The 141,842-nt window shown below is 49.2% G+C and overlaps 9 protein-coding genes across 10 annotated transcripts in view; 7 read left to right on the plus strand and 2 right to left on the minus strand.

Annotated features, from left to right (window-relative positions):
* The window catches only part of baiap2l1b (BAR/IMD domain containing adaptor protein 2 like 1b), a 51,548-nt gene extending 46,048 nt beyond the window's left edge, over positions 1-5,500 (plus strand). The window contains exons 13-14 of the mRNA XM_056287971.1: positions 4,193-4,239; positions 4,424-5,500. Coding sequence (XP_056143946.1) covers positions 4,193-4,239; positions 4,424-4,496 — 120 coding nt within the window. The 3' untranslated portion in view covers positions 4,497-5,500. The remainder of the gene's footprint in view (positions 1-4,192; positions 4,240-4,423) is intronic.
* Positions 5,501-5,651: 151 nt separating this feature from the next.
* bri3 (brain protein I3) lies at positions 5,652-14,428 on the minus strand. The gene is made up of 3 exons (XM_056288249.1): positions 13,738-14,428; positions 11,527-11,635; positions 5,652-7,093 (listed from the first exon to the last, which is right to left on the minus strand). Exons 1-3 carry the CDS (start codon positions 13,955-13,957, stop codon positions 6,961-6,963), a joined length of 462 nt encoding a protein of 153 aa, XP_056144224.1. The 5' UTR covers positions 13,958-14,428; the 3' UTR covers positions 5,652-6,960.
* Positions 14,429-21,692: 7,264 nt separating this feature from the next.
* tecpr1b (tectonin beta-propeller repeat containing 1b) lies at positions 21,693-44,601 on the plus strand. Its single transcript, XM_056288018.1, has 24 exons — positions 21,693-21,917; positions 22,107-22,289; positions 22,494-22,616; positions 23,324-23,446; positions 24,904-25,078; positions 25,473-25,573; positions 26,271-26,372; positions 28,166-28,293; positions 28,643-29,250; positions 30,435-30,547; positions 31,850-32,005; positions 33,377-33,526; positions 34,187-34,344; positions 34,761-34,888; positions 36,914-37,007; positions 37,108-37,204; positions 37,664-37,743; positions 37,840-37,896; positions 38,000-38,174; positions 39,544-39,679; positions 40,429-40,521; positions 40,747-40,853; positions 42,730-42,849; positions 43,705-44,601. The coding sequence occupies exons 1-24, from the start codon at positions 21,693-21,695 to the stop codon at positions 43,843-43,845; spliced, it is 3,573 nt and encodes a 1,190-aa protein (XP_056143993.1). The 3' UTR covers positions 43,846-44,601.
* A 1,936-nt stretch (positions 44,602-46,537) lies between these two features.
* Positions 46,538-89,243, minus strand: lmtk2 (lemur tyrosine kinase 2). Its single transcript, XM_056287682.1, has 14 exons — positions 88,964-89,243; positions 77,683-77,810; positions 77,150-77,303; positions 75,569-75,645; positions 72,895-73,013; positions 72,040-72,127; positions 60,501-60,631; positions 57,700-57,784; positions 56,166-56,287; positions 54,069-54,218; positions 50,142-53,223; positions 49,885-50,017; positions 49,541-49,795; positions 46,538-49,157 (listed from the first exon to the last, which is right to left on the minus strand). Exons 1-14 carry the CDS (start codon positions 89,064-89,066, stop codon positions 49,129-49,131), a joined length of 4,656 nt encoding a protein of 1,551 aa, XP_056143657.1. The 5' UTR covers positions 89,067-89,243; the 3' UTR covers positions 46,538-49,128.
* Positions 89,244-93,997: 4,754 nt separating this feature from the next.
* On the plus strand, positions 93,998-98,615 carry pvalb5 (parvalbumin 5). The gene is made up of 4 exons (XM_056288813.1): positions 93,998-94,058; positions 95,842-95,974; positions 96,273-96,382; positions 98,593-98,615. Exons 1-4 carry the CDS (start codon positions 93,998-94,000, stop codon positions 98,613-98,615), a joined length of 327 nt encoding a protein of 108 aa, XP_056144788.1.
* A 2,766-nt stretch (positions 98,616-101,381) lies between these two features.
* On the plus strand, positions 101,382-102,969 carry LOC130120145 (parvalbumin beta-2-like). Its single transcript, XM_056288812.1, has 4 exons — positions 101,382-101,442; positions 101,797-101,929; positions 102,425-102,534; positions 102,834-102,969. The coding sequence occupies exons 1-4, from the start codon at positions 101,382-101,384 to the stop codon at positions 102,857-102,859; spliced, it is 330 nt and encodes a 109-aa protein (XP_056144787.1). The 3' UTR covers positions 102,860-102,969.
* Positions 102,970-105,005: 2,036 nt separating this feature from the next.
* LOC130120123 (parvalbumin beta-like) lies at positions 105,006-110,332 on the plus strand. The gene is made up of 5 exons (XM_056288761.1): positions 105,006-105,094; positions 106,200-106,266; positions 106,387-106,519; positions 109,767-109,876; positions 110,033-110,332. The coding sequence occupies exons 2-5, from the start codon at positions 106,206-106,208 to the stop codon at positions 110,056-110,058; spliced, it is 330 nt and encodes a 109-aa protein (XP_056144736.1). The 5' UTR covers positions 105,006-105,094; positions 106,200-106,205; the 3' UTR covers positions 110,059-110,332.
* A 5,953-nt stretch (positions 110,333-116,285) lies between these two features.
* Positions 116,286-118,716, plus strand: pvalb8 (parvalbumin 8). Its single transcript, XM_056288762.1, has 4 exons — positions 116,286-116,349; positions 116,575-116,707; positions 117,904-118,013; positions 118,691-118,716. Exons 1-4 carry the CDS (start codon positions 116,289-116,291, stop codon positions 118,714-118,716), a joined length of 330 nt encoding a protein of 109 aa, XP_056144737.1. The 5' UTR covers positions 116,286-116,288.
* A 10,820-nt stretch (positions 118,717-129,536) lies between these two features.
* aimp2 (aminoacyl tRNA synthetase complex interacting multifunctional protein 2) lies at positions 129,537-133,770 on the plus strand. 2 transcript variants are annotated; one of them, XM_056287959.1, is made up of 4 exons: positions 129,537-129,811; positions 130,831-131,049; positions 131,447-131,681; positions 132,847-133,770. In XM_056287959.1, exons 1-4 carry the CDS (start codon positions 129,689-129,691, stop codon positions 133,233-133,235), a joined length of 966 nt encoding a protein of 321 aa, XP_056143934.1. In that variant the 5' UTR covers positions 129,537-129,688; the 3' UTR covers positions 133,236-133,770. The 2 variants fall into 2 exon arrangements, with proteins under 2 accessions (XP_056143934.1, XP_056143935.1); XM_056287960.1 differs by having other exon boundaries at positions 129,537-129,703.
* Positions 133,771-141,842: the final 8,072 nt, after the last annotated feature.

The following is a 141,842-nucleotide window of genomic DNA, read 5'->3' on the forward strand; positions in this document are numbered from 1 at the left end:
CGGTTTAAGCGGCTGATAATGAAAGGGGATCCCTCTCCTTTCTTCCCCCGGTGCTGAAATATTAATTGTTTACCTCTGGCACGCGGCGGCGCCTGCCACCGCCACCCGGGCCCGTCTCCACCCGCCGGCCCGTCAGTCCACATCCGGAGCACGTCTCCCTGCCTCTGACTTGGCCTTCCGGTGGAATTCCACTCTGCGAACCCGATACCTACGTTCCCTCCCTATCTCTCTCTCCTTATCTCTCTCTCTCCCCCTATCTCTCTCTCTCTCTCTCTCTCTCTCTCTCTCTCTCTCTCTCTCTCTCTCCCTATCTCCCTCTCTATCTCTCACTGCCTTTCCCTTTCTTTTCTTTTTTTAACAGCTCTGTCATTATCTGCCATTATCTCCGTATCTGCCCTCTCCTCCTCTGTTCCTTTACCCTCACTTGGCTGTCTCCCAGTCTCTCTCTCTCTCTCTAGCTCTCTGTTTTTCCTCCCCCTTCCTCCATTTCCAGTGGGGGGGGGCGGAGGAGGGGGGAGAGAGAACAAAAAAAAAAACACAAAAGGGCCACGTTCTAGCGAACCTTATCCTCCTTTCATCCTGGTGAGCCACATAGTTTTGCGCCACCTAGCAGTCATAACACAAACCGCCCAGACAGAATCTGTGGCCGGAAGGAGACGGACACTTGGGAGATTTTGATCTACAATATCTGACTTCTTCTTCAATATTGTGTGTGTGTGTGTGTGTGTGTGTGTGTGTTTTGAGGGAGAGGGGGGGTCAGTTTTATTGCAGGCGTGTGAATGGCATGTTAGTTGAACAACAACCAGTGGCGGCTGGTGCGAAAAAAAATTTGGGGGGGGGCAATTTACCCTGGTGCAGCACACCTGACAGCTGCTTTAGTGTCCACACAGTCACAGAGCTATTAAGAAGGACAATGTAGCTTATAGAGTTTATCAGGGTTGGTAGACGGTGGATGATTGACAGTCGAGACGATGTGTGGTGGTGGGTTTGAACATGATTGACAGCCATGAGAATCGTCCAATCACGTTAGATCAAAAAACATTAAAACAACACCGATTCACTGCCAGTAAAAGTGGGCGTGTCTGGGGCTGCACAGAACTGCGCCCCCTGGAAAAGCTGAAGACACCAATCAGACAGCAGCCTCAGGTCACCTGCTCGCCACAAGTTTGAGAGCTGACATAAGGTGTCGTTTGGCCGGCGCCCCTCACCCAGGAAGTGTATGTATTCAGACGGGATGTATATGTATTCAGACAGGAATCAACCAAACACCATTTGAACCAATATCTAATGGCTGCTGACAGACTGAAAACACTTTCAGCATGTTTAAGTAGATTTTCATCTCTTGATGTTTGAAGGGGCGGCGCCCTGTACTGGCCCGGCGCCCTGTACTGGCCCGGCGCCACTGACAACAGCACGTTGTTGCCTGATAATAAATGTAAGAATGAGACGTGTAGGCAACGTGCTGAGGCACTGTGAGCCAGTTTAAGTTTTCCCCTCACAGTTATGAATAAGAATGATGGAGTGGGAGATGTGTCTTTGTGTCTTTGTGTGTTTGTTTGTGTGTGTGTGTGTGCGCACGTGCTGCTATGTATTTTTTCAGTTCCCACTGGAAGGTGTGTAGGTTATGACAGCCACTCACTGTCTCTGCGTGTTTTACAGGATGTTTATGTCCATGTAGGAGAGGGAATCATATTATCTGCTCTTCATGTGTGTGTGTGTGTGTGTGTGTGTGTGTGTGTGTGTGTGTGTGTCTACATGTAGAGGGAAATGCAGTTAGGTTCAGCTCGAGTCCGAGCCCGTTGTGTTGCTGGGAGCTGTTCTTATTTTTACTTCTTGCTGTCTTACTGGTGTTGTATCTGTTACTTTCACCGTCCATGCTCGTCTCTACCCCACCTCCCCAACCCCCACCCCACCCCAAGACATGGAAACAAGCCAAAATACCTCCATCAAACTGGTGTAGGGTGGGTGGGGTGGGGGATCGTCACCATAAGAAAAATGCACCCTCACTGGTTTGGCGATTAGTGTGAAAAAGATTAAGACTTATAGGAAAGGCGGTGTGGGGGAGGGAGGGGGAGGGGGGATGGCGCTGACCACGGTGTGTAGTTCGGTATCGATGGAAAAAGAAATGTTGTGCGTGGCAAAGACATTCCTGACTGTTCCCACAGAAACAAGTGCAACAACAAGCGACGGCGCTCCTCGGCCGCCTGGCGGAGTCGCCGGTTGCTGGCGACCGTGACCCGGTCCGTCCTCTCCAGAGCACTTCTGCGGCAGCATCATAATCTCCTTTCGCCACACTGCAGATAAAGTCAGGCAGTCGGGGTCACGCTGACTGGACGTGCCCGTTGGAGGATACGTCAGTTGTGCGTGCGAGCGAGGGGGCGGCCAGCTGGTTCCCACGGCCCTGATCCCCACTCAGCGATTAAAAACCCAAACATCTGCTGCAGCCGACGACGGATGACTGTCCTGAAATTGGCCCGGTCCCGTGGGACACAACAGCAGGGACCGGGGCCTGCTCTGGAGCCTGTCTGGCCACGGGGTTTTAGCCTCACCTGGCTGTAGCTCGAGCCACTGCTGACCTCTAGTGGAGCGTCACGGTACTGCAGTGGCAGGACTCAAACCAACGAATTACCGGACAATCAGAATCATGTTTATTGGCCATGTAGGTCATGGAATAACAACACTACAACACAACAATCTTCACATATACACACAAGGCCTGACTTATACAGGAGAAATAAGAGGTGATCAAGTGCAGTGGTGCAGAGAATATATCAGAGAAGCTGAAACAGATGTTAACAGCGTACTTAAACATATGCCTGAGGTAGATGGACATGACAGAGTGGACCAGTATACCTACAATGTACAGTACAGTATACACAACATGTACAGTACAGTATACACATGTACAGTACAGTATATACAACGTGCAGTACAGTATACACAACATGTGCAGTACAGTATACACATGTACAGTACAGTATACATAACATGTACAGTACAGTATATACAACATGTGCAGTACAGTATACACAACATGTACAGTACAGTATACACATGTACAGTACAGTATATACAACGTGCAGTACAGTATACACAACATGTGCAGTACAGTATACACAACATGTGCAGTACAGTATACACATGTACAGTACAGTATACACAACATGTACAGTACAGTATATACAGTACAGTATACATAACATGTACAGTATATACATGTGCAGTACAGTATACACAACATGTGCAGTAAGTATACACAACATGGCTGGATTTATTTACAGTGTTCATCTGAATGACAGTCTGTGCATAGAAACCGTTTTATATATCTGGTTGTTTTGGGGCTACAGTGCTCTGTAGCGCCTGCCAGAGGGCAGGAGCTGGAACAGGTTGTGACCAGGGTGTGATGCTGCCTGCCCGTTTCCTGACAGAAATCCAGTTCACATCCTCCCCACACCCGCCGAGTTCAGCGTGAATCCTAACGTGCACTCCGAAACCCGATAGATTACGGCTGGCCGTGTGGAGTGTAATGTGTGGTGTGTGTAATGTGTGGTGTGTGTAATGTGTAATGTGTGGTGTGTGTAATGTGTGGTGTCTTGTTGACAGTAAAATTGATTTTATGTGTTGTTACACATACAGTAAAAAAGAATTATCTTTGTTGAGGGCTATAATCATCATACCTAGAATCTGTTCAATGTCCGGAATGTGTGTGTGTGTGTGCAGGACAGAGATCGTATCTGTGTGTGTGTGTGTGTGTGTGTACACACACAACAGGTACAGCGGCTTGATGATATTCCCTTAACACCCTGACTGGCTCGGCCTCCTTCTCTCTCCCCGCTTACGAGCACGTGCAGCGTGGCGAATGTGGTTTCAGCGAGTCACGCGAGTGGTTCGTCGTCATCCCAGAGCAAACCGGCCTTTCTGGAAAGTTCAGATTGTGCACACCGTCTCGTGACACGGCGCCCTGTGCGGTCTTTCCCACACACACCCCCCCCCCCACTTCCCTTCCCTTCCCTTACTTCAGCCCCTGTTAAAGGTTTCAATGAGCTGCACCAACACAAAAATACCACGCGGCAGAAACCCACAACGGGTTACTGCCGATCCTCCCAGCCGCGTCTTGGTGTTGCACGAGGGGTTTGTGTGTTCAAGTGAGACGCTGACTGATGGTGTGTATTTGTCTTTTTCTTTCCCACAGGCCACCCAGCCAAACGGCATTTCCAGGCCTCCACCTCCCTTCCTCACGTAAGTCACATGACGGGGACGGATGAAATTCTCTTCTTCTCGGTAACCCGGACACACACACCACACACACACACACACACACACACACACACACACACACACATGTGATCGGCTCACCCGGGACGCATGTTGACTCTAGGTGTTGAGCGCTCGCTGACTTGCTTTTCTCCCTTTTCTTCCCCAGCGGAGGCAACCCGTTCGCCACAGTCAGGCTACGTCCGACTGTCACCAATGACCGCTCCGCGCCGGTCATCTGACTGTCCTTATCTCTGCCGGCTCCTCACCCCCCCCACCCCCACCCCACCTCCCCATCACCCCACCTCCCTCACTCTCAGCCCACGCACGGTTCAGCACCGCCCTCTGCTGCCTCTTGATACACCCTTGACAATCGATGGCCCACGCCATTTGAACCCGGCGCCCTTTCCCACCCCTGTCAGAACTCTCAGAAGGGGAAGATATCATGGTTAACGTTATTTATGGAACCAGGCGCTCACATTTTAACTGCTTTTTGTCCTTTGAAATCACCACGTTCGCAACCCGGAGAAGAAGCTGTCAGGAAAACTAGAAATACTGCCTCGTATCTATGCCGTTGCCGGCTTTTCTGTTTGTTGCCATAGGACAGAAAATGAATGTACGACACGCGACCCCCACCTCCACCTCCGGCTCCTTCCTGATACGTGTTCTCACTGGCAGGCGATGACGAGGAGTCAGCTTTGTCCCCACATGGTTGTCGTTTAACTTTGTTGTAGAGCTAGAATATCGTGGAGAGAAGACGTTCGCCTTAAAATACTTTGTGTAATCACTGAAAACAAGCTGTCCTTGTAATGGAATTGTGAAAAGCGACACTGCTTTAATCTTACAGATGTCATTTTTAAACCCTAGCTGTCAGTGGTCGGCCCTATATCACGCTCTTAATGATGCTTTTAAATATGTATAATAAAGATTTATTTCTTCAAACTGCTTTCTTTTCTTTTTTACACGCTACAGCGAGCTTGACCTCATGATCATTTTTTTTGCCCCCATCCATGCATGATTTTTATCTTTTCCTCCCCAATCGTATCCGGCCAATTACCCCACTCTTCCGCTCCACCCTCCTCTGCCGATCCGGGGCGGGGGGCTGCAGACTACCAAATGCCTCCTCCTCCAATACATGTGGGGTCGCCAGGCCAATTGTGTCTGTAGGGACGCCCGACCAAGCCGAAGGCAACACAGGGATTCGAATCACCGATCCCCGTGTTGGTAGGCCACGGAATAGACCGCCACGCTACCCGGATGCCCCCCTCCCGTGCATTATTTTGACAGATTACACCCAGTGCATAATTTGTGTGAGAATTTGTTGGGGTCGGACCCTTTAGTCGACTGGTTAGTGCAGTCCCCCGGGGTCCCCCGTGTCTGACACTGTACTCATGGGATTAATAAAGCAGCCAAAAATCGCGTTATAATTAGCATTCTTTATTTACAATAATTCTTTTATAAAAAGTAAGAACCTTAATCGTAACAGCTTGTGTAATGTATCTCTAAAGCAAAAAAAAAAGAATTTTTTTTTTAAATCATTTCTGGCACCGAGAGAAACGTCACACATCTGCTTCGATGGAAGACATGAAGACGCCGCAGACGGGCATGGACATTCTTGAGTGATTGTCTGTGTCCAGGAGGAATGGGACAGGTTCAGTCGTCACGGACCAGAGAAACAAACATACATTTTACACATCGCATGGTGGAAGTCCCCACTTCCACGCACGCGGCGGCGCCGGGAGCCCGCACCTTCGGTCAGGAGTCCAGACTGGAGAAGTGATTGAGGCTGTAGGGGGCGTGTCAGACTTGAACATACCTGAGGTCTGCAGCGGCCCCAGGGGAACTGAGCGGGATCATGTCAATCAAAATACGTGGTCAGTGCAAATATGGCCCCAAGATATACTCTCATAACAGGCGACAACGGCACAGAAGTCGTGTGACAGAAAGTTCGCCGTCTCTGCCAGGAACACCCTGCGTCCAAAAAAATCTCCCATGATCCTCTTTCGCCTGGCTGTTGAGGTTATTCCATGTGACAAACTGAACCAATAAAGAACAAAATATTTTGTTTTTCTTAACGTAAAGAAGAAAAAGAAAAAAAAACAGCGGTGTTGGGAGTCGATAATGAGGACGCCGTGATGCAACGTCACCAAACACAAAGATGATCAAAAATGTGTTTTACACGAAACACCACAGACAATCCTGTGCGGTAGCAAAAATATAGCTGTGGCGATAAAGAGAAAAAGAACAGAAGAAGAAAAAAAACCGTTTGGCACAACATCTACCGGTGCCTCGGTGTTCTCTGACACGACAGGAGAGAGAAGTCCTGCCCGGTACGTCACCACCGAGCTAAAGACGTCGTGACGGGAGGACCCCTCATCATCTCCCGGCTCGCAGGCCGTGAACGGCACCGACAGGAGCCGGACGGTCACTCAGCGAGTTGTGTGTATCTGACATACGACAATGAACAAAAATAAACACTTATTCCACATGCATCTAAAAGAACACAAATCAAGGCTGGCTGTACTCGTCTCCTTGATGGTCTGCAGAACATCAGCGTCATGGCAACAATAATATCAGTGTGCAATTAAGACAGAAGAAGAAGTTAAAAGAAAATAACCAAAACAAAATGTTGCAGATGTGTGTGTGTGTGTGTGTGGAGAAGTCGTGTGTGAAGAATGTGAACGGCCCGGCTCTGGTCTGGTCCCTCTAGCCGAACGTGGCGCCACAGTTGGGACACCGCCTCTGGCGCAGTGCGAAACAGAAGAGGATGCCCAGAGGAAAGAAGAAGATGGCACACAGGATCCCCAGGCAGGTGAAGTCATCCTCCAGGACACCCACCCTGCAACACACACCCCGCAGCGTGAGCTTCCACCAACGCAAACAAACATGTAAAGATTAAATATGCAAATAATACATAAATGTGACTAAATGTAAATATTATATCCATCCATTATCCGAACCGCTGTGGGGGGAAACCAGAGCACCTGGAGGAAATATATTAATATAAATGATAAATATCAAATATGCAGCGGTTCATCTCATTACACTCTTGATAAGCAGGACTTTGGGTGGCGTTGAAAGAAAATACAGTACGTGTGTGTTTGTTCAGAGCTGTCAGAACCAAGGTCAAACATAGCCGAGTGAACACCTAGTGTCTGTTCTGCTGTGACCACCTAGTGTCTGTTCTGCTGTGACCACCTAGTGTCTGTTCTGCTGTTCTGCTGTGACCACCTAGTGTCTGTTCTGCTGTTCTGCTGTGACCACCTAGTGTCTGTTCTGCTGTGACCACCTAGTGTCTGTTCTGCTGTGACCACCTAGTGTCTGTTCTGCTGTGACCACCTAGTGTCTGTTCTGCTGTTCTGCTGTGACCACCTAGTGTCTGTTCTGCTGTGACCACCTAGTGTCTGTTCTGCTGTGACCACCTAGTGTCTGTTCTGCTGTGACCACCTAGTGTCTGTTCTGCTGTTCTGCTGTGACCACCTAGTGTCTGTTCTGCTGTTCTGCTGTGACCACCTAGTGTCTGTTCTGCTGTGACCACCTAGTGTCTGTTCTGCTGTGACCACCTAGTGTCTGTTCTGCTGTGACCACCTAGTGTCTGTTCTGCTGTTCTGCTATGACCACCTAGTGTCTGTTCTGCTGTTCTGCTGTGAACACCTAGTGTCTGTTCTGCTGTTCTGCTGTGACCACCTAGTGTCTGTTCTGCTGTGACCACCTAGTGTCTGTTCTGCTGTGACCACCTAGTGTCTGTTCTGCTGTGACCACCTAGTGTCTGTTCTGCTGTGACCACCTAGTGTCTGTTCTGCTGTTCTGCTGTGACCACCTAGTGTCTGTTCTGCTGTTCTGCTGTGACCACCTAGTGTCTGTTCTGCTGTGACCACCTAGTGTCTGTTCTGCTGTGACCACCTAGTGTCTGTTCTGCTGTGACCACCTAGTGTCTGTTCTGCTGTTCTGCTGTGACCACCTAGTGTCTGTTCTGCTGTTCTGCTGTGAACACCTAGTGTCTGTTCTGCTGTTCTGCTGTGACCACCTAGTGTCTGTTCTGCTGTTCTGCTGTGACCACCTAGTGTCTGTTCTGCTGTGACCACCTAGTGTCTGTTCTGCTGTGACCACCTAGTGTCTGTTCTGCTGTGACCACCTAGTGTCTGTGTCTGTTCTGCAGGACATCCCCCGAGCGCACACGTTGTGTGGGCCGCAGCACAGGTGATCGTGCCGTTTATTGAACCGCATCATTTCCAGAGTCACGGATCTGACCTACAACTGTTCTGGTAAACAAGAATACGTGACTTAACTGTTAGCCGAAAGGCGGCGTGCAGCTTGACCTGATTTTAAGGGGACAAGGGGTCAACGTGTCATGCCCGTGTTACGCCTCCGTCTCATCCCCGCGGAACTTTACGGAGGCCGAAAGCCGAAGCCGTATGAAAACCGCAGTACTGCTCCCACCATTTCAAAGGAAGACAGGAAACACGAATCGATAAAAGACGTGCAGACGAGAAGTATGAAAGGCAGAACCGACCACAGCAGGTCTCTGCTCAACAGGAAGCGCTGACACTGAACATGGGAGTCCAACTGGGCGTGGCTGTATCAACGATACTGTGATACGGGGCAATACAGATAAAATGAATGACTTTATGTGAGACCAGATATCATCTGGGATCTTAGTCATCATGAGCATCGTGACATAACTTAAACATGTTTATGTTTTCTCCCCAACTGCACCTGGCCAATTACCCCACTCTTCTGAGCCGTCCCGGTCTCTGCTCCACCCTCTCTGCTGATCCGGGGAGGGCTGCAGACTACCACATGCCTCCTCCCATACATGTGGAGTCGCCAGCCGCTTCTTTTCACCTGACAGTGAGGAGTTTCACCAGGGGGACGTAGCGCGTGGGAGGATCACGCTGTTCCCCCCCAAACAGGCACCCCAACTGACCAGAGGAGGCGCTAATGCAGCAACCAGGAAACCAGCAAAATGAGCTATGTATGCATCTACCCTCTTGGTCACCACATCCACATGACTGGTGATCGTTTCTCCAAACGTTCTCGTGTGTAAATATCTTATGAACCCACCGACGGTGGCGAAACATCGCCATGATGTCGATACAGAGGTATTCAGTTATGAAAATTTAAAAAGTGTGAACCACCTGGAGGGGCAGAACATAAAGGTGCAGTCCTGGGGTCGCGCGGTGTCCGGGACACAGGAGCTGCCGTTGCAAAATGTAAAATAAATCATGATGTTTGGTACCGTCACCATCTCCTCCCTGTAAGATGGACCACCTGAACGCCTGCAGATGTGCTCGACAAAGGGGACAAGGGGTGACAACGCGATCCGATACCGCCCCTGGGTTTCGACGAGGAACGCCAACAAGATAAACGATCCAAGTTTTGAAAGGTGGTGGGGGGGGGGGGGGGAGAGCCAACTGGAAGTGTTTCAGAGAAAGAGGGCAGCATGTCTCCGGGCGGCGCTAATCTTAAACCATGGTAAACCGAACGCTTACCGTGGTCTCATGACTCCACTGTGTCGACTAATGGGGTCAGTCCATTTGCTGGAGGCCCTGAGGAGGCGTCAGCATGCAAAAACAACATAACTACCAGGGGTACGAGTTATAACACGGGGAGGATTTGTCGTCAAAAGGGCAGGGCAGGAGATTTCCCCTGAGCTCGGCAGCAGCTGCAGAAACCCGGCCTTTTCGGAGGCCGCGCGCAAGTCGTGAGGCGTTCATCCCCAACCGACGTGTCGCACAACAGGAAGAACAAGATAGCGGCTCCCATACCGACACCTTCTTCCACATGACGGTGCAGCAGCGTTTCACAAGGCGCTCGCTCACCGGGTGGCGAGGACACACCGGTTACGGAAAGTCACCCGACCTCTCCTGCGGCATGCATTTCTCCACCGCCCTTCTGCAGCCGGCCAGAAACAACAAGCGGACAACAAACCCAAGTTTCCTCAAGCTCGCCGAGTAACAAATCCAGATTAAACCTCCAAGGCTGTGATCACACAGACGAATAAACACCGTTAAGCAAAACGCGTGTTAATACGCGAGACCAGAACTGGTGTGTGCTTCCAGCGCAACACACCAACCCAGGAGAATACAAAAACAGGTTGAAGAATAATGATCATATTTCACTTGAATGGAAAACTGTGATGTTTAACACCTCGTTTATAATCTAGTCAGACCACAGTACACTTTAGGGGTCGTCTCTCTTAAGAATCACACTAATCACAGTTGCTCCAACACCATTTCAATATTGCTGAAATACTCTTTCGAGATACGACTCCGGTCTCCCGGCTCTCTCAGTGTACTTAACAGAGAATAACAACACGACAACACAACACATGTACACAAGGACTGCAGAGTCCACGATTGTTCTTCAGTCGGTGTCGCATTAGAATATGAGAAACACCAACACTGATTTGCAAGACACGGTGGCTGTGGACCGGACCTCTGTGGCATTATGAGTCAGTAACTTTAGGCCTCTGAAGAAACCCTGCTTATGTTAACCGGAAACCAACCGGGGGGAGGAAGGAAGGCCACGTTCAAGTTCCAGAGTTTGTCTACTTTTGAAAAACCATGTTTGGCCCGGCCGAAACCGGTCAGATGCTTGAGGTGAGATCATCGGAGGAACTGACAGGATGATGACTAAGGCGTCGGGAACGCAACGGGAAATCTCCCTCCCAAGAAATAGGCCTTAACCACGAGTCAGCGACATTTTGCAACACCGCACGCTGTAGACGGATGCACTGTCTTGCCCTACAAGAGATTTGTTCTCGCCCTTTGTGCAGAAACTCATACACAAACCACACAATACACCAGGAGAGCAGGGACACGACTATACATTGACAAGAGCTTCAGGCCTGGCGACGTACTGTACTGTACACATGCACTAAGAATCACACACACACACACACACACACACACACACACACACACACACACACACACACACACACACAAACACACACACACATTGTTTACCTCATAGAGGAACTGAGCGCTTTACTCTGCTTAGTCACAGAAAGGGGAAGGTAGCACACACACCAATCACATGCTTATCAAGAGACTTCGCTGGAACCATCTCTTCTTCCCCTGTGAACATGCTTATCTGGTGCTGTGCAAAGCCCTTAGCGGGCATTAATGGTTTAATCCAGTTAGGCTCCCTTCACTCGTGTCAATAATCCTAAATCTTGTTTGCCAGACTTTCTGCTTCTAATCAGCGTTGGGATATTGTGCACCAGACATATTTGTGTATGTATACACGTATGCGACAGCCACTTACCTGCAGGCAGGGCAGCCCCCCACCACCACTACAGAGGGCTGGATGATGGTGTAGGTCCCACCGTAGGGCTGCTGGGAAACAGCCGGAGCCATCGGGGCCGGGGGGCACGCTGTAATGAAAAGGGGGTACGGAGCACATTGATATTTCACACCCTGAGAGTTTGCTTGGAGCCACTCTTTTAAAACATAAGGTGACAAATTAATCCTGGGCAAAATTACACGGTATCCCCTGATTTGAACTACGCCATACTTAATCATATAGTCACACCTGAAACCCACAGCCACCCCCTGACACCGAGTGGGTCGGTAACACAATTAGTCCGAACGCCACCGGCACGTCCGCCTGACACGCCCAAGAAGTAAATCTGACTGCACAGCATTACCACCCGATCATCTGAAAATATGTATTTCTCAACGCGTCGTCAAGCAGGAAAGTTTCCCATCTTTTTTAACACCATTTGAGTGAAAATACTGAAGATTATGCGCAGCTGTGCGGCGAAGCTATGTCGACGGATTGCTGTTTTGAAAGTTGGTGCATTTTGTTTAGTTGGCCTGTATCAGATGTTAAATAAATGTTTGACTGTCATAGCTTGTATTTTGTACAGAGCAAGGCTGAGAAAGTACTGGGTGCAGTCGTAGGCTGGGTTCAGCATGAACCCTGGGGGTAAAGTGCATTGGAATGACTGTCATTTAAGATAAACAAGCAAACACTGTCCCCGTCAATAAAATCATGTAAACACAGCTGTGGCCTTCCAGACCGTACAAAGGCTGATAATGGAGCGACAGACTGATTGGATAAAGTCACAAGGGCGCAGTTTACAAGAATAGCGTTCCCAGTTGGACGGGGTACTTTTCACCTGGTCATTTCTGCAAAAGCCTTTGAGCGGCATCCACTTTTATGCACCTCCGTGCTTCTGCAGCTATTTCCTCCCATGCTTTCACAGCACCAGATCTCTCACGCTTAACCTTCTCGTTGTTTTCAGACTAGGGGAACTGAAATGCGGCGTCTAGAAGATAACTGTGCAGTATTCACTGTTGTAAAAACAATGACGGCGTAAAGGATGAACAAGATGTGGTGAAAGGAGAGGGAGAGGGTCGACCTATGGCGTACTGGCATGAGAATAAAGTTGCTCTCATGCCAGTACACCAGAATAAAGTTGCTCTCATGCCAGTACACCAGAATAAAGTTGCTCTCATGCCAGTACACCAGAATAAAGTTGCTCTCATGCCAGTACTGGCATGAGAGCAACTTTATTCTCATGCCAGCCCACCAGAATAAAGTTGCTCTCATGCCAGTACACCAGAATAAAGTTGCTCTCATGCCAGTACACCAGAATAAAGTTGCTCTCATGCCAGTACACCAGAGTAAAGTTGCTCGTTTAACATCTATGGCGTACTGAGAGCAACTTTATTCTCATGCCAGCCCACCAGAATAAAGTTGATACTCGTTTTAACATCTCTCTCCCCAACTTCAGTCCAAATCTGACCCCTCGGGCCAATCCGGAGGCGGATATGACGCGGGCTTAAAGAACGTCGGCCGCGTTTCAAACCCAGAAATAAAACTTCCGCTCCAGCGTTCGGGGCCACATCAGACGACGTCATAGCAACGGGGGGGGGGGGATGTGCCAAATTGTGCACCCCCTGCAGAATACGTATCCCGTTTGCGTGTATTTGCCATCCCGTCGGTTTCTTAGCACGAAAGGCGGCTCTGCGTGGGGAGCAGCCGGTGTCGGTTCGGCACAACGACGAGCAGCCAAGTTCGCTCGGGGTCCATCACAAGCAGGAAGGCTCGGCCGGACGTCTTAACCCGCTCGGTGGCTCTAGCTCGACGGGCCTTCGTGCCGGAGAGCGGACGATGTGCGGACTGACAAAGCTTTTGGCTGTGCTCGATACTAGAGGACGCAGAGGAGACGAGCGTCCCCCCCTTCCTCTCCCCTCCTTCCCCCCTCCCCGTGTCGATAATCCCGCAAAACCAAAAACAAATCGGCGGTTTGAAAGCAACCGACCCGCCGCCGCGCTTCGTTCTCCTAACGCGGAACGGGAACAAGCGCGACCCGCTTTTAAACCGACACGAAAGGATCAAGATTCTGCGAGGGGGTGCCAAATCTGGCAGCACGCACACACACACACACACACACGGGGTGGGGGTGGGGGGAGCTTTGCACCACTGGTTAGGTAATGGTCTGGGTCGACGTGGAGTGGAGCTACTTGCCCTGGCTGCCGGGGTACTGGTACGGAGGGGGTGGCTGCTGGAAGGCGGGGGTGGCCGTGGCCGGCGCCGGTATCGCTCCATAGCCGTGGGGCTGCTGCTGCGGCGGGTGCGGGTGCTGTTGCGGCGGGTGGTGCTGCTGCGGCGGGCCGTACTCGTACGTGCCCGGGACGGCGTTGTAGGCGGGGGGTCTGTCCCGGAGAAGCGGCTTGCTGTCCACCATCTCCCCGACGTGTTGCGTCCTCAAGTTGTCCGCTTTCTTTTTGCGTCCCCCCCCTCTCCCCCCTCCTCGCAACTTCAATCGCCACCGACGGCGAGCAATGGGGGGAAAAAAAGAAAGAAAGAAAACTGGGTGGGGGTGGGTGGAGGAGGTGGAGGGGGAGAAAAAACACCCGTCCCGGGGTTACTTTCCTTTTGTCGACGCGGCCGGAGAAAACGCGTTGCGCAGAAGTGAAAGTTCGTCGCTCTCCATGCGCCAACTTCAGTCTCCGCCGAGCCGGGCCGAGCCGAGCCGAGCCGTGCCGAGCCTCGGTGGTTGCGGTGGCTGAGCGAGAGAGCGGCTGGGAGCGGCTGCTAAACGGAGTCCATTGCGCTGCCACAGAGTTGGTGCTTCGTCGCCCAAACAAACCCTTCCGTCATTGCCTCGCCCTCGAGAAGTCAAATAGAAACTCGACCCCCCCCGCCCCCCAAAAAAAAAGAAAAAAAAAGAAACGCGTTTCCTTCCTGTGCGTCTGCCTGGTCACAAGAGACGAATCATGTGATGAGCCGTGACGCCGCTGCGCACGCAAGCCTCCTTAAAGAGGCAGCGCTCCGCGGGGGGGGGGGGGGTCGGCGGCGGTTCGAATCCTCGTGTGTCCCTAGAGACGCACCTTGGCCGTGTGCGCGGGTGGGAACCCGGATGTGGGTAAGAGTGGGGTAACTGGCCAGGCGTGCGGATATGTATTTGTAAACAACGCATGGTTACTTTTGTATCGTTTTACCCATCCGTCCATAGGCGTTTCTAGCCCATTTTTGGGGGGTGCTGCAGCACCCCTAAATGGAACCCCGGCACCCCTAAAATGGAAGAGATTTTTTATTTTTTGCTGTATGTCCATGTTTAATAAGTTGAAGACATGTCAAAACCACATCCTGTATATGGTTTAAACGTCATATTTTAACAACAAAAATACAGCATCCCCCCATGCTTCGAAAATGGTTTGATCCACACACACACCCCCAAATTGATCTTGCCTGGCCGGCCAGCACTCTGGGTGCTCAGCACCCATAAAGCTCTGATCCTAGAATCGCCCCTGCTGATCCATCCATCCATCCATTATCCAAACCGTGTATCCTGCTCTCGGGGTCGCGGAGATGCGGGAGCCTATCCCAGCAGCCACTGGGCGGGGCAGGCGAAGTATATAATAAAGTATATAAAGTTTGTGAGGGAGGCCAGAGAGGAGGTTTATGGATGTGGCGAGGGAGGACATGCAGGTGGCTGGTGTGAGAGGAAGATATGGAAACGGGCGGTCCGCTGTGGCGCCCCCTAGCGGCAGCAGCCGAAAGTAGCAGCGTTATAATTGTATTGTAACGTGCATGGATAAGAAGACACGCTGGCCGCTGGCTGGCGGGTCTGACCCTTTAGTCGAGCGGTTAGCGATGTCTCCTGCGGTGCGGGCTCGCTTCCCGGCCGCGGCAGTTCCTGTGGTTCTCCCCCGAATTCGCTACAATATAAAGGCGACTAGAAGAACCCCGCTGCAATGTAGCGGTTTGGCCGTCCGCCCGTCTAAATCTCCCTCCTCTCCATCCTGCCGGCTTAACGCGATTATATGTTTATACAACTTAATTTTGTGATTACTTTCTTAATTTTGTGTTAACCAGGCCTGCATGAGCAACCCACCAGAATACATATCCGCGATTTTCTTCAGAACTGAAACGACTGTTGATGATTTCGGTCCCGAACGCTGCCCTCTAGTCGTGCGTAATTCCCCAGCTGGGCACGCTCCCCACCGGGCGGGTGTCGCGTTCCCGTCAAGGCGGACGAGAACCAGCCACTTGATACGGCGCTTTCCGCCGCGTGTATTAAACAGCGCCGTACGTCCCCCCCTCCCTCCCGTCCCCCTCCCCTCCAAAGAAACGGCGCCGTTTCAGGTTTACGGCGCGCTGCTGAACAGGTAAGACAACCCCCGCCCCCGCGCGCTTTAATAATTCATCCGGCGCGGAATCAATTATTAAAAATTATTGCCTCAAGCCGGACGCGGCCGTCGGAACGTCCCGCCCCGCTCCACCAATCAGGGCGGGCGTTCCGGCACGCGTTGCCGGGTTTCCGCCAATCAAGGCCGACGGCTCCTCCGTTTCCTGTTGTGGATTCGGAGTCGGGGCGTCCGTCCCGCTGAGCTGGGAACCGCTTATAGCCGCCCGCCCGCCGCCGTGCAGGGGACCCGCGTACGCCTAAACCGACCCGGCGGCGACCCGCGAAGCCGAGGCCACCCCTCCTTCCTGCGGTTTGCTGACGACCCGCGACCCTCTCTCTCTCTCTCTCTCTCTCTCTCCCACCCCCCCGGCAGGTGCTCCACCACCGGCGGCCTTGCTGCACCTGATGCCATGACGGGTCTGCGGAGATCGCCCTGACCGCGGTGGACGCCAGACCAGCATTCGGGTACAGCCGCCTTGTGTTTTGCTCAAGGGACCGCGGTGGTGTCGCTTTTTCACGAGGAAGCCGTCATGCAATTCAGAGCGTTTGCAGAGTGCGGCGAAAGGGCTGGTTTGAATGCGCCACGCTGTTTAAAGCATCCGCTGCCTCGTTGTTTGTAATCTACACACTCCTGCAGACGTTGATGGAAACAGTGTGCACGGCTGGGACGTGCTAGTCAACACGTAGTATGTTCTGACGTCGTTAGGCGAACCAGTGCCCGTGGCCGAGGGTTGACGACGGCCAGGATAGAGGATTATAATCGGCCTACACGAGCTCCCCCCCCTCCCTCTCTCTCCCCCCCCCTCCCTCTCTCTCTCCCCCCCTCTCTCTCTCTCCCATTCATTCAGTCCCCTTTACTCGTTATTGGCTTGACCTGGCCTACTGAACGTTAGCGAAATGGCGATAAAACGAGATTAAATGAAAATAATAAATCGACACATTCCTCTCATAAATTGTTCTATATAGTAACTGACCACCGTTCTGATCTGTTATTCCCACCTATATGCTTATTTAGGTGTTGTAGAACCTGATAATGTAATAACCCTGATAATGTAATAACCCCGATAATGTAATAGCCCCCCGATAATGTGATAACTGATAATGTAATAAATCCCCCCGATAATGTAATAACCCCCCGATAATGTAATAACCCCGATAATGTAATAAATCCACAAATAATGTAATAACCCTGATAATGTAATAAATCCTCGATAATGTAATAAATCCCCCGATAATGTAATAACCCTGATAATGTAATAAATCCCCCGATAATGTAATAATCCTGTTAATGTAATAAATCCTCGGTAATGTAATAACCCTGATAATGTAATAAATCCCCGATAATGTAATAACCCTGATAATGTAATAAAAAATGCACCTGAGGCCGTTGAAAATGCAATAACACCTGATAATGTAATAAAATGATCCAGCTGAGAAAAAACATGAGTGGAAGTAGCTTGGAGGAAGAGTAGAGCATTCGTGCACGTCCGACATTGACCTGTCGGTGGCGCTAGACCTCTCGAGCTTGCGTTGCTTAAACAGTATCACCACTTGAATCCATTTATGGGTGGTCCGCTGTTAAATTATTACAATATTGGGGAATTATTACATTATGTAACATTATTGGTAAAAAGTTTATTGCATTATTGGGAAATGCACTTTATTACATTATCAGGAAGTTATTACATTCTCAGGTTTTATTGCATTTTCAATGGACTCAAGAGCAGATTTTTATTACATTATCGGGGTTATTACATTATTGGGAATTTATTACATTATCAAGTTCTACAGGTGTCATTAATTATAAATGATTAGGCACACCGTTATTACACCATGCCTAACGTGGCTCGCTTTATTCCGCCGTATCGCAAGACCGCCCGAATAATATGCCTCGCGTTTCTCCCCACGTCAACAGGTGGCGTCACACACATACGGGTGCCCTTACATGCCAAACCGGTACATGACGTCCCTCCTTTCCTGGGAAATAAACTTCAGGTTGTTTTCAAGTCAAAAACAGGAACCCATATAATGACAGTATCAAAACATTCCTAAACAAAACACATACCACTTATTCTGTATGCTCTCACCTTAGTTAGAACCATGGATTAATTCTCCATTAACACATACTCACTTATGAACAGTCTGTAAACATATAAGACCTTTTAACATGTTAATTTCACATTTGCATCATCACACAACAATCGTCACTGAACTTGACCCGACAGTTGTTTTTTTACATTTCTCCAGCCTATGTCATGTCATAATCTGCCAGCCTTGATGGCAAGCGTCTCTCTCTCTTGGAGGCCTGTCTGCCCCCGGCCGGGGGGTCATTGCTGGTCCTCGGCATCCCGTGATGCCTCTGCTTCAGCAGGTGTCTCCTGAGTACTGGTGTATCGCTTCACGAGTGTTGTGTTCCGTGTGTATCTGGCTCCGGTTGGAGATTCGACGACAACTCGGTTTCCTGACTTGCTCACCACCTTGTGTGGCGTTGTGTTGAATAGCGTTGTCAGTTTATCAGTCTTTTCTTGTCTCACCAGGACCGTGTCACCGACGTTGACATCCGAGTACCTGGCGTGACGCCGTTCGTCTGCACAGATCTTTGATTGTCCTTTCTGTTCTGCATCTCTGTCTCTTACCTCCAGATCAGCGTGTGCTGCTGTGATGCTTGGCAGCTTCCCCCTCATCTTTCTTTTGAAGAGCAGCTCCGCGGGACTCTTCCCTGTGGTCGCGTGATCGACGCTCCGGTATACTGTCACACACTTTCTGAGTTCTCGCTTCCAGTCGAGTCCATCTGAAACAGCGATGCGAATCCTCTTCATCAGCGAGGCGTCTGGACGTTCTACCTCGCCGTTCGCCTGCGCCCATCGTGGCGTTGCTTTCACACGCTTGATTCCGTTGGTGTCACAGTACTCACTGAACTCCTCTGATTTGAACTGAGGACGCTGGTCCGACCTCAGTGTGACGGGAAGTCCGTGTCGACTGAAGATTGTCTCTAGACTGTCTATCACTGTTGACGTGGTTGTGGACTTCAACACGTCATACTCATAGTAGCGGCTGTGGTAATCAACTACAACTAGAATCGAGTCACCTGTCGGCAGGGGTCCGAGTAAGTCGATGGCAATATCTTGCCAGGGGCCCCCTCTGGTAACTCTGTTGGTCTTAACGGTTCCGCTGCATCTGGCCGAGCGACAACTTGGCATCCGTGGCATGACCTACAATGTCTCTCGGCTGCTCTGTCCATTGTTGGCCACCAGACTTTGCTCCTGAGGTGCTGGTTAGTTCCCACAATTCCCAAGTGTCCTTCGTGTGCTAGTGGGAGAGCGTGTGCCTGCGGTACTTGTGGCAGCACAATACGCCTTCCACGTAGAACCAACTGTCCTATTACACATAACTCACTAGCCACCGCGGCATATGCTGCGCACTTCTCAAAGTGTCCACTCTCAATAGCTTTACGCACCTCGATCAGCTCCTCGTCGTGGGCTGAGGCCTCCTCCACCTCGCGGGTTGTCGGTGCTCTGGGTGTGGCACTGCTATGTTCTTTTTGCCCGAGATATGTACACTACTTTAAAATCAGAAGGCTGTAACCTTAGGACCCATCGCTCTATACGAGCGCGTGGTTTCGAGCGTGGGCTGTAGATGGATTCGAGAGGTTTGTGGTCTGTAACCAAGTCAAATCGTCTACCGTAGATGTATGGGTGTAACCTTTCACACGCCCATACCAGACCTAAGGCCTCTTTCTCTGTCTGAGAATACCTGCGTTCACAGTCGGTTAGACCACGACTGACATAGCAAATGGGAACATTTCCTCCATTCTGGGTCTGTACTAACACTGCTCCTAATCCCACTAGACTAGCTTCTGCAATGATTTTGGTCGGTGCATCTTTGCTAAAGTAGGCTAGTGTCCCTGCTTTGGCTAAGCCCTCTTTCAGCGCCTCAAACGCTTGTTTCTGTTCTGGACCGAATCCAAACGGAGTGTCCTTTCTTGTCAGGCGTCGCAGCGGCTCTGACACTGTTGCAAACTGTGGAATGAATCTGCCGCTGTAACTTACGAGCCCGAGGAAGTTTCTCACGGCTCTCACTCGCTCCTCTGTAGGACCGATTCCTTTTTCAGACAGCAGGATTCCCAAGAAAATCAGTCGATCCATGTTGAACTGACACTTGGCAGGGTTTAGCGTCGGTCCGCACTCCTCCAGTCTCCTCATGACTGTGTGTAGTCGCTCGTCGTGTGTCTCCTCATCCTTAGCGTGGACTATGACGTCATCTGAGATGTTCTCCACACCTTCTATACCAGCCAGTGCAGCATGCTGGTACTGTTCGCTGGCGGAAGACACGCCGAAGATGAGTCTCTTGTATCTGTAGACTCCCGTTGTGGATGGCGAATGTGGTGATTCCGCGTGATTCTGGGGTCATTGCAAGGTGGTGGTAGCCCCACTTTAAGTCCAGTTTACTAAACACCACCCATCCATTCATCCCTTGTAGTAGCTCATCCGCAGTGGGTATTGGATACCTCTCTCTGATGATGGCAAGGTTTGCCTGTCGCATGTCTAAACACAGTCTTATTTCTGAGTTTGCCTTGGGCACGATGACCACTGGATTTACCCATGGTGTTGGTCCATCGACCGGTTCTATTATGTCTAGATCTAGGAGCTCTTTTATCTTGGCCTCCACAGGCGCCCGTAGGTTGAAGGGTATACGCCTGAGTGGCTGTGCTACTGGTGTCACCTCCGGGTCTACGTGTAGCTTTATCTGTTTTGTTTTCAGCTTCCCTACCCCCTGAAATACAGTCGGGTACTGCTGCTGAAGTGATCGGTTCACGTCTCTGACGGCTGATATGTTGGCACCCATTTTCAGTACACCTAGTTTCATGGCCAACTCTTTTCCTAGTAGTGGTTCTCCATCACCTCTGATTACTATGAATCCTGCTTGTTCACAGCGTTCTCCTATTTTTACTTTGCAGGTTGGTTAGATGAATAGGAAAATAGTTTCCTTTCCGGCTTTGGGACATATGAGTGGCACCTAATTGTCTCTGCCTTTAAACCCTCCCAGGTCTTTTCGTCTATCACGTTGCAAGTAGCCCCGGAGTCGACAAGCATCTCCAAGCTAACTCCTCCCACATTTACGTTGAGCCTATCCGACTTGTTTGTATCACTCAATACAAAGGCATAATCATGTTCTTCTATCTCTATTTTATGCACCTTTTCCTTTCCCGTTGCACCTTTTGTTTTGCATTGCTTTGCGAAATGCGCGAGCAAGCACCAAACCACGCGCCTCCTCCAGGAGTCTACGGCGAACATAACGTGATCGTCTGTGTCTCCACCAAAACCGCGGTCTTTTGCCGCACGTCTCAGGCGTGTAGCGAATCGTTGTACCGTCTCCCCCCCTGATCCCGAGAGGTTTTCTGAAATGTCTGGCGGGCGAATGTAGCGTTTACTCGAGGCACGACATATCTGTTCGGAGCTGCAAGAGCGGCATCATAATCAGTCACCTCTCCGGTGCCGTCCTCCAAAGTTGAAAAGATGTCCTGCGTGTCTGGACCCGCGTGGTGCAGAAGAAGTGGTCTCCGGCGCTGCGGCGCTGCGCCCTCGGCGTTATCGTCGATGATCAGACCTTTCCCATCAGCAAACAGTTCAAATGACATTAGCCATACGGGTGCCCTTACATGCCAAACCGGTACACGACCACCACGGAAACAAGAAGAATGCATGTGTTTATCTGTGTGTGTGTCTGTCCTTCCTCCCCTCCCTCCCTCCCTCCCTCTCTCCTACTCCCCCTTTCTCCAGGGCCCATCATGCCCATTACGTTGCTATGGGCGGTGGACGTGTACGGGAGAGTCTACAGTCTGTCCACGGCCAGCGGGTACTGGGTGCGGGCCGACGACACGCTCCTAGAACTCAAACGTGTAACCGGGGGCAAAGGTCGCAGCTGGGGCATCGGTTGTGACCATCATGTGTACCTCTTTATAATACCCAGTGAGACCACCATCCGCTACCGAGAAGAGACCTATGAGAACCAGGTGAGCTTGTTCACACTGCCCAAGTTATCGTCTTGTGTTTTTCACATTATATAAAAAAATTCTGCTTTTGTTGCTGATGGTGTCGCCGGCCTCCGTCGTGTGATTTCCGTTTCGCCGTGATTTGACCGTTGTCGCGGTTTGACTTCCAACGTCATTGTGCGCTTCCTCTTTCTGTGTGCGTGTGGTCAGCGGTGGAATCCCGTGGACGGTTTTACAGATGTGCTGCTCCCCACCGACCGCTGGCCATGGAGCGATGTGACGGGGATGAATTCCCAGCCCCTTCACAGCTTCCAGCTGCCCTCCCTCAGCTGGGAGTGGGAGGGAGACTGGTATGTGGATCAGAGCTGTGGAGGAGAACCCAGTCAGACAGGGGTGAGAACCAACACACACATGTGCGCATACACACATGCACACATATACACCCAGAAGCACTCATCATCATCATCATCATCATCATCATCATCATCATCATCATCATCATTATCATCATACACAGTGCAGTGTACAGTCTGTCCAGTTTGTGAGAAGTATCTTTGTTTCCTGTCTCTGTCTCCCCCACTCCCACTCCCCACCCAGGGCTGGGAGTATGCAGTGGACTTCCCTGCCAACTTCTCCCCAGACAAGAAGTGGAACTCGTGTGTTCGCCGCAGGCGATGGATCCGCTACAGGAGATACGTAGCGCAGGGCACCTGGGCCAAGGTTTGGACAGCCTTCACTTGTACCCGGCAGCGATTAGTAAAATACACACATCAACACCCTGCTTGACAGGTAAATGGGGTGTAGGCTCAGCGTAAGCAGGTGCGGTGTAGTGAGATGGGTGTGCGGGGGGAACGGCTGCTGTTCTCCCATTCCAAGATCTACTTCTGAGTCTGCTTGGAAACGTTGAAGGCCTAATTCATCTGAACTCATTCGAGAAGAGATTCCCCTTCGATAACCGGAATGATGCACCCACCTTCACTATCTGTGCACTCGTCCCGGTCCATTCGGGCGAGGGACACTTACATCATGTCCTTTGTAGTGGTGAAGGTAGGGACAGGGACTTGGTTCAAAGACAAGACGAGACTGCTCACAGTGTGTTAATGCTGTTAATTAATTAGATTGTGATGGATTGTCTTCTCTTTGAACTGAGTTGTATGTCTGTTAATTTGAGCTAAATGTGTTCAAACTAATGTTTTTCTTATGGTGGTAACTATCAGGTCAGTTCTGTTGCGCACCGTCTTATCTTCATAGCCTGTTCAAGTTCTGCGTGCCTCTCGCTGGTTTACCATAAAGGAGACGCTCATTAAACAAGAAGGTCTGGGTAACTGATTAGTCATCATGAGCATTTTCTGTTTCACTAGCCACTTTGGCTAGTTGCAGGGATTAAACGTGGCCAGTGCATCAGCTCTCTACCTGTGCCTCCTCAGATCCCTTTGGACCACCCCGGGAGACCCCCCCTGCCTCTCTGTGATATCAGCTGTGGTGGCTGGGAGATGAGCGACCAGTCTGGGCGGTACCCCTACCTCTGGGGGGTGTCCCAACAAGGACAGGTCAGTCCACCTGACCCACAGTCATGTAGTATTACATCCACCCCTCTCTCTCGCTCTCTCTCTCTCGCTGTCTTGTGTCTTAGATTGCCTCCGGCCGGAAAAGGGACAATTCTTGTTCTTGGTAAAAAGATGATCCATTTTTTTAAATTAATATTTTGCCTTATCATAAGGCTCTCATCAATATATATTAACTTTTGTCTGTTAGATTGACCATAGGATCCATTTTACAGCAAGCAAGCAGGTTTATGTATATACTACATACACAGGGCAATTCAGTGTGCTTTACACAAATAAAAACAGAAAAGGAACAACCATATAAAATATAATTAAAAGAGAGTAAATAAAAACAAGAACAATGACATATAGATTAGAGAGGCAAATTTTTTTCAGTTACTGAAATTGGAAGCAATATTTGTAGCATTCTCAGTTTTCAAATTAAAAAAAAAAAATTCCTGAACACCGTCCGACCTCAACCCTGATAATAAAGTATAGCGGGCTTATTTCGGCTTGTTTCAACTCATTGCAATCCAGTTCATATTTTTAATGAACAATTGCTCGCTGTGTGTATTTCAGGGTGTTGCTTTTCTTCCAGCGAAGGCAATAAAGCCGTGTAAATATTGTAGTTGTGGCACTGAACAGATGAGTAGTCTGGGAGGGGTCGGGCCTGGGAATGCACTCCTTACCCTTTTCGAGGCGTCTTGGGATTGCCCGACCAAAAAAACGTGATAATGTCAGTGACAATAAATGATGCTGCCTTTGAATTGGACCAGTAGATTGACCACAGCATTGCCCAGTATCTTCTGATGTATACATGCGTGGGTTATTACTTACGCTTTTTGTTTTTCTGTGTGTGTTAATTGCGTTTGATTAAGAATTTTTGCCCTACCACAAAAATAAAAATCACACCATATTACGTGTATTGGTAAACACATATGAATCTAGTTACTGTTTGTGAGACTGCAGTGTTGAGTTTAACCGCCTTTGGGCTACAGTATATCCATAAATACAAACGCATCCAAAAATCTAATCATTAGTACCCTCTCCTCTCCTGGCCACTAGGGTGCAGCACAGCTCTATACCATTAACCGGGTCAAATTTGGAGCGCTCTCAAGTCTGTGAAATGTTGTGAGTGCCCCTCATCTTTCATACCAGTGCACACCCAAGCTGGGATGGGATCCCTCCCCTGAATACCATAACCTGCAAGGAAGGAAAATAGGTCACTTTAGGACAGGAGTCGCGGACGTTTGGCCGTTCAGGCCTTGAATATGGAGGCTGTCAAGATGAATTTTTCTGAGTATTATTCATTATTGACAACATGCCAATATTTGCATATCTGTATGTACATATATATTCATACATTTATATTTTCTTTTGGTTGCAATCAAAATCTTAATGTGGAATTTTGCCCCCCCCCCAAGTTCCAGACTAATTTCAGAAAACATATCTTCGCCCCGCAGGTGTGGTTCAGGGAAGGCATCCACCCACGGGTGCCTGAGGGCTCCGGCTGGGAGGAGGTGGAAGTGCCCAAAGAGGTGGCCCAGATCTCCGCTGGTCCTGGGGACCTCCTCTGGGTCCTGCTCTGGGATGGAAACCTTCTGGTTCGCACGGGCCTCAGCTTGGACAGCCCGACGGGTAAAACGAGCCACGCTGAGCCCTGATCCCCACGCTGATATGTACTATGTCTGTCTTTATACTAAAGCTGCTACGGGGAGTTCTGAATTTTTTGTTGACCTTCCACGCCCCCGTGAACAAGAGCGGTATTGTTTCACGGAAGAATGACCTCAGTTCGTAAAGATATTTCATGCTTTCGTAAACATCCACATTCGCCCTCTGGTAGCTCACCTGTTTTGAGGAGAAGAGTGGAGGATGTGGCGGTGTTTTGGGAAAAAAAACGGTGTTTGCAAGATATGTGGTTCCAAAAGCGAAGTTAAAATATCGAGTTTAGTGGCGACAGCTTGCTTGTATTAGACCTTTATTTTGTACTGGCTTGTGATGTAAACTCATAGCAACTCTCTTCTCCTGTAAGGTACCTCCTGGGTAGAGGTGGAGTCTCCAGCGAAGGAGGTGGAGGCCCTTCATGTTGCCGTGGGAGTCAATGTGGTGTGGGTGGTCACCAAAGACTACAAGGTTACACGTTACTCTCTTAATGTCTTTATGCATGCTCAGTAATCCAGGTGAGGGAATCACAGGAAGTTCATCTGGACACAGCGTTTATCGAGAGAGAGTCGTTTCATCGTCATCTAAGTGACCTCTTCATCTCAGCTGACTGCGGGTGTCCCCACCCTTATAAACAATACAGTGGCATAACGACCCAAACCAATTATCGGTTTCATATGCAGATTAATGTGGCCATTGAATGCTGTGATTGCAGCCATTCCTGAATCCAGATGTGCAGATGTGACCAGTGTATTCTCATCGATCCATGGGGTGGATGATGTCCACCCCAAGGACAGATGTACTCTTAACCCCACCCCACCATCTTACAATGCTGTGATTACAACTATTCCCCAGTCCTCTGTGAACAGTACACATGACCATCGTAACTCTAGTTAATGGTCACGGCGGTTTGCATATTCCACTTCCGGTGTGGGAAGATGGCGGCACGAATTCACATTTGCGGCGGCCTCACCCAGTACCGTCCATGCAGTGTCTTTGTCCACGTACTACTTTCGGCTGCCCCCGTTAGGGGTCGCCGCAGCGGATCATCCGTTTCCATTTCTTCCTGTTTATAAGGGTGAGGACACCCACAGTCAGTTGAGACTGAAGAACCAAATATATATATTTATTTATTTATTTGTGTGTGTGTGTGTGTGTGTGTGTCCAGGTGTGGTTCCGGCGTGGCGTGAACTCCCATAACCCGTGTGGCTCAGGCTGGATCAGCGTCGGAGGAGAGATGATCATGGTGGACATTGGCCTTAATGACCAGGTAATGTCACCCTTTCTTGTCGGCAGCTTGGGCCCAGTCACCTTTTAATGTATAATTTTAAAAAAGTAACGTACCTAGTGTGTGTTCAAGGGGCGCTAGGGCGTCGAGGTAGTGTAGCGGTCCCGTTGCTTACCAACACGGGGATCCCGGTTCGAATCCCCGTGTTACCTCCGGCTTGGTCGGGCGTCCCTACAGACACAATTGGCCGTGTGTGTGGGTGGGAAGCCGGATGTGGGTATGTATCCTGGTCGCTGCACTAGCGCCTCAGAACTGGGGGGTATAGCATGATCCTCCCACACACTACCTCCCCCTGGTGAAACTCCTCACTGTCAGGTGAAAAGGAGCGGCGGGCAAGTCCACATGTATGGGAGGAGGCATGTGGTAGTCGGCAGAGGGGGTGGAGCAGCGACCAGGATGGTTCAGAAGAGTGTGGTAAATTTGCCAAGTACAATTGGGGGGGGAAAAGTGGGGAACCCCCCCCCCTAAAAAAAGGCAGAACAGGTGCTTATTGAAGAGTTTACTGATGGCGTTTGGATTTTAGAGGCGTAGGGAAAGAGAAACTCTTATGATCGGGGAGAGACTGCTATTTGTCTCAGCCTGGAGTTCCAGCGACGCCACCACATCCACTCTGTATTGTAGCCAAGGGGGAATGAGGCCAGAATGAAACTCGGCCCTTAATGACCTTTAGTGAGACATGAGATCATTAAATATTGGCACACTTGGCACCGCCAAACACAAGTCTGCATATTGGAAACAAATCATCCGTTTAGCCATGCAAGATATTTTTTTGGCAGTGGTACCTCATTTTTAAGCATACGCTGATTTGTTGTTGTTGTTTTATTTCGTGTGAGATTCAAAGGGAAGAATTCCTCACTCTTGCCAATCCTCAGCCCTATCCGCCAGTCTGTCTCCCGGCGCTCCCACCTTGCTCCCACCCAGACCAGTTCTCATTACCGCGGCCTTGGAAGTGGTTGTAGGCAAAGCGAGGTCAGGGCTGGGTGTCAGACCTTGGCTCTGTCTCGCACCGCTGAGTCTGACAGGGTGGACTTTGCTAGCGCTGCAAACCCTCATCCTCCTCCCTCCTTCTCTCTCTCTCCCTCCCTCGTTCCCCTTTTCTCTGCCCCTCAACCTTTTGCCCAGCCCCCTTTGGCTGCCTGGTAACATGAGCACAGCCGGCCGTTCTTGTCATTGCTCTGTCACCGTCACCCTGGGCCCCAGCCTTATATATCCCCGGGCTATATTACTACTGGCCTGACATATGGACGGCGCTCCAATTAAAGCTGCCTGAGGCATCATCATCGTATCCCATAATTCATATTTCAGGCCAGGCGTCAGACACGGTCGTGTTAGGCTGTGGCTGACAGCGTTGCAGTGTATGGCCTTATAAAGTAGCAATGGATAAGCCGCAATTCCACGACTGCTTCTCCGGGACAAAGTGTAATTTCATTTTCTTATGGCGGTTATGAACGCTGCCGTATTACACCGCCATACACTTGTTCATGCTGTTATGGCGTTGCTGAATTTCACTTTTGTGGCTCCTGATTGAATGAATTACTTTAATCACTCAGTAAATTCAGTATATGACATGAGGTTACAGGGTGTGTGTGTGTGTGTGTGTGTGTGTGTGTGTGCATCTTTATGTACACACACACACACATTTTCTGTCCACCTGCTTGCTTGTCTTAATTCCCATTCACCCCTGGTATTCAGCTCAGCTCCATTGCTTCTGTGTGTGTGTGTGTGTGTGTGTGTGTGTGTGTGTGTGTGGGTGTGTGTGTGCGTGTGTGTGTCAGGTGTGGGCGGTTGGCGAGGACCGGGGTCTCTATTTCAGAATGGGCGTCACCTCGGCTCAGCCCAGTGGGAACGGCTGGATCCCCGTCACTGCCCAGTGGGGCAGTCGTAAAGAGATCGCTGCACCCAGGTCTGTAGCTCCACCCAGGTCTGTAGCTCCACCCATGTCTGTAGTGGCGATTCAGTCGGAATCCATTTATCATGAATTGTGTCTTCTCCGATTGTGCAACGTTGCATCACCAGATTTTTTTTCCATGAAAATATTCTGACAAGGTCAACACGTCCTCATCTTATTATTTGCACCCTGGAAACCCGCTTCATTCATGAGGAGATGTACTATATATAAGTGGAAAGGCTTGGACGAAGAAATATTTCGAGTTTGCTCAGCTCAACACGAAGAAAATGTTGCTAACGTTGTGCGTGCCGGGTGTGCGTGTCCATAATTACTCAGAGTGGGTTTTTGTGCGTCTGTTTCACAGAGAGCGTTGTGAATTTGGCGGCCATCTGACAGAGGCATCCCAAGGAGCAGTTTTGAGTTGCACTGATTCAGACTCAGAATTAGGCCCGGTTGACCCGTCCGCCAACACTGAAACTCCGGCGCTGGAGGCATCGGACCCCTCTTCCGTCCCTCCGGGGGCAGCCGGTGCACCCACCACCCCCCCTTTGGCAGGGGACGTGACTGAGACTACCAAAGAGGAAACCCCAAAACCCTTCATCCCCACTAGTGACAGCTTTATCACCAGCCTGGTCTCGGACCGGGAGAAAACCTCCACGCCCCAACCATCTGCCACCGAGTTACCCCGGCTAGAGAGCGTGGATGCCTCCTCAGCCCCCGTACTCCCCACACCAGATGCAGTGGGTCACGAGGTCCCCTGGAGTAATGTGGATCTGGAGGGGGCATCGGCGGCCAGGAGTGCGCAGGTGGCGGGGTCTTCAGCGGGTGACAGCAGGACGGCGGCCACCTACCCGCTGGGTCTGGAGCCCTCTCAGGCGGTCGGGGAGGAAGACAGCCCAGTCTGGGCCTGGATCTCCGGTGGAGGCTGTGACGTTGATGCAAACTCCCAGATCAGCTGGCTTAGCCCCACAGGTAGCATGGGTGTGTCCAATGATGGGTGGGTCAACGAAAGGCCCCAAAAGTGTAACTGTAGTGTATTCAGTAACACCGAGCAGGAGCTCAGTTAAGCAGTTTGGTAACAAAATAAGCTTGTAGTCACTACCGTATGATATTGTTAAGCCTGAAGTATCAGTCATTCAGCCGGCCCTCCTCTAAATCACCAATTCTAGTATGTAGGGTATTCATAGCCATAGTGGGTCAAAGGCTGGCTTGCATAAGGTGTCCTGTGCTTAGAATACAAAGGTCCACTTTTTGGGGCGTCCGGGTGGTGTGGCGGTCTATTCCGTTGCCTACTAACTCAGGGATCACCGTTTCGAATCCCCATGTTACCTCCGCCTTGGTTGGGTGTCCCTACAGACACAACATGGGGATCACCAGTTCGAATCCCCATGTTACCTCCGGCTTGGTCGGGCGTCCCTACAGACACAATTGGCCGTGTCTGTGGGTGGGAAGCCGGATGTGGGCGTGTGTCCTGGTCGCTGCACTAGCGCCGCCTCTGGTCGTTCGGGGGGGGGGGGGTAGTGTGGTCCTCCCACGCGCTACGTCCCCCCGGTGAAACTCCTCACTGTCAGGTGAAAAGAAGCGGCTGGTGACTCCACATGTATGGGAGGAGGCGTGTGGTAGTCTGCAGCCCTCCCCGGATCAGCAGAGGGGGGTGGAGCAGAGACCAGGACGGCTCGGGAAGAGTGGGGTAATTGGCCAAGTACAACTGGGGAGAAAAAGGAGGGAAAATCCCCCCCCCCCCAAAAAAAGTCAATTTTGGGGGAAAAAAGACCCATCCCTTTTAGGCCGACGACAACGCTGGGGAGCATTCGGACCCAGTCAGCATCCGATGTTGGGTTTTACAGAATCAGAACGACAGGACGGGAACAACACAGCGGTCATACAAGTTAAAGCAGAGATGGAAAGTTTTGCAGGTGAAACGACGGCTTGTGAAAGTCTTGAAAGTTGCACGACTACACATTTAGGAGAGGAGCTGCCCCTTACCGCACAAACCACACAAAGCAAATCTGTTACGGGTCGAGCGTGTCTAAAGTTTACAACTGTGAACTGTGTGTGTATATGTGGTGTGCTTGTGTTGTACGTGTAGCGATATACCTGTTGTCCGTCTGTCCGTTTGCCTGAATGACTGACTTGTATGTCGGTCCGTCCGTCAGGTCCTCTGACCAGCTCCCTGTCGCTGACTCCTGTCCAGTCAGCAGCCTGGAGCGAGCAGCAGCAGGAGGAGCGCCGAGAGGAGATCAGCAAGAGGCCACTGGAGAGGAGCAACGTAAGGCTGACTCCGCTCGAACCCCCGATCCCATCGACTCCTTGATTGAGTCTTAGTCAGTGTCTGCTTGTCATGCCTGCTTTCCCTGTATTTGGCTTCGTCCGGGCTCCGAAGTGTGAGGGTGAAGACTGTGCCACCATTTATCGGAGGGGGCTCGGGTCGTGCTGTGGCCCTTATGGGGATGAACTGGGTCACTTCTGAAGCCTGGGACCAGACCCCTTGGTATCTGAAAAGTTATCAGCAAAATATTAAAATCAAATATGTAACTAAGCGGCACGGTGGCCCAGTGGTTAGCGCTTTCGCCTCACAGCAAGAAGGTCCTGGGTTCGAACCCCGGAGTAGTCCAACTTTGGGGGTCATCCCAGGTCGTCCCCTGTGTGGAGTTTGCATGTTCTCCCCATGTCTGCGGTGGGTTTTCTCCGGGTTTCCCCCGCCGTCAAAAAGAAACATGCGTGTTAGGGTTAGCACTCCTGTCTGTGCCCCTGAGCGAGGCATGGCGAGATGAGCTGGAGTTGGTCACCCGGCGCCGCATGGTGGCGGGGGACCAACAGCTAGGATGGGTGACCACAGCTAGCATGGGTGACCACAGCTAGGATGGGTGACCAACAGCTAGGATGGGTGACCAACAGCTAGGATGGGTGACCACAGCTAGCATGGGTGACCACAGCTAGGATGGGTGACCACAGCTAGCATGGGTGACCAACAGCTAGGATGGGTGACCAACAGCTAGGATGGGTGACCACAGCTAGGATGGGTGACCAACAGCTAGGATGGGTGACCAACAGCTAGGATGGGTGACCACAGCTAGCATGGGTGACCACAGCTAGGATGGGTGACCACAGCTAGCATGGGTGACCACAGCTAGCATGGGTGACCACAGCTAGCATGGGTGACCACAGCTAGGATGGGTGACCAACAGTTAGGATGGGTGACCACAGCTAGGATGGGTGACCACAGCTAGGATGGGTGACCACAGCTAGGATGGGTGACCACAGCTAGGATGGGTGACCACAGCTAGGATGGGTGACCAACAGCTAGCATGGATTAAATGCAGAGAAGAATTTCCCACAGCAGGATTGTGGTTGATATGATCCTCTATTTTCAATTTGGTTGAAAGCCTCGCGCTTTCATTTTGCTCAGCTAGAAGAGAAGACCTCCGACTCCAGGTGGATTAGGGGGGAACCACTTCGCCAACCCCTTTTTCATGGTCCTGTTGACTCCTCCTTTCTGTCTTTCGTTGCATTCACCCTGACTCTCTCTGTATACGCATGTCCCCCGTCCTCCCTGCATCTGGATCCGCAGTCGGTGTGGTTGCGTCAGGACTCGCTGCGCTGGTGGAGAGACTGGAAGCCTCAGCGCTGGGTGGACGTGGGCGTCGCTCTGGAACAGTCCACCAACTCTGTGGGCAAGAAGGACTGCATCTTCTTCATCTATTACACGCAGTACGACGAGAAGAAGGTCTGTGGTGCCGCGGGGGGCTCGGCTTGCCCTCTTTGCATGTTATAACTCCTTAATGGTTGAAGATGAGGAGTGTGGCGGAGAATGTTAGGTATCACCAGTGGCGGTTCTAGACCATTTCAAATGGGGGGGGCCACATGTGATTTTAGGGGTACCGAATATATTAAGCCCAGCTGTTACATACCACCCCCTTGGTAATTGGCCAAGTACGATTGGGGAGAAAAAGGGATAAAATCCAATAAGAGAAAAAAATCGCTATCAGATGGAAACATGGCCGCTGGCTGTAAGCTACACTACACTACACTACACTACACTACACTACACTAAAATACAAGACACTACAATACACTACACTACCCTACCCTACACTACACTACACTACACTACAAAGAACTTTATTACCCCCGCTAGGGGCAATGTAAATACCAACACTCCATAGAGCTAAGTGTGGACTAGAATCTATAAGGTGTATAAACAATATGGATGGGCTAGATAAAGGTGATAAACACAATAAAACGACCAGGGAAATGAACGAGGGAGCATTTAGTCGTGGAGCTGCAGAGGGAGTGAAGGGTTTGAAGCAGGGTTAGTTTTACGAGCCGATAAAACATGGCGGTGCCCGGGCGGCCACAGAGAGCCTTCCCTCGCTGCTTTCTGCAGGAGTTATGGCCGCAGAGAGAAGTCGGTTCTCTGTGTGTCACTGCGCTGATCCAGGAGCAGACTTTAACGACGCTGCTCGGGCTGTTTCTCTCTTTTACCGTGCGGCTGTGACACCAGCGGGTGAAAGGAAAACTAGGGGCCTCCATCACAGACGGGTAAAAGCCACGGAGGACGACGGGGCTGACGGAAAAGCGACCTAGTTCGTGGAGGAGGTGAATTCTCTGTTGCCCCCGCTTCACAAATAGCCTCCGCGTTCACATCAAATGCCGGGTGATTAGGGGGTCTGGGTGGCGTGGCGGTCTATTCCGTTGCCTACCAACACAGGGATCGCTGGTTCGAATCCCCGTGTTACATCCGGCTTGGTTGTGCATCCCTACAGACACAATTGGCCGTGTCTGCGGGTGGGAAGCCGGATGTGGGTATGTGTCCTGGTTGCTGCACTAGCGCCTCCTCTGGTCGCTTGGGGGGGAAGGGGAACTGGGGGGGGGGGAATAGGGTGATCCTCCCCACACGCCTGCCTCCTCCTGGTGAAACTCCTCACTGTCAGGTGAAAAGAAGCGGCTGGTGACTCGGGGGAAATGCGAAAAGAAAAGAAAGTAAGGTGATCATCAGTAATGGTGCCTGAATAGTTGCATGCTGTCTTGCTAAATGTGAGCTTAAACAAGTACAAGTCTCTGTCTCGTTTCTCTCCCCTCCTCTCGTCCTCTTCAGTACCTCCACGTCTTCATAAACGAGGTGACGGCGCTGGTTCCAGTCCTCGGAGACTGCCACTATGCCTTCGCCGTGTACACGATCCAACGGACCAGACAGAGGTGGCCTCTGATCCTGGCAGCAAGAACCGAGAAGGACATGAACGACTGGGTAACACCGCACAACGTGACCAATATATACAACGAGAGAGAACACAAAGAACCCATGACGGTCTATGTGAAGTTGGCGCCGTTTTGGCCTCGCAAAGAAAATTCAATGTTGGGGCGTCCGGGTGGCGTGGCGGTCTATTCCGTTGCTTACCAACACGGGGATCGCCGGTTCAAATCCCTGTGTTGCCTCCGGCTTGGTCGGCCGTCCCTACAGACACAATTGGCCGTGTCTGCGGGTATGTGTCCTGGTCGCTGCACTAGCGCCTCCTCTGGTCGGTCGGGTCGCCTGTTCAGGGGGGGAATAGCCTGATCCCCCCGGTGAAACGCCTCACTGTCAGGTGAAAAGAAGCGGCTGGCGACTTCACATGTATGGGAGGAGGCATGTGGTAGTCTGCAGCCCTCGCCGGATCGGCAAAGGGGGTGGAGCAGCGACCGGGGGCGGCTCGGGAGGGTGGGGTAATTGACGGGTACAATTTGGGGAGAAAAAGAGGGGGGAAAACAAAACAAATAAAAGAACATTCATGTCAGGTAGAATTGGGCTGCTGGCTGGTTGAACCCACTTCAGTCTAGACCGGATTGTGCAGGACATTATGGAGGACATTATGGAGGACATTATGGAGGACACATGTGTTTTAAAGGCTTGTTCTTCCCGTGTGTTAAGTTGTCCCTGCTGTGTGAGAGTTGCTGTGAGTGCCGGGGAATTAAAGGACCCCCGTCCAGACAGGCGCTGTGGTCCACTACCTGTAAAGGAGACATCATGGTCCACGAGCCCTCCTTCTCGCTGGAGGCCACGGCGAACACGCTGTCCTCTGACCTCATGTAAGACCGACACCGGGCCGCCTGCTTCATACCTGCTCACTGCTGGTGGTTTGGGATAAGTCTGGATTTCTGACTGCTGCCTTGTGTTCATAATAATAACAATCATCATAATAATGTAGTAGTTCTGTCACAGTCCAGAAGAGAAAAGATCACACTCACATGAAGATAATGATGATGGTTACCTCTTTCCTCCAGAGTCTTGTTCACACTGATTTAACTCGTTCCTCCTCTTGTGGACTGTCAGACTAATGCCATGTAAATTGCTCCGCTGTTACTCGGCTGTTGTGACGGCGCTTCTAATGTGGGTGCCTTGTGTGTTGCTAACGTGCTTGTTCTTTCATGTTGTGTGTGTGGTGGCACTTTGTGCTAACAATGCCGCGACTAACGCTGGGTACTTCCGCTGTGTGGTGCTTCAGGTTCTGGCGGCAGGTCCCAGGCCACCTGCGCTGTGTAGAGTCTAGCAGTCTGGGAGTGGTGTGGGGCGTCGGGTGGGACGGCACTGCCTGGGTCTACAGCGGGCGCTATGGGCAGCAGCCCACCCCGGGTAAACAAGCCCCTGTAGACCTTCCCCGATATGCAACCACTGCCTCATAGGGGAACGATCCCGGTTTTCCACGTTGGCTCCACATGCACATTTTGGACAGCTAACACTCCATTAGCAGCCATGATACTATCCGCACTTCCGTGCGTCTCAGCCAAGGACGCCCCCGCTGGACAGTCCGTGAATGTGAAAACTTACAACGCTGACAGGCTGCGTTGGATAAGAAAATGTGACTAATGACGCTACGTGGCGTCGCGGTGGCCCGGTGGTTAGTGCTGTCGCCTCACAACAAGAAGGTCCTGAGTTTGTACCCCGGGGGTGTCCAGCCTTGGGGGGGGGGCGGGATCATCCCAGGTCCTTTCTGTGTGGAGTTTGCATGTTCTCCCCGTGTCTGCGGTGGGTTTTCTCCGGTTTCCCCCGCCATCAAAAGGGTTAACACTCCTGCCTGTGCCCCTGAGCAAGGCAACGGGTAAAAGAACTGGAGTTGGTCCCCGGGTGCAGCATGAAGGCGGCAGCCCACTGCTCCTAGCCACACAGATCACAGCTAGCACGGGCTAATTTGCAGTAACTGGATTTCCCCAAGGGGATTAATAAAGGAGACTTAATTGATTAATTACTTAATTACATCACACAGTTGTATGTCGCGTTATTATTTGCATTTTCTTACACAGCTGTTTGTGGCGGTGTACAATGCAGCCTATCGGTAAATCAGGAAGTAAGTTTTCACCTTCACGTACTGTCCACCAGTGATGTCATCGGAGGACACTGTTCTGCACAGTTTCGACGGCGTCTCAGAGACGCACAGAAGAAGACTGCTAATGGCTGCTAATACAGTCTTACCTTTAAGTCTTACACGGAGATAACGTTGAAAATCGAGATTTTTCTCCTTTAAGCTTTTTTTTGCCCCTTTACCTCTCCACCTATCCCTGGCCTGTCCCACAGTCTGTCCTGTACTGTCCCCGGGTAAATTGTTGATCCTGTTTAGAACAAATCCTCAATGGATCCTTTAATGAATTTCCTCCACCCAATCCTAGACCCTGATGTGTTTTCTTCTGCATGATGTTTTCACATGGAGAGAACTGATTCGCTAACATGCAAGAGAGAGTAATGAGTCCACCCCCGTCTCAACACCACCCGGTGCTCTCATGGGGCACCGCTCGTCCATGCTTTGCCATCTTATGTAATTACACACACACATATTATCTGGGCTGGGGATTTGAATTGGCAAGTAGCTCTAGATGGGTGCCACGGTGGCGCAGTGGTTAGCGCGGTCGCCTCACAGCAAGAAGGTCCTGGGTTCGAGCCCCGGGGTTGTCCAACCTTGGGGGTCGTCCCGGGTCGTCTTCTGTGTGGAGTTTGCATGTTCTCCCCATGTCTGCGTGGGTTTCCTCCCACAGTCCAAAGACATGTAGGTCAGGTGACTCGGCCGTACTAAATTGTCCCTAGGTGTGAATGTGTGTGATGGCCTGGCGGCCTGTCCAGGGTGTCTCCCCACCTGCCGCCCAGTGACTGCTGGGATAGGCTCCAGCATCCCCGCCACCCTGAGAGCAGGATAAGCGGTTCGGATAATGGATGGATGGATGGCTGTACCTCCCGATTCAGTATCACAGCGATATTTCAGCATCAATTTGATAAATATCCCAAGTTTTTCTATCATTATGTCATAAATACTGCGATTCGATAGTGTTGGTAGTATGAATTTTTCAAGGCCCCCCTCTTACCTACTACCTACAGTAACATGTGAAACCTGTGATAATCCAAACAACAGCAAAATGAACTGCTCTCGGCCTCGTGTCACGACGGCCTAAAACACGTCCAAACGGCTCAGAAATGTAGGGATCATTACAGCCCGCCTCCTCCCGGCGCCCCTCCATGTTGCGACTCGGGGGGGAAATGCTGCCACATCACCGTCATCCCAGCTCAGTATCGTGACCTTGCACAAAGTTTTTTTTATTCTCCCAGCCCTGCTTATGACGTGGTTATACGTGGCGTTTACAGTATTTGCGTGGCTCGGGTGTCTCTTGGCAGGCGGCGTGACCCGGGTGCACACGCAGACAGACGTGCGGAGTGTGCACCTGTATGAGAACCAGAGGTGGAACCCGGTGACTGGATATACAGACAAGTAGGACCCCCTTGATGGTTACACACTGTTTATCCGCCGAGTGTGTCTTATTGAATCGACCAACAAGTGTTATCGGTATGTGTTCGTCTCACCTCTGCAGGGGTCTCCCTACAGACCGCCCGATGTGGAGCGATGAGAACGGGCTGAAGGAGTGCACGAAAGGCAACACACACCCGCCCTCCCCGCAGTGGTCCTGGGTAGGTGGCGACGCCGAATGTCTTTGCAGAATCTCACCTTTGTTTCCTGTTAAACAACCGGTTGAGGGGGGCGTCCGTGGGGTGTAGCGGTCTATTCCGTTGCCTACCGACACGGGGATCGCCGGTTCGAATCCCCGTGTTGCCTCCAGCCTGGACGGGCGTCCCTGCAGACACAATCGGCCGTGTCTGGGTGGGGAGCCGGATGTGGGTGTGTGTCCTGGTTGCTGCACTAGCGCCTCCTCTGGTCAGTCGGGGGGAATAGCGTGATCCTCCCATAAGCTATGTCCCCCTGGTGAAACTGCAGAGGGGGCGGAGCAGCGAGCGACCAGGCCGGCTCGGACCAGTGGTGTAATTGGCCAAGTACAACAGGGGAGTAAAAAAGGGGGGAAAATAACCCCCCCCCCCCCCCCAAAAATAACCAGTTGAATCCTCAGTTCTCAACGTCCTTTTCTTCTGCAGGTGACAGAATGGACTGTGGACTACAGTGTCCCTGGGGGGACAGACAAGGACGGCTGGCAGTATGCTGCAGACTTCCCCGTGTATGTAACAGGAAGTGTGTTTCACAGTGTCGCCCGAATAATTCAACGGTCGTAGAAGTGGTTAAGATGGTTGGTTGACTTGCGTCTTGTATTTAGGACGTTTCACGGCCATAAAACGATGAAAGACTTTGTGAGGCGCAGAAGATGGACCAGGTACATGCACAGCAACACAAACACACACACACAAACACAGACACACACAAGTACACATGACCTGCGACTCATGTCCCTTTCAAACACGCCTTTGGACACGCAGGAAATGTAAGGTCACGCTGACAGGTCCATGGGAGCAGGTCCCGCCTATCCCTCTGAGTGACATCTCGGTGATGCCGTGTCTGGCCCTGAGCAGGATGGAGCAGGTCCCCGTCTGGGCCCTCAGCGACAAGGGAGACGTCCTGTGCCGGCTGGGGGTCAGCTCCCTAAATCCTGCGGTGAGAAACGCCTGCCAGACAATGTCTATATTGGCCCAAGCAAGGACTGTATAGTTCTGCATTATTATTATTATTATTATTATTGTCCTCTTCCTCCTCCTCAGCAAGGACTGTATAGTTCTGCATTATTATTATTATTATTATTATTGTCCTCTTCCTCCTCCTCAGCAAGGACTGTATAGTTCTGCATTATTATTATTATTATTGTCCTCTTCCTCCTCCTCAGCAAGGACTGTATAGTTCTGCATTATTATTATTATTATTATCCTCTTCCTCCTCCTCAGCAAGGACTGTATAGTTCTGCATTATTGTTATCCTCTTCCTCCTCCTCAGCGAGGACTATATAGTTCTGCATTATTATTATTGTTATCCTCTTCCTCCTCCTCAGCAAGGACTGTATAGTTCTGCATTATTATTATTATCCTCTTCCTCCTCCTCAGCAAGGACTGTATAGTTCTGCATTATTATTATTATTATTGTCCTCTTCCTCCTCCTCAGCAAGGACTGTATAGTTCTGCATTATTATTATTGTTATCCTCTTCCTCCTCCTCAGCAAGGACTGTATAGTTCTGCATTATTATTATTATTATTGTCCTCTTCCTCCTCCTCAGCAAGGACTGTATAGTTCTGCATTATTATTATTATCCTCTTCCTCCTCCTCAGCAAGGACTGTATAGTTCTGCATTATTATTATTATTATTGTCCTCTTCCTCCTCCTCAGCAAGGACTGTATAGTTCTGCATTATTATTATTATTATTGTCCTCTTCCTCCTCCTCAGCAAGGACTGTATAGTTCTGCATTATGATTATTATTATTGTCCTCTTCCTCCTCCTCAGCAAGGACTGTATAGTTCTGCATTATTATTATTATTATTATTATTGTCCTCTTCCTCCTCCTCAGCAAGGACTGTATAGTTCTGCATTATATTATTATTATCCTCTTCCTCCTCCCCCTCCCCCTCCTCAGCAAGGACTGTATAGTTCTGCATTATATTATTATTATCCTCTTCCTCCTCCTCAGCAAGGACTGTATAGTTCTGCATTATCCTCCTCCTTCTTCTTCTTCTTCTTCTTCTTCTCCATATAGCCACAGTAATAAGTGCTAGGTCCATAACCACTGACAACTTTAATATGAATTTTTAGAGGAGTTAAAGTAACCTAAGCTGTGACTTTTCAGTCTGTCATGAAAAATCGTTGAAACCCTGGACCAGAATGTTTTTTTTTAATTATTTTTGCGTTTAGTTAGCACTCAAGTCTGCCTCTCTCTCATTTGAATCTGATCCTCAAGGCTGCCATAGGTTTTTCCTCATCGCTGTGATCAAACCAAAGCCGAACCCACCTACTGACTCCAGTGTCTGTTATCACACAGGGCAGCTCGTGGCTCCATGTAGGAACAGACCAGCCCTTCAAGTCCATCTCCATCGGTGGGGCCAACCAAGTTTGGGCCATCGCCAAGGACGGAGCCGTGTACTACAGGGGGTCTGTATCCCCCCAGAACCCTGCAGGTCAGTCAGAAACCCTTGTCTCGAGGCTGCGTCGTGACCCTTCATGGTACAAGTTGTAAGAGGGCTGCCAGGCGTCCAGTTTTTGACCGCACGGATAACATGATCCTAACCCTGTAACTCTGGCTGGTACCCTTCTGTCGCAAATCACTCCTGACACTCTTCCCCACCCTGCCTGCACCCTCTTCCTCACCTCTCTTCTGCACTCCCCGTTACTTTGGACAGTTGACCCCAAGTATTGAAACTCACACGCCTTCGTCACCTCCACTCCTTGCATCCTCATCGTCCCACGGTCTTCCCTCTCAGTCACGTATAGGTATTCCGTCTTGCCCCTACTGACTCGTACCACATAACTTACCATTCCCTTACCACATCAGTGACTATTGTACAGTTTTAGATCTGCTCTTATTTTTGCCGCTTTACAAAGAAACCTGCCGCTGCCATGAGCAAGTTGTGGATGCACTTCTTGTGATTGGTTCCTTTGGTCCCATAAAAGCGTCTTACATATGACTGGCATAACCCTTCGCACGCTTGACCCGGCAATCTCGGAATTTTTTGTCGGGACCGTCGTTGTTCCATGACTTTTGGAGGATATTTACAGTGAGCCGGCAAATCTCTGGAATATCAACTCCGGCTTGCGTTTACATGCAACCCCCCGACGCAGAAATTTGCTGGAAGATTTACGGGTTTGGTTGCAGGTGTGAAAGGGTTTAAAGTGAAACTCAATGCGGTGCTCTTCTCTGTCCCTACAGGAGAGTGCTGGTACCACATCCCCTCTCCCCTGAGACAGACTCTCAGACAACTCTCTGTGGGGAGGACCTCTGTCTTTGCGGTGGATGAGAACAGTAATAAATTACTTTCTGTTTGTCTTAATTAGTTCAGCTGTTCAAGCACTGCACACATCATGTCCCTGTAGAATTGCACAACTCTCCGTTTGTCCGTCGTCGTTCATAACTTTGCAGTCGTCCGTGTCTATTTCCATCCGTCTCTTCTTCTCTGTTTGTCCCTTCCTCCCTCTCTTGCTCTCTGCCTCTCTCTTTGGCCCCCTCTCTCTCTCTCCTTGTATGTAGGTAACCTGTGGTATCGACAGGGCCTGACTCCAAGCTACCCCCAGGGCTCCGCCTGGGAGCTCATCTCCAATAACGTCACCAAGGTCTCCGTGGGACCCCTGGACCAGGTCAGTACAGCGACTAGCCACAACCGTTAAGCTGAAGAAGGGAACCTCGGATGGTACAACGAAACACATGAAGAAAGATTATTTATTAGGTCTTTCGGTCTCTGCCCGAACAGACCACTTCAGCGAACCTTTTCCTGTATGTGCAGGGTCACTTCAACCAGGTGGCCGAAAAAAACCATGTTCTTGTTTTCTAATTCTGCACATTTTAAGCCAAAATGTTACTATGACTTAGGGTGTCCGTGTAGCGTGGTGGTCTAAATTCATTGCCTGCCAACACAGGGATCACCGGTTCGAATCCCCGTGTTGCCTCCGGCTTAGTCGGGCGTCCCTACAGACACAATTGGCCGTGTCTGCGGGTGGGAAGCCGGATGTGCTTCGGCGTCCTGGTCGCTGCACTTGCGCCTCCTCTGGTTGGTTGGAAAAATTACTATGACTTTGGGTTTGCTCCAAACTAGTGGGACATGACGCGCCCCACCGGCTGTGGCCTGTGGCTCCTGGCAGATGCAGACGGCACGTGTGCAGCAGTCACACTGTGAAGGACGCCGTGCAAGGCCAATCAGGCCGCTCAGTCGAGTCAAGCTAATACTCATCACTTGATAGCAACCGAAATGTCGCCAGGTCTGCTTTTTTTTTGTGGCTGCTTTTCACAGAGCAATATTCTAGCACATCCCACAACTAATATACTTTTAGTCTGATTTAGTGGCTGCTTGGAAAACTGCCCAGTTTCCTCCCTCTGAAATCCCCCTCGTCACTGCCAGGGCGATAAATTCTCTGCAGATGGAGCTTCGAAAGTTAAAAGCTTCGTATATCTGATGAAAAAAATGTGACGCCTTTTTGTTCTTTAATATTACAATATATATTGCAGAAAACAACAAATATCGTTTTTGGTTTTTTTTTTTTGGCAGTATCTTTCAGCCCTAATTCGTTAGAGTCAGTGGACTTGTGTTGTATGTTTGTCCTGCCTATGCCCATTTCCCTCTCTTTGCTGTCAGTCAAACGTAGCACAGATAAAGAGGAACATGTTCATTCACTCAGCCATTATCCGGGATGCTGGAGCCTATCCCAGCAGGCACTGGGCAGGAAGAGGAACATATCCGATGTGGAGTTAAGTTGGTGATATAGTCAAGTCAGTTTTATTTGTATAGCCCAATATCACCAATTAGGCACAGTGGTTAGTGCAGTTACCTCACAGCAAGGAGGTCCTGGGTTCGAGCCCCGGGGTAGTCCAACCTTGGGGGTCGTCCTCTGTGTGGAGTTTGCATGTTCTCCCCATGTCTGTGTGGGTTTCCTCCCACAGTCCATAGACATGTAGGTCAGGTGAATCGGCCCTTCCAAATTGTCCCTAGGTGGGAATGTGTGTGTGTGTGTGTGTGTGTGTGTGTGTGTGTGTGTGTGTGTGTGTGTGTGTGTGTGTGTGTGTCCACCCTGTGTGATGGACTGGTGGCCTGTCCAGGGTGTCGCCCCACCTGTCGCTCAATGACTGCTGGGATAGGCTCCAGCATCCCCATGACCCCGATTGGGGTAAGTGGCTTGGATGATGGATGGATGGATGATGAGGATACCAAGCAGTGTCCAAATGCCACCAGAACAGCCTAGCACCTGAGCCATGCGACCACCATCACCACGGAGACCTGACAGGAGGACAGACTACACATACACACAAGAGAGACTCACATCACACCATTCACATAACGCTGGAGAAGAGACAAGGGAAAAAAAACTCACAGAAAGTTGAGTCCGTTCACAGACTCAGAGGTCAGAGGTCACTTAGATGAGTGAATGGACTTAACTTTCTGTGATTTGCTTAACTGGATTATTGAGCATGCATGAAGACTTTGTGATGCCGTGTTTGGCTCCGTGCCGTTGTTTGTCCCAGGTGTGGATCGTAGCGGATGGAGTTCCCGGCTTCCCCGGCGAGACCCCTGGAGTCATCTGTCACAGGGTGGGAGTCGGGCCCATGCAACCCAAGGGCCAGTCCTGGGACTACGGCATAGGAGTGAGTCTGCTCTTTCTCTCCCCCTTTAATCGCAGCACATGAACACCACCTGTATCTTGTTGACTTTGAATAGAACAACTTTTTTTACGTATTTCATTTCCAGGGTTTTGAATTTTGTCAGACACAATAGAGAGTAGACCCCACACACACAAAGACATGGCAGCCGGACAAATAGTGTTACATATAGCAGTACACTTACTCATCTTGAGATGGGAAATGAATGGACCCCAAAATTTAAGAAATCTGTTCGGCGATTCAGACTTGTTGAATCTGTTCTTTCCATTTGTGTTACTGTAATAATTTCATCGAGCCGCTTTTGAAAGGGGGGGCAACTACCACACCAAGTGTTGGTGCAAGTTATCGATCAGATTTCTATGTAAGACGGTCTCTGAGCATCTAAAGAGAACTAGTTCAGGATCTGAAGGGATATCTTACCCGTATGGGCGGCACGGTGGCATAGTGGTTAGGAGGTCCCAGGTTCGAACCCCGGGGGTCGTCCAACCTTGGGGGTCGTCCCAGGTCGTCCTCTGTGTGGAGTTTGCATGTTCTCCCCGTGTCTGCATGGGTTTCCTCCGGGTGCTCCGGTTTCCTCCCACAGTCCAAAGACATGTAGGTCAGGTGAATGGGCCATACTAAATTGTCCCTAGGTGTGAATGTGTGTGTGGGCCCTGTGTGATGGACTGGCGGCCTGTCCAGGGTGTCTCCCCGCCTGCCGCCCAGTGACTGCTGGGATAGGCTCCAGCATCCCCGCCACCCTGAGAGCAGGATAAGCGGTTGGGATAACGGATGGACGGATGGTGTAAACGGTGGTTCTGAGCGATGTGGTCGACGGTCATTTGTTTCCCTTGTTTCCAGGGAGGATGGGAGCACATCAGCGTGAGAGGGAACTCAACCGAGGCTCCCCGCCCGTCCCATCCCGCTCCTGCCGCCAATCTCCGCAGCCCCCTTCCGCCCAGACCCCCAACACAAGCAAATGGGAACGCCGTGGGTGTGTAAAGGACCCTCACTTCCTGCCCGCCCCCCCCCCCATTTTCCTGATCTCTCTTTCTTACTCCCTCCGCCCTGATTGTGCCTGGCTCTGTATCCCTCTCCACCCCCTCTCCTCGATGCCCTTATCCCTTCCCGTCGAGGGAATGCACAATCACGCCACTGAGTTGATATAGTTTGGTCGGCTATGCCCGCAGCACATGACCGATGAGTGAATGTTTGCCCTCCGGTTTGCTTCCCTGGGTTGAAGCCGCGTCAATGAGCGGCGAGAGGCACGGCTAGAGCGTTTCAGTACAAGCGACGATGGACGGCGGAGTAGAAGTTTAAAAAGTAGTGCAAGCGCATGTGTTTGCTCCTTTTAGCCTTCGGCTGGCGGGCGACTTCGGGATCTAGCAATAGGTTTTGTTCCAAGACGCAGACTTCTGTCATAAACCTTCGAGGTGCGGGACCCGGGTAAAGGGCTTAAGCCTGGGCAATGAATGACGGCCTCAGCGTACCCGCTTTGACTGCATCCTCTCAGAAACCTCTCCCCACGAACAATAACATGGCGTACATGGACTGGATTCGTAGGGTCGCCTTTGTTTTTGGTTGTTTTGGCGTGTTCGGTTTGTCTCGTCTATCTCACGGCACATCAGTTGTGAACTTATTTATCGCGCGTCTTCTTGTTTCCTGTCGGTTCTTTACATTTTGAGCTGTCGTGTGTTTTTTGGCAACCGAGTGTTTTTCCTCTGCAGTCTTGCTTTGTGTCTACGTCTCGAGGACAAGTGAACCTGACCTTCCGGGCTTCCACAGACTTGTGAGCAGAACTGATTTATTCATCCGGTTTTTAGACGCATTTCCCCCCCCCCCTTTTTTTGTTACACGTGACTGCAGTGAAAACGTTTCCAAATGCAACTGAGTCTTTCCTTCCAGACAGATACCTCTTTGGTTCATTCTGCAATAATAAAGGTTTTGTTTGCCCCCCCCCCCCCCCCCCCCGCCGTCGGTGTTATGTCCGTTACGATGCTGTTATGACCTGGACTGTTGATACCTTGTACAGCAGTGTTGACTGTCATCATGTCCGCCTCACGAGGGCGTTCTACTGTGAAATAAACTGTATAGCTACCACTCGCTCTGACTCCCTGGCTTGTTTTACAGCACCTCGAAAGCCGATTTCACCGAAATGCTCACGGGTCGTTTTTTTAGGACGGCAGCAGAACAGCGCTGCGAAACCGTAAAACGCTCCTTAAAATCGATATCCCGAAACAAGCTCGGCCGTTGGAGAAAATCTGGCACCAAATGTAATCAAACGATGGCTTGCATGAAAGACATTTCTGTGTCCCCCGTTTTTCCCACGTCTGCTTCCATTAGAGCAACGTTTCTCAGAAGTGAATTATTCGTGTTTCTCAACCAGTGCACCCCCCCCCCCTTTTCTCCCCAATTGTACTTGGCCAATTACCCCACTTTTCTGAGCCGTCCCGGTTGCTGCTCCACCCCCTCTGCCGATCCGGGGAGGGCTGCAGACTACCACATGTCTCCTCCGATACACGTGGAGTCACCAGCCGCCTGACAGTGAGGAGTTTCACCAGGGGGAAGTAGCACGTGGGAGGATCACGCTGCCCCCCCCCCAAACACGTGCTCCGACAGACCAGAGGAGGCGCTAGTGCAGCGACCAGGACACATACCCACATCTGGCTTCCCACCCACAGACACAGCCAATTGTGTCTGTAGGGACACCCAACCAAGCCGGAGGGAGCACGCGGATTCAAAGTGGCGATCCCCGTGTTGGTAGGCAACGGAATAGACCGCTACACTACCCGGACACCCCATCAACCAGTGCATTTTAGACATTCATTCATTCATCATCAGCCGCTTCTCCGGGGTCGGGTCGCGGTGGCAGCAAGCTAAGTAGGGCACTCCAGGCGTTCCTCTCCCCAGCAACGCCCTTCAGCTCCTCCTGGGGATCCCAAGGCGTTCCCAGGCCAGACTGGACATGTAGTTCCTCCAGCGAGTTCTGGGTCTACCCCGGGGTCTCCTCCCGGTTGGCTGTGCCCGGTAAACCTCCAAAGGAAGGTGCCCGGGAGGCCTCCTGATCAGATGCCCGAACCATCTCAACTGGCCCCTTTTGATACGAAGGAGCAGCGGCTCTACTCTGAGCTCCCTCTGGATGTCCCAGCTCCTCCCCCTATCTCTAAGGCTGAGCCCAGACTCCCTACGGAGGAAACTCATTTCAGCCGCTTGTATCCGTGATCTCACCCTTTCGGTCATGATCCAAAGCTCATGACCACAGGTGAGGGTTGGAACAAAGACTGACTGGTAGATTGAGAGCTTTGCCTTCCGGCTCAGCTCCCTCTTCACCACAACGGTCCGGTACAACAACCGCATTACTGCTGATGCTGCACCAATCCGCCTGTCAATCTCCTGCTCCATCCTACCCTCACTCAGGAACAAGACCCTGAGATACTTGAACTCCTTCACTTGAGGCAACAACTCATCCCCAACCCGGAGGGAGCAGTCCACCGTTCTCTATGGCGTCAGACTTGGAGGTGCTGACTCTCATCCCGGCCATTTCACACTCGGCTGCAAACCGCCCCAGTGCGCGCTGAAGGTCACGTTCTTACTTTTGCCATCTGAACGATGTAATTTTTATATATTCAGAAGGGCTGATGGATCCAGGCTCAGGAGCCCCCTCACTGCAACAAATGAGATGCACGAGTTTAAATAGAAGTACATTTGCATTTATTTCCATATTAAACAGTGTAATTATAAACATTTCATTCAATTACACTAAGCATGATCATCAGTATGAAGTAAAAATATTACATTTTCTTTTTTAAAATCTACAAGTTTAAAGGACAATGAATTTTCACATCTGCGTTTGTGTCTTAATTTAACTGCTCTTAGCTAATGACTGTGATATGTTGCTCTTTTTAATCAACTCAGCTTTAAATTACAAAATGAACCCTCATACCAGCGACTCGGTTACATCAGATCCCAATGTACAGACCAAAAACAAAAACATAAAAACCCCAAAAACATTTATATACATCAGTACAGTTCAACATTAAGTTACACTTCTCAAATGTGCAAGATTAAGCAAATGTATACTGTAGTCGAATAGAACATAAGGATTTATGTTGGATTTCCTTAAAATGTTTCAAGTTTAACTGACACACGGGATGCTGCTGGCTTTTAACCGTGGTCAGCCTTGTCTAGGATACAGTGCCTACTGTACGTGAAGAAAAGGGGGACATCTAACTGCTACGGGTGAGGAATAGCTGTTCAACAGATCACAAATGACGAGAATTTCAAGGCCTACTTTTGAGTTACTACAGCGGAGAGTTTTACAATTACAACCGAGTCTGGAGGAACAGTTGTGGTTACTGTACATGAACATAGAGACATGGAAAAGAGCCCATCTCGCATCCTCGCCATACCGTTTTGTTTCTACACATCATGATTCACACACTACCCTCCCCTGCTAGACAGAATCACATAAAACAGTATGGCCCATTAATGAGATGGCTATCAAATGTTCAGAATCGCATTTGTGTGGTGGTTGTGCAAGTGTGCATGAGTTGTGCTCACAACACGTGTTGTGTGCTCACAACACATGAGCACGCTGTGTGTGTGCGTGCATGAATGTGTGTGTGCGTGCATCTGTATGTGTGTGTGGAGGGAGGGGGTTACAGGAAAACCTCTTTCAATTCCAGGGCGGTTCAGCTGGTAAGACAAAGCAAACCAAGGACAAAAGGCAAGAGGAGGCCATGTTGATAGTAAAGTGGTAGTAGTAGCAGGGTGATGGTGAATTGGTGGTGGTAGTAGTAGCAGAGGGATAGTAAAGTGGTAGTAGTAGCAGGGTGATGGTGAATTGGTGGTAGTAGTAGTAGCAGAGGGATAGTGAAGTGGTAGTAGTAGCAGAGTGATTTCCATTGTAGTCGTGATTTCTTTCAAATAAAAAGTCCCGGCACGTTCCGCGAGAAACGCTGTCCTATTCGGTAGCTTATCCAATGAACTAACACAAATTCCAACTCAGTAATGAAAATTCATAGCACATCAGTTTTACAAACAGCTTAATTCGTTTCTACATTCTGACATTGAAAAAAAAAATCTCCCACTTTATTACACATTCTAACCATTCCTAAATGTGTAATTTGCAATTCTGTAGCGATAATGAACGACGGGGAGCAATTAAATTTACAGTATAACAGGCACTGTGATAAGACCCATTGATAAATAATTTGGACAAATCAGATCCCGATAAAGCTCCGTCTTATCCATTCAAAGCAAATTTGAGGTATTAATAAATACGTTGAATTTTTCCTCTGAAATTGATTTCAAATGGATCCCACCTATAAGGCTACGCTCCACTTTCCTTGTCCAGTCCATTCTGAGACGTCTCCAAAAGAAGAAACTCCGACATCTATTCCGAGTGAAACAGAAAAGACGCCACACATCATCTCGACAAACAGACTGCGCCGTCAGTAAGTCGGTTATCCTATGACGAAAAGCTCAAATGTGGCGCTTCCTAAAATCCTACCCGTCTCATTCAAAACCTGCTAGAGAAGCTCACCGTATATAGTTGCTGTTCTCTCCCGTTAGGAGATTGTGGGTACACCTGATAAGAGATTTAACAAAATAATCATTACAAAAAGGCAACTACAGTAATAACTGCACGATGATGTAAAGAAGAAATGTTAGCGAGCAATGTCGGATCTCGAGTTTTAGCTCTGCCAAAAGCAAAAGGGCTTTTTTTTTTCTTTCTTTTTTTTTTGTGGCTGCAAACATGTTTGCCAGGCCCCATTTTTTATTATTATTATTTCAGTTCTATTCAGTGATTCAGGGCTTTAAAAAAAGTCTCTTTTTGGTGACACCGTAACTCTTGGGAAAGGAGTGCTTTAACCAACACAACAAACCAAAGAAGCAACTGGACAACTGGAATGCGCTTACTGAGTCTTTAAAGCAAACACTAAGCAGCTAGGTCATGTATGGTTGCTTTTTTCCTGCAAAATTGCACCGATCAGAAAGACAACACAACAATGTTGATGATACTCAGAGACAGGGACAGGGTCTCGTCTGTCTTATTTGCTAAAAGGAGTTTATGGATTACGGAGGGAGTCGGTCATATGTTTATCAAAGTCCTATTCATGGCCAACTCCGTCAAAGAAAAGAGCAGTTCTGCCTGAGAGAAGCATCCATGATTTGCACCAAACCACGTCACCTGTCTTTGTCCAGCTCTCCCACATTCCTGAAATGTGCGAGCATTGGTTTGTTCCTCGAGTGTGCAAGGAAATGGTCCCGTCATTTATCTGGCTAGTCCTTCTCTCCATCTTCACTGCTTCCTGTTGAGACAAAAGATTAAGAAGTGCAGAGTTAGTGCATAAAAATCAGCGTCATCTATCTAATGTCCTACGGCAATTTGTATAAAAAAAAATTCTTGTCACCTATACTGTAAATTGGCCTTTGACGTGAACCTAAACTGTAATATTTATAACAAACGGTAGTAAAGCAGAGTCCTGCAATGCTACCACATTGGTGGCACATGCACAAGGAATGCCATGCTACCTAAAAACCTGAAAGAGGAGCACATACAGCTTGCGATTCAAAGTAGAGCAGGATATGACATCATTTTCAAAATATGTTGCTTTTCAAATCACATGCTCTCCTCTCTAATAATGCTACTGCAGAGCTCTGCATGAATTCTGTGTCTGCAGTTCCCACTCGCCTCCTTGTTCAATGTCAGAGTCGGTAAGATGTGTGAGGGAGAAGCTGGCAATGCTGGCGGGGGAGATGGAGAAGCGGGAGTAGTTGGAGGAGCTGGTCCAGCTGGGCTCTGCTGCACGGCTTATTGCAGGAGGAGGGGAGAAAAAGCGTGACGCTGCAGATGAGGACATAGCCTTGGACACTGACAGGTCCTCAGCTGCCTTAGACAGGAAGGTTTCAGACGAGGAGAAATCATCATCCCACTCAAAGCCGCCACCTGTCAAAATTTATTAAAATGAGTTAGCAAAAATACATGGTGGAGACAAGTTTAAGGAGCTGTAGACATTTTGTGAGTTTTGCTGTCACCTTCTTCATCTGTGGAACTCTCAGAGTTGGTGAACCTGTTTAGGTAGCCGGTAGCAGGCACTGGACTACTGAACTCCGACACCTGGTTGTTGGTGCCTGAGGGGTGGTCTCCCAATTCCTTTGTCGGGGTTTCCTGAAATCATAATGCATTTGGTTTTAGTTTGCTGATCAAGAAAGATAAAGCTGAAACAATTTCTGCCTTGCTTTAAATACAAAATGATTGTCATAGACCTCTTAAAATAGACATTATACTGTACCTGATCAAACAGGTATACAGTGACATCATCAAAGAAGGACACAGCTCTTCTGGAGTTGTCTGCATCGCTACCAGCAGGTGAAAGGGGGGATTTTGCTGTAATGTTTAGTGTGGTAGGTTTCAACAGGCTTTTTAGGTTCTTTGCACTACTGTCATCAGAGATGATAAGTGGCACCGGATGCACAAAGTCATCATCGCTTTCTGAGCTGGAGTCATGTAGCCGGTATGCACGCATGTCGTCATCAGAGTCATCGCTGTTCTCGTCCTCCTCATCGGCATCGATCCCGTCCTCCTGTCCATCTATCCCCAATCCTTCTCGTCTGCCCAGGTAACGACCCTCCATGTCTGGTTCTTTTATTTTTGAACCATCACTGGCATAGGTCCTGGTAAGTTTTGCATGAACTGTGGTCTCTGACAACAGTTTGGCTGAGGTAAGAGATTGAGTTGGGGATGATGAGATTTGTAGATTGTCTGATGTTTCATCATACACTGGCTGATCAGAGGACCTGAAGTCTTGAAAGAATTCCAGCTTATCTGTATCTTCACTATGGCTGCCAACAGACCTTGTCACCTCTTTCTCATGGTTCTCCTCAGTTGATGAAACGACATCTGGCAACATGCTCCTAACTTGAGGAACCGGTATTTCTCCCGCTTCAGCCAATGTTCCTGAATCTATAGGAGATACCTGCTCAGAATCGGAGAAACCTAAACCCACAGCCTCAGCAGATGGTCCTCCTGAGGCCTGGCTCACCATGTCAGGAGAGCTCTTCATCCATGAGACCTTCACAGAACTTCCCATGTTTGTTTCTTCAGACTTCTTCTCAGGTTCAGATTCGTTGTCAGAGAAGTAGGCGGAGTCTCTGTAGTTGCCACCCATGAATGGTTCCTCAACAGGATCTATGGGCTCTGGGTGCTGGCCTTCATCGTTCTCCTCATTCTGAGCATCAGCCACACTCTCTACTTCAGATATAATGATTTCAGGTGGAACTAGCGTTGTGGTGGCTGTAGGCTCTTCTGTTTCTAAACCTTCAGCAACACTTGTGCCATTCTCTGCCAAAGAATGGTCTCCCTCAGTGGGTTGGGAGTTCCACTCTGGAGACTCTAGGTTCTCTGTCTCATATCCACTGTCTGCTAATTTATATGGAGGATGGAGTTTGTGAGGTGCTACTGGAGTGTTAAGCTCTTCTACTGGCCCTCCTAGCCTCTGGATGTCAAGGGAGTCTAAAGAGTCCGGTGTTTCAGCTGAATTATCCACTGTGGGCAGAGTAGTGGAGACACTGTCTTCCAATAAGCTGTCCTGGCTGATCTGGTCCAGGGAAGGGCCAGAGACCAGCAGAGAGGACCTGACAGGAGGACAGCCATCATCATCCAGGAAGTGTTCTTCGTGGTCAGACAGGGCAGTTTCAAGTTCTACTTCTTCATCGTCAACTAGTTCACTTAATAAATCATCACTCATTAGGCCTTCACTATGGCCATTGTCTGAAGGTGATACATGGACTTTTAAGTCAATTCCTACAGGCTGAACGCTATCCTTTGAGGTTCCAAGGTCGTCTTCAAGGCTGGGGATTTTGGCATCCGTGCACAAAGAGTCTGTCGTGGCACTTTCAATGACAGGATTAGGGCAACTATCAGTTAGACTAACTGGAACCTCAAATCTCTCGGAGGTATAATCAAAAGCAGAGTCTATGACTGTGTTTGAGGAATCAAGCAGGCCAATGTCTTCTGTGGAAGAACTATTTCTAACTGGCAGCTGGTGACTTGGGATATCATCTGTGTCAACTACAATGGAAGGCACCAATGTTTCATTTTCCAAAGACTGACAGAAATTTCCCAAGCTGGGACTTGAAGATTCTAGGAGTTGCTGTGGGGATTTGCTACGTGCTACTGATTTTAAGAAGGTTTCAGCTATGTTTAAACTGTCCAATGCCTCAAGGTTGTCCCAAGAGCTCATTTTGAAGCTTTCTTCGGGTATGTGGGCAATTCCGGGTGAAAGAAAATTCTGTTGAGGACTTTCACTTTTCCCTGATAAAGTAGAGCCCTCTTTAATAAGGCTCTGTTCTTTGAGAAACCGGAAGTTGGCAGCTAATTTTTCAGTGGTCAGAAACCTTGTCATATCTACATTCTCTCCCATGTCTTCCCGAGAGCCCTCCAGGTGAGTGGTTTCTGTACAATCCCCTAAAAAAGAGTCACCTAAACTTTCATTTCCATCTACTTTGGGGGCTTCTGAAGATGAACCTTCATGAAAGGGGTTCCCATTGGATTCTGGGGGCTCCATGAAATCCCTTCTCCAGGAAAAGGAATCCTCCTGTTTGGACTCATCCTCGGTGAAGATGTTGGTGTGGTAAGGACTGTCATTCTCAAGAGATGACCAGATGTGACTATCTGGTAAAAAGGAGTCCTTGGAGTCAATACTTTGGTGGAAGAAATCTGCATCAGTGCTAGACTCATCTAGACGGACATCTTGGAGAACAACAACATCTTCCCTGCCTAAGCTTGTGTCCACATGCAGCCCTTTGTTCACATCAGATCCCATGCTTATCTCCCCTTGTTCTTCGAGCTGGATGTAATACTCAGTCCTATTAGAGGGCTTATGTACATCAAATACCGGCAAAATCCCAGGGATTCCTGAAAGGTTACTACCCGTTTCTGTTGTCCCTGATCTGGCCACAAGATCTGGAAAATGTGCCTGAATATCCTCGCTGGGAACAGGGAAAAACATACTCTGGTAGTTTAATGTTGTGTCCATGCCTGAATGTCCATGGTTGCCGTCATAGTGGTCATGCTTAGCTGCCTCCCAAACGTACTCAAAGCTAAGGCCTTTGCTTGTTTCTGTGACAGTGAGCACCTCGTCTATCTCTTGTCGCAGGGCATCCTCTGCAAACTGCTCCAGGATTGGGAAAGAGGAGTGACTAACAGTGGTCTGCCTTGTAGAAGGGTTAGGCTTTAGAGCATCCCAGCGTTGCTCAAAGTCTTCCTCTATGTCCCGTTGGCCCTGCATGCGCAAGTAGGTGAGTAAACGATGCACCTCTTCTGCTGTGGCCCGCTTGTCTGGGGACAACCAGCAAAACTGTAGCACCTCATACCTGCACGGGGAAAGGAAATGTGATACCACTTTGTCAAACAAGATACTTTTACAGCAGCCAAACAATTTAAGTCACTTCGGATCAAATGAAAGTGCAACCATTTGTTTCATTTAAAGCGATTTCACAAAACAGTTCTTAGAAATATATATTAAAGTGAATTAAGTTTATTATGTCTTTATGCATGCTCAATAATCCAGGTAAGAAAATCACAGTAAGTTGGATCAGTTCATCTGGACACGTTTATTGAGAGACATGTTTCATCACTTGCAACTTGATTGATTGATTGGTTGACTCATCTAAGTGACCTCTACAGTCTGAACTGACTGCAGGTATCCCCACCCTGATAAACAATACAGTGGCATAAGGACTAAAAACAACGATTGGTTTCCTGTGCAAATTGCCATGACCATTAACAAGAATTATAATGGCAATGTGTACTATTCACAAAGGATTGGGGGATGGTTGCAATCACAGCATTGTAAAATGGCGACAGATGTACTCTATGTGAAGTGGGAACGTTGAACATTGAACCCGGGGGGGGGGGGGGCTAAGAGTACATCTGTCGCCATCTTACAATGCCGTGATTGCAATCATTCCCCAATCTGTGAATAGTACACATGACCATTGTAACTCTAGTTAATGGTCACAGCAGTTTGCATATGAAACCAATGGTTGTTTTCAGTCATTATGCCACTGTATTGTTAATAAGGGTGGGGATACCTGCAGTCAGTTGAGACTGAAGAGGTCACTTAGATGAGTGATGTAATGTTTCTCTCAATAAACGTGTCCAGATGAACTGATTCAACTTTCTGTGATAAGTTCATTATGATTACAATAAATCTCACCATCTGTCAGAGTAGGGCAGCTCCAACTGTGGCTTCATGGGCTTGATCTGCTGGTCCCTGATGACATGACTAAGGACCTCACGATCAGATAGATGTGGGTATGGCTGAGCTGCATTCTCAAAGAGCTCCCACAATGTGACCCCCAAGGCCCTGCATAGATATGAGAACAACAGTGTTGTTGGGACTAATAAAAGTACAGGGACTATTTTGTTTGTTCATGAATGCTTCAAATCAACATTTTAATTTGTAAAATACTGGAACTATACAGCAACTTTGTTTTTAATCAATGAATGCTTCAAATCAACATTTTAATTTGTAAAATTCTGATAATGTAACTTGACAAGGAACTCAAAATACTTCATCATGGTTGGTGATGGACAGCTACAACCAAGTGTATGAATCATAAAGCAGCTATTATAACAGGTGCCAAATATAAATACTCGTCTAATGAAAAGTGAGTCACTGATTATGTAAGGCATTCTATCCAACAACTTAACATATCCTTATTCAAGGACAAATCTCCTTGTAACTCGAGCTGTCTTATGTAAGCTTATGATTTACGACGAGAAGACATTTCGGCACTGAGCTGTGAGATAATCAGGGAGGGGCCCAAGGGAGTGTTCAGTCTGCAAGAGATGCTTGGATGATACAGTGTTAGCAGCCCCACCCCCAAACCACTGATTGGATACCAGTACTGAGGGCTCATCAGTAGTTTGTTTAAAGCCTCACAGCAAGCCTTGTGCTACAGTGTTTTTACGCCTTATTCCATGGAGTTAAAAAATGGATGTAGACATCAAGTCTGAGGAAAATGTACTCGGATCTGATGATACTGACTAAAGAATCACTTTCAACTAGAGGAGTGCACTCAGTAGAGCGCAGCGCTCCACCAAGCGTACGTATATCCCCTTCTCCGGTGCTCGGACTTGGTGACAAGCCACCCCTTTTTTCTCCGACCGGGAAAAAGGGAAATACATGCACACGCAGACAGAAAAAAACAGTGTTTTTCTTGCCATTATAAGACTTTTGTGCAGCGCCTAAGTTGATTGGCCAGGAAATATGTGGGAAAAACGTTTTTAATATGCAACGCTCAAGCTAAAAAAAATCTACCTAATAAAAACGTTTGGTCTGTCAGTCTCTGGATGCACAGCTTCCTAGGCGGACCCTCGCATGAAGGCAACCAAGTCTGATATGAAGTGGCAGCGATCAGGCGATCATAATTTCAAAGCCCTTATTAAAAAAAAACTTCAAATGTGTTTAACCGTCGCAGTTTCCATGATATAAATGAATGTAGGTGAAGGCTCTACTGATTGACTTTCATTCATAAAACAACGGTAAGAAAACATAGCTCAGCCATGGGAAGTGTTTAATTGGAGCTACTGAGATGGTTTCCCGCTATGACTGTGATTATCGCCACTCTTGAAATTGTATTTTTATAGCGGGGTTTTAACACTGGAGACTATGGCACTTCTACGTGGCAGTAAGTGGATAAGGTGAATTATTTTTGGTTCATCTGGTGTTCCTCCAGTTCTCCTGCGCTGAGATCAGCGGAGAAGGATTTGCTGGCTTGCGAAATACGAGCGACTTCTCGTTTACTTTCGAGACTCACACCTGAATACATGTTTTGGTTTTGACACTATGGCGGCCCGATCTGACTCAGTCGTGGATGTGAGTGGCGCATGCACACGGTTGACTTAGAGCGGGCAGCGACGGAAAGCAGTGCTGGTTGAGCGAGCTAGAGAGTGAATGAGAAGGGGGCGCGGCGAAAGCGAGAACAAACGTTTTTTGAAGGTTTTCAATCACCGTGACCATGAGCGATCCTTCATCATATTATACAGACATAAGTGTACACAAAACGTTTTTCGGCTGATATGTCTAGTAGTTTACGAGATTAGCCACGGACAGACACACGCACACACATGCGCGACCAAACACGTAATCCCCTCCAGGCTACCACCTGGCTGAGATAAATACACTCAGAAAAGATTCAGGGTTGGTCACAAACTGTAAACCTTTGGTGAGTTATGAGGCTTATGGCAATTTCCTTAAGTTAACCACTGAAGCGTGCAGGTTGCAGAGGTGATGCAGGCTGGTACCCACCACACATTGCTGGGCTTGGTCTGTTCCATAGTAATTACCCCGCCATGGCGCTCGGCCACTATCTCAGGAGCCAACCAGCGAAGGGGTGCAAACACATCATCCTCTGTGATTATATAATCCTCCTGCAAGTATATGAGAAGGGATTCAGTCAGACATGCTATTTGCTGCTTTTGCAAACTCTGCAACTTCACATTCTGCAATGCAACTGCTCAAGCAGCGAACTCAGTCTCAGTATGTGATGCTCTGAAACCAAAAATACCAACTGGATATCAGCCAAGAAGTTGACAGTTGTGCCCTCATACATTCATTTCTCTCACTCACCTACACACACACACACACACACCATCTTTATTGTAGGCTACAAATAGAACATTTGGTAACCTTATCTCATGAAAATTAAATTGAGAAAGCCAAATTGAGAGATTAACAATATTTAAAGAATGTAGCAGAGAGAACTGCCCTGGTACATGGTGCATATACAGTGTTGAGCTACAGCACAGTAAGGACTTAATTTTTAAAAAATGTGAGAAGTTAAGGTCATCACCTATCTTTCCGACAACTAATTCTGTGCACACACACACACACACACACATATATATATATATATATATATATATATATATACACACCGGATTTTGGTGCACAGATTTTGGTAACCTTATCCATGCAGATGGGGGATATATATATATATAGATAGCATTTTTTTCCGGAACCGTCAATGGTGTTGTAAGTGCTCAACTAATGAGGAGCGGAATATCAACACAGATACAGGGAAAAAAAGTTTTAATGCATAGCAGTATAGGCCTGTTTCGATGAGTGCGCGACGCACGACACAGGCCTGTACTGCTATGCATTAAAACTTTTTTCCCTTTATCTGTGTTGATATACGTATATATATAAATATATATATATATATATAGATGTAGGAAAAAAAACTTTTAATACATAGCAATACAAGCTTGTTTCGTGCGTCACGCACTCATCAGCTGCTAATGTAGTTTTTTTCGTACATCTATATTGATATGCCACTCCTAATTAGTTGAGTACTTTTATCAACACCATTGATGGTTTCCGAAAAAAAACCTGGTGTATATATATAAATAAAACTTTGTTAAAAGAAACACTCAGTGGTAGGAAAAGTGCTCAGCAAATAAGGAGCAAAATAATCCATAATACTTGAATTATAATACAAGTAAATTCTTTATGAGACAGTACAAGCCTGTTTGATGCCATAAGCACCGATTTTTTTTCTATCTAAAAAACACAAAATCAAAAAAATACGTGCTTATGGCATCAAACACGCTTATACTGTCTCAAAGAATTTACTTGACTCAATGGATTATATATATATATATATGTGTGTGTGTGTGTGTGTGTGTATACACATACATACATATGCACACATACATATATACATATATACACACACACACACACACACATATATATAAATCCCTCCCCCACACCTGTATGGATAAGGTTACCAAAATCTGTAGGTAGGCAGCATTTGAAATGAAGCAAAGTGTCCGTTTACTTTGTAGCGGTAGGGTCCAATTCCATAGTCTCCCACTTTAACAGTCAGATCTGCAGTCAGGTAGCAGTTCCTTAGGGCCAAGTCACTATGGTGGAAAAGACAGTGGCATTAGACACGGGGACATTTATAGCCCAGATATTTAAAAATTCAATTGCCATACAGAAGCTTTAGTGTACACCTGTGTTGCTTTGTTATGTCTATAAACTGCACAAACAAAGCAGTCACTCGTTTCTGCTCTTAACAGTTGCAGCTGTGGCTGAAGAGCAAGACATGTCAATACTAGGGGAGGTGACTACAAAACCCAAGCAAGTACTAATGTGCACTGTCACAGAAAGGCAGACATATGGCCTTTGACCCATGAGTCCGTTATCGTTCCATATGTGGAAACAACCAGAAGACAGGGCTGCCACAAACGCTCCCAACTGAGGGCGCTGTCCTCGTGTGGTAAGTCACTGGAAATGCACAGAGGAAAACCAAAGCTCGGCGAATCTACAGCTCTCAACAAACTATCTGATTATTTCTGCTGTTGTCAAGATCGGCAAGAGGTCTTTATGCCCTTGTTGTTCATCTCAACAGCCATCAATTCCAGACGAACGTCACAAACGAGAGCCAGAGCACAGGGAACCCCAACACAGTAATGCATGGAAAATGGCACAGAACTACTGTGGTGCACCACAGCTCCTTTGGTTGCTTCTGCTGTCCCCCTGGCAACAAAATCACTGATGCTGGAGCTATTCCCAACTCACTCACACAGCAGCAGGATATTGCTCCCAGGGAGAAACACTGGCTCTGCAGACTGATGTTGGAACAGCCAGGAAAGCGTGCAAGGAGGGCTCTCTGGAGCGTTTAGGGGACATATGGTAGCTCATTCAGACACAGACACTTGTGGAGGGGTAGGCTCTGGTTTCCCCTTGGACCAGCGGCATTCCCCATGCACAAATTCCAAGAGTGTGTCTCCCTTACCCCCTAGCCACAAACATCGCTGACTCTAGTGGTCTTGGTTGCACATGGCCCAGCTACTGTCAGACCCACTGAAACCTCTGCAAGATAAATGGAGAGATATTTTAAACTCTCCTGTCCCCCCCCATCCTTTGCTATTGGAAAAGGGGCCATACAGTAACACGGGTGGCTCACTTAGAATCAGGTCCAACACGTTAACCCTACAAGGTAAAACCTGTGGCAAAGTGGTGTTCACTCCTACACAACCAGTGTATATTTGGTGCATTTTGAGCCCAGGGATTCTTGATTTAGAGATCTTTTCTGTAAATCAATACCGAACCGAAATTAGCCACCCATACAGAAGCTTTTTTCTTTTGGGGGGAGGGGGGGGGGCAGAACCTAAAACTACTTGTAGAGAAAATTCAAGCAATCACTAAACCAGATCTCAAAGACACTTTAAAGCTGGTTCTGAACGGGTTTTATCACAGTGAAGTGTATCAACAGGACCACATACGGTCGACCTCTTTTCACTATTTCCATCCATGCTACATGAGTATGTTTTTCTGCCATGTTGGACCACTTCTAGCATATAAAAATGTCAAGGCTAAGGCCAGGCTTTGGAAGTTGGCCCGCGCTGGCCTTGGCCAGAGGGCTTTGCAATTGTGTCACTGCGCCACAGAGCAAACACACATTCAGCTCTTCAAGTCGTTTTTTGTTGGCGGAGTGACGGGCCTGCCTAAAAGCCAATCAATTTCTGCCTCCCTTGAGAAAAGTGCCACAGAAATATTTTTACGATGGTCATTTACAGTAGTCTTTACAGGGAAACACTCGTAGACCTCCTTCTAAGTTGTAACGCAGATAAAAAAAAAAATCCAATACGATGCTATCCTTTTACATGCAAAGAGCAGAATCATCATCTCTCTCTGGCAGGTGACAGCTGACACCCTAGCAATGCATGGGAGCTGTGTAATTGGAACCATCTGAGCTTATTCGGAGCATGCAAAACTCACAGCCGATGAGCTGAGCGTCATATACTACCCCACGGCCCCTCGATCCCATCTACCCTGCCGCCTCGCTGGATGCTAACGGCGAGATACCCAGTCCTCACCGGGGTAAAAATGAAAATGAAACAGAGCCCTTCTGCCGTGCACACCTTTTTTGGAGAACACTGGTACTCCCTACACTGGTTGGACAGTAGGGACAAAAGCATCACAGCACCATGAATTCTTACTGGCAACAGCCACATCTGCAAAGGTTTAAGAGTATTTGCAATGTGTCAAGGGAATCAAATCAGAATCAGGAGGGAACTCACCAGGACAGTGACAAAACATTTAGGACAACATTTCTCCTTGTCCTGGCTTAAAGTAATGCACTAATCTTCATAAGCAGGAATTTGTTTCATTTAAAACTCATTCAATTTTAGTTTCATTTCAAAACACAAACAACCAAAATGCTATCATCCTTAAGAAAAGACACAAAACAAGTAATTCAGATTGTGCAGGTACACCCTGGTGACACAAGGGGAACAACAATCAACTAATCGCTTTTAAATGAGGCCCTTTTGTTGGCACATTATCTTGTTTGCTAAATCAAACTGTTTCAAGAAAAAACACAATGTCGACGCTTTGAGAGCTGCGAGGGGGAAAATGTGAGATTAGTGTGCCCGGGAGCCTTTGTGGTTTCCAGATACAAACTACAGCCCGAGTATTGCCTAGTCATCAGTTGTATCGCTTGACAAATAATGCGGAGGGTGGGACTTAAAAAAAAGAAAAATCACCATGTACTACTTAGTGGCTTTAACACCAGTCAGCTTAGCTCAGCCGTTGCAACCTGGCACGAGAGTTGCAATTCTGAAACGCTACCTGTGCAGGAAATTGTTTTTGTGAAGGTGAGTGACACCGGCGGCAATTTCACAGGCCATCCTCTGCAGCTGCAGCAGCTCAGCATTTCTAAACATCCAGTCCTGCTGAGACAGGTAGCCCCGCAGATCACCCTGCAAAAAACCACACACACACACACACACACACACACACACACACACAAAGAAATAGGCTACATTAGTTGATCAAACCTGACCATTGAAGGCATGCAGTAATTGCGATATCTTGCTTGTGTTGCATCATTCAAGTGGATTCTTTATTTCTGTAAATCAGAAAAGCCAGCAGCAAGTTCATGTGGACATGCACTACACAGAGCTTGCCACACAGGGGCAGTAGATTCTCCTACTGTTGACTCTTCAGCGTTTTTCTGGGGGGGAGAGAACCAAATAAGGGTAAGGCTGTTTAGTAGTCCTCTATGCTGTGTCACAGTGATTTATAAATAAAAGGTCAGTAGAACTGTGCCTCCATGCCGGATCAGGTTTCTGGGCTCATGAAGGCAGGGGAGAAAAGAACAGGCTGTCCCGTGAGGGAAGAAAGCCAGGGTAATTCAAATCTTAATTGAAAGCCATGCCAATATACACGCTCACACATACACACTGACAAGTGTGTTTATGAAAACACACTCACACACACCATGCTAGAATTTGACAGTCTTCTGCTAGATGATAATAATAACGTACAACGAGAAGAAAGAAAATGGGAGTAACCATCCATCCATCCATTATCCAAACCGCTTACCCTGCTCTCAGGGTCGCGGGGGATGCTGGAGCCTATCCCAGCAGTCATTGGGCGGCAGGCGGGGAGACACCCTGGACAGGCCGCCAGGCCACCACAGGGCAAAACGGGAGTAACTAAGGATGAAATTTACATCAATCTATCAAGATCACAGACAGACACGGTGTTTGTGGCTGGACTGACTCCCAAGGTAATGAATGAGAGATCTTGCTGCAACAACCATCTTAACTGTGTGTACGTTCACACCGAGGAGTAGGCAAGGCATTTACGTGGACAGCACTGGTTACTATCCACCAATCAAGACTCCGACTACCTGACCACAGATGAAACACTGAAAACGGTGTAATTTCAGTCTCACCAACACCACTGCACAACAGCACAGCTGTTCTTTCCCAAGCCTTCTATCATAATGTGTAAAACCAGAGTCAAAATATATATTAATGTGTGCAATGTATTACAACCGGAGGCTTGGGCTGGAGGAAGTGGACATATCTAATAGGGCGGCACGGTGGCCCAGGGGTTAGCACTGTTGCCCCACAGCAAGAAGGACCTGGGTTCGAACCCCAGGCCTTCCCAGGTCCTTCCTGTGTGGCGTTTGCATGTTCTCCCGTGTCTGCATGGATTTCCTCCGGATGCTCTAGTTTCCTCCCATCATCAAAAAGACATGTATGTTAGGGTTAATACTCCTGTCTGTGCCCCTGACCGAGGCATGGCAAGAAGAACTGGAGTTGGTCCCCGGGCGGCTGCCCACTGCTTCTTCACAGCTAGGATGGGTTAAATGCAGAGAATGAATTTCCTTGTATGGATGTACAAATGACAAATAAAGTGTATTCTATTCTATTCTAATATTCAAGCCTGATCTAACATGACTAGAGTCTCAAAGTGGACAAGAACGGGGCATCCGGGTAGCGTAGCGGTCGCTCATGAGGGGATTCTCATCACTGGTCTTCCTTCCTAGTGGGTACCTTCGACGTACTGTTCACCATGGAGGCCTAACTTAGGGGACTCCCATATTAATTGGCCAACAGGGTTCCCTAGAGGGATGCCCTAGTAAAAAAAATACACACAACGCCCGCTCACGAAATGAATGAAGTGCTTTTGGTGTAAAGTGTAAAAGCCAAGAAGACTCAAAACTGTACAGTGTTTGTGTTCATGCGTGTGTGCGAGTGCTCGGAGTGCAAATTCACATAGGAATGCCTCTCCCTAGCCTATGTTGCAACAAGCATCCCAGCTATCACGTCTAACCACATTCAGTCACCGCCTCACAGCTACAAATAAGACAGACACACAGCTCAGAGAAATGCACTTCACAGAAGAGCTAAATTAAACATATGGTAACTGATACACTCGGGCTGTCTTAATTCATGAAGGCTCCGCAGCAGCTGACCTGGTCTGGGTCCCGGCGAAATGTGTGAAGTCCAACGAAGCAAACCAGACAAACACAACTGGTCAAAGGCCAAAACAATTAAACCTTCCTGCACTGGTGAACAAAAAATGAATATTAAAATATTTCTCCTATCCAGGCCCAACTTATGGATTCTTAAGTTGTGTAAATTATTTTTGTTTTTAAAATATACTGTTAAGAGTCTTGCTCCATGCCCTATCATAGATGATGGTTAGTGTTAATGTCTGGTGGGAAAACTGACACACCTTTACCAGAACTCTGAATTAATTTACAAGATCCCCTTTGTAAAAGCAACCAAACCAGTGTGATACAGTAGGCTAAAAAAGACAACCTGAGAGTGAAGAGTACAGGAACTACACACCTTTTCTAACTTAAATGAGTGGAAGACAGATACAAAAGTTTTCGCTAATATTAGTTTAAAAATGCAGTTTTCCAATAATGATGCTAAATAATCAACCGTCCTTGTTAAGTCATCTCTGATTTATTGAGCAAGCTCCTAACAGTAGAGCTATAGTATTTAATTTACTATTATCTAATTTCCTCCTTTGCCTATAGCTACCAATAGGGGACAGCAAACAGAAAAAGACAACTGATCACAAGGTAAATTATCATGGTCAGTAATGCATAATTTAATAAATACACTCAACAGCATGAAGAATGGGCGTCCGGGTAGCGTAGCAGTCTATTCCGTTGCCTACCAACACGGATCGGCAGTTCGAATCCCCGTGTTGCCTACGGCGTGGTTGGGCGTCCCTACAGACACAATTGGCTGTGTCTGCGGGTGGGAAGACGGATGTGCTTCGGTGTCCTGGTCGCTGCACTAACACCTCCTCTGGTTGGTCGGCGTGCCTGTTCGGGTGGGGAGGGGGAACTGGGGGGAATAGCGTGATCCTGCCACATGCTACATCCCCCTGGTGAAACTCCTCACTGTCAGGTGAAAAGAAGCGGCTGGCGACTCTACATGTATCGGAGGAGATGTGGTAGTCTGCAGCCCTTCCTGGATCAGCAGAGGGGGTGGAGCAGCGACCGGGACGGCTCGGAAGAGTGGGGTAATTGGCCGGATACAATTGGGGAGAAAGGGGGGGGCGGAATATACTATCAAAGAGATGAACTTTCACCTCATCAGACCAAAATATCTTGGGGGGGGGGGGGAATAGCATGAAGAACACTACAGTCACACTCAGTTGGCTGAGTTAAATGAGTGTGATAAATGTCAGGACTTGAGAAGTCTTCAAAAGCCAACAGTCAGTTGAGCTCAGGTATTTATCCACCAACCATAGAAGAGCCCGTAAAAGCTGGGCACCAGACCACAGGACCATACAGAAGAGGCTGTCACTCACGCCAAGCTGTTGTGACATTCTGTGTGGCCCTTGCTCGGGTTACTTGCTGTATTTTGGTGTCTAAAATGCTCGGAGTCAGGGTTACAAGGCACGAGTGATACAGGACAGAAAATCCACCGTCAATCACAGGACTGTCACAGCAAATATTGTGATGCATTGGCTTTGGGGTCCAAGTTGCCTGCTTGGCAGGGGCGGTGTCACATTTCATGTAAGGAGGTGTTTGGTACCTATAGGATGACTGAAATGTCCCCAAACAAACAACATCATCATCAACAACAACAACAATCTATGTCTACGGTTTTGCAAACCTGTTAACGTGTACGCTACATGCAACTAGGCCGATAATTTCAAACATTATAATTGGACTAGTATTCTGAAGTTTCACGCCTAAGTATTAAAGCATTAGCATGCTGGATGACAAAAATCCCTCTGGAATGAAGTCCTTCATGGTTCTCACAGAGCAAGCGACAACTGAAGTATACATCCTTCAGTCCACACCACATTACCACCTTCAACACACAGGGCTTGGTCCACCTCAGGACTCCTACCACACAACTCGAATAGTAGTGCTAAGTAATTTATGTTTGATTTGTCTTAATGTCCTGAAAGAGTCGCCTACTAGCGCTTTCCAACAAAAAACATCATGCCGTGACACCCGTCAGGCCTAAACAGCTGACATTAGCTCAGCCTGACTGGGTTATGCAATGGCTGGCGAGATGATGAGCACAACAGGTTCAACCAATCAGCACAAGCAGGGAGGCAAGGTACAAGGTACACTGGCACTGCCGAGGCATCACCTGGGTTTGTGTCACCTGAATATCTGACAGCCGTTTTATTCCTCCTCTCGCTAATGAAATAAGGCTTAGCAGCCCAGCAGGGTGGGCTGGTGCCTGCTACTCTGGCATAGAGCCATTTGTGCCTGCTAATATGTCTGCCAGAGGAGGTTCTGCAGCCACAGCAGGAAGGTATTCTGATAGGGAATGACTATATTATCCTGCCTTGTTCTAGCAGTGTAACCGGTGCAGAGATATCCCTCCATGAGGTGCAGTTAGCTGGGAAGTGAAACCTGCCTGTGCTACTGGGCTTCAGTCACAAGTGGACCCCGCACATTTGCACATTGGCAAGTGACACTATCAACTAACTCTAGCATGCGGCTTCAAAACCATTAGGTTACACTTGACGTGCTGGCGTCAAAAACGTGAGCGTGTGCATTCAGTGACTGGTTTAGGGGCTACAGGGCCTTCGGAAAGTATCCATCCCCCTGAAATTTCACACTTTCTGATCCTCTTACACTTCTAAATTTTAATGTATTGAAATACTTTTCACTTCCTTTACTAACAATACATTCAATACGTTTCTCATTATGGAGAAAAAAAACTTACATTTCTCATGTGCAAAATTATTCACAATACCATAGGTTTCCATCAAAGATACTACCAGAGGGGCGTCCGGGTGACGTGGCGGTCTATTCTGTTGCCTACCAACACATGGATCGCGGGTTTGAATCCTCGTGTTACCTATGGCTTGGTCGGGCGTCCCTATAGACACAATTGGCCATGACTGCGGGTGGGAAGCCGGGTGTGGGTATGTGTCCTGGTCGCTGCACTAGCGCCTCCTCTAGTCGGTTGGGAGCGCCTGTTCAGGGGGAGGGGGAACTGGGAGGAATAGCGTGATCCTCCCACACGCTACGTCCCCCTGGTGAAACTCCTCATTGTCTGGTGAAAAGAAGCGGCTGGCGACTCCACATGTATGGGAGGAGGCATGTGGTAGTCTGCAGCCCTCCCCGGATCGGCAGAGGGGGTGGAGCAGCGACCGGCACGGCTCGGAAGAGTGGGGTAATTGGCCGGATACAATTGGGGAGAAAAAAAGGGGAAAATATACTATCAAAGAGATGAACTTTCGCCTCATCAGACCAAAATATCTTCTTCCAGAAGGTCTCAGATTTTGTCTAGATGGCTGTGAGGGCCTGGCGGCCTGTCCAGGGTGTCTCCCCACCTGCCGCCCAGTGACTGCTGGGATAGGCTCCAGCATCCCCGCAACCCTGAGTAAGGATAAGCAGTTTGGATAATGGATGGGCTGTGACTTAATGTTGACCTTTCTCACACGTATCTTACTCAAAGCCACTCTCAGAAAGGCTCAATCTATGAAGAGTTGAGGACAGGGATCGAGACCAACGGCATCCTGGAGATGAGAGAAAATGTGTCTGGGACGAACAGAGATGTTCCCCAGGAAGCCTCTGGGACAAAAGGGATTTTTAAAAATATAATCTTTATTCATTTATCTATTTTAAACTACCGCTTAGCAAACGACAAACTGAATCGAGCACTGACAACGACGTAGCGTGTCTCCGCATGCTGTTACTATAGTTACCATCACTGGCTGGCTACTCAGCGCGAGACCTGAAATGTACCTGCAGTACTGGTCCATCCATCCCCTGTCACGAACGGCTTCCTGGCAGGACCTCACAAATATGCTCTGGTTAGACAAAGCACAGCGCGAGCGTCAAGCAGGCACTGATCCGCCTTCATCGAACCCGAGCAGGCCTACAAACCCCGAGTCCAAGACGAGGACAAATTTAAATGGATGTGTTTTTATTAGTCGGTGGATTGAAACAGTCTGGCCAGCTGCTCGCTACTAGGCAGCTAACTTTAGCCAGGCACTCTGATTAATAGCGGATGGGTTGCGGGTGATGAAATAATACATCATTAATGAGGAAAATATTAATTACACTCTCTAAAATGTGAGCATAGCAGAGCCGCGGTCCGCTGCTGCTCCACAGCTAGTCGTCCACACACACAGACGCAGTTCATTTCACTCTCAGACGTTACGAGAAGCTCTGTGCTCGGAGAGTCGAGACTCCTCTCCTGCCGTCTCGAGCCGGCGGTATCCTGGACACACAGTGAATGACAGACATGGACACACAGGCTTGTAGTTCAGTTTGTTTTAGTGTGACTAATTTTTCTATAGGGGGAGCAATAATAATATGCCATAATGAGTCTCGTGAAATCGCTCCACCTCGGAGCCTTCTGACCGAATCAAATCAGTTTATTTTCAGTTTATGAAGCGAAACGCAAAAGGCAGTGTCTTCCTGAGTGGGTTCTTATCATGATGTGCTCAAATGTTCTTGTAAAATTCAGCTTTTGGCGAGAAACTCGACTGAACACAGCTGTCTGTCGATGTTTTCACAGGAAAATAAAATAGATATTAGGGGGAATTATAAACGGTTTAGCTTCCAGACGCTAATTCTAAGCGGCTTACAATATACATAATTACAACTGCTAATGTCGAGATTTTTTTTTGGATCAAAGCAATTATGTAAATAAAAAATACCATCATGTATTTCCTAATGAACTGAACAGTGTGTTTTATGTAAATAACCACAGCAGATGAAAATAACACCGTAAAAAGACAACATTTAGAAGCTGGGATGGGTCAAATTATTTTTTGGGATGGTTACAGGACTACCCATTTGTTTGTATCATACTTGTTTGCCCTCCTCCCCTTTTTTTCCTCCCCAATTATACTTGGCCAATTACCCCACTCTCCCGGTCACCGCTCCACCCACTCTGACGATCCGGGGAGGGCTGCAGACTACCACATGCCTCCGCCAATACATGTGGAGTCGCCAGCCACTTCTTTTCACCTGACAGTGAGGAGTTTCGCCAGGGGGACGTAGCGCGTGGGAAGATCATACCGTTCCCCCTCCCCCCTGAACAGGCGCCCCGACCAACCAGAAGAGGCGCTAGTGCAGCGACCAGGACACACACCCACATTCAGCTTCCCACCCGCAGACACGGCCAGTTGTGTCTGCGGGTCCCCGTGTTGGTAGGCAATGGAATAGACTCCTAGCACAACACAAACACAAAACACATCCAAAAACCACAAGAACACATATACCCAAACTAACGCATAAAATAAATAAATAAATAAATTAAGGGGAAAAAAATCACTGTCCAAGGGAACAAACGCCAGCCAGGGTGACTGTCAGAACCGCCGGTCTTGCGTGAGCTAGCAGTTAGCTTAGCCTGCCCCACTTCTCTGTCCTGTCAGACCACCCTCAGCGTTTCCTCCTTGGGTGCAGCTCCAAGCAGGGGCCGCGGTCCCCGGGCCCACCGGACGAAGCAGACCAAGCCAGACACCCTTGGCACACCTCCCCGTACTCCTCACGACGACATCAAAAACGCCACAGCCAACGCCAGGTGAGGCCGCCACCAGACCGCCCTTGGTGTTATCGGAACTGCCGGTCCGCATGGGCTAGCAGTTAGCTTAGCCTGTCCCACTATCCCAGCCATCAAGCGAAGACAAAACTTAGATGCAGACGTGGACAAAGACACTGCATGGACGGCACTGGGTGAGGCTGCCGCAAATGCAAATTCACGCAGCCATCTTCCCACACCGGTAGCGGAAAACTGGTATTGATATTCCACAGCCACTACTTCCCCATGTGATTGGCTGTTTCAGTTGTGAGTCAACATAAGTGGGCCTCATCAATTTACAATATTAACTTTGATCTCTCAAGAAAATTGAACAGCGCCCCATCGAAGTCGTCCATTAAAAGCTGGTGAATATCAATTAAGCAATTTTCGGGGTTTTGTTAGTTTATAAAATTCTGAAAACACCTAAATACTTTGTTTCACTGACTTTATAGAGAATTGCTACTATAAAAGTAGAAAAAGTCCATCCATCCATTATCCAAACCACCTATCCTGCTCTCAGGGTTGCTGGAGCCTATCCCAGCAGTCATTGGGCAGCAGGCGGTGAGACACCCTGGACAGACCGCCAGGTCATCACACAGGGCCAACAAACACACACACACACACACACACACACCTAGGGACAATTCAGCACGGCCAATTCACCTGACCTACATGTCTTTGGACTGTGGGAGGAAACCCACCCAGACACGAGGAGAACATGCAAACTCCACACAGAGGACAACCCGGGACGAGCCCCAAGGTCGGACTACCCCAGGGCTTGAACCCAGGACCTTCTTGCTGCAAGGCGACCGCACTAACCACTGCACCACCGTGCCGCCTAGTAGAAAAAGTCCTGTACTCTAATTTCACTTTGCAATACAGAAAAAAAAAAAAAAAAACCAAAGACATCATATCGCCACTCAGCCACTGGTGTTATAAAATAGGAGCATCCTGTAACTTACATCAAGTAGTAAATCAGGCAAGTGGAGCTGTGCCCAGGCTCCCTTTTCCTGCCTCTGCCTGCCCTTCCTCCAGTGCACACACACACACACACACACACACACACACACACACACACACACACACACACACGTTATGCTTGAGCTGATTTATAACTCCCGTTTATGTACGGGGTTTAATTCGCGCAAATGAATGCTGGAAAAAATATGAACAATTGGGAATTTTTATCAGAAGGTCAGAACAAGCCCATCAGAAACCAGCGGGTGTTTCATATCCAAAGTCTTATGAATCATGGGGGGGAAAAAAAATCACAGCCAACAACTACACACATGCAAACACATGTACACTGAGACCAAGTACTTGCAGTGCATCATTTAGACAGCAAAACAGCCTGCATTACTTTGATGGTGGGTTAGTGTTTACTCTACTCTTGCTCTTGACCAGTGCACATGCTCAGTGTCCATATATCAATGTAGTGACCATTACCGTAGCATCGTTTACCATTCACCACTGGCCCGCTAAATCAGTGGCGCCATTTATTTATTTCTTCTTCACCCTCTTTTTTTTTCTCACCCTAATTGTACTTGGCCAATCACCCCTCTCTCTGAGCCGTCCCGTTCGCTGCTCCACCCCCTCTGCTGATCAGGGGAGGGCTGCAGACTACCACATGCCTCCTCCCATAAATGTGGAGTCACCAGCCGCTTCTTTTCACCTGCCAGTGAGGAGTTTCACCAGGGGGACATAGCACACGGGAGGATCACGCTATTCCTCTCAGTCCCCCCCCCCCCCCCGAACAGGCACCCTGACCGACCAGAGGAGGCGCTAGTGCAGCGACCAGGACACACACCCACATCCGGCTTCCCAGCCGCAGACATGGCCAATTGTGTCTGTAGGGACGCCCGACCAAGCCAGAGGTAACACGGGGACTCGAACTGGCGATCCCCATGTTGTTAAGCAACAGAATAGACCGCCACGCTACAGCGTCGCCTTTTAAACCACGTTTTAAAACCGGGTGATACAGACTTGCATTTAGGGATTGAACTTCTAGTGACTGCTCATGACCCGTTTTCATCTGTCACTTCGATGGTGTTTGTCAAAAAGTACGCACTCGTTTTTTAGCCAGCCTCCGCCTACGCACACTTTACAAAAGGTGAACGGAAGGGGTGTCGATGAAGAGTACAGTGATGGTGGTGTGGCAGTGCTGTAGCAGAATACCTCGCCCCACCTTCTCACAAGTCTACCCAGAGAGTTCAGCTAGTCACCTGCGTCACGTGGGTCTCAGTAGATCTGATGCCCCCACATGAAGTAGGCAGTTACAAGGGGCTTAATCATTTAACCTTCTTGGTTTCATTTACCCTTCGTCGAGCATTTTGTAAAAAGGTGCTCTGGTAAGTGACGAGATGTGAAGAATTTTAACCACTTAAATCTTGTTTTCATGCAGAGGATTGGGGCCACGTGTGAAAAAAAATGTTTGAGCTCCGATATTAAACTAAGAATTCAGAGATTAAAATCGGAGTTCTGAGTTAAATCTCCAAATTACAGCTTTACTCTCAGAATTCTGTGATTATTCACAAAAAAATAAATAAAAAAATTTCCACGAGGCCCCAACCAAATACTATACACACCGTTTGTATTTCGGTACATTTTGGTGCAGGATAAGCTGTTTGGAATCAAAAAATACTGAGTGAAAAGTCCATTTCTACACACCTTGTTCTGACCAACAGGAAAGTACACATGCACCTGTAATGCTGAGGTGAAGAAAGACTTGTGAATCAAGTATTTAATGTTGAGGTTCGAAGTCACTGACAGCCCACACGTTTTTACTCCATCTTTTTGTTTTGCATTTTTTAATGAAGTTTGTCCTACCCACCCACAGACGTCTTGTGGATATCTTTAAGCTGGCGACATTCCTTGGCGCCTAGTGCCTGGTTCTGATCGAGCTTCACAGTCTTCTACACACCTTTAACACTATCCATAAAAATGCACCAACAGCAACTGGTGGGGCTGACACTAGAGGCTTGTAAACGGAGCCTGTTGCTTTACTGGGCAAGGTGGGAATGTGAGACGTCCCAGCCGAGACCCACTATATGACTTGGGGAGGGGGAGGGAAAGAGAATGAATGGTGGTGGGGGCAGTAGGCATGGCCGGGGGCTCCCAGAATAGATAAAGAAAAACAGTTAATATATTATCTGTCAAGATGGAGCCCAGTGACAAGACAGCAGGACAGGTCACTAATAAGTTGTGATAGATGTACGAACCATTTTGGGATCAGCACCAGTAGGCTTGGGCTTAGGAAGACGGGTCAGGTGGGTTATGCATGCTAGCGAGACATGCTGAAGGGGGGGTTCTTGCCTGATGATCTTTGAGTTTACCAGCGAGATAGAGGTTCTTTATTTATGAACACTTCTAATAAGAAAACCATTTAACAACTAGAAAATCAATCATTTTTGATATTTGCAGAGTAGTACAAAATAATTGTGCACTAAATAACAGAAAACCCATATGATGTAGGGAAAACAGTTTCTCGTGACATTTTATTCCCAGACAAAAAAGGTAAAAAGTACAGCACGGCACAAAAACTAGAGGAGAGACCATCTAAACGACACACTGTGGTCTCTGGATTGAACCATTTGCTTCACTAAACTGTATTTACCTATTTAAAATATGTACGTTTCAAATCGCTCACTCGTTCTTTCAAAGTTTTGAGTCCACCAACTAACAACTAAGACAAACCTGAAAAGAGTTTAGCTTTATTCACCAATTAGGACACTAAGTTACACCTAAAAAATGCAATCATCTTTTCAATGCTGAAAGGTGCTTAACAGATAATAATTTCTATGTATATATATATGTCTGTGTGCTTTACTAGGTAGGTGGTTACTCACCATCTCACAGAACTCAAAGACAAGCAGGAAGGGGATGGCCTCCACACACTGGCCCAGACATTGCAGGATGTTTGGATGCTGCAGAACTCTGTAAAGACACAACCAAGACATCACGCCACCTTCTGCTAATGCCACTTATTGGGGCAGGAGTGAACTCAATACATTACTATAGAAATAAGCAAAACAACATAATAATTGAAATAAGAGAACGTACTAATCCCCATGCAGTGTCTCAGCAGAAAGATAGAGGGCACTGCTCACAGAGGAAGCCACAAAGAATAATTTAAGTTTGTTTCCTTACCTAATCCCCTTGGGGAAATTAATTTACTGCAAATTAAACCATCCTAGCTGTGATCTGCATTGCTAGGAGCAGTGGGCTGCTGCCTTCACGCTGCACCCGGGGACCAACTCCAGTTCTTTTCCTATCATCTTGTTCTTAACCCTAATATGCATGTTTCTTTTGATGGTGGGGGAAACCGGAGCGCCTGGAGAAAACCCACCATAGACACGGGGAGAACATGCAAACTCCACACAGAGGACAACCTGGGGTGACCCCTAAGGTTGGACAACCCCCGGGGTTCGAACCCAGGACCTTCTTGCTGTGAGACAACGGTGCTAACCACTGGGACCACGCTGCTGCCAGCTGGCGTTATGCATTTTCTACACTTACCATATGCAAAATCTAATGTCAAAAGGAATAATTCGTTTTAAGCTATAGCTTATAAATAGGAAAAATGTAATCGGTTGGTCAACAAATCATCACTATCTACACTATTGGTCTGCTGGAAAAACACTTAAAGCCACATCTAAAGCAAGAAGATTCAGTAAGCTCAATCAAATTAAAACTCCATTCACCTGTATGGATCCCCCTGTTGCAGGAATTCGTTCTGCTCCTTTGCGCTAGCATTAGCCTTCAACTCCTTCACAACCACTTGGGCTGCACCTGGGTCTGTGTAGATCTCACTAAGGAGGACCTGGTAACACATGAGACCAATATATAACAAAAATCAAAATGTTAAGCTGTTCTATCCCCGCACCCCACTTTGTCTTATCTATAAGATAGCATAGGATGGCGAGAACTGCCGTGATGAATAAGACTGTAAAAAAAGAAAAATAGCAACGAGAGAGTTAAAAAAATGTCTATTGGTCATGTGACAGCTTTGGGGGAGGACATGTTTATTGCTCCCTCTGGATGAGGGTTTAGTGGTGGGAAAATGGAAGAAAAAAAAAAGAAAAGAAAAAAAGGAACTGGGTTTGGGTTCTGAACTGATAACACAAAACCAATTAGGAATAACTAGCAAGGAAGTTAGTCACACAATGTATACTACCGTATTTCCCGGACTATAAGTCACTGTTTTGTTTTTTGGGGGGAGGGGGGTTGTTTGTTTCTTTACTCATCTGGCTGGCCCTGTGATTTATATTCCAAAGCGAGTTATACAATGTAATTTTGTCGGATGAATACATTGCATGCCCTGTGATGGTCTCCCCGCCTGCCGCCCTATGACTGCTGGGATAGGCTCCTGCATCCCCACGACCCTGACAGCAGGATAAGCAGTTTGGATAATGAATGAATGAATACACTGCATTTCAACTAAGGCCACTACATGGCACTGTTTAATCTTGTGACTCAATTGAAAATACTGTACCGCCTATAGAAATTGAATGAGAGCAGAACGGACCTTGAACCGTTTGCCGTGGTCATTTGAGTAGTTCAAAAGAAAATGGCGATTATTGTTAGTTGTTATGGTGCTAACACATGTAAATGTTTGTAATACTCCACTGCTCGTTTGGTCGTTAATGCAAAACCTCATTTCAGTGATTCTGAAACTTAAAGCTAGAATGCAGGACTTTTAAATAAAAATGAATGTCCATGATATTCAAGCCCTTGCCAAACGAGTTCACGCAATGCTGATTAAGCCTGTCACCACCAGGTAAATCCCTCTACATTTCACAGTATACCGGAGTTTTAAATCTGGTGTCTCGGGCGACATTCACGCGCTGCATTCTCACGCTGGCACACACGTTCCCAGGCCAGATTGGACATGTAGTCCCTCCAACGAGTTCTGGGTCTACCCCGGGGTCTCCTCCCAGTTGGCCGTGCCCGGTAAACCTCCAAAGGAAGGCGCCCAGGAGGCATCCTAATCAGATGCCCGAACCACATCAACTGGCTCCATTAAACACAAAGGAGCAGCGTCTCTACTCTGAGCTCCCTCCGGATGTCCCAGCTCCTCACCCTATCTCTAAGGCTGAGCCCAGACTCCCTATGGAAGAAACTCATTTCAGCCGCTTGTATCCACGACCTCACCCTTTCGGTCACTACCCAAAGCTCATGACCATAGGTGAGGGTTGGAACGAAGACTGACTGGTAGATTGAGAGCTCTGCTCGCTGGCTCAGCTCCCTCTTCACCACAACGGTCCGGTACAATGTCCGCATTACTGCTGATGCTGCACCAATCCGCCTGTCAATCACCCGCTCCATCCTACCCTCACTCACTCGTGAACAAGACCCCGAGATACTAGAACTCCTTCACTTAAGGCAACAACTCATCCCCAACCCGGAGTGAACAATCCACCATTTTCCAGTAGAGAACCACGGCCTCAGACTTGGAGGTGCTGACTCTCATCCCTAATACTCCAGAGAAAAAAGAAACCCTGCATTCAGAGGAAGGATTAAATTAAAAATAGAAGGCAATCGATGGCGAAAACAAATACGGATAACCATTGGTGTAGCTTTTCCTCATTGGAGAGCGCTGAAAGAAGAGAAGTAAATACTCTCACTCCCAGAAGGGGGAGACAAAATTTTCGCACTCCAGGTTTAAAAAAAAAAAGAAAAAAAGTCTGCGACTTGCTGTAAGTCAGTTTATATGGACGTTAGCCTGCGACAACAGCCACAGTTCTTTGCAACGGCAGCGGTTCAAAGGTTCAAATAAAAAAAGCCACTGCTCTGACCATCCTGCTATATTGATTTGAATTGGAACGTCCATTTCACTGTCATTCCATTTCTATGGTACTACCATATAAATGCGACTTATAGACCGAAGTGAATTACAGATATATGATTTTTTTCCTCACAACAATGTGTTTTTTGCCAAGTGCAACTTCTACTCCGGCGAGACTTCTAGTCTGGGAAATACGGTATGCTTCTCATGGTATCTTGTTTCGCTCGTTTCTAATTTCTTTCTTTCTCTGTGGCACACTCTCCTTTGACACTTTGTAACTTTCTCATAAAAGACAGAATAATAAGAGGGGGAATGGAGCTAATTTGGTCAGGTTTAGCATATTAAATGAAGGATAATCTTAAACATGAACCAAAAGAACAAATTTAGCAATGCATAAAATATGTTATTAGAAAAGGAACCTCAGGCAGAAACTGTGTCTCTTTATCCTAGTGAGAAAGATAGGGAGTGACACAGATGCCATGAAAATGTAATTTTAATACAAAGATTGGAATTTTTTTTTATTTTAAATTAAAAAAAAATTCTTCACTGTAGGAAAAAGTATTAACAAGTCCACTGCAGAGAAATCACACCTTGCCAAACCAGCCATTGCCAATCTCCTGGATGTAGCTCAGGCTGTGGCGTGCCACCTGGGAGCCTGTGGATCCCTCTGTGAAGCCAAGCAGAAAACGTCCTGGGTTATTCAGAATATCTGTAAATATCTGTAAATGACAGACTTCCCCTGGGGTAGTTAGAAAAGTGATTTGTCTCATGCCTGTGGAATTTTCCCAAAAAGGTCACACTGAATGACCTTGATTTTACCAGGGATGCCATGAGAAAGGACACGTCTTAGTCATGTGAAATGAATTGCAAGCTTAAATTTTTTGATTGAATTAATTTCCACATCAATGTTAACCGTTACACCATGATTACGGTAACTTAAAAAGTCAAGAAATCACACTATGTGCAAAGTCCCACGTCATAGACTCATGGATTTTTTATTTCGGTCGTTTAGGAAACATATGGTCAGTTCAGACAAAATTAAACTGTTACAGGTGCTAAAATAAAAAATGCAATCACCAAACCTCCTCTGACAATACTGATGCCATCTGAGGACAGATTTCCTGCATTGCCTCTTACTGAACTCTCATTCACAGCACTCCAGTGACAGTGCACACAGCTCCATGTGTGAAGCTGAGGAAAATATTTTCCTCTTAGGCCGTTTATTGTTTGTAAAGGCTATACTATTGTTATTTGTATTGCTCCCCTTGCCTTGACGTTATGAACTAGCACAGAGACCTATTTAGCATGAGGCAAGTGGTTCACACTTGATGATATATGTACATGTGCCAACCTTTGCCTGGAACCTAGGCGTCCAGGGAGTTGGACGTCATTCAACACAAGCTCCAACTGTTCTATCCCAGTTCAGTAGCAGTGTCTTAAAAAATATATTACCTGAAGAAAATAGCCTCATAAAAACTGCATTATCTAAGTAAACTAGATTATCAAACAAGTGTGGCCACACAGGCAGCTCAACAAGGCCTCTATGATAAACTAAGCTGTTCCATATCCTCAAAGCAAATCAAAGGCACCAGACCCCAAAAGAATAATCTGATACCCACTCCAAGTAACAACTCATGATCACCACATTTGCAAATTAAGCTCTTAGAATTAACTATTATTTTCTTTACATAAAAAGGTACAAATGATTTGCAAAAGCAGCTATGAATAAGTTGCCCTGGCATTTAAGTAAATCCTTACATATCACACATAATACGACTTAGAGATCCACGACTAACAACACAAATGTTTCTTTGTAATGTAACGGTGGTGGTCTATAGCCTTGTTAGATTAGCATTAGCATGCAAGTTGTTACTAATGTATTTGACAGACGTTTCACTGGCTGCATCCTCAACTCAGGTTATGTTAGCGGAGTGTAATGTCACAATTGGGACATTGCCAATCAGATGTCTTGCTTTCCCTCAGAACATGACGGAGCTCTAATTAAGACATAAAAGTTAAGGGGGTCAGGAGGGCAGGGTGGAAGGCAAAGGTAAGAGTTTGCTGTAACTGATACAGCACAGCAATATAAATCTTAAGAGATAAATTCAACCACTTAAATGGGAGTGTGACTGAACACATGTTTGTGTGCATACAGTATCTTGGGGTCTGACCTGAGATACGGGGGGGAGGTTGGAGGTGTGGAGGTCCAGGCAGGGCCACAGGGGGAACGGCAAGGGTGTACACCTCAGCAGGGGACTGCATGGAGGGTGTGTCCTCGGCTGGAGGGGTGAAGTCAATCTCATCATCAAAGTGGTCCTCGAATTCCTGGATTAGACAACGAATAGGTAGAATGTTACTTGGACAAAATGGGCTGCACTATATCAGGAACTGCTTCATCCTGACTGGGTTCTGATAAGTATTCAACTACTTTTACAGAGGAGGCAATATTATACACAGGATCCATCATATTAACAGAGTTAAAGATCATGAAAGTTTATAGGTATTCTCTGGAGGGTTTTCATGAATCATCCCAAAACATCCTTAAAATGAATTTCTCTTTAGCTTACGTGGTTCAAAGATATTAGGCACCCATTCTGACTATATAAACACCCTGTAAGCCAACTCTGTCATAAATTTACTCTGTGTTTATTGGACCCAGCCTGTGGGGGTGCAGGAATAGGTGCCTTCCTACCGGTATTCTTACCTTGAAATTGATCTCCCGTTCCTTGCAGCAGGTGACACAGTTCACCAGTAGCACCACTAAAGCCACCAGTGCCATCAGAGATACAACCAGCGGCAGGTACAGAGAGAGAGACAGCACATCCTTGCCACCTGAAACAACAACCAAAGGCACATCTGTACCCCCATTCACAGATACTATTTTATGTGGTAGCCTATTCACAATTCTACATACGACTTAAAAATAATCTAGACAGGTAAAAAAAGGCGATTTTGGAAAGCCATGAGTTAAAAAACACATATGGGTCTGATGGGGATACAATTTGCCTGCAATGGACTGACTTATTTCATTATATTCAAAATCACGATGTGCTTTACCATTTTTATCCTGATCACACTCAGTTATACATGCCACTAAAACCCACAGATCCTAGCGCCCTAGCAAATCTGACAGCTTGCCTCTCTGACATTAAATCCTGGACGTCTGAAAATTTTGTCAAATTTAGTGATAAATCTAAGGTCATTCTGTCTGGTCCTGAAAATTGCATCAGCCCTGTTGTTACTAATCTTGGTGGCCTGTCAGGTAGTCTTAAGCAGGCTGCTCGGAACGTTGGGGTAATATTCGATGCTAACCTCGGTTTTGAGAATCAAATCAAACATGTTGCTCAGTCACGCTTTCTCCAACGCAAGCTAAGCTCCAAAATTAGGTCATTTTTATCAACTGCCGATCTGCAAAAAGTTGTACATGCTTTTACCTTTTCTCGGCTTGACTATTGTAATGTACTTTATTCTGGTATCAGCAAGGGCTCCCTCCACCATCTGCAGCTGGTACAAAACCCAATGCTCAGCTCATTACAGGGACAAAGAGGCATGACCATATTACTCCTGCGCTTGCCTCCTACAATGCCTCCCTGTTATATTTCGAATTTATTTTAACATTTATTTTTAAAATTGCTCACTTTTAAATGGTCTTCCTCCTACATACATTTCGGATTTATTGACCTGGTATATGCCCTCTCGACCATTGCGATCCGCAGATGGAGCCTTGCTGGTTATTCCCAGGTCTCGTTTTGTTACAAAGGGTGATGGGACTTTTGCTGTTAGAGCCCCCACACTATGGACCTCTCTTCCTGTCAAACTAAGAGTAATCAAGTCTCTAGCTTCTTTTAAATCTTGTCTTAAAACTTTTCTTGTTATGAAAGCTTTTACAAATGTTTGATATTTGTTTTTATTTATTTATACTGTTTTTATTTTTACTTACTTATTTGGTCTCTTATTTTTGCCTTGTCTGGTTTTATTTCTTTGTAAAGCACTTTGTAACATTGTTTTAGAAAAGTGATATATAAATAAAATTATTATTATCATTAATCATTATTATTTCTGAAATCCACCAACATTTTAGATAAACCTCAGCTTGCCAACTACAAGGCCCCAGATAAGGCCTTTTCCAATCCCACACCCTATCCCTGATTAGTAACACATTTCAAGAACTCAAAGAACAGCAATCACTAGAATTTGAACATTTCTTTTTGAACATCCGCTGCTCAAAATAGCCAAGATGTCGGTAAGCTGCCAAAAGCGCAATAAATAATTCACAACTCAGTTCAAGGAGACCAATAATTGTGACTGATAATTCTGATCATCGTCTAGACAAGAAATTTAAAGGAAAAGGCAGGCCCTACAACCCCACTCCTGCCCCCCTTATTTAATCAGCCCTTCAAAAAAAAAAAAAAAGAGAGAGAGAGATATGTCCAGGATGAGCCTCGCTGATAAGCCAAAATGGTGCAGTGGTGGGGGAGAATGGGTGTGAATTTGGAATAGTGAAGATACTGCTGGGGTAGCAGTTCAGGTGTCAGCGCTGACAGTAGACTTCTAACCCACCTACTCACTCAGCTGCTGCTCTATCGCCACATCAGAATCGACCAACGCTCACACCACAGAGGCTGGAGTACAACAGGCTGGGGTCTGAGCTCTGACTGTGCAGCTCATAGTTCCTTAGCCAATCATACTTCTCATTGTGGCACTGTCTTTGAGTGCATGTGTATGTACGCATACCCCCCCCCCACTTCCAACATTCATGCCCTCTCCCACTGACTGTTCATAGCATGTCAGGTGCATCCTGTCAGCCTGTGGGAGCATCAACACCTACTGAGTGTCCTCATTCTGGATTACAAATTCTAGACATGTGAAAGCAGGTGCTGAATAACAACCCCACCAGCAGCCCGTTTCCAGCTGTCGCTAGCTTTCACATCAGCGTACAAGGGAAGAGAAAAAGAGGCTTAAACACTGCAACACACATATCTTTAAAATGAACATCTTAACCAGACTAGGCCAGTTGATGCATTGCTCTTTAGTGTAGCGCAGGGCCTTATCCCAAGGTCTTGCCTTGGCACCAAAGGCCATGAGTACCAAATTAATTATCCTAGTACGCAGTATTCACACAGCCCATGGCACTAATTAATAAATGTTCCTTTTAAAAATGTAAGTGGACCTTGAGGGAAAGCTTGGAGGAGCCAAGAAATAAGTGCAATCCTAGACCCGGCAGTAATCCTTGTATCACCATGTGGTTTGCCCAGATGGAGCAAGTGGTGAAGAAGACAGCATAGTCCATCATAGAGCAGACAGAAAGCAGTCATCAGTTCAGCTCCCTGAGGAGCACTAGACATGTTGGCCATTATTCAAATTCATTTCTGCAAGTAGGAATACTTTGTCTATGAAAAAAGAGCCTATATGAAGGTCAAATGATGGGAAACCATTCTCCTAATTCAGTCACTTCTTAAAATGCTTCATCGAAATTTCTAAAATCCATCCTTTTCCAGGGGTACATTTCAGGGAAAATTTCTAATTGTTTATGGGACAACCAACAGCTCATTATGAAGTTGTCCCTCAAGAGTCAAAGCTGTCCTGCACAAAACCACCACAATGTCGGATTCCTTCTTTAACTTTCAGTAGTAAACAATGTTTTTGAATAATGTCTTTATTCATTCTCAATAATCCCGGGTAAGGAGATCACAGAAAGTTGAGTCAGTTCACATGGACACAGCGTTTACTGGGAGAAACGTTTCATCACTCATCTAAGTGACACTTTCAGTCTATACTGACCGCAAGTAACCCCACCCTTATAAACAGCACAGCTGCACAATGGCCGAAACCAACGACCTACGATGGTTTTGAATAATCTTTGTATTGCTCGGGTGTTCTGTAAAGGACTCAAGCAACAAAGTAAAGGCCAATAAATTTTATGAATGAAAAGAACTATGCAACCACAAGTGCCAGGTGAACGACTCAGTCGAATGATCTGTTAAATGACCGAGACACAAGGCCTGCTGTTTTCAGCACGGCACAGGTCACAAAGTTGCTTTTACAAGGAAGAACTTGACCATGATTCCATACATTTCTATGGCAAAGCGCCGTTGTTTTTTGAGAACAATTACATCAATTGGGCGGTAAGTTAAGCTAGTTTCTCATCTGAGTATTGTCCATCCATTATCCAAGCCGCTTATCCTGATTAGGGTCGCGGGATACTGGAGCCTATCCCAGCAGTCACTGGGAGGCAGGCGGGGACACACCCTGGATACCAAAGCGCCACTGTGCTGCCCTACTTTGACGTGTATCTCTTTTTTACAGATGAAGAAATTGGGATAACTTACACAGAGAAATCTGTTCATCTCAGTTTCATCTTCTTTCTTTCTCTGGGAAATACAAATCTTGAGCACTGGCTGAATTTATTTCACAAGTTAGCAATTTGTTTATTCAACCGGTGATCAAGGCTAAGGATCAGACATTAAATGTGAGCAAACAAAGACCCCGTAGCTGAAGTGACACTTCGATCGATAACAATTAACCAAAAACATACTGCTACAAGCTGAGCAAACGTGTCTGAATAAGTTGCAGATCTGATGATTAATACAATCTTCCTAACACTACTGTGTCAACAGCTTGTTTTTTAGTTGTCCAAAGGACACCTAAAGTATTCAATCTTGGTTGACTACGGAAAGTCCAACCATGAGAGATGACCGGACAACCATAAAAGTCTACGGATGTTTTCAGTCTATCTATGGTCCATCTATCCATCCATTATCCAAGCCGCTTATCCTGCTCTCAGGGTCACCGGGATGCTGGAGCCTATCCCTGCAGTCACTGGGCGGCAGGCGGGGAGACACCCTGGACAGGCCGCCACGCCATCGTAGGGATGGAATCTCTGGTCCGTGTGCAGGCTAAACTTAACTCAAGTAACGAATATAAAAATACAGAACTTCAGTCATTTTGCCATGGTTGTTCCAAGTAGTTTTTAAGTTCTGGTCGTTGTTTGGGACCGTTTCAATATTTATTTTCAGTTGTTTTTTTTACATTTCACGTTTTATAGGCCTTGTTACGTTTGTTAGATTAGCAATATGTGTTTTCCGTTTTGTTTTTCAGGTAATATTTCCCCTTTTTCAATTTTGCTATTCAAGTTCGACCATGTCTCTCTGAAGTTTAAATGGTTTGAAAATAGTATTAAAGTTGTTAAAATGTTAATTTTGGCGTCAGTCATTTCCTAACAAACATACTAACATATGCAATGCATTTATCTCCCAATTGGGTATTTCTCTTGACAGAATATAGAGTTTAAAAACCGGCTGTCAATTTGACCGCCCATGGTCGTTTCGGGTAGGAGTGAAATCCCGGTCGCTAAGAAACGGGTTACGTATTTTAATGCAACATCAAACTATATCGATATAAACGGTCTTGTCTCATCCTACATCTTGTTTGAAAATATCTCGATATAACGTAAAAAGTCAGTGTACCGCCCAGCCCTGCCTATTATTTGAAATGATCACAATTTTCATGTAAAAAAAAACAAAAATTTACAACAACAAAAAACTGTAACACATCCTAGGCAGTCAAGTTAGCAAGTAGTTTAAAATGCAAGACAAAGGCAGTTTAAATTCACATCTATTTATTGCGCATCACTTTTGTAGATTGCCAGCTAATTAAGCCTGACTGATGTCTTGCATGGAGATTTTCTCCTATCAGAGCTCAATAAGGTGCAGATGCAGCGAGATAATGCACGCAAGCACATAAACAGTCTCATCAGCCTGCTGTTTTACCACACCTGGAAATTCCCGCCCCCTTCCAATCAGCAGCCCCTGCTGCTGACATCCAGCCCCACCTGACGAAGTCGAGAGTTACGGCAGAACAATACTTGAGCCTATCGGCGACTGAACATTTTCCACGTGTTCGATAACCCTGGCACAGAAAACAGACACTAAGGTCTCTCGTCTGTGCTGACAGAGTGAACAGCGTCTGGGGTGAAATATTGATGAGGGCGAAATCAAAAATTCAAAGGGGCCCATGGTCGGTACTGGCCCAGTGGATGTAATTCTAAATGGAGATCTGTACTTACATGAGACTAACAGGAGTGTTTCCCCCACCCTGCAACTCATCGCCTACGTGATGGGTCAGCACGGGCTGCTTTGGGCTACTGGGGTTTGTGTACAGCTTCAGCTCAGTGCAGAGGTAAACACGGAGAACAGGAGGAGAACTGACACTTTGCTGACTCAACGGACCAATTTTGTTTTGCATGCGTGAATAAAAACCAAAGACTAGAATGAATACGAACAAAGAGAAGGGGAGCAAAGATGATGTGCCTTCATGGAGGGGGGTCTCCTCTTAAAAAAAAAAAAATTGTCTTTTGTGGATATGCATAAAACCATCAGATTATGGCTTTTTATGATACACACCACAGACACTACAGACCACTATATTGGGCATGCTTGTTTCCACATTATGTAACCTAGGCTTAGCTAATCATAAGCTACCCCACCTACCTCCTAAATATCTAACATAAAGGGTTATTTTTCGAAAAACTTTCCTCCTCCTGTAGTTAAAGCCTAACCATGTGCTCAAGGGTCATAAAAAACATGTTCAAAGAATTAGTTGCTCATAAAAGCAATTAGATTGTGCACAGAATCTAAAGTCAAGTCAAAGCTTAACTTAACTAAGCTTACCACCCCGGCAAATGTATCATTCAGCAAATTTGACTAATTACCGGTAGCTTTACAGTATGCACCCCCTGCCTGCGTTTCACCTGAGTGACAGGTTCCCAGGCAGTGCACGACTCCCTGAAAGGCTGCAGCCGTCAGTTGCGCCTGAAGAGACAGAGAAAAACAAGAGCCCGGGGTGGGTAGCTCCACATGGGATCAGCTCCCCTCAGTTAGGCCTCATCCGAGTCATGGATTCATATTATGTCTTGGCAGTCTCCGTCAAATGACTCAACTGGTTAGCGGGCCCAATATGGAAGGGAGCTGCCAGCTCTTATTTGGGGTCTTCTGCATATTTCAGTAGCTGTTGTTCGTACAGAGGAGGAGCTGACCCAATTTTGCAGGTTTCAGCCGCCTAATGTGCACAACGGCAGATGGTTTTATGTTTGGGCTCATACAGCAGGACGGTGCTGTCTGGCCTGAGATCTGCTGAGATGTTTGTTTGTTTGTTTGTTTTTTATAATCAATCCAGAACTGAGCTGCACTGACCAAAATACTGGGGCAATGCATCTGATAAATTCAGTGTAGGCCTATTAAGAAAATAAAAAAAAAACAATGATGTTGCTTTTCCTAAAAAAATGTCATTAACAAATGGCAGATGACCATTCACACTTTAGCATACATGACTTGACCTTTTCTCTCAAATACAACCAATTTGCAAAGAATGACCTCATTCATTTGAAAGTATCATAGCTAAGTGCCACACAGTAACAAGTAAATATTTCAAGAAACTGTCCAATGGCCAGGGAGGCTGGCAAGACATCCTCAAAACTTAAACGCAGGCCCTTCACATGAGGAAAAAAGCTGGGGACCTCCTTAAATTGGCTAAATTAATTGGCATCGTTAAAGAGAGCAGCCATTGGGATTTCTATCAACGCAACGTCTTTGTACGGACTCAAAAGAAGCCTGCTGTGACAACCCCGGGGTCAGCCCGCCTTCAGCACCATGGCCAGTGACCCAGCACCGCCCAGAAACGCACCTGGCCTCAATGAGAGGGAGGCTGAGCGACACACCTGGCCCCAATCGGAGGCTGATGAGGAGCCCCAGGATAAAGGGGAGCCAGAGAGAGCCGCCCAAAGGGGGGGAGAGAAAGCTAGAGTTGTGTTGGCTGCTCAGCGTAGGAGCCAACGAAGACGGGAGTCAGCCGAGGAGCAGGACTCGTGTTGGACGTTTTTCCTCGTGTGTCTTTTGGAAAAAATGCCCACGGCGGCTCAACCTGCAGACGGTCTCTGTTTCGCTGTTGGGTCGGGTGCTGAGTTCCCCCGTGGTTGCCGCAGTTGGTGGGGAACGCAGGCAGAGTGAAACCACTACCGGAGCACCCGATTCAGGGAGGCAGACCGTGGCCAGCCGAAGCATGGAGGCAGCAATGCAGTTGCTGGTCCAAGCCCGAGCCAGGCAGGCCGAGGGCATGGCCACGCTCAAGCAGATGATGGCCGCCGTCACCGGCCTCCCCCCGACCAGCTGGGTTTGGATGCCCAGCGTCCCTGAGACGCCGTGTGTGAGGTCCGCTAGCCCCGCGGCAGCCACGCCGCCGGTGAGGTCCGCTAGCCCCGCGGCGTTCCGCTAGCCCCGCGGCTGCAACGCCGCCTGTGAGTTCCGCTAGCCCCGCGGCGTTCCGCTAGCCCCGCGGCTGCAACGCCGCCTGTGAGTTCCGCTAGCCCCGCGGCGTTCCGCTAGCCCCGCGGCTGCAACGCCGCCTGTGAGTTCCGCTAGCCCCGCGGCGTTCCGCTAGCCCCGCGGCTGCAACGCCGCCTGTGAGTTCCGCTAGCCCCGCGGCGTTCCGCTAGCCCCGCGGCTGCAACGCCGCCTGTGAGTTCCGCTAGCCCCGCGGCGTTCCGCTAGCCCCGTGGCTGCCACGCCGCCGGTGAGGTCCGCTAGCCCCGCGGCGTTCCGCTAGCCCCGTGGCTGCCACGCCGCCGGTGAGGTCCGCTAGCCCCGCGGCGTTCCGCTAGCCCCGCGGCTGCCGCGCCGCCTGTGAGTTGCGCTAGCCCCGCGGCTGCAACGCCGCCTGTGAGTTCCGCTAGCCCCGCGGCGTTCCGCTAGCCCCGCGGCTGGCACGCCGCCGGTGAGGTCGGCTGGCACGCCGCCGGTGAGGTCCGCTAGCCCCGCGGCTGGCACGTCGCCGCCACGCCGCCTTCGTGTCCCGCGGCTGGCGGACCGCCTTCGAGTCCAGCTTGCCCCGCGGCCATCCCGCCGCCTCTGAAGCCTGGGCGCCCTCCCGACCGTTCCCAGCCCTCGGGTCCCCCCGCCGGGGATGTTCTGCCTCCGGCGTCCTGGCCGCCCGCCCGACCGTTCCCAGCCCTCGGGCCGCCCGCCTGAGATCCCTGACCCGGGCTTCTTTCGTGGGAGGGGGAGTTGTGACAACCCCGGGGGTCAGCCCGGCTTCAGCACCATGGCCAGTGACCCAGCACCGCACAGAAACACACCTGGCCTCAAGGAGGGAGACTGAGCGACACACCTGGCCCCAGTCGGAGGCTGATGAGGAGCCCCAGGATAAAGGAGCCCCAGGATAAAGGAGCCCCAGGATAAAGGAGCCCCAGGATAAAGGGGAGCCCCAGGATAAAGGGGAGCCCCAGGATAAAGGGGAGCCCCAGGATAAAGGGGAGCCCCAGGATAAAGGGGAGCCGGAGAGAGAAAGCTAGAGTTGTGTTGGCTGCCCAGCGTAGGAGCCAACGAAGACGGGAGTCAGACGAGGAGCAGGACTCCTGCTGAACGTTTTCCCTCGTGTCTTTTGAATAAATGCCCACAGCGGCTCAACCTGCCGACGGTCTCTGTTTCGTTGTTGGGTCGGGTGCTGAGTTCCAACGTGGTTGCCACACTGTAAAGGCAGCCTTGTATTACTCATCAAATGCAAGGGGGCAGTCAGGATATGGATCCAGAGGGCTCTTAAAAAAATTATCTATTTGAAATCAGTTTCTATCACAACTAGACAGTTTTGTTATGGCTAAATAATTTATAACTTATGCTTATGTATTAAATTATATTGTATAGCCCTGTGATGGCCTGGCGGCCTGTCCCCCCGCCTGCCAGTATAGGCTCCAGCATCCCTGAGAGCAGGATAAGCGGTTTGGATAATGGATAGTATTACTCAAGTATCCACTGTTAAATAGTATGAATACAACACTGGAAAGGTGAATGGAGTGTGAGTTGAGGCGCTTATTCACCTTGTGGCAATAGCTGCATGCTTGTCAAAAATGACCACAAAATTGCCATTTTTGGCCCTGAACATGAGAAATGAAGCAAGCGTAGGAAACCAGCCAAAAGTGACGTTTTAAAAGCTCAACACAAGGTCAGCGGTAATTTTGAAATACTAGGCTGTCAGATCTTTATCCCGGGAAGCAGAGTATTTGCAAAGCAGCACCCACTTTTTGTCTGGGACCAAGGTCATTCAGTCAGTGAGATGTAAAGGGCAAAGGCCACAGCCGGTGTCCAACAACACAAAAGGCCCTGAATCACAAAACAGTTAAGCGAGTTATATGACTATACGTTTCCTGTTACTACTGGCAAGCAGCTTTTATTTACTCTTTCCTGATCTAAATGTATTGGGGAAAGCTCATTCTGAAAACCATTCATCCACCCAAACTCCTAAAAGATGGATAAGTGGAACATCTGCATACACTCATGGTAACATATCTGTACATGAAAGGAGGGGTAGACAAGTCCAAAGGAAGATTGGGAATTTGGGGCAAAGAATAGGCTGCCATGTGATAAAAGCCGGTTCAATCTTGCTTCATCCCTTTACTCTAAGCTTTAATAACTAGACAAATATCCCAGCCGCATTAATCATTGACTGGTGCAGATAAAACTTGAATGTGACACGGTTACACATTACCAACCACCACTATGACATTGTTTTTCTTACTCAGTTCGTTCATTTTTCCTAGGAATCTGGCAATACCAGCATAAACTAAAGTCACTCAGCTCTATGCTGTCAGAAAGTGAAATCCACCGTGTACCTAGAGGGGCCCTATATTTGCTGACCTCTCAGTAGTAATTTTTGATTACTTTCAGTTTATCAATTCATATAATGAACAATTCTCATCTGCTTATTTGAACAAGGACAATGCAAAGGTCCACCGACCACAGAAATTAAAATCAACTTATGTCATACATTTTGATGAGAATGACAATGTACTAATTAACATACAGGCTGCTATACCCTAAAATTAAGCATGTTTCCCCCCCACTGGCATCTGACAACATAAGCAATTGATGTTTTTCTTAAAGCAGGTCCTTTGACCAATCCTCACGTCGTCAATCCTATGCGATCCCATTTGTGAATACTTCTGTGAGGGGAAAAAAGTATGGCGATACCCTGGACAGAAATAAAGAATGCATTTAGACTGCCCTTTAGAGCAAAAGGCAATGTTTAACCCTGGTAGGCCAATACAACTGCAACTGTGCGATAAACTTTACAAGATGCCATTTACTGAGGCCGGGTCAAAGGGTGCTACCTCTCTACCTCTAACTAGACTTGAGCCATGTTAACTACGTTACGTCACTATTGTGTAGGTCAGTGTTTCTCAACCCAGTCCTCAAGGACCCCCTATCCTGCAGATTTTCATTGTAACCCTGCATAAGTAGCCCTGCTTGTACTTACTCAACCAAGCATCTCAACGCACTTAATTATGCAAGATGTGCAAACTCTTGACATTCATTGCTGATTGGTTGAATAACTATAAACAGGTACCTATTCAGCTGCAGAAAGAAAATCTGCAGGATAGGGGGGTCCTTGAGGACTGGGTTGAGAACCACTGGGGGTGTAGGTGATTGGTCTTTTGTTTGTTGGTGCTAAATCTTGGGCGTGTTTACCTGACTACGCTTGCAAATGAATGCTGGGGACGACAAGTCGTTTGTAAAGGAACTGTGTACGAGGGGACGGATTTTAACTTGATTTTTTTTCCCCTACACTGTTCAAATCATTACACTTTCAGACTGACACTACAAAATAAATTCTAGCAGCTGTAACTCCCCATGGCCAGTACCGCCATCAAATCTGGACGTCCCAAAGAGACAGGAAGTAACAGTGCTGCTCCGTTGGCACGCACGCCGAACTAACGCAACTTTGTAGCAACTGTTTACTACTAGCTAGCAGAGCCTCGGCTCGTTAGCCCAAGAGCTATTACATAAGCCTGTGTTGTTAGCCTTTTAGCTACTGTTAGCAGCAGCAGACCAAGTCAACGTTGTTAGCCAGACGCAAACGTCCGCTTGATTGGCAATTAAGTGTGCAAGAGTGGCGGGCGAGAGAACATTTAAATGGGAACAGGAAGTCGGCGGTCTCACCTGGTGTGTGGCGGTGCTGGAGGGGGGCACCTTCAGACACGAAAACCCCCGACAGAAAAATTCCACCGGCCAGCAACAAAACACAGCCATGACGCCTCCCCATCCTGACGGTTCGGCTAACACAAGAAAATGTTAGCTAATCACAACTGCCGTCGGAAAACACAACTGGATAATATAAAGCTGATATAAAAAACAACAACGTTGGATTCATTGATGATTAGAGTGAGTGCGGGACGCGTACGCAACACCGCAGAGCCAGCACATTTCCTGCCCGTTTAGCGATAGCCTATCAAGCGAGCTAGCCGCGGCTAGCATGTCGACGCTAAAGGGGTCCGGCTAACGACAGCGAGGCCGCTATCACATTCGCAGCCTCGTCGCCCGCAAAGACACTGCGGGCCGATTCACTTTCGCGGCCTGTCCCATTTCCGCAGATGTGTCAGCGACATCTAGATAACGCCATTAAAGGACACACATTAGCCATAGCCCTAGCTCTCTACACCTTCCCTCCGGGGCGCCATGTTCCTGTGCCCGCTGACGTCACACGACGGAGGGCGTGGTTACCGGCGAGGGGGGTCGAGTCAATCCGAACCCACGATTCGCTTGCAGCTGCTCGGACGCGGCCAATCGCAGTGGCGTTTCACTTCCGGTAACTTTTGGGTGAAAGCAGGTTTTTACACATGAGAAAAGACAAGCCATGGGCCAAAGCCGAGCAGCACCAGAGCGGCCTCGTTGTCCAAAATGACGTTTTGACGTTGAGGTCTCTGGTTTATTTTTCCCTGGGTCTGTTTTCAGATGGACAACAGACAGCAAAGCAATCAAGAAACTCGAGAGTTCTCGTCGCTCATTGCATGCATACACGCCAAAACAAAACCCAGTGACGTGTACCATGTCTGTGAGTGTTCTCATTCATCCAGGCCATACTTATCCAAAGGAATGGAACCAAGTGCAACTGGACTTGGTTATACATTCCCTCGCCATTATAAGGGTGTCAGACCCAAATTGTTCCGCAACGTGTCTGTGATTGTTCTCATTCATCCAGGTCATAGCTATAGAGAGATATACTTTCTATACTGACTAAAATTTGAAAAGAATATGTCTGAAGAACAATATTTGACATCCATCCATTATCCGACCCACTTGCTGGAGCCTATCCCAGCAGTCCATGGGCGGCAGGTGGGGAGACACCCTGGACAGGCCGCCAGGCCATCACAGGCCTAATACACACACAGCACGCAGACAACATGCAAACTCCACACAGAGGGCGACCCGGGACGACCCCCAAGACTGGACTACCCTGGGGCTCGAACCCAGAACCTTCTTGCTCTGAGGCGACCGCGCGAGCCACTGTGCCACCCAGTACTTAACATTGCACTGAAAAACATACTTATCCAAAGGAATGGAATCAAGTGCAACTGGACTTGGTTATACATTCCCTCGCCATTATAAGGGTGTCAGACCCAAATTGTTCCGCCACGTGTCTGTGATTGTTCTCATTCATCCAGGTCATAGCTATAGAGAGATATACTTTCTATACTGACTGAAATTTGAAAAGAATATGTCTGAAGAACAATACTTGACATCCATCCATTATCCGGACCCACTTATCCTGCTCTCAGGGATGCTGGAGCCTATCCCAGCAGTCCTAGGGCGGCAGGTGGGGAGACACCCTGGACAGGCCGCCAGGCCATCACAGGCCTAATACACACACAGCACCCAGAGTAAACCCACGCAGACAACATGCAAACTCCACACAGAGGGCGACCCGGGACGACCCCCAAGACTGGACTACCCTGGGGCTCGAACCCAGAACCTTCTTGCTGTGAGGCGACCGCGCTAGCCATTGCGCCACCCAATACTTAACATTGCACTGAAAAACAATGTTTCGCTAAAACATTTTCCCCTTGTTGTCCATGTATTTCCACAATGAGAAAATAAGACTTGGAGGGACACAGACGGCAACAGAAGTAGAAAACCAAGAAGTATTTCAGAATATCCAAGTTTGGCAGACAAGGGAGTAAAAAAAAAAACTTTAGGAAATGACACGTATCCTCTGTAGAGTTTACAAAAAGAAAAATTGACATATCACGGATTGCAGTTTAAAGAAACAGCCTTACAGAAATGCGTACAGATCTGGGTAATACTGACCTGAATATGTCATTTTGTGCTTTGTGTACTTGTACTTAAATTCTGACCTGTACCGCTCAGCAACGCGAGTAACGATGACTAAAAAAGGAAGGCAAACTAATTCAAATAGTAATTTAAACAGGGTCTGCTTATTTTCGCACGACCTGATTTGCTATTGTTTACTACGACTGCTGCGTAGTTTGCTTGCAACTCCGAGCCTGAGCCAAATCTCTGAAGGGTGGAGGCATCGGACAACAGCAAAAACGCAAAGCTCCTGATGAAGGTGGTGATTTTGGGCTGCTTGCTGTTGGGTCGAGGAAAGTGTTGTCGCGGCTGCTTACTGTCATGTATTTGTGCGGTGTCTCTTCCTAGAATTCAGAACGTGAACTCCGTTATGAGCAGAACGAGAGGGCTCATCTCTCCCATGAACACCCAGAATGTCTGAGAGATCCTGGAGGGTGGGCAGCTTGCAGCTGGCATCACCTTCTTCAATGATGATGATGTTCTTGATGATGCACTGCAATCTTCAATATAAAATCACAGAAAAACATCCATAGGAGCTTATAAACCATGAACCAAGACTGGCATGAACCAAGTCTGAATATACAGAACTACCACCAACATGTAAAATACAGTGCACTCTACACTGCACACCACAGCACAGTACAATCAGATAGCAAAATTCAGTGTAATTATGTGCAGCAAGTAATTTCACTTGTATACAGCTATCGATGTGGAGAGCTGGGAAACACGGCCTGTATAGCTGCAAGAGCATGTGTAGCTAAGAAAGCTGGTCCTGAAGATGAGGTTATGTAGGAAACGTGGTCTTCCAAAGCAAAACAATACCTTGGGGTACCCGAGGCCATAAAAAAACAAAACAGGAAGATCATTTAGAGTTTCAGTCACAGTTGTCTTCCTTCCTGTTTACGTACGCCAACTTAAAAGGCACATATCCTGTCCCCATCGCTATTTAGCTAGGACTTGTTATAACATCACTGCTGCCTAATGCTTTGCTAATTAACGTTAACATTGTAAGATTCCATCCTTTGACAAAACTTCTCCACATAGTTATTGTTACTAGACGATGACTAATTGATGACTTAATTGATTATGACTTATGAGTATTGCACAACAAAAAAAAGGCCCTGTGATGGCCTGGCGGCCTGTCCAGGATGTCCTCTCCTCCCATGCCTGCTGGGATAGGCTCCAGCATCCCCGCCACCCTGCACAGGAAAAGCAGTTTGGATAATGGATGGATGTGGATGGATGGATGGATGGATGGATGGATGGATGGACTATTGCAACCTGTTCTCTTCTCTCACACATCTTTTCTGTCTCTCTGAATGACGTCTTCTCCTTTCTCTTCTTCTGTGTGAAGGGTGTCATGTGAGTCTCCCTCGTGTACACATGCGGTCGATCCCTCCTCCCAGGTCTCCGTGGTGACGGCGGTCACCACCTGAATGCCGTTTGGCATCCCCCCTCATCACATTTTCTTTTTATATATCTTATAAATCCATATCATTGTGTTATCCTGTCTCACTGTTATATCCTTCTCTCACTCTGATGTGTGGCTAATTATTTATTTAAATTTTGTCTCCATGGTGACGCTGGTGGCGCGGCTCAGGTCCTGGCACCCTGCTCATATCATATTCTTCATATATCTTTTAATTCCATTATAATGCTGTTATCCTCTTTCAGTGCTGTGTTGTGTAAGTTGTGTAGACACAACATCGTGTCCCGTCGTCCGTCCTGGGAGAGAGAGATCCTCCTCTGTCGCTCCCCCTGAGCTTTCTTCCTGTTTTTTCTCCCTCTTGAAGGTTTTTTAGGGAGTTGTTCCTTATCCGATGTGAGGGTCTAAGGATAGGATGGCGCATTGCTGTAAAGCCCACTGAGGCAAATTTGTGATATTGGGCTACACAAATAAAACTAACCTGACTTACAATATTTTGTGAATTTGTTGACGGAAAGATTTGACTTATTAACAACAACAAAAAACCACAACAATAATAATAAAATAATAATAATTGAAGTGGAAACTTGACAGTAATCACTTTTGGACTGATCATTTCTTCTTCCGAGGCTGAAATTCCAGTATTTTTTTCTCTTCTATCCCTGCAAATCTGAAGATGATAATTGTGAAGAAAATTATCTGCTCTGATTAACTGATGGAGGGGGAGGAGACACATATTGTGGCATGGGGGAACTCGCCCTGTGTCTGAGGGCAGAGACATCAGGTTGCTCCTTGCACTGTGGATCACGAAGCTGCAGGAGGGTGGTGTTGGCTTTTAGGCAGCAAGCTAAGCAGGCAGAAATCAGCACATCATTGACTCGCAGAGTGCAAACCTCACCCGAACACGGTGAGTACCACATTTCTGCAAATTCATCTGCACGGCAGTGGGGTTTTTTTTGGTTTTGTTTTTTGTATTTGGGGAATTTTTCGATTTTTTTCCCCTCTCTTGAGTTTAGTCATTGGGATGTTGTCTATATGCATGCATTCAATTATTTAATCCCATTTATTTTGTTACAATTATGGCACAGCAAATGCTATTTTGGAGGATGGGGGGCGGGGGGTAGGACAGTAAGAGTGCAGCTCTTGAGACCTTGCAGGAAAAATATTCTTTAAAGCTGCATGAACTTCAATTCCGGACGGATCTTTCTCTCACTGCGCGGCTCGGTGGTTAGTTCATCGGCCAACGGTCACGTCACCAAAATCACTCCATATGATCTCACCTGAGGGAGGAGGATCGTGAAACATTCAATGCACAAATAAGCACTTTCCATCTGTTTTTCTTCCGACAAAGGGCTGTGTGATCCTGTCAGCACAGCACACCTGCCCCAGTTTCGTTTGCTGTCATTTTGCCCCTGTGTGCATGTGTGTGTACCCCTCAGGCAGGGCACAGAGGAAGGACCATGGCATTTGCAGGGATGCTGAGTGACGATGATATCAAGGCTGCAGTCCAAGCTTGTCAAGGTGAGCCAGCACGCATGCAGGGAGACACGGACACACACACACACACACACACACACATGGGGCGTAGTCGTGCATGCAAACACACTTACTGTAAGAGTGTGCCATACATGCATGCACTCACACACACACACACGGGGCGTAGTCATGCACGCAAACACACTTACTGTAAGAGTGTGGCATACATGCATGCACTCACACACACACACACACACACATGGGGTGTAGTCGTGCACGCAAACACACTTACTGTAAGAGTGTGGCATACATGCATGCACTCACACACACACACACACACACGGGGCGTAGTCGTGCACGCAAACACACTTACTGTAAGAGTGTGGCATACATGCATGCACTCACACACACACACACACACACATGGGGTGTAGTCGTGCACGCAAACACACTTACTGTAAGAGTGTGGCATACATGCATGCACTCACACACACACACACACACACACACACACACACACGGGGCGTAGTCGTGCACGCAAACACACTTACTGTAAGAGTGTGGCATACATGCATGCACTCACACACACACACACACACACACACACACACACACACACACACACACGGGGCGTAGTTGTGCACGCAAACACACTTACTGTAAGAGTGTGGCATACATGCATGCACTCACACACACACACACACACACACACACACACACACACACACACACACACACACACGGGGCGTAGTCGTGCACGCAAACACACTTACTGTAAGAGTGTGGCATACATGCATGCACTCACACACACACACACACACAGAAATATACGCCGCACAAAGGGAAGGAGTCATTATTAAAGACCATAGACAGTCCTGTGGGAGCACACATGTATGACATGCAGTGCATGGGGGAGGGGGGGTCTGCAGGTAACCAGGCAGGCAGGGGGCTAGGGTTAGGGAACAGTTACCCTCCCAGATACCAAAGTGTTTATGCCGAGTTGTCAGACAAAGGACACAAAATCACACCAGTTACGTAGCCTTCACATCACCACCAGCACTTAATTATTTATCTGCAGCCATTACATCTGCCAGACGGGGCAGACCGAGCACATCCATCACCATAAAACACAAACGCTTGTGTAGTCCCTTTTTCTCCTTCTCCCGCCGTCTGTTTGAGGCAAAACACAATCAAACTTTGTTGGTTTCCATTTCGCGCAACGCACACACCGACAAGACTACGTCTGCAGCGTGCAATTCATCAGTTTGTGGTGACCAGAAATAGACATCTCTTGCATCTAAGACTGGAAGGTAGATAGACAATAAGCCTCCCTGGGATACTGACCGAGTTTTTTTTTAAAGCTTTATTTCTTCATTCAAGCAGTTATTTTAAAATCAGAGCCTGTGTGAGATTTTTTAAATTGGGACTACTCGTCAGCAACAATAGATTTCTCATCTAACGTCCGGCTTCAACTGTTATCCTTGGTCAACAAGATGCATTTGGCTGTTAGGCTTGCATTAACACCCTCCCCATGGGCTATAGCCCGTTTGTAGGGACTGTTTCACTGACATAATAATGCTATGACCTATGAGGGCATATGTCGGTGAGGGGTATTATGTGAGTGGCGCACTACAGGCTGCGTATTGGGAAATGTCATAGGTTGAAGAATGAAAGTCATCTGAGCGCGTGAGTGAATGTGACATCTCTATTCAGGCCCGCCATCGTTCTTGCTCTCTTTTCATTCGGCGATTGCCTCTGAAGTCTCTCGCCCCTTCTCTCTCTCTCTGTCCCCGTCTCCCTCGGCCTCTCTCTTTCTATGCCCACACAGCTCCAGGCACATTCAACTTCAAGTTGTTCTTTGCGCAAGTGGGCCTGACCAGCTTGTCAGAGGCGGACGGCCAGAAAGTGTTCGCCGTCCTGGACCAAGATAAGAGTGGATACATTGAGGAGGAGGAGCTCAAGTAAGGATGACATATGCATGCTATGTGTGTCTTTTTAGTCTGTGTGTGTGTTTGTGCACGGGTTATGAGTCACGCGTCATCCTATGAACGGGGTCAGCATTTGGACAAGTGACGAGATCGGTAATGCAGGTGGGTGGTTGGTGGGGGTGGGGGTGGAGGGGGTAATGGCACGGCCTGAGGGAGATTCAAGACAGCTCAAAGAGACCTTGATGTAACTGTGGTCAGACAAAAACGCAGATACCGTCGCAAAACCATATTCTACAATGAAAGAGACTGAAACTGCTCGTCTCCCCGTCAGGCTGTTCCTTCAGAATTTCTCCCCGGGGGCCCGGGTCCTGACTGTGGCCGAGGCTAAGGCTCTGATGACTGCAGGCGATAAGGATGGGGATGGCAAGATTGGGATGGAAGGTATGCTCACACTAAGTGTGTGAAAAAAGAAAAAAAGAAAAGTGTGACAGGAAAGTCAAATGAAAAATATAGCCGCAAGCTGGCTCACACTCGCGCCACCTTTTGGCAAATTCTGACCAATTGTAGTAGGCTCGCATCCGGACTTTACCGGCACATGATTTGGCATGATTCAGGAGGAGCCAACATTTCTGATTCAACACCAAACGTTTTTGGAGCTAGATGCCATCTGGAGTATTCTTGCAAAATGTGTACCAAATTTCCCAGGCAGCAAAATTGCTGTGGCCGGGACCCGGCCCACACCCGACACTTTCATCCGGCCCACATACCGCGTAGAATGATGGCACTTGGGCGGTCCGATCCTGTTTGCCAGATCTGGGCCAGAACCAAGCCATAGCAATGCCGCATGTGCCACATATTTGCCAAAGGTGGCCATATTTGTTGTGTGATATTTGGGCCATGTTCACCATTTACCACACGGGACACTTCAGGGTCACATCCAGATCACATGTTGCCCAGAGCGCCGCATCTTTGCCAAAAAAGGCCCACATTTGATTTGGCGTATGTGGGCCATATTTGCTATTACACATGTGGGCCACTTCAGGCTCACATCCATTTTGTCAGGGCCAGAAGAAGGCCACCAGTGCCGCATCTTTGCCTGAAGTGGCCCACATCCAGATGCTGCCTGGGTTCATGATGATCAGTCGTACAGAACTGTCGGTGTTGGCAGCTGAAATTTGATTGGCTGATGGCGGCCATATATTTTTGGGGTATGAGGATGTCCTGTCAGATATCATTAAACCTTTGTACAACGAAGAAGCATAAACATTTTCAAATGAACAGGGCTAATAAATAAAAATGGGTATATATACTTGTGATGCTGCAACAGCACCACCTATTAGCCAAATGGCACCAAATTTGTCATGGTCATTCAGACATCATACCTACACGAGTACACCACATGTGGCTGTAACAGCACAAAACGTTCAGGAGATATGACGTTTTTTGTAATATAAGCCCCGCCCACAGCATTTGAGCAAACTTTGAGGGCCAGTTGTAGCAGAAGTTTCGGTGATAAAATTCTGGGAAAAAAACCCCAAAAAATCACACGAACTTCTGCTGAATTAAGACTTGTGGAGATACAGATTTTAATTGATTTTGCATATTTTGAAAAATATTGAGTGACGGACTTCTGAGTTGACCGGAGGATGCAGGGAAGCAGTGGATGTGCTGGGGGGGGGGGGATCAGCTCTGTAGGATGTGTGGGTGACTTTCATTTTTTCGCTTTTTTAAGTTTGGAATGTGAAATGTCTTGGAATTTCCATTTGTTGTAATAAGCCACGCCCACTTTAATCGATCGTTGCCAAATTTTATGCATCGACCAAGTCGTGACCCCCTAGATTTTGTAAACCGAATTTCGTACAAATCCATGCAGCTGATTGCTAGATATAAGCTTTTCGTATGTGTGGCGCCCCCTACAGGTGAAGCACGACGTTCTTCAGTAAATTAAATTAGCGAAAACTTCTGAACATGTTTCTTAAATTTCCGGTTGGTATCTCAGCGTTTTCGTGGGTTAGTGCAAATTTTTTGAAAATTAACTAATTTGACAAAAAAAAATTTGATTGGCTTGTACAATCAACACGGATTGACATATTCAAATTTTTTTAACGCTTTAAGATCAGCGAAGTCCCCGGATGATCCTTTACATGTTTTGAGACGACTGCTCTTCAGGTTTCTAACGAGGTGCCAAAAGAAGGTTTTTAAGGAAATAGGGGAAAAGTTTGCGAAATTCGGCATTTTCAGAGCAGACGACTCGAGAGATTAACAGGAGGAAATGAGTTTGACGACGGGCCAAGCTGTTATTGCGATAATTGCACACAAAACCCCCAGTAAACGTCATATTACAGCGCCACCTCGAGGTCAACCGGTGTCATTGTAAAGTGTCTGATTAGCGGGTGGAATTTGCAACCCATCTATGCCCATTGCTGCGCTTATCGGTCTTAAGGTTTGGGCTTTAGGGGAGAAAACTCACAAGAGAACCAAAACAGCGGGGCCCCCACAGCCCTAATGGATAAATGCAGGGATCCCGGAGGGGAGCTGTCCATCCAGCGGTGCTGAAACGCGCAGCTGGAGCTCTCGAACCACAATGACACTGACACCTTTCCCCCGAACCATAGTAACGCCCCTCTCTCTCTCTTCTCTCTCCCCCACAGAGTTCTGCTCTCTGCTGAAATGAAACAGAAACACGGTTGGGGCTGTCTCTCCTTGCTGTCTTTACTTCTTTCTTCCCCCCCCCCAACTGATTTTTGCCCTTCCTTTTTTCTTTTTTTTAAACTACGGACTGCCAAACGTTTGTACTGTTGAATAGTGTGAGAAGGAGCTTCATGAATGGTGTCCCTGCCTGCATGGCGCCCCCCCCACCCCTCCATGTGACTCAATGACGCACAACAGGCCCCGCATCGGACGAACAGGCGGCTGAAGATGGGAGTTGGTTGCGTTTGTCCGATCCATCGGATAACTGAAAATGATCAATTAAAAAGATTTGATTCGTGATATGAACGTCTGCTGGTCTTCTTTTATTGTCGTTTTTCGTCTGTGTGTATGTAACCTACAGTAGGTGTGCAGAATAAACTGAGTATTCAGTAAGGCCGCTCTTCAGTACCAGCACGCATCCTTGGTGGGGCCCTTCCTGGTTCCCGGTGGGCCCCTTCCTGGTTCCCGGTGGGGGTCGTTTGTCAACGACGGTAGACAAGCCGTTACCTAACGACGATTAAAGATGTTCCTTCATTAGCGGTATAGCCCCACATCTCACCAGCTAACAAAACACATCAATAACTTGGTCGATACCGGAAATTAAACGTCATCGACATAATAAGGAAAGAGGAAAGAGGAGACCCCCCCTCCCATAAAAAAGTGGTTCATGTTAAATGATAGCAGGCTAAATCAAAGCCGGAACCGGGGATGCCGAGTTCTGCGGTCGGCCCGGCGAGTCCGTCAACCGGCTCCTGTTCGGGGGGGTTAATAAGACGAAAGCTACAGAAAACCCCATTAGGTCGCGTCGGGTTTCCGGATGCCCGTTCGTTTCATTTCCGCTCGCCGCAACCAAACATGGCGGCCGGGTGACGTCACCGCGGGGCAGCGTGAAGGTATGCGCCGCCTATTGCCAACTTCTTCACATGCGCGGATTGTGTGAGTACGGTCCGTGTCGTGTACATTGCCTACTAAGGACAGGGATCGTGTGTTGGGGGGGGGGGTCAGTGGCCCACGCAGGGTGCCATCTGCCGTGAAACCCGATTCATCGATTCTGGAGGTACGCATGAACCCTATGGAAGTTCACGTTACGCGTGGTACTCACATGTCGTCGGACGCCTCTCTCGTCCCGAGCTGGGGGGGGGGGTCACGTGGTTTGAGAATGCGAGGGGGGTACGCGGCGTGATTAAACACAAATTATTATTTTTACCCCCCCCCCCTCCTCTCCCTCTCTCTCTCTCTCTGTGGCCAAAGCACAAGAACAACATACACGATGATATAAGGCTGAAGATCACGACTCTGGCGTGCAGAAGTGGCTCGGATTCAATCGCCATTTTGACAACATTTCTGCCCCCGGAAGCCGACACCCGGAAATAACGATCAGGGCCCGGCGGCGCCACGTGGCCCCGGCCATACCGTCCTCCAGAACCCATTACGGTCAATTACGCCCCCTCCCCTCACGTTTCGTTGAAATTTACGAGGTTATGTCGGAATGAAGCGAAACCGTTTGGTAGCAAGACCTTTGGTGCTCGGGTTTCCGAGGCATTTCCACACGACCGGTTTTGGGCCTCCCCGCAACACGTGGGTCCTGGGCCACTATAGCATCCCTCGTTTGTTCCCCTCAAAATAGCTCGCGACTACTAGACACATTTTTTCGACAGAGCCTCACCTCGGCATCCGATACTCGGCCCCGAACCTCTGTAAATGGTGTTGCTCGGGCCTATATAAGCGAGAGAGGGGAAGGGCGTCGGGCATTCGCTCGAATCGACCCCGGTTTTCACTCGCCCTCAACGCAGCGCAAAGGTGAGTCGGGCGGGACGCGCGTCCTCTGGCCTCGGCGGCGGGATGCGCGTCCTCTGGCCTCGGACGTCGGAGGAAAGGGATTTATTTAGACGGGACGCGTGTTGGACTACGAAGTTAGAACATGGACCTTGACATAGCGAACGGAACCGAGAAAGATAAAGAAAAAAAAGCCCATCACGGGACCGCAGGACCACTCGAAGTGAGAAAGGAAGGACTCGAAACCGAGGCCGCACGTTTCCCCCCGGGGGGAGGGGGGAAATGACGTTTTTGTGGATAACAATTTCAGAAAAAACTGGGAATTCTTTGCAAAAGAATACACGAAACAAGACACCCCGGGGGTGCTGGCACGCGCTTCTTGAAACGCGTGCGTTCCACGCGCGGCGGCGGCGGCGACTCCGCGGCGTAATCAGATCGGCGCGGCGGCGTTCTAAACGCGTGACGTCATAGGGCCGCCGTTCGTTATAACGGCGGCGCGTGGCGAGTTCATGCGTGATACGTTTACAGTTAATCCGGAAACTGTTTTTTTAATCTCGTTTTGCATAATCCGCAAAATGCCTGAAATGTTGGCATTCTTTCCCCACCCCCCACCCACCACCACCACCACCACCATTGCATCTGATAAATGGAGAGTTGTTTTGCTGGTAGTGGCATTCATAAACTGTATAGTGTAATATGTACGTAATATGTATGTAATATGAACCGTCAGACTCGTGTTTTGATAGCCAACACATGCTGGGGGGGGGATTTTGGGCAGACAGCCATCAGTTGTGATAGATTTTTAAAAAAAGTTTCTCTATATTAAGCTCCATAATGGAAGGGAGTCTGAAATCCCAGCCGTTAAAGCGGGCCCTTGGAAGGGTTCAATAGGAGCAGTGTGGAATAGAATCCGTGAGGCTGATACGGCTCATGAATATTTACCGTGCCCTTCTCTCATTCTCAAGATTAAAAAATGGCCTTCGCTGGTGTTCTCAAAGAGGCTGACGTCAAAGCAGCTCTGGACGGATGCAGTGGTAAGACGGACATTTCTCCTCATTTAACCTCATACGTATCATTTCCAAAATATGTGAAATACAAAGTGCCCCTGAATTTGTACGTTTGTTTAAGTTTGAACCGAAAACAAGCCCTGGAGGGTATGACGAGTGCACACTTTTCAGTAGATGGCCTATTGGCTCCAGCGGAATCGTACCGCCCAAATCCTCGGCGTGCACCCTAATCTCAGTTACAGGATGTAAAAATGCCAATGCAACTGGCAGCCAAGCTCGGCCTTCCACGTCCTTCACCCCTTTTCTAAAAAGTGTTGTACTACTTGTAGGGTCTGTGTCTTATTTGGTGAACTTACCACGCTGCTGAAACATGTGTTGCAGCTGCTGACTCCTTCGACTACAAGAAGTTCTTCAAGACATGCGGTCTGGCCAGCAAGTCCTCCGATGATGTCAAGAAGGCCTTCGGTATCATTGACCAGGATAACAGTGGCTTCATTGAGGAGGAAGAGCTGACGTAAGACGCTTGTTCACTGCTAATGAAATGCTGTCTTCATACTCATCTTAATCTAGCCCTACACTTCGGTTTGAAATATGCACCATATGGCGTGTTTGAGATGAATACGAATCTCCAGTCTTGCACATGTCTCATGTGTGATTTCAAAAAGCCCCATAAAATTGTCCGAATGCTTTCACAAAAGTGGACAAGGATTTCAAACCTCTTCCATTTTGTCTCGAGACTGGGCCTGGTTTCAGATGAAAAGTGGTGGCATTCATTTATCCGGAGGTGTAACACCATGTTGACGTGTATGTAAAGGAACTTTTAAGCAACGTCTGTTATTGAGACCTGAAGGTGTATAATGTCAGTACACCTCCACTGACATGGTTAGGTTTATCACAGCAAGTTTATCTTTCTGCAGAAATGCATCGTATTTCAGAGTTACAGATTCTGCATGGCCTGAAATGTGTTATTCTGCGTTTAAACTGCTCTCCTTGGTCCACTATCTGCCAGGCTGTTCCTGCAGAACTTCTCCGCTGGCGCCAGAGCGCTGACCGCCACTGAGACCAAGGCTTTCCTTGCCGCTGGTGACAGTGATGGTGATGGCAAAATCGGAGTTGATGGTTAGTGTTCTCTGCATGATGGATTAAACATCACAAGATATATCTTTTAGTTCAGCGCAGCGATTTGGCCTCCTCAACCATATTAGCAAATAGCAACTGAACTGTTGGTGACTCTCCATTTACAACGCTGTCCATGTCCATCGGGGTACTTAATCAGTTTGGGGAGGCTCGAATTTTTGGTCACAGAATTGGGTCCAGTCAGTATTTGCATTCCAGTGTGCACCATCTGCATGTCACAGGAATCTGAAAAAATGTTTGCTTAACACTAATGGCGGTTTTATTTCATCTACTTTTTGCAGAGTTTGCTTCCCTTGTAAAGGCATAAATTTCCATTGACCAAGATCTACTTCTTTTTCGTGGAACTGCGAACTCCTTGCAAGATTCAGTAATCATCGGCTGAAAGAATATTTTTTATATCTCGTTTATGAATTGCCTGCCGGACTGTTTCTCAACATTGAACACATGGTGTATTTTTAATATTATTCAGATGTGTAAAATGTTCTGAACAATGACCTGTGCAAATTGTACAATCCTATCTGCACTTTTGAGGAAGAGTGAAAAACCAGGAATAAATACTCTTTTGGTGTAACATCATCTCCTCCAGGGCAGCCCTCTGTGCATGTGGTCAGCAGTCTTCTGTGTAGATCGTACAGGATGAGGCAACGTACACACAAACCGAGGTGCCACCGCTCAATGTACAGGAACGCTCGAAGCCGATGTCCGATGCCTTGTGCTGAGCTGCCCGGCGCTTGTTTTGATAATAGTCAGACGGGAGTGGGAGCCTTGCCGAACTTAGGTCACGACCTGGCAAACACACAGTGGGGAAGGCCCCGGGGTTTTGCTCGAACACTTCCTGCATCTGGGGGGATTTGCAATAGATATCTTTCACACGTAGTGCAATTGGGGTGTCTGCTCCAAGGGTTTTCTCTTGACCAACTGCAACGTGGTCAACGAGACAAAATGCTGTGGCAAGCAGACTGCAAAACGGAGCGCTATTAATAACTTCAGTTGCATCAGCAAACACTTAGCAAGTTAAATACAGTGCAGGACTGCAGAGTTGGGTTTGGGTGGCGGTGAGGGGAGGGGGCTTGACAAGACGGTGAATTTACTGAGGAGGACAGTCTTTGAAAGGATGTTTCCTCTGGGGCTTGTTGGCTTGATTTCCAGCCCAAATGTTAATACATATATGTTGGCCAAAAACAGACGTGTAAAGACCTACGTGGTCTACGACACGAGCAAGAGCTTCCCAGCGTGCAACCCGGTTGTTAAACCTTGTGGCATGTCACATGACCTCACAGGCATCCTGCCTGCAGCTAACTAGTGGTCAAAACAGCAAGACCTTTTGTGCTAATGGGCTGCTCATGCCACCGCTCCTCCTTCCTGGTGGAACAGTGTGGCGGCGGACTGAGGACACCTCCACCTGCACCCCACATCCACCTCCACCTCCGCCCACGTTCGCTCGTCATCTAAGCAACGGAAGCACTGTAAGACAATCGGTTTGGGTTGTGGTTAAGGTTTGGGACCCCCCCCTCTCATCTGTCCTGGTTACTCCAATAGGAGAATGCTGCCCCCTACCGGAGAATGAGTGACAACCCGTCATCTTTCCACATCACTACTTGACAGGGATCCCCCCCCCCCAAAAAAACGTGTGCAAATGAAACAGATTGTAACACATAAATAAGATGACCAGATCAACTAAAACACACTTTATAGGGGGGGGGGGGGCCCACGAGGTTGTGTAAAGCAGGGTATTGGCAGTTACCCCCGAAAGGATTAATAGACATTAAACAGCCGGACGTCCCAAATATTTTCCTCAATCACAACACCACAAAGCACGCTGGCGAATAACGAGTTCCGTATCTGATTCAGACGTTTAATAACACAAATCCTTCCAACACCTCCAACAGGTTATGCTGTACAGTACTGCCTGCAGCGTGTGTTTGATTTCACTCAGCAACGTGCAAGATAACAATAAAATAAAATAAAATAAAATAAAAGATCCTTCCGGATATATGGAGCAGGCGTCTCGTTAGAAACCCAGAGAGAGAGGCCTGGAAAGAAGCAGGTTTCGGGAGACGTTGATGTCCGACTTCTGCCAAGCCGCGCGGAACGGAGGAAGAAGCCTCGCTCGCGGGAGGACCCGAGCGGGCCCCGGGCGCCGGGGGCGGCGCCGCCCGGGGCGGCGGCGGCAGCGGCGGCAGCAGTAGCGAGATTGCTCCTCCTCAGCAGTGTATATTCTTAGCAGTGGAGATCTTATGGACTTTTTCAAACGCACCTTTTAAGCGTCTTCGTTTTGTGAAACTTAAAAATAGACCGGCCCCGGCTTCTGGCACGGACTCCTGACACCGACGACTCCCCCCCTCCCCATCTCCCACCTCCCCCTCCTCCTCCTCCCCCCACCCACCCACCTCCTCCCTCTCTCAGCGGTGTCAGTTATCTTTATGCGTCGGATTTCGATGGAGGGAAAAAGTATAAAAGGTCACCGGGAACACCGGGAAGATCACTGCAGTCGACTCCGGGCTTGTCTGTATCATCTGTACAAGGCAAAGAACACCAAGAGGTGAGTGTGTAGGCTTACGTGGAAGACCCCGGGGGGCGCCGGACCGGCTAACGAGACCCGAACCGGACCTCTAGACGCGAGTCGCGAGCGTTGAATTTTCTTCTCGTGCACACATATGTCTACTGACAGGTATAACGCGTTATAGCCGCGCTTTCACCGGGACACCGCAAATCCATTGCCGCCAGTGAGGCTGAACTAGATTTGCGTTTTGGGAGGGGTGGGGGGGTGAGGAGGGAGGGGGGGTCCTCTGAATCCACCGCATCATGGAATGGACTATAGGACCAGACCTCCTCAGCATCTAGAGCTGCTGCGCGTCTGGGGAACGGCTCTCAGCCTCTGAAACGGAGCTTGTGGAGATCCATCATCTGCGTACCGTTCACACGTGGGAGTGGATTAATCAAATCGCATTGTGGGGGTTCTGATTTGTGCTTATCTCTCCCCCCTCCCCCTCCCCCCGTAATCATCGCAGCCGCCCGTGGCGAGTTATTGGTCATCCATAACATAGGCCTGTTTAACGTTAAGAGTCTCGAGCGGTTTTGCGGCTGTTTTAAAAGTTCGCGGTCGTTTCGTGAAGGCGATGTGCCGCTTGGTAACCTATAGTAACGGTGGACCAGACGGTCCTGAGGCCTCGTGCGGGCGGCGCATTCCGATCCCCGCTACAACGCATCGCACGCGTACTGTCCTGAACCGGCCGTCACGCCTATCCGCGTTATCTCCGAATGAGTAGTCCAGATCCTGTTTGTCCAGATCCGGTTTGTCCAGATCCGGTTTGTCCAGATCCTATTTGTCCAGATCCTGTTTGTCCAGATCCTGTTTGTCCATATCCTGTATGTCCAGATCCTGTTTGTCCAGATCCTGTATGTCCAGATCCTCTTTGTCCAGATCCTGTATGTCCAGATCCTCTTTGTCCAGATCCTGTATGTCCAGATCCTGTTTGTCCAGATCCTGTTTGTCCAGATCCTCTTTGTCCAGATCCTGTTTTTCCCGATCCTGTTTGTCTAGATCCTATTTGTCCAGATCCTGTTTGTCCAGATCCGGTTTGTCCAGATCCGGTTTGTCCATAACGAAAGTCTGAAGAAAGTGTGCCTCTCTTCCCTTTGCGCAGATCAAAATGGCCTTCTCAGGTATACTGAAAGACGCTGAAATCACTGCAGCCCTGGACGCATGCAAAGGTAACGCAAAACAAGTGTGACGCCAATGTCTCCGCCTCCACCCGAGTCTTTGTTTTGTTTGTTTTCACCAAAATCCTTCATTTCCCCCCCACCCCCACCCCCCGACCGCGACCCTTACAGCCGCCGACACATTCGACTTCAAGAAGTTCTTCAAAACATGCGGTCTCTCCGGCAAGTCCGCCGACGACGTCAAGAAGGCCTTCTACGTCATCGACCAGGACAAGAGCGGCTTCATTGAGGAAGAGGAGCTGAAGTGAGTACACTTCGTACACGCGTATGTCCAGCAGCGGGCTAACTTGATGCTCAGCTTGCCCTCCCCCCCTCCCCTCCTCTCCTCTGTGTATGCCCCCCCTCCTCTCCTCTATGTATGCCTCCCCTCCTCTCCTCTATGTATGCCTCCCCTCCTCTCCTCTATGTATGCCTCCCCTCCTCTCCTCTATGTATGCCCCCCTCCTCTCCTCTATGTATGCCTCCCCCTCCTCTCCTCTATGTATGCCCCCGTTCTCTCCTCTATGTATGCCCCCCTCCTCTCCTCTATGTATGCCTCCCTCCTCTCCTCTATGTATGCCTCCCCCTCCTCTCTATGTATGCCCACCTCTCCTCTATGTATGCGCCCCTCCTCTCCTCTATGTATGCCTCCCCTCCTCTCCTCTATGTATGCCCTCCTCTCCTCTATGTATGCCCCCCTCCTCTCTTCTATGTATGCGCCCCCCCTCTCCTCTATGTATGCCTCCCCTCCTCTCCTCTATGTATGCCCTCCTCTCCTCTATGTATGCCCCCTCCTCTCTTCTATGTATGCCTCCCCTCCTCTCCTCTATGTATGCCCCCCCCTCCTCTCCTCTATGTACCTCCCCTCCTCTCCTCTATGTATGCCCCCCTCCTCTCCTCTATGTATGCCTCCCCTCCTCTCCTCTATGTATGCCCCCCTCCTCTCTTCTATGTATGCTCCCCTCTCCTCTATGTATGCCTCCCCTCCTCTCCTCTATGTATGCCCCCCTCCTCTCCTCTATGTATGCCTCCCCTCCTCTCCTCTATGTATGCCTCCCCTCCTCTCCTCTATGTATGCCCCCCTCCTCTCCTCTATGTATGCCCTCCTCTCCTCTATGTATGCCCTCCTCTCCTCTATGTATGCCTCCCCTCCTCTGCTCTATGTATGCCCTCCTCTCCTCTATGTATGCCTCCCCTCCTCTCCTCTATGTATGCCCCCTCCTCTCCTCTATGTATGCCCTCTTCTCCTCTATGTATGCCCCCCTCCTCTCCTCTATGTATGCCCCCCTCCTCTCTATGTATGCCCCTCTCCTCTCCTCTATGTATGCCCTCCTCTCCTCTATGTATGCCCCCTCCTCTCCCCTATGTATTCCCCCTCCTCTCCTCTATGTATGCCCCCTCTCTCCTCTATGTATGCCTCCCCTCCTCTCCTCTATGTATGCCCCCTCCTCTCCTCTATGTATGCCCCCCTCCTCTCTCCTATGTATGCCCCCCTCTCCTCTATGTATGCTTCCCCTCCTCTCCTCTATGTATGCCCCCCTCCTCTCCTCTATGTATGCCTCCCCTCCTCTCCTCTATGTGTGCCCCCCTCCTCTCCTGTATGCCCCCTCCTCTCCTCTATGTATGCCTCCCCTCCTCTCCTCTATGTATGCCCCCCTCCTCTCCTCTATGTATGCCTCCCCTCCTCTCCTCTATGTGTGCCCCCCTCCTCTCCTCTATGTATGCCTCCCCTCCTCTCCTCTATGTATGCCTCCCCTCCTCTCCTCTATGTATGCCTCCCCTCCTCTCCTCTATGTATGCCCCCCTCCTCTCCTCTATGTATGCCCTCATCTCCCCTATGTATGCCCCCTCCTCTCCTCTATGTATGCCCCCCTCCTCTCCTCTATGTATGCCCCCTCCCCTCCTCTATGTATGCCCCACTCCTCTACTCTATGTATGCCTCCCCTCCTCTCCTCTATGTATGCCCCCCCTCCTCTCCCCTATGTATGCCCCCTCCTCTCCTCTATGTATGCCTCCCCTCCTCTCCTCTATGTATGCCCCCTCCTCTCCTCTATGTATGCCCTCCTCTCCTCTATGTATGCCCCCCTCCTCTCCTCTATGTATGCCCCCCTCCCTCCTCTATGTATGCCCCCCTCCTCTCCTCTATGTATGCCCTCCTCTCCTCTATGTATGCCCCCTCCTCTACCCTATGTATGCCCTCCTCTCCTCTATGTATGCCTCCCCTCCTTTCCTCTATGTATGCCTCCCCTCCTCTCCCCTATGTATGCCCCCTCCTCTCCTCTATGTATGCCCCCTCCTCTCCTCTATGTATGCCCCCCTCCTCTCCTCTATGTATGCCCTCCTCTCCCCTATTTATGTCCCCTCCTCTCCTCTATGTATGCCCTCCTCTCCTCTATGTATGCCCCCTCCTCTCCTCTATGTATGCCTCCCCTCCTCTATGTATGCCCCCTCCTCTCCTCTATGTATGCCCTCCTCTCCCCTATGTATGCCCCCTCCTCTCCTCTATGTATGCCTCCCCTCCTCTCCTCTATGTATGCCCCCTCCTCTCCTCTATGTATGCCCCCCTCCTCTCCCCTATGTATGCCTCCCCTCCTCTCCCTTATGTATGCCCCCTCCTCTCCTCTATGTATGCCCTCCTCTCCTCTATGTATGCCCCGTCCTCTCCCCTATGTATGCCCCCCTCTCCTCTATGTATGCCTCCCCTCCTCTCCTCTATGTATGCCCCCCTCCTCTCCTGTATGCCCCCCTCCTCTCCTCTATGTATGCCCCCTCCTCTCCCCTATGTATGCCCCCTCCTCTCCTCTATGTATGCCCTCCTCTCCTCTATGTATGCCTCCCCTCCTCTCCTCTATGTATGCCCCCCTCCTCTCCTCTATGTATGCCTCCCCTCCTCTCCTCTATGTATGCCTCCCCTCCTCTCCTCTATGTATGCCCCCCCTCCTCTCCTCTATGTATGCCTCCCCTCCTCTCCTCTATGTATGCCCTCCTCTCCTCTATGTATGCCCTCCTCTCCTCTATGTATGCCTCCCCTCCTCTCCTCTATGTATGCCCTCCTCTCCTCTATGTATGCCCCCTCCTCTCCTCTATGTATGCCCCCTCCTCTCCTCTATGTATGCCCTCCTCTCCTCTATGTATGCCCCCTCCTCTCCCCTATGTATGCCCCCTCCTCTCCTCTATGTATGCCTCCCCTCCTCTCCCCTATGTATGCCCCCCCTCCTCTCCTCTATGTATGCCCTCCTCTCCTCTATGTATGCCCTCCTCTCCTCTATGTATGCCTCCCCTCCTCTCCTCTATGTATGCCCTCCTCTCCTCTATGTATGCCCCCTCCTCTCCTCTATGTATGCCCCCTCCTCTCCTCTATGTATGCCCTCCTCTCCTCTATGTATGCCCCCTCCTCTCCCCTATGTATGCCCCCTCCTCTCCTCTATGTATGCCTCCCCTCCTCTCCCCTATGTATGCCCCCCCTCCTCTCCTCTATGTATGCCAACCTCTCTTCTCCTCCCGGCCCACAGGCTGTTCCTGCAGAACTTCTGCCCAGCTGCGCGCTCGCTGACCGAAGCCGAGACCAAGGGCTTCCTGAAGGCCGGGGACGCCGACGGCGATGGCAAGATTGGAGTTGATGGTAAATATTCCGTTTGTCCGGCCGCGTCGCAACGTAGAATGCCAGAATGACTCGGGCGCATGGGCCGGAAGTGGCTATAAAGTGTGAAACGGTAACCGATTTTCTCTCTCTTCCTTCCTCCTCCTCCTCCTCCTCCTCCTGCTCCTCCTCCCGCAGAGTTCGCTCTCTTGGTCAAGGCATAAACATCAACCGACCAACACCTGCGCTGATGGAACAACATTGCCCACGTCAAACCTCCCCTTTTCATCTGAATATAAATAATTTTTATACATTTGCTTATACGAGACGTTTCCTCCTATGCAACACACTTGTCCAAAAACAAACAAACTGATGATTGTGAATGTAGCTCGGTCGTGTTCATGTCTTAAATATGAATTTTGCTTACTGTCAAATCTGTGATGCACTTTCCAGGAACGAAGGACAAAAAAAAGGAATAAATATTCTTTTGGTATGGTCTCATTGTATTTTTACCCCAATATTTTTTCTCTCTTTTGTTTTTTTAAAGCCCTTTAAGTCACCAACTACAGTGCGGGACACACTCGTGACACACACACACACACACACACAGAGGAGAGACTGCTGTTCATACTGACACCACGTGGACAGGTGCAACACTATGGGGACAGCTCCCACCTTTGGTTTGTCCACCTGAAGGTGAACCGGTCCATCCATGATCCGAACCACTGATCCTGCTTTCCGGGCCGAGGGGATGCTGGAGCCCACCCAGCAGTCACCGGGGGGCACGCTGGACAGGCCGCCAGGCCATCACAGGGCCCACACACACACACCTAGCAGGGCCCACACACACACACACACCTAGGATCTTTGGACTGTGGGGGGAAACCGGAGGGTCGGACTACCCCGAGGCTCGAACCCAGGACCTTCTTGCCGCGAGGCGACTGCGCCACGGTGCCGCCCTGTCCGGCAGGCCGTTCTGTCTGAAGGGACTAAAGTGTACTAGTGAATGACCCCCAGCAGCGGTTCACCCCGGAACCACATCAGCTCCCAGGCAATGCGGGGGGGGGGGGACGATGTTTTGAACCTGAACTGGTCATTGCTTATTGTTTTATAATAGGTCGAAGGTGTCCTGCACTTCGAATAAAAAGGCTTTGCTGTTTTTGGGGGGGGTGGCAGGGGGGGCATCCCTTAAAGTAAGCTGACTACAGCTGTCTATTGGGGTCTATTCAGCAGCGATGCTGAAGCCGGGGACAGTGGTGGTGGTGGGGGGGGGGTACATAGGTGCGCATGCATCTACCTCTTTTAACCACTAGATGGCGCCAAGTCCGGCGTTGACGTTTGTGTAGAGCAGCGCCTCGGACGGAGGGGGGACACAAAGTGGGAGCTCACCTGCGTGTTGTGCTTGTGCAGGAAAAACAACGACGGTTCCTACTCACGGATCCGTTTGAAGCAAACAAACAAATGAGGCGGCCTACGTCACGCAGGGAGGAGGCAGGCCCTGCAGTAAGGTGACCAAGGGGGTCACAGGGTTCGGGGTACTTCATTCCTGCAAAACACAACATCCGTGAACAACTTCACTTTGCTCCTTCTCTCCCCCAGCGTCTGCCTTCACAGACCCTCTATTGCCCACTAGTGGACAGCCCGCTTTACTGCAGCCCACGGGCCGTGAGAATTAGGAAAATTAAGACGGGAGGACCCTGAAGCTGCGGAGACCAGAACGCCGCCTGCGATGAGCCAGAGCTCTGCAGAGCCGAGTCGTTGCCTCCTCCCGGCTCGGAGGGAGCTCCCCTCGGCCGGCTGAGAATTAGCAAATGTGAATGAATAAATGATCGGCCGGTAACCGTAGAGGCGGGGGGTATCAGCATGGCGCCTGACATCACCGGCTGTGGGTAATAAGCCTCGCCGCTGCTTTCCATCCGGTGTCCTCGGCTCTTGTTCACGCAGAGCCGCGGGCCGCTGATTGGGTTTCCCTCCATCAGCGCCTTGGCGCGCAGCTCCGTGCAAACAGCCTCGGCGGGCCGCTGGCCGGGCGGCGTCTGCTGGGCCAGCGGCCCCGTTTACAACAGGGCGCACGGACCGGGAGGATCAGCGGGGTCAGGCGCGCAACACAAACAACAAGGGGGGGGGGGGACGAGCGCTGCGCTGCGCTGCGGGTGCGCAAAATATGCGGAAATGCGCAAAACGTCCGCCAGCCCCGTTACCGTCCACCCGGATCGTTTCTTGTCTGGATGACCCGTTGCGCACAAAGACGCAGAGGAAAACGGGCTTGCAGCGCAACGCACATTTGTTCGTTTAATCGTTGCGCAGCGTGCGACTATGTGTGCGTGTATCGTTTGAAACACTCAGAATGACAACATGACGTTATCGAGTTTGCTGTAAATACGTTTTTTGTTTGCACGTGACAGCTTACTTGCCTGTTTTCTGGCTTGTAGCAGCAGCGTGCAGGTGCACGTTGAGCCCCCCCTGAGCCCCCCTGAGCCCTCCTCTCCACGCTCTGAGGCGCACCTACACACCAATGCGCTGCACCTTTGGACGTATGATTACTGTGTCTCGCCCTATTATCTGCGCCAGTTGGTGTATACTCATATTTATCTGATAATTACTGTGAGAGGCCGTCTAGGCCACGATTCTCAGCTTACACTCCCTCGCACGCACTATCAAACCCTCTCACACGCGCTATAAACCCTCTCACACGCATTATCAAACCTCTCACACGCATTATCGAACCTCTCACACGCACCAACAAACCCTCTCGCACCACGCACTATCAAACCTCACACGCACTATCAAACCCTCTCACACGCACCAACAAACCCTCTCACACCACGCACTATCAAACCTCACACGCACTATCAAGCCTCTCACACGCACTAACAAACCCTCTCTCACGCACTATCAGACCTCTCACACGCACTATCAAACCTCACACGCACTATCAAACCTCTCACACGCGCTATAAACCCTCTCACACGCACTATCAGACCTCTCACACGCACTATCAGACCTCTCACACGCACTATCAGACCTCTCACACGCACTATCAAACCTCTCACACGCGCTACAAACCCTCTCACACGCACTATCAGACCTCTCACACGCACTATCAAAGCCTCTCACACGCACTTACTGACTTTCTTGCAAGTCGCCTTGGACAGACCGCATCTGCTAAAAGCCCGAATGAAATGTGACTGTAGATACCGTTGCACTGGTAACTGAGATATGAAATGGTTTAATAGTTGGACCGGATGTGCGGGGGAGGCGGCACGGTGGCGCAGTGGTTAGCGCGGTCGCCTCACAGCGAGAAAGTTCTGGGTAGTCCACCCTTCGGGGGTCGTCCCGGGTCGTCCTCTGTGTGGAGTTTGCGTGTTCTCCCCGTGTCTGTGTGGGTTTCCTCCCACAGTCCAAAGACATGTAGGTCAGGCGACTCGGCCGTACTAAACTGTCCCTAGGTGTGTGTGTGTGCGTGCGTGTGCGTGCGTGTGTGTGTGTGGGGGGGGCTGGGCTGTGATGGCCTGGCGGCCTGTCCCGGGTGTCTCCTCGCCTGCCGCCCAATGCCTGCTGGGATAGGCTCCAGCGTCCCTGCGTCCCTGACAGCAGGATGAGCGGTTTGGATGATGGATGAGACGAATGCGCGGAGGATACTTTCACGAGAGGGGAAAAAAGAAAAAGAGCACCCCCCCCCTCCTCCAAAATGAGAGACAGCTATGTTTTAGTTGAACTTTTCATTCGGACTTGCACTCTTTAAGGAACTGGACAACATATATGGGTCAACAGAGAATATTCTAAGGTTGAGTGTGGAGCAAGTCCTTCTGGGTTCGTGAGTGTGGATCCTACCAAGATGTGCAAGCTCCGTTTACGCACCGGCACCCAGATCCGTGGCGAGCTTCCCACCTGCGTAAATTAGTACATGTTTATCCACACAACACCGTGCTAATACCTGGCACGCGGGGGGGCCCGTGTGCGCTCCCGCTGCAGCGGACGTGTTTGAGAGCGTCCCAGTCCCGGTGCCGCTTCTGGCGGTGCGGATTCTTCCGTTTTCCCAACATCGCAACACTGCGTAATGCAAAATAACCCGGGCTTGTGGGTTTTCACACAACAGCCGTTTAAACCGGTGATTCAAATACGCGCACTTGTGCGTAAAGTGCACGTGCACGCGCACGTGCACGCGCACGCTGCAGCCCTGCAGGTAGCCTCCTTGTCCAGTGACTGAGGAACAACCTTCCTCTGAAAGTGCTGCAGTGAGCGGCCTCGGAGGAGTAACGCTTAATGGCCCCTGCGTTCGTTTTTTGTGCCAGACCCCCTGGGGGGCGACGCATGTCCTCTCAGAAACCATCCCGGACCCGGATCACTCCCTCTTCTCCCCGTAAACGGGCACACATGTGGACTGACGGGCGCACACGTGGACTGAAGGGCGCACACGTGGACGGACGGACAAACGGGTCATTAAACGGAGCAGAGACGGAACCGGACCGGATTACGACGGGGGCGGATACCGAGCAGCGGCAGCCAAAACCCCCCCAAAAAATGGACCTCTCGAGGCGGCTGAGCACGCTCACCGTGATGCAGGAGCTCTGGCATGGGCCCTTCGTGACCTCTGTGGACGCCACACACAACCCCCCCCGCGCGCGCCGCCGCCGCCCCTTCCTCCAACCAAAACCTCCGTTTGCGTGATGGCTTTTGAATACCCAGCAACACTATACATGATGCCGAATCATCAGGACGAGGCAGCGCGGCGACGGGAGAGGGGGTGGGGGGGAGAGGGAGAGGGGAGAGGGGGGGTGGTGACCTTGTGGTCCCCTTAATCAGCATGGTTTTGGTGAGAGCGGGGCGGCGACTTCCCTCCGCGCACCTGTCCCGCAGTGTGAGGCGCTGAGAAGGTCAAAGCGTCGGCGTCCCGCGACATCCTGTGATCAGCGATGATTACGTCCGTGTGACCCAGGAGGGGAGGAGGGGGAGGGGGGAGGGGAGGGGGGGTCACATTAGATTTGGGCCGAGATAATCTGACCCTCCATCTGGCAGACTACGAGGGAACGATAAAATTTGGGCAAACGTGTTAAGCCCAAGACAGCGGCGAACGGGGTTGGGCACGCGGCTGGGCCGCGCGCTCCGCCGCGGCCGACTTCATCATCTCACGCCAAAGCTCCTCTCCTCCTCCTCCTCCTCCTCCTCCTCGCGGGAGTCATTAAAACGGTGACACACACACACAATCCGATTTTCGTGCTAAAAACGACTTACGAGGAGGTTGGATGCCAGCAGGCTTTCCGTTCCCAGTTGGCATCGTTTTGGGAAGATAAATTCGCGCATACGCAGTGGTGCGATGCTTAGATGTGCCGTTCTGGGGGGGAGGGGGGGGCTCCTGTCGATTAAAGAGCTATCTCCATATCTGTATGGGCGGCGGAGAGGGAGGGGGAGAGAGAGAGAGAGAGAGAGAGAGAGAGAGAGAGAGAGAGAGAGAGAGAGAGAGAGAGAGAGAGAGAGAGAGAGAGAGAGAGAGAGAGCAGTCCACAGTCGGTGTGGGCTACTATAGAGCTGAGGTGGGGAGGAGGGAGGGAGGAGACCTGGCCGGGGTTGAAAGGAGGGAGTGGTGGGCAGAAAGAATAATGCACATTTGACTTAATTTGCCATTTACAAGGGCGGTACAGATGTCCACGGTGCGGTCTCGCTGCCCCGCGGCGTTATAAATAGTAAAGGTTAATTAGTTGGCTAAGAAATCCGATCGGGGCGGGCAGGTAGAACTTGATCCGTAGACAGGTAACTCAAGTCGGTCCCCATTGTCCCCGCAATCAGACCTATATAAATCCAGCCTGACGGACTCCGGCCACCACATATAGCCTTACCTCTCTTCTGGATCCCCGGCCGGGCGAGAACCTCAACGCGGTAAGTTGCCTCCACGTTGCGTCTGGTGCGACTCCAAGGGGGACGGAGGGAAGGAGGGGAGGAGGAGGGGGGTATCATCCCTCGGCTGTAAGAAAGTTAACACGTGGCTACATTACTGCTCTATCTGTCCATTATTTTACGGGGATTTTACGAGAATAGGACTTGTTTTTAAGCTGCGTACGCGGCGCGTCCCTGTGCGTAAAAGGCGAAGTTGACTCGTTTGACAATATTGGTCCTCACAAGGGGGGGGGTGGGGGTGGTGGTAGGGTGGTGGTGGGTGGGATGCCTTGAGCCTGCGTGTGTAGGACGCGGCTGCGATATCCTGTTCCGCAGGAAAACACTTGGGGGTCGACGGCGCGTTCAAAACCCGCGGAAAACAGCCCGCGGACCACCAACCCAGGAGCGCCGCGCGTCAGGAGGGGCGGGGGGGGGGCGGGCTTGGACTGGTTGGTTCACCTGCGCGCCCTTCTTGCCCCGCGCCGCTCAGCCGAGGGGGCGATAGGCTGCTGTGCTATATACTTTTACCCGGCGGGATGTGTTAATAATTCACTGTGGTTGTTCCTCCGACAGGATTAAAATGTCGCTCTCATCTATCCTTTCCGTTGACGCCATCGACAGCGCCATCAAGGACTGCCAAGGTATCGTCTTCCACCAGCCTCACGCTTTCTATGCTGTTTCCCCACACAATGTAAATTAGGGGGCTGAGCGATTGCCCCAAAGTCCTCGGGCAAACACGCTGGCTAACACACCTTGTCTATAAGCACGTGAATATGTTGCGATTCCTTCCTGTGATTAATGATGAAGACGAGGGGTGAGGATGAGGAAAATGAACGCTTGTTTGCTCTTGATCTTGATTCCCCCAGCACCGGATTCGTTCTGCCCGAAGAAGTTCTTCCAGCTGTGCGGCCTCACCAAGAAAAGCCCCCAGGAGGTGAAGAAGGTTTTCGGGTTACTGGACAACGACGGCAGCGGCTTCATCGAGGAGGAGGAACTGAAGTGAGTTTTGAAATGAACAGCCAGGCTCCATGTTGCGTTGCCCTGGATTCCCCCACTGGGGCATTTGTTCCAAAAAACATGTTACAGTTAGATGACACTAAGGGGGTAGCGCTCCAAAAAACAAACAAAAAAAGATTTTGAACTATGGACCAGTGGCGGCTGGTGCAAACAATTTTGGGGGGGGGGGCGCAATGTAGCTTGGCGCAGCACACCCTGCAGCTGCGTTACTGTCCACACAGTCACAGAGTTATTAAGTTATTAAGAGGGACAGTGCAGCCTTCAGGTTCTGCTACAGTATCCTTCTTAATAACTCCGTGGACGTTAAAGCAGCTGTCAGCTGTGCTGCTCCTGGCTAAATTGCGCCCCCCCCAAAAAAAGACCCGTTAGCACCATCCGCCGCTGCATGGACAGCGATGACGATGACTGATTTTCAAACGTGACAGTTTATTATGCCGTCGTTAAGTCCAAACTACGTGACAGCGTGTGACAGGATTCAAACCGGCGACGTGTGCTCTTATCAGGCCTAACCTCTGACCCGCTGTGAAGTTAAGGCGGACGCGTTTGCCCCGTGAGCTTCACGCGCTTAAATTCTCCCGATTTTTGCTCACGAGCTCCTCACGAACTGACGCGCTCTCGTGCCGTAGTTGCGGCTGTGCAGCTGTGCAGCAGTTAGTTGTGCAGCTGTGCAGCTGTGCAGCTGTGCATATGTGCATCTGTGCAGCATTAGTGCAGCATTTGTGCAGCATTTGTGCAGCATTTGTGCAGTAGACTACCGTACTCCCGTCGTTCCACACTAAATATAAACCTCTTCTTCGCGGCAAAGATAAGCCCCGTCGGGTTGCGGTCGGGCTCTTCTTCGGTTATTCTCAGGTCCGAACGGCTCGATATCGACGCATCTCAACGCCGCGTGCCACTTCGCTCATTATTCCGCCCGCTCTCGCGCTCCTGCGTCCTCCACTAAAAACGCTCCCACCAGCAACACGCCCCCGGAACGGAAGCAACGCGGTCAAAGCCCGCATAACCACAGTACCTGGACTAACATCGCACGCGTCACCTTACTCGTGCGCTCTCCATCTTTACCGTAACTAACAGCGGAAGTGTTTAATCCTCAACTCAGTCCCGACCTGACTTCCCGCGTCCTGCCGGCGCGTCTTCTCCTAACCGCTGTGTTTTGGGCTTGTGTGTGCGGATCGCAGGTTCTTCCTCCAGAGGTTCTCCCCCGGGGCTCGTGTCCTCACCGACACCGAGACCAAGGCCTTCCTGTGCGCTGCCGATGACGACAGCGATGGGAGGATCGGCGTCGACGGTGAGCGTTTCCGCCCTGCACACACACACACACTTCCTGTGCATGCAGCCGGGACGCAGCATGCAAACACAGACTTGCAGACATCCATAGGGATCTAGAGTCTTGCACAGCTATTGGGGTGGGGGGTGGGGGTGGGGGGGTTATGCAAGAAATACGAGTAGCATCTCTGACCACTAAATTATTGAGGCCCCGAGAGTGATTGCCATATAGGGGTAGTGGCCCTGCTTACGTCCCACATCACCCTGAGCAAAATGTTCTGGCCCGGCTCCTCAAGGAGATGGAGCGACGGACGGTGCAGCAACACTGTGTTGCACCACCAGAACGCAAAAGGCGGCGCTTCCAACCCCTGACTTCGGAGGTCAGCGAACCCTCTCACGGATCTTTCACGTGTGGTGAATACCAAGTTGGGGCTGTCGCAGTAAGGCCACCATATGGGAGCTCGCCATACTGACCGAGTCTCCATCCATTCCATCCATTATCCAAGCCGCTTGTCCCGGGAGGCTGCAGCCACTGGGAGACACCCTGGACAGGCCGCCAGGCCGTCACAGGGCCTCCCGGGGGACTAGAGGATGAATCCCTAGTCAGTTCTTAACGCGGTCTCCAGACAGGTGTCATGCAGCTGTGTAAAGAAAAAGGAAACTGCTCATGTATTTCTGTTTCTTCTCCCCCCTCTGCAGAGTTCCAGGCCATGGTCTTGTCCTAAACCGGCGGACTTCATCGCTCTGTCTTTGCCTCCTCTATATTCCATGACTGAAAGGAAGGACTCTTTTAATTTAGTTGGTCATCTCTCAATCCGGATAGACAAAAAAAAAAACATCACCTTTTATTTTAATTTTTGTTTTGCTTTGCAAGCCTCACTCTAGTCCTTAGACACCCATTTTATCAGCAGTATTTTTAGTTTGGTTTTTTTTCATACATTTTAGACCGCTCATCATGTTGAATTGCCCAAATAAATGTACCATTTATCAAAATAGATGACAAAAATAAATGAATAAAAACCCATGTCTGCTCGCTGTTTTCGTTATTTCTCACTTAAGCATAATTCTCCTTCGTCCGCTGCGCCTCTACTCAGGCCTGTGTTCGGGATGCTGCAGCCTGTTATGGCATTGACCATGATGTAATTGACTCTATTATGTAGTTACTTACTGTGGGACTTTCGAGGGAGGCGGTTACATAAGCGGACCGGTTACAAAACCTGCTTCCTGAAACGCTGGAGCTTCTTGCCGAAATGCCTGTCAGGCGGAAGCGTCGTTCCACCGCCATGCGCATGCTCACCTGCAAGACGTGCGGGTTCATGCATGCACGCACGCGTGCATGTGCACCGACGTTCAGATGTGCGCGCGCACACGCACACGCACACATATGCAGTCTCCTCTATTTCCTGTCCTAATGTTTCCTTCAGTCTTCATTCGCTTCATTTAACCTGACGGTAAACCAGACAGTGTCAGAACACGGCGTGTTGACGTGACCTCGTCAGCACGCGACTGTTTGTACGGGTTGTGTGTGTGTGTGCGCGCGCGAGTACGTGCACATGCACGTGCACTTGTGTGTGTGTGTGTGTGTGTGAGAGAGAGAGAGCGAGAGACAGACAGACAGACAGACAGACCTGCAGAAAGACAGAAACACAGACCTGCAGAAAGACAGACAGACAGACAGACAGACAGACAGACAGACAGACAGACAGACAGACAGACCTGCAGAAAGACAGACAGACAGACCTGCAGAAAGACAGACAGACAGACAGACAAAGGCGGCGGTATAACAAGAGTAGAGAAAAGCAGTGGACGTGACCTTGATGGACATCTGCGTGTCAGTGTGGACAGATCAAGTGACACCTGACCTCAGCCTTGCTGAAAAACCCAGATGAACCATTGTGTTGCTCGGGCCAAGGGAGGAAACACACACACACACACACACACACACACACACACACACCACGCACACACACATAAGTGTGTTTGCAAGTGCAGACACACGTACGCAACACACAGACACATGAATGCGCACACAGTCACAGACAGTCAAACACACACATGCATAAAAACACGCACAAACATCGACAGAGAGAGACACAGCATTGCACATCTGTATTTGTACGTCACAGAGCGGGAGGGCGCGAGGCGGTAACCGCAGCCGCTGCAGACGCCTCGCTCAGGTTAACTGCACATCTGCAGCGCTCCCCTCAGCGGACCGACCAGCACCGACGGCAACCCGCCGCAGCACGTATCTAACGGAGCCCTCGCTCAAATCACGGCCCCCGCTTAGTACGCGCCAACGTGTATGTCCGTTACCACCCCCGGTCTTAGACACAGGTTTGAGCACGCCACCACCTCTGCTCACCACCTCCGAGGGACTTTAAATAGAAACCAGTTCGCTCACGCGCTGCACTTACAGGATTCACGGGATTTAAACTAACTGCCACGTTCCCGTCCCCCGTCCCCCCCCTCCCTCCCCCCCTGTTTACTCGCGCGTCGAAGGCCGCCGCGACGCGGAGCGCCACGGAGTCCCTCCGGAGGTGGCACTTTAGTATCATTTAGGATTTCTGCTTATTATAGGGAGGACCTGGCCATTACCGCAGACACCTGCTGCCCGGGAACACCGAGCATGCCCTGGCATCAGCACAAGGCTGCGGGGCTGCGGGGCTGCAAGGCTGCGGGGCTGCGGGGCTGCAAGGCTGCGGGGCTGCGCAGGGCTGCGGGGCTGCATGGCTGCAGGGGCTGCATGGCTGCATGGCCGCGGGGCCGCGGGGCTGCATGGCTGCGCAGGGCTGCAGGGCTGCAGGGCTGCGGGGGTTGCAGGGATGAGGGGCTGCGGGGCTGCGGGGTTGCAGGGTTGCGCAGGGCTGCAGGGCTGCAGGGATGAGGGGCTGCGGGGTTGCAGGGCTGCAGGGTTGCGGGGTGCGGGGCTGCAGGGCTGCAGGGTTGCGGGGTGCGGGGCTGCAGGGCTGCAGGGTTGCGGGGTTGCAGGGTTGCAGGGCTGCGGGGCTGCGGGGCTGCAGGGCTGCAGGGTTGCGGGGTGCGGGGCTGCAGGGCTGCAGGGTTGCGGGGTGCGGGGCTGCAGGGCTGCGGGGTTGCGGGGTTGCAGGGTTGCAGGGCTGCGGGGCTGCGGGGCTGCGGGGTTGCAGGGCTGCGGGGCTGCGGGGTTGCGGGGCTGCGGGGCTGCGGGGATGAGCAGCGCGGCCCGTTGCTGCTGCTGCCGCTGCTGCTGCTGCCGCCGCTGCTGGGTTCGGGTAGGAGTGCTGCGATAATCGCGGCGCTGCAGTGCATCTCTTCCTCAACCACTCCTACACTGGAGATGCAAGTGGGTGTTTAGTTTCATATAACAAAGCTGCCGACACTAAAAAAAAAAAAACCCCAACGTTTGGAATTCTCGACAACGGCGCATTTTATTTCGGAGCTCCTTTATACGCAATTACCAGAATACGAGTCTAATGAACTGCCATGTCCGTTACCATACGGACGCATCTGCCGCCTAGTTGGGTCAGCTGTTTCGTGACATCCAAAACCTTCCGAAGGACACAGGGTTCAGCACACAATCCTACCTGGCACTCTAATTACCGACAAACGGATGTTGCCGTCACAAATCGTGTATGAACCAGTTCAGACGATGGCGGGACGGCGCGGTAATTAAAGTGGAGCCGTGGAGCTCAGCCAGATATATTTACGGTAGATTTAAAGGTCAGGTGCTGCTGGGGAAAAACCAAACACGCTGCCGAGAGCCGGAAAGGTACCACTTTGCGTGTGCCTGCAGGAAGACAGACCTGCAGGGAGACGGGCGGACAGACAGACCTGCAGGGAGACAGACCTGCAGAAAGACAGGCGGACAGACAGACCTGCAGAAAGACAGACGGACAGACGGACCTGCAGAAAGACAGACCTGCAGAAAGACGGGCGGACAGACAGACCTGCAGGAAGACAGGTGGACAGACAGACCTGCAGGAAGACAGACCTGCAGAAAGACGGGCGGACAGACAGACCTGCAGGAAGACAGACAGACAGACAGACCTGCAGGAAGACAGACCTGCAGAAAGACGGGCGGACAGACAGACCTGCAGGAAGACAGACAGACAGACAGACAAACCTGCAGAGAGAGACAGACAGACAGACAGACAGACCGACCTGCAGAAAGACCGACCTGCAGAAAGACAGACAGACAAACCTGCAGACAGACCGACAGACAGACAGACAGACAGACAGACAGACAGACAGACAGACAGACAGACAGACAGACAGACAGACAGACAGACAGACAGACCGACAGACAGACAGACCGACCTGCAGAAAGACAGACCTAGAGAAAAACAGATAGACAGACAGACAGACCTGCAGAAAGACAGACAGACCTGGAGAAAGACAGATAGACAGACAGACAGACCTGCAGAAAGACAGACAGACAGACCTACAGGCAGACAGACAGACCTGCAGAAAGACACACAGACAGACAAACAGACAGACAGACAGATAAACAGACAGACGGGTTGAGCAACAGATCAGCGGCCATCCAACAGACACTGATTTCACATGCATAGTGCGGCCCAGCATCAAACCACACCCGATGCTTCGGCCTCTGACCCTTGGCCCTGCTGCCCTGGCCTACGCTGGACGGAGCGACGAGCAGGAAGGGAAGGACAGCCAAGACGGGCGAGGACAATGTCGTGGAGGGACAAGGTTGGGGAAGCCAGTGGGTAACACAAGCCGGGGGGACACACAATGGGGCCATGACCCCTGTGGGTCAGGAGCAGTGAGTGGTTTACAGGAAGGAAACGTGAGCCAACAGGTCACTGCTGACTGCTGTCCTACCGTGGTGCAGCAGAACAAGATAATGTGACACGCACATTATGTGGGCTCAAGGGCAGACAGACAGACAGACAGACAGACAGACAGACAGACAGACAGACAGACAGACAGACAGACAGACAGACAGACAGACAGACAGAGAGAGAGAGAGAGAGAGAGAGAGAGAGAGAGAGAGAGAGAGAGTCTGTATCAACATTACAGTCTGTCTCTGTGAGACGGGGCAGCTATGACGGGGCAGTAATGCTCGGCGGCTCATGTAGACGCAGACAGACGGTGCAAATGTGAGGAGAAAAAAAACCATCAACGGAATTTGCTGTTTGGACGGCAACGTGGACACGGGTTGGCGGAGGATGTCTTTTCCACCGCTGGCCTCAGAAACAATGACGCCTGTCAATAGGCGATGAGTTATTTTGATTCTCTTCCACATATTAGTGAGGAAATAAATATACAAGATTTCTGTCGTGTGTCTACGGTTTGCTGGAAAACCCGGTGGAGAGAGTACACGTGGGACAGCGGAGTGGTGGCTGCAGTGGGAAGGAGGATTCCAGGTAAATCCAGCGATGGTCTTATATAATTCCAAATGGAAGAGCTACCTGAGGGCATGACGGGATAAAGGAATCATTTGAGGAATGTGGGATTATGTTTCTGGCCACAGCGCCGAACCGTGTCCCCTCATGATGGACGGGACCATGGATTCTTTAGTTAAGCAGTAACAAGTTGAGGAGACACGTTACTCGTCGTCGTCAGCAAGCATACCTCGAAATTCCTTCTCTGCACGTGACCCATCCTACCGTGCAGCGGCAGCACCCGGGGACCAACGCCACCTCCTCCTTCCCTCGCCTTGGTCACCCAGACAGCATCCGGATGTGGGCCGCTTCAGGCAGTGATGCTGGCCTTCTTCTGGCCCTGTCCAAATGGATGTGAGCCTGAAGTGGCCCACATGTATAACAGTAAATATGGCCCAAATATGCCAAATCACATGTGGGCCTTTTTTGGCAAAGATGCGGTGCTCTGGGCAACATGTGATCTGGATGTGACCCTGAAGTGGCCCGTGTGGTAAATGGTGAATATGGCCCAAATATCACAAAACCAATATGGCCACCTTTGGGAAACATGTGGCACATGCGGCGTCGCTATGGCTTGGTTCTGGCCCAGATCTGGCAAACAGGAGCGGATCGCCCAAGTGCCATCATTCCACGCAGTATGTGGGCCGGATGAAAGCGTCGGTGTGGGACGGGTCCGGGCCCACAGCAGTGTTGCTATCCGGGCAGGGCAGGGGTATTAACCCTAACACGCATGTCTTTCTGACGGTGGGAGGAAACCCACGCAGGCACGGGGGGAGAACATGCAAACTCCACACAGAAAGGACGTGAGACGGCCTGGGGTTCGAACCCAGGACCTTGTTGCTGTGAGGCAACAGTGCGGGCCACCGGGCCGCCATGCTAACAAATGAGGGGGAGCGATACACCGTACCGGCACTGCTTGGATGCGGCACCGCAGGCCCGAGGCTGAGGACTGACAGCAACGGACAGGCATCTGGCAGGGCATCCCAAAAGCAACCTGGGCCCGGTGACACCAACGAAACGCTACAGCCATTAAAGGACGGCTCGCCGCCACACGCCAGAGAGTGGCCATGTAAGGGGGGAAGAAAGGAGCTCATTTATCCTGTAAAACTGTGCAAAAGCTGCAACCACGGCGACCATGCTTTGTCTCTTCCCCGGACTTGCATGTGGACAGAACCCTTCGCGGTGAACGGGGGGGGGAGCCGGGCCGGGCCTTCCACGGCGGGCCGGCTCTGCTCGTCTCTGGCCACTTACATAATTGATGCCGTCCCCTTCATTGTCACCAAAAACTCGTAGCGAGAAAGGAGTGTCAGGCTCACCTTACTTATTAAGTCTGTGTGAAACTTTAATGGGCACCCCATCCTCCACTGATAACGAATTGATGCGTTGGGGGTGGGGTGGGGGGTGGGGGGGGGGACGCTAAACCGTCCGCGTCTCACCCGTGCATGCGGGGCACGCGGCGCCACGAGCGCCGGTCACATCTTTGATTCGTTCCCAATCTTTTGCGGCCTCGCGGCGTCGGTGCGATGCGCCCACGTCACCCGATAGTCTCGACGGGGATGAGCGTCGTGAAAGATTTAACTGGCGTGTTAGGACGACTTGAATGGGCCGGGCGAGCTCTGCTCGGGAACGCCATTCATAATGCAGGGCCTCGACGGTGCCGCCTCTGTTCCCCAACAAGCATCCGTCTTACGCCTGTGCCGATGATGTCCGTGGGCCGGGCCCTCCCCATCAATGAGTAATAAGCCGCGCCCGTATCAGTAGCCGTCCCTTTTCACATGGCCAGGGTGTTCGTGCGAGAGAGATTTCCCCAAATCACCACCGTCCAGAGTCTCTCATACACGGTGTGACGGCTGACGGGAGGAGGCGTGCTCACCGAATAGACTTGAACTCGGGGTCAAGGCCGCCGCCTCGCCTCGCCTCCACCCCCGCAGCGGGCAGGCGTTGCATGCGGAGGGAGACGCGCCCTCGGACCGAGGGTGGGGCTGAGACGGGCACTTTGCGGATTTTTTCCAAATGAGAAGGCACCATCAGATAAGACGGCGGGAGTCACTAGTCTGCCATCGCCGGATAATGGAGGGGGACTGTCTGCTGCAGCTGAGAGCAGGGGAGGAGGAGGGATTACCAGCCAAGTCTGGCGTCGGTGTCTGGGGGGAGGCTGTAGCGTGACACACACCTGGCAGCACTGTCTATCCATCCATCCATCCATCCATCCATCCATCCATCCATCCATCCATCCATCTATCTATCTATCTATCTATCTATCTATCTATCTATCTATCTATCTATCTATCTATCTATCTATCTATCTATCTATCTATCCATCCATCCATCCATCCATCCATCCATCCATCCATCCATCCATCCATCCATCCATCCATCCATCCATCTATCTATCTATCTATCTATCTATCTATCTATCTATCTATCCATCCATCCATCCATCCATCCATCCATCCATCCATCCATCCATCCATCCATCCATCCATCCATCCATCCATCCATCCATCCATCCATCCATCCATCTATCTATCTATCCATCCATCCATCCATCCATCCATCCATCCATCCATCCATCCATCCATCCATCTATCTATCTATCCATCCATCCATCCATCCATCCATCCATCCATCCATCCATCCATCCATCCATCCATCCATCCATCCATCCATCCATCCATCCATCCATCCATCCATCTATCTATCTATCTATCTATCTATCTATCTATCTATCTATCTATCTATCTATCTATCTATCTATCTATCTATCTATCTATCTATCTATCTATCTATCTATCCATTCATCCATTCATCTATTCTATCTATAATGTAGTCTGTGTTGTCTTTGTCATATAGTTTTTTCTATTTTTCCTACTCTTCGACATCTTTATCAAAATGAGTGGGTAGAAACAAGCGTGTGTACTGAGTCCACTGGACTGTACATGTAAGCTTTAGGAAAACCTGTGCAACCCTCTGAAGCTGCTGTGGGCCTTACATGAAATTGTCAGGTTTTAGCGGCGGCATCAGAGGAACTCAGGTCCAGTTTTAATGAACTAACCGACGCCACCGTCAGTTGTTGGCGGCGGTCCCTTTAACTCAGCAAACTACACACAGTCACCCAGCATGTGGGCCACACACACACACACACACACACACACACACACACACACACACACACACACACACACACACACACACACACACGTGCTCATCCACATCTCCCTGCGGCCTGCCAGACGCTGCTGCCCTCGTGCCCACATGGTTTAGAGAAGTCTTGTTTTGTTCACTGTCAGGTTTCAAACCCCCATTCTCGGTTTTCCAGCTTAGCTCATACTCCGGCCACCAGATCCGACCAACAAGGGGACCAGGCTGACGGTGGAACACCACCCGCCCCCCACCCCCCGGCTACCGAACTTCACCAAACGGTGAATTATTCAGGGTTAACAAGCTGTCGGAAAGCCAAACTCACTTGTGTGTTTTAATTAAATCTCTCTCCCTCTCTCTCTCTCTCTCTCTCTCTCCCCCTGGCTGTGTTGGAGACAGAGCGGGGAGGACGTGGCTTAAGTGTGTAACACTACTAAACCAGTCCTTCTGACAGGGAGCTGACAGCGAGGACGGACGGTGAGCGCGACAGGGAACGTTAAAGGAGACGGGAATCAGGCCAGGTCACCGCCTCCTCGAGTGCTTACCGATGAGGGCCGGGCGTGTTTTCCTGCAGTCAGTCCAGGCGGATTGATTTTGCTATCTGGGTCACGTTTAAGCATAAATATCGGGGCACCCCTGAGCTAGCCTCTGCACTGTGGAGAAACGCCAGACCATGCTGGTTTCCTGTACATCAAGGATATTTCTCAGCAAAGCATTTAAATTAACTTTTTAAATGTATCTGATTTATCTGGGGGTGTCATGTATTTCTGAATGTGAGCAAAACAAATTCCTTGAATAATTTATGGTCTGTGTAAAAGCAAGGCATGTCCAGAAAAAGATTCGCCTCATACCCAGATAGTAAAACTGCTGTGGCCCGGACCCGTCCCACACCCGACACTTCCTCCGGCCCACATACCGCGTGGAATGACGGCACTTGGGCGGTCCTCTCCTGTTTGCCAGATCTGGGCCAGAACCAAGCCATAGCGATGCCGCATGTGCCACATATTTGCCAAAGGTGGTCCATATTTGTTTTGTGATATTTGGGCCATATTCACCATTTACCACACGGGCCACTTCAGGGTCACATCCAGATCACATGTTGCCCAGAGCACCGCAGCTTTGCCAAAAAAGGCCCACATTTGATTTGGCATGTTTGGGCCATATTTGCTGTTATACATGTGGGCCACTTCAGGCTCACATCCATTTTGTCAGGGCCAGAAGGAGGCCACCAGTGCCGCATCACTGCCTGAAGTGGCCCACATCCGGATGCTGTCTGGGTGTGCACCGGCCCCCTACAGAGCCATGTAGATGAAAGGTGCAACAATATGTTGTCTTCTGCACTGCTAAAGGCCCAAAACAGCATCTGGCACAGGCTCCACCTGTGCACATCCATAGCAAAAACAATTTAAAATGCTCATATTTGGGTGCCATATGATTAAATTGGAAGAGGCCACTGATAAGACGTGGCATATCAGCGGGCAATAGCACCACCAAGTCATAGGCTCAAGAGGCAAAGCCATTTGTGTTTTAGGCAAAGATAAAATTGCAATTTACACCATGTTTTGAGCTTCTGCAACTCCATTTCAGTAACCGTTTGGTGAAAACTTCAGCAACAAACAGCAAAAGGTTAGCATGAGTCCAACTTAATTCTACGTATACATAAGTGTACCAGTGGAAAATTACCAGATTGGAGATTGGCAGAGTTTTTTGAGAGAGTGAGAGAGAGAGAGAGAGAGAGAGAGAGAGAGAGAGAGAGAGAGAGAGAGAGAGAGAGAGAGAGAGAGAGAGAAAGTTTTGAAATGTGAATTACTTGTTCTATGGTTAAATTTTGCAGCTTGCTTGCAGTTCATGTCTGCAGCTTAAATGCAGTCTTTCTGAATGCCATCACATGGACCTGATGGGCTTTGCCGTGAGATGGGGAGGATGAACCAAGTGTCTGAGCGTATAATATCTGAACATGATGACCGGTCTGAAAATGAATTGGACTGTTCCATCATGCAGAGGTCGTGTGATTAGCAAGATTTACTGCGCTCGCCGGAAAACAAAAAAACCTGTGCATCTAAACTTCTGGTTATAGACACGCATCCATCCATCATCCAAACCGCTTATCCTGCTCTCAGGGTGGCGGGGATGCTGGAGCCTACCCCAGCAGCCATTGGGCGGCAGGCCCGGGGAGACACCCTGGACAGGCCGCCAGGACCTTCACACAGGGCCCACACACATGTCCATATTGAACCTACCTTAGTGAAGGTTGTAATGTTAAGTTTTTGTTGAAACTGTCTTATGGAGGTGTTGATTCAACAAGTAGTTTTGGGGGCTATACCTTGTGGTGCTGCTGAATATTTTTGTGAGAGGAATTTCTAATATTAAGTACACCGTCACAGCTAGGTTACACAAAATACCTCTTGTAAACAGTGTCAACCACCGCTGAACATACATTAAAACGTCTGTGATGTAGGATTTATAGCCAGACTATTGCATCACACTGCATTACTTTTATCTAGGAATATGGACTGAGCGAATCAGAAAACATGCAGATTTTTTTGCTATTTTAGCGCACAACTTTAATGTGCAGAATATTTAAGATGAGTATTTCTTAAATTAATAGCAGCATAATCATATCCAGGAGTCGCGAAAGTCTCCACAGCCTAGTTAAACGCACCAAGTAAACCAACGCCATCATTTGAACGATACTGAGCACAGAAAAGCAGCTGCGGTGATAATAATAAAAAACCAGTAACGTGCGCTCTGATACTACAGCGCCCTCTAGTGTACCAAGAGTGAGCCACTCGGAGTAGACCGGCGCGGATGCGTTTACAACTCACTGTTGTCCTCGCCCGCATGATTCTCGCATCTCGCACTTATCGACATTAACGTCTTACTGAGGTTCCTCGCCGGCCGAAGTCAAACTATGCGTGGAGAAACGACAACTTCCCGGGCGAGTTACCCGTCCCACCCCCCCACCCGGCGGAACGGGCCGACCCGCCCCGGTTTCCGCCTCTTCCCGGAAGTGACGGAGGAGGCCCCTCTCCGTCCGCGCTGAGGGGGCATGCGACGTCGACTAGCTGCCGCTGTCTGTCAAGGCTCGTCTCCCGCAGGAGAGCCGCGGTGCGGATTTTTTTGTTTTTAATTTTGTTGTCTTTTGTTGGATATCGCTAAGCGTCCGGCAGCCATGCCCATGTACCAGGTAAAGCCCACCTGCGGGGGTGAGATAAAGGTTGACTTGCCCGTTTGCATGTACAAGCTGCCCAATATCCACACGCAGCAGGGGGACGGCTGCCGCTACCAACTCCAGGTAAACCTGTAACTTGCCCCGTTTTGCCCCCCCAGAGTGGCTTCTTACCCCACCTGTGTGTTTTACTCGCTTAACCCGGAGCCTGTCGCCCTGTCGTCGGCGAGCGGGTTAGCCTGCCGTGGCGACCCCCTCGGCTAAGCGCGGCGTTAGCTAGCCGGGTTAGCCCGCCGTGGCGACCCCCTCGGCTGAGCGCCGCGTTAACTAGCCGGGTTAGCCTGCCGTGGCGACCCCCTCGGCTAAGCGCCGCGTTAGCTAGCCGGGTTAGCCCGCCGTGGCGACCCCTCGGCTAAGCGCCGCGTTAGCTAGCCGGGTTAGCCCGCCGAGGCGACCCCCTCGGCTAAGCGCCGGGTTAGCTAGCCGGGTTAGCCCGCCGTGGCGACCCCCTCGGCTAAGCGCGGCGTTAGCTAGCCGGGTTAGCCTGCCGTGGCGATTTAGCGGTCGGTCATGTCGGCTAACGTGCACGGTGGTCCTGGATGATGCAACCCCGCTGCATCCCTCACATGTGCCCTTTTTCGCATCGCGTTAGCTGCCGTCATGGGGCACATTTCTGGACTCGCCTCAGTTCTGTCGTCTAGGTCGTCTTCTTATCCGCTGTAAGGGGAACGGAGCTGCGTGCCGCGTTACTGTCTCACGTTGGTTGTGTGTGAATTTATTCAGGCTTCGTCAGGTTTAGAACAAATTAATGGAGGCACTCTGGATACACCTTCCAGTGCTGTGTAATCTGTGGGCGCACTAAAACCTCAACATGATTTTATACATGTTGCTGGCATTAAGTTAACCAATTCTCAATTCATTTGTATATAGAATTGTACTGTTTACTGTATATTTTAGCTGTGTGTGTGTGTGTGTGTATAGACACACGCACATACGTACGTATATAGCTATCACACACTCTTTTACTTTATTTTACTGAAGACCACGCTTGTATTAAGCACTTAGCAGCGCCAAGTGAAATTCCTGCTGCATGCAATGCGCATGGCAATAAAAGTCTGTGATTCTGATTCTCTCTGTCTCTTCAGAATGGGGATGTTGAGCCGGCAGTCAAAGCCCTGGAGGCCCGGCAGGATGAGATCATGCGGAAACTTTATGAGCTGAAGGCAGCTGTGGAGGGCTTGGCCAAAACGGTGACCACCCCAGACGCTGACCTGGACCTGACAGTCGGCGGCAGCTTGTCCCCCAACAGCCACAGCTCCACACTCTTCGCAGGGACCGCTGACCTGGACACGCTACTGGGCAAGGTGGGAGACAAATTGCCGCGTTTCTGCTCACTGGCTACATTCTGTTCTGCATCTGGGATAAGCAGAAATTTTGGTACATGTTAACATTGTTTAAATTGGCTTACATGAAACATGCAGATGAAATGGTAGCAAAAACTTGGCACTCCATCATCCCGTCTGCCCCAGGCATAGCTTTCCCTTCCTCTTTGTTTTCATTATTACACGCATTCACATTGACTGATGAGGGAGGAGATACAGAAACGGGATAAACAAGTCAGGTTGGAACTGTCACATATTGAGGATAGATTTGATTATGAACCTCAATGGTTTGTTGGATAAATGCCCCGTGAGCTACACCGGCCCAGATATATATTCCCTTAGTTACTCTCCATAAAGCCCCTCATTCTGTTTGCCACAGGACCCAGGTGCCCTCCGGGACATCGTCATTAATGCCAACCCAGCGCACCCTCCCCTGACTCTACTGGTGCTCCACGGGCTGCTGTGCCAGCGCTACCAGGTGCTCTCAACTGTCCACACCCACTCTTCAGTGTCTGGGGTGCCCCCACAGCTGCTTTCCTGCCTTGGTCCAGGCCACGCAGACAGCTACATCCGTCAACGCTTTCAGCTGGGCTTCACCCTCATATGGAAAGATGGTAGGGCACAGCAGATGCAAGCAAAATGGCTTTAGTGAAGGAGTGATGAAAACAGGAGATGTATGAGTCTGGTTGCAATAACAGAGTAAAGAGCTGTTTGAAAGTGTGGTAGGGAGAAACTGAGCAGTAACACGCAGGAACGAAGCAGCGATTAAGCAGTTGAGGTAGTCTGTATGAAATTACAAAAAAACCCTACCCTTAGCAATAGGACCACCCTTTAACACTGACCAAGTGTGTCTGTTCTCGAAGCTGTGTCTTCAGTCCACATACTTCACATACAGGGGGCAGTACTATAGGCAGAGGCACGGGTGTGCTATGGGTTCCCCAGTCTCACCTGTAGTGGCCAACTTGTATATGGAGGAAATGGAAAAGAGGCTCTGATGTCCTATCCAGGGACACCACCTAGCCATTGGTTCAGATTTGTGGATGACACCTGGGTTAAAATTAAATCTCAGGATGGACCACATTAACTGTGGATAACCACTTAAAGTTCACCAGGGAGGATGTGAAAAATGACAGGTTAGCCTTCTTACACTGCAGTTGGTGATGGGGGACATTTGATTGTTGATGTTTACCATAAATCAACACATACTGATCAGTACTTAAGGTTTGACTCTCATCATCCACTGGAGCACAAACTAGGAGTCATCAGGACGCCGTACCACCGAGCTGACAACGTCATCACCGACACAGCAGCCGGGGAAGGGAGAAATCCCACATTAAACAGGCCCTGGTTAAGTGTGGTTATCCTAACTGGGCGTTTGTTAAAGCCAGGAAGACGTGCAAACAGTGCACCAGCCGATCGAAGACAGAAGGACAACAGCTGCCCAAGTGTAAACCAGTGGTGAATCTGTATGTGGTGGGAGTGTCGGAAAAGCTGAGACGCGTATTTTCCAAACACCGCTTCTCAGTTGCTTTCAAACCCCAAAACATGCTGCACCAGAAGTTGATCCACCCCAAGGATCGGGTCCCCCAGCACAAACAGAGCTATATAGTGTAGCTGTTAAGTGCCAGGAGGATTGCTGTGACTTGTACAGATGTTTTCACCTGGATAATCACTATGGCCATGGTTAAATGTCACTTAAGAAGTTCTGTTCAAGATGTCTTTGTGTCCTATCTGACAGGTATTTTTCTCATTTCTTATGTGCTTTCTCCATTTAAACAGTCCCCAAACTCCAAATGAAGTTCAGCGTGCAGAACATGTGCACCATTGAAGGTGAGGCCAATGTAGCGCGTTTCCTCTTCCGCCTACTGGCTCCCTACCCCAGCGACCCAGCTCTTGCCACGCTGGTGGACAGTTGGGTGGACACGGCGTTCTTCCAGCTGGCTGAGGGCGGTGCTAAGGAACGGGCCGCCGTACTCCGCGCGTTCAACGCCGCCCTGGGCCGTGACCCCTGGCTCGCTGGCCCCGAGCTGTCCCTGGCCGACATTGCGTGTTACTGCTGTGCCCTGCAGAGTGGATCGGTCTCATCTGCCCCGGCTAATGTCCAGCGGTGGCTAAAGGCCTGTGACAACCTGGGTCACTTCCGCCCCATTAAACCCCTGCTGCGTTGACCAGAACTACCCCTTAACCAAGATACCTGCCCCAGAAGGGTGTTCAATTCTCCATACAGAGAGAGTGAGGAGGAAAGGTGATAGAATATTGAAATTCAAAGGCCGTGTCTGAAATCTCTTCGAATGCTTCCCTCCTCACCTTAACAGCAGCCTGGTGTAGTGATGGGAAAAAAGTTAACCTTTGTTTCCACCACTTCGCACTGCTGTATCAGAAGGGATTATTGATGTTCTGTGAGGAAGGAAGTATGAGAGGACTGTACGGACGGGGCTTTGGTTATGCGTAAGTCAAGAGTAATAAATGCTGTTAAGTCAAAGGTAAACACACACACACACTGTACATCTCCCTCCCACGTTGTGCCTATTATGACTGTGTTCAAGATGCTGTGTGTGGCATGGGTTTTACGAGCTGTTTTAAAACTGAACGGTGGAAACTTGCAGGCAGCAGGGCCTACTGAGGTAATATGTGCAGTACGAAAAAGTAATACTTTGTGGTATTGTTTTTCTTAAAACATTAAAACTTACTCTTTGGATCAAACTTTGAACTGGGCTTTTAGTTCCTTGGTTTGACTCGTTTTGACTTTTTGTCTGATGTACTTCTCTCAATGTCCAACAGGTGGCAGGATAGCCGTTTACAGAATGAAATTAGAAAGGCAAAATGATAAGAATTTAGTTTCAACATTTAGTTGATATTCAACATCCGGTGTGCAAGTTTGAAATTGAATTTAACATTTTGATAAAGCCATACATCATCAGCTGTCTACTGTGTAGGAATGCGGGTTTAATTTAGATGTGTGCTGTTGATTTTTATCTAAAATGAAAGCATGCCACCATTCAGAATGAGTTCAGTATTTGTTTATTCTGCCTGTGAATGAATTTATCAGGCCTTTAATATTTAGAGTTGCTGAACTCTGTCATTACAGTAAAGACTGAAGTGGTACCTTGTGTACAAAGCCTAAAAAATCCCCGTTTATTTTCAGTCTTGTCCCGTCCCATCGGGAGTAGATAACACGTTCAAAATAATGCAATTACAAAAGCAATTATGTAAATGTGTCCGACACAAGTTGGGAAATCTAATTTCAAAATGTATGCCATGCAATAGTGTTGATAGTTGTGTTGGAGGCCAATTCAGCAATACAGAGATGTAGTGTGTTCATAATTGACTCATTATTTCTAAAATTGAATTTTTTGATCACCCAAATAATTGATCCAGGAAGCAATACAATGTGTTTTTAAGTATCTTATCAGATTACTGTGGCTTTTTTGGTGGCGAGATCTCATTGCATTTACAAGCACAACTATAAGCCGTGAAGCAATAAATGAGTAATATTTTAAATGAGTAATATTTTCACACTGTGATCCCAGCTGACTTAGGCTCCCGTTAAGCAGAATTTCCCTTTCACTTCTCTCAAACATGTTTTTGTCGTTTACCACAGAGCCCATAATCTAACCTAATCTCTGCCTGATATTTCCACTGTTGCCCCAAAGGTCACAGAAGTGCAGGGAGCTGAAACACAAACAACGCACACTGTTCAATGGGAAGGAGTGAACAAGGCTCAGTGTCTTCAGCACCTTCTCGGTGGAGTGAAATCTCAGGTTTTACACAGCTTGGATCCAGGGTGTGTGTGTGTGTGTGTGTGTGTGTGTGTGTGTGTGTGTGTGTGTGTGTGTGTGTGTTTGTGTGTGCTTGCTGTCAGAACATATCTAACCAGGAGTCGGGCTCCCGCTGGCCTCCAGGCAGCTGTCTGACTGTGAGACAAGATCACTTCTCTGACGTCTGGGTTGTCTGGGCACACCAGCAGCCGAATGAGATCTGGGCCGTGTTTATGCTCTTTATCTCTCCCACACATGCGTGGACATAAAACACACACAGGCTTCTTTGAAATAGTCATTAGTAACCCGTTGAAGTAGGCTACTCAAAACTATGCAAATCAGATAGTAATCCCATTTCAGTACTAATGGGATTACTTTTGGTTCCCACCCCCCGTCTAACAGCAGATGGATTACTTGGAGAAGACGCAATGAAGCACTGACCTCATTACTTTTTTTTTTTTACATTTTTATGTAAAACATACAGACAGGACTGTGATAGAAAATGCAATCTGGCCTAACAAAGAACAACTAATTTAACCCCGTGACAATGTAGCTAACGTGAGTAAAACAAAGCACGGGCGGCACGGTGGCCCTGTTGTCAACGCTGTCACCTCACAGCAAGAAGGCCCTGGGTTCGAACCCCGGGGCTGTCCAACCTTGAGAGTCATCCTGGCTCGTCCTCTGTGTGGAGTTTGCATGTTCTCCCCGTGTCTGTGGTGGGTTTTCTCCGGGTGCTCCGGTTTCCCCCCACCATAAAAAAGACATGCTAGGGTTAATACTCCTGTCTGTGCCCGACCGAGGCATGGCGAGATGACCTGGAGTTGGTTACATGCAGAGAAGAATTTCCCCATGGGCATCAATGGAGTACATCAAAATCCATCCATTATCCTAACCGCTTATCCTGCTCTCAGGGTCACAGGGATGCTGGAGCCCATTCCAGCAGTCATTGGGTGGCAGGTGGGGAGACACCCTGGACAGGCTGCCAGGCCATCACAAGGCCGACACACACACACACACACACACACACACACACACACACACACACACACACACACACACACCCACCCATTCATTCCTAGGGACAATTTGGTACGGCCGATTCACCTGACCTACATGTCTTTGAACTGTGGGAGGAAACCGGAGCCCCCGCAGGAAACCCACGCAGACACGGGGAGAACATGCAAACTCCACACAGAGGATGACCCGGGATGACCCACCGAGGTTGGACTACCCTGGGGCTCGAACCCAGAACTTTCTTGCTGTGAGGCGACCGCACTAACCACTGCACCACCTGTATCAAAATAAAAAACAAAACAAAAACACTGGCTGATTTTCTAATTTGCAAGTAATAAAACAAACAATGTTTACAAAGTCCGACTAAAACCATGGCAGAAGTGGGGTGGACAGCCGTTGTGTGCATCAACTGCAGATTTGATCTTAAAACTTAAAATCTTGCTTGCGTTGTAGTAACTCTCAAGTGTCTGCTAAATGAAATTGTAAACTGTAAAACTGCTTTTTTCAGGGTACAGCTACGCCCATCAAAACAGTAAGGTATATAGAAAACACATGGTATACTGTTTGACATGAAATGTTTCAGTTGTATTTTCCATGAGCGGACATTAGAACAAAGTTTCTGAATCACAAAAGTCACAAGAAAAAGTGAAATAGCCCTCGTTCACTCCCTGGTCAAAGAGCACACATTGCTGTTGTATCTCAAAAGCTGAACACGTTCAAAGTAGTTGTCGGTCAGATCATTTTTGTGCGAGTTGACCAGGTTGTCTTTGTGACTAAAGAGACGCTGCACTGGGGCCGTGGACGGCAAGGTGGTGTTGTATTTGAGGAAAAGCTGCTTCACTCTGGGGAAGTCCTGCAGGCACTCTAGACTCTTCCCCGTTCCACCAAGGTACTTGCGGATCTCCTCCATCACTCCCCTTTGTTGAGTTTGAATGGTAAGTTTTGCATGCCCGTAACTAAAGAAGTCGTCTTCAGATTCAATGGGTGCAAAAGTTGGACTGGTGTTTGGCTCCGTTTTGCAACAAGGCTCTATTTGGGATGCCTCTGTGGCCAGCACTGAGCACATTTCTTCTCTCTCCGAGGCCGCCATCCACCACAAGCGAAACTGAGGAGTTGTCGCGGTTGCAATCTTTGCTTCTGCGCTTGCAAATAGCTCTTGGAAGCGCAGATCTATAGCCAACACGATGGAGCTGAGCACACCACGCAAGTAATGTGCAACGGCTTTCTGTTCAGTTAACTTGTTCTTTAGACTAAGTATGGTTGGGATCACAAGGCCCAGGTAACATTTCTGCTCAGCCTGGAAGAGTTCGAGTGCAAAAGCGAGTGGCTTGAACACAGCAGTGTATTCTCTCAGGAAGGCCATCTCCTCCGGCTGCAGCCTTGAAACCTCCAGGCGCACACACAGCTCTGTCAGCTCTCTCTCGGTGAGGGAGACAATCTTCTGCATGGCGCAGTATTCCACATTCCAGCGTATAACTGAAGGAACAACCAGTGGCATCTTAGCAATGTCTTCAGCTGCATCCATAGCCACCTGGAGTTGGTGACATTTATTCCATATGGCGTATACTTTGGCCATTGTACTGTAGTGTAGCTGGCACATTGGACCCTGTGACACAGCCTGCCAAAAGTCCTCAGTGACAATCAGGTCTAAGGTGTGTGACGCACAGCGCTGAATGGTAGGCAGAAACAGGAGCATGTCCTGTTCCGGTTCTCCATCAAGTATGACACTCACGTTCTCAAAGAACCCAATGTCTTCATCACTGACCTGACTGTTTACCGAAAACTCCTTGAATACGCTGGTGAAGGGGCTGCCGTTATCAGTGACCGTGGTCTGTACTTTACTCTCAATATTGTAGGCCACATGGATGTCGTGTATCTTTGCAGCAATGTTGTCGTGTGTGTTCCTGCCTTGCAGCTGAGCAAAGCCCAGAGCGGCAGATTTCCTTTCCAAAGAATCTGCGTCAATCCAGTGACAGGTCATGCCAAAGAAACTCCTGTTGTTAGGCGTCCAGATGTCGGCGGTGGTGCACACATACTGCACGTTGTTGAGTTTTGCCATCAGCTCTTCTCGCATGTTGGAAAACACCAGGTCGACCTTGGTGAACAGTTTCCCTCTGTCCATAAATGCCCGCCCTTCCGTTAAGCCATGGATCAGTTTCCTGAAGCCAGGCTGCTCGAGCAGGTAAAACGACTGGCAATCCTCCACGATGAAGTCGAAGACGAGATCGTCTATCTTCGATTGGGTGAGGCTTTTGGAGATGATTTCCGCTTTGAGTTTCTTCAGCTGCACCTGGCCGCTGGCCTCGCCGTTGGCCTCTTCTTTCTTCCTGCCCCTCTTCACCGCAGCATCAGCCTTGCCTTCACAGCCCAGATGTTTTCTCTGCAAGGCAACGAGAAACGTCAGTACCACCAGCCAAGGGCATATTGTTCACTCTTTGGTTCGCTGAAGTTATGGGACAGTCAACCATTTGGGTCAGATTTAGTTGACACATGTTTTAAGTGTCCTTGTGGGACCGGTTCTGCAGAGTGAGCTTCAGTTGGACAGAACATGAAGGTGTTAGTGTGAAACGCCACAATGTGTAATACCGGCACGAGACACCAGGGGCATTCGGACACCACGAGTGGCCAATTAACGTGCGGCTAAATATTACGTTATTAATGGAGATGTTTTCTCTGCAAGGCAACGAGAAACGTCAGTACCACCCTGTTCCATCAGCCAAGGGCATATTGTTCAATCTTTGGTTCGCTGAAGCTATGGGCAGTCTACCATTTGGGTCAGATTTAGTTGACACATGTTTCAAGTGTCCTTGTGGGACCGGTTCTGCAGAGTGCGCTTCAGTTGGACAGAACACTAAGGTGCTAGTGTGAAACGCCACAATGTGTAATACCGGCACGAGACACTAGGGGCATTCGGACACCACGAGTGGCCAATTAACGTGTGGCAAAATATTACGTTATGAATGGAGATGTTTTCTCTGCAAGGCAACGAGAAACGTCAGTACCACCAGCCAAGGGCATATTGTTCACTCTTTGGTTCGCTGAAGTTATAGACAGTCTACCATTTGGGTCAGATTTAGTTGACATTATTGTATTTAGACATGTTTTAAGTGTCCTTGTTGGACCGGTTCTGCAGAGTGAGCTTCAGTTGGACAGAACACGAAGGTGCTAGTGTGAAACGCCACAATGTGTAATACCGGCACGGGACACCAGGGGCATTCGGACACCACGAGTGGCCAATTAACGTGTGGCTAAATTTTACGTTATTAATGGAGATGTTTTCTCTGCAAGGCAACGAGAAACGTCAGTACCACCAGCCAAGGGCATATTGTTCACTCTTTGGTTCGCTGAAGTTATGGGACAGTCTACCCTTTGGGTCAGATTTAGTTGACACACGTTTTAAGTGTCCTTGTTGGACCGGTTCTGCAGAGTGAGCTTCAGTTGGACAGAACATGGCGTTAGTGTGAAACGCCATAATGTGTAATACCAGCACGAGACACCAGGGGCATTCGGACACCACGAGTGGCCAATTAACGTGTGGCTAAATATTACGTTATTAATCGGGGAGTCGTGCGCACTCTGGGGCAGTGGCAAAGCGTGAAAGTTGTGTAATAAGACTCACGTCTAGGTGCTTCTTCAGGTTTGACGTGGAGGTCTTCGACGTGGACAGCAGATTAACCTTGGGTAAACACAGATTACACTGGACAATGATATTTTTCCCCTGATCCGCCTTGTATGTAAAATGGTGGCGGTAACGCCAAGTGTGCATGGCCGTTTTAGTCTCGCCACTGCCGTCATTCTGATCCGCGTCCATCGCCTGCGCTGCGCCTGGCGCCGTTTTCGGTTTAAAACAAAAAAAATACGACGAAAGTATCGTAATCCAATTTAGTAATCGCGATTACATGTAATGTAACGCCGACGGGGGAAGAGAGAAGTCTTCCTAAAAAGGGGCAGGCCGTTGTTCTTCTTCCTCCTCTTTACCCCCCGCCGCGTTTCACGTGGCTGGCAAACGACGTCACGGCGCATTACTGCCACCTGCTGGAGTGGAGTGTGGGTTGGGAGGCTAAATAGAAGAAATGATAAAATAGAATGACATTCTCTCTATCAAGTACGTTGGCCCAAGATATCAAAAACAAAAATAGATGACGCTCGTCCCCAGAACTTCTTCGTGTTTGCAGATCACGTAAATCAAACCCTTGAATGTGTTTCTTTAAGTTTCAGCATCAGTTCTTTCCTTTCAGCGTCATGTGCTGGACAGAAAAGCAGGACACGTTCTAAGGTTTATTCTTGATTGCAAATTTCACACCCTTCTGTGTTGTGATTTCGCATTTCAAATAAGGTACTATTTAATCCTGTACGCCTGAAAAGTAGCCTGGATATTACTGATTCCCCTCTCCGGGTTCTCCCCCCTGCTTTTCATCATACCTACTTTCCTTTGAGCTTGTAAAACCACCTTATCCCGCTGCTTTTGCCACTTCACGGTCTTCATTTCTGTTTTACTGAAGGACACTGCGACGTCTATATTCTTCCTCCACTTCTTTCGGCTGCTCCCGTTAGGGGGCGCCACAGCGGATCACCCGTCTCCATCTCTTCCAGTCCTCTGCATCTTTTTCTGTCACACCAGCCACCTGCATGTCCTCCCTCACCACATCCATAAGCCTCCTCTTTGGCCTTCCTCTTCTCCTCTTCCCTGGCAGCTCCATATTCAGCATCCTTCTCCCAATATACCCAGCATCTCTCCTCCACACATGTCCAAACCATCTCCATCTTGCCTCTCTTGCTTTGTCTCCAAACCGTCCAACCTGAGCGGTCCCTCTAATATACTCGTTCCCAATCCTGTCCTTCTTCATCGCTCCCAGTGAAAATCTTATCATCTTCATCTCTGCCACCTCCAGCTCCACCTCCTGTCTTTTCATCAGTACCACTGTCTCCAGACCATACAACATAGCTGGTCTCACAACCATCTTGTAAACCTTCCCTTTAACTCTTGCTGGTACCCTTCTGTCACAGATCACTCCTGATACTCTTCTCCACCCACTCCACCCTGCCTGCCCTCTCTTCTTCACCTCTCTTCTGCACTCCCCGTTACTTTGGACAGTTGACCCCAAGTATTTAAACTCATATGCCTTCATCACCTCTACTCCTTGCATCCTGACCATTCCACTGTCCTCCCTCTCATTCACACATAGGTATTCTGTCTTGCTCCTGCTGACTTTCATTCCTCTTCTCTCCAGTGCATACCTCCACCTCTCCAGGCTCTCCTCCACCTGCACCCTACTCTCACTACAGATCACAATGTCATCCACAAACTTCATAGTCCACGGAGACTCCTGCCTGATCTTGTCCGTCAACCTGTCCATCACCACTGCAAACAAGAAAGGGCTCAGAGCCGATCCTTGATGTAACCCCACCTCCACCTTGAACCCATCTGTCATTCCAAACACACACCTCACCACTGTCCCACTTCCCTCATACGTATGCTGCACCACCCCTACATGCTTCTCTGTAACTCCCGACTTCCTCATACAATACCACACCTCCTCTCTCGGCACCCTGTCATGTGCTTTCTCTAAGTCCACGAAGACACAGTGTAACTGCAATTTCAGTGTGATTCGTTGTCGTGGCTTCCTCTACACGTGTCAGTTATTCCATTTCCTCTGATCCCTGTAAGTGCTGGTATCCATACAAATGTTGTACTCGGTCCCATCATTTGAATTCTATGTCGTCGTGTTGGCTGTATCTCTAATAAAACATCTGGCCTGCTGTCTGAATGGCTGTGCGGCATCAGGCCGGTTAATGATGGGCTGGAATCAGAGCACATTACTACTCAGAGGTCGTACATCTTCCAGCCATTGCCATGCTAACAAAATTGCCAGCATCTCCCCAGTATACACACCAATAATCCGTCACTGGGTCATTTGCAGATTTTAATGTTGAAATGTGGAACTGTGCATGAAATACCAATTTTGCCAGCTGAGCCTTTTGGAGCGTCTGTATAAATGTGAA

Source organism: Lampris incognitus, chromosome 10 (assembly GCF_029633865.1).
Source record: "Lampris incognitus isolate fLamInc1 chromosome 10, fLamInc1.hap2, whole genome shotgun sequence".
Taxonomy (NCBI): Eukaryota; Metazoa; Chordata; class Actinopteri; order Lampriformes; family Lampridae; genus Lampris; species Lampris incognitus.

Coding starts and splice junctions, on each gene's coding strand:
- lmtk2 (XM_056287682.1), bottom strand. CDS start 89,066: ATGGGGAGGCGTCATGGCTGTGTTTTGTTGCTGGCCGGTGGAATTTTT. Junction 73,014..75,568: donor GCAATGGCTGGTTTGGCAAG/GTGTGATTTCTC, acceptor ATGTGTTACCAG/GTCCTCCTTAGTGAGATCTA. Junction 50,018..50,141: donor CTGTATACCTGTTTGATCAG/GTACAGTATAAT, acceptor TTATGATTTCAG/GAAACCCCGACAAAGGAATT.
- LOC130120123 (XM_056288761.1), top strand. CDS start 106,206: ATGGCCTTCTCAGGTATACTGAAAGACGCTGAAATCACTGCAGCCCTG. Junction 106,267..106,386: donor AGCCCTGGACGCATGCAAAG/GTAACGCAAAAC, acceptor CGACCCTTACAG/CCGCCGACACATTCGACTTC. Junction 109,877..110,032: donor TGGCAAGATTGGAGTTGATG/GTAAATATTCCG, acceptor CTCCTCCCGCAG/AGTTCGCTCTCTTGGTCAAG.
- pvalb5 (XM_056288813.1), top strand. CDS start 93,998: ATGGCATTTGCAGGGATGCTGAGTGACGATGATATCAAGGCTGCAGTC. Junction 95,975..96,272: donor ATTGAGGAGGAGGAGCTCAA/GTAAGGATGACA, acceptor TCTCCCCGTCAG/GCTGTTCCTTCAGAATTTCT. Junction 96,383..98,592: donor TGGCAAGATTGGGATGGAAG/GTATGCTCACAC, acceptor TCTCCCCCACAG/AGTTCTGCTCTCTGCTGAAA.
- pvalb8 (XM_056288762.1), top strand. CDS start 116,289: ATGTCGCTCTCATCTATCCTTTCCGTTGACGCCATCGACAGCGCCATC. Junction 116,350..116,574: donor CGCCATCAAGGACTGCCAAG/GTATCGTCTTCC, acceptor TGATTCCCCCAG/CACCGGATTCGTTCTGCCCG. Junction 116,708..117,903: donor ATCGAGGAGGAGGAACTGAA/GTGAGTTTTGAA, acceptor TGCGGATCGCAG/GTTCTTCCTCCAGAGGTTCT.
- bri3 (XM_056288249.1), bottom strand. CDS start 13,957: ATGGTGGACAGCAAGCCGCTTCTCCGGGACAGACCCCCCGCCTACAAC. Junction 11,636..13,737: donor CCAGTACCCCGGCAGCCAGG/GCAAGTAGCTCC, acceptor TTTTCATTACAG/CGTGCCCCCCGGCCCCGATG. Junction 7,094..11,526: donor GGGGGCTGCCCTGCCTGCAG/GTAAGTGGCTGT, acceptor TGTGTGTTGCAG/GGTGGGTGTCCTGGAGGATG.
- aimp2 (XM_056287959.1), top strand. CDS start 129,689: ATGCCCATGTACCAGGTAAAGCCCACCTGCGGGGGTGAGATAAAGGTT. Junction 129,812..130,830: donor GCTGCCGCTACCAACTCCAG/GTAAACCTGTAA, acceptor CTGTCTCTTCAG/AATGGGGATGTTGAGCCGGC. Junction 131,682..132,846: donor CACCCTCATATGGAAAGATG/GTAGGGCACAGC, acceptor CCATTTAAACAG/TCCCCAAACTCCAAATGAAG.
- LOC130120145 (XM_056288812.1), top strand. CDS start 101,382: ATGGCCTTCGCTGGTGTTCTCAAAGAGGCTGACGTCAAAGCAGCTCTG. Junction 101,443..101,796: donor AGCTCTGGACGGATGCAGTG/GTAAGACGGACA, acceptor CATGTGTTGCAG/CTGCTGACTCCTTCGACTAC. Junction 102,535..102,833: donor TGGCAAAATCGGAGTTGATG/GTTAGTGTTCTC, acceptor TACTTTTTGCAG/AGTTTGCTTCCCTTGTAAAG.
- tecpr1b (XM_056288018.1), top strand. CDS start 21,693: ATGCCCATTACGTTGCTATGGGCGGTGGACGTGTACGGGAGAGTCTAC. Junction 28,294..28,642: donor AAAGAGATCGCTGCACCCAG/GTCTGTAGCTCC, acceptor TCTGTTTCACAG/AGAGCGTTGTGAATTTGGCG. Junction 42,850..43,704: donor CCTGGGACTACGGCATAGGA/GTGAGTCTGCTC, acceptor CCTTGTTTCCAG/GGAGGATGGGAGCACATCAG.